Genomic DNA, 144,179 nt, shown 5'->3' with positions numbered 1-144,179 from the left:
CATAAAACACAAGTGTGATCATAATGTATCACAACCTCCTACATCTATGGAACATACTTTATGTTGGAATACAAAATATTGATGTCAGAAAATTCATTAACTGGAACAGTTCAGAAATGCAAATGCAGTAATGAAATGTTATATTATAAAGAATGGCATAAAAGAGAAATACTATACATCGAACACATTTTCGATTTGAGAGAAAAAAATAACTCATTTGATGCAATTTCTATACCAAATTCAAAACCGTTACTTTGAAATATCTACAATCGAGTAACTATATACTACAACATATAAATAATGACTTCAAATATTTTTTTCAGCAGAATATACGTCAATGCTTGAACAAATCAACTCTAAAAGAAACTTATCATAATATCTTTATAATACATAGATTAAAAATAATAACATTGAGTTAACAAAACAACAAAAATGGACATGTTATTTTCAGAAGGAGATTAATTGAAACTTCAGACTAAAGGTATACTCGTTAAACAAAATATGCTGACAGTTTTATTTGGAGCAAACACAGCTACACGTAGTAGATAAAGCAGCTCAAACTTTATTATTATATTGATAAATATTTAATTCTCTTTTAAAATACCGAAGTGATACAAAAGTTTCGTAACTTTCAAAAACCTTTCAAATACGAATAAAAATTGGATGTGAAATACCACTCATGAAATACAAATAAAAATAGCCATTTGCATCAATGTTTTTTTAACATAAAACATAAGCAAAATAACCAACCAAACATAAAATACCAGAATGTCTACATGGTCTTGGTAAAACTTTAAGCAACGAGGCTCAGCCATGTATATTTCATTGTTAGCTGTGTATTATCACATAGACTTATATATTTTCAGTACCATGAAGGTTCTCGCAATTTTTGCTCTGTTTGGTGCCATCGTGGCATGTCAAGCCTATCGTAAAAAGGGATACGGATACAGTGGTTATGGAGGTGGCTATGGAGGCGGCTATGGCGGCCTAGGTGGTTACGGTGGCGGTTATGGCGGTTATGGTGGGGGCTACGGTGGTAATGTTGGCGGCTATGGCGGTTATGGCGGTTACAGCGGCGGTTATGGCGGATACGGTGGTGGCCTTGGTGGTTACGGTGGCAGTTATGGCGGTCATGGCGGCGGATACGGTGGCCTTGGCGGTTACAGTGGAAGTTATGGCGGCGGCTACGGTGGCGGCTACAAAAAATTGGGTTATGGCGGCTATGGCGGTTACGGTAGCGGTCTTGGCGGTTACGGTGGCAGTCTTGGCGGATATGGTGGCGGCTATGGCGGCGGATACGGAGGCCTTAGCGGTTACGGTGGTGGCTATGGCGGCTACAGCGGCGGCTACGGTAGCGGCTACGGAGGCGGTTTCGGTGGCGGCTACAAAAAATTGAGTTATGGCGGCTTTGGCGGTTACGGTGGTGGTCTTGGCGGCTACGGTGGTGGTCGTGGCGGTTATGGTGGCGGTTATGGCGGCGGCTACGGCGGCAGTTACGGCGGCGGTTACGGTGGTGGCTACGGAGGCGGTTACGGTGGCAGCTACGGTGGTCACGGTGGCGGCTATGTGCGACACCATGGGAAAAGTACGTCAAATAAGTTAACATTCATTTGCTAAATAAGAATAATACTTATTGAAAGTTATCTTTAATTCATACAATTTATGAGCTTTGTAACTTTGGCTAAAATTCTAGACAGTTGTACAACGTCCTTTATGTTTCTGTATATGCTCAAATCAATCTCTGTATACATGTGTTCATTAAAGTTATATTCTTTTTTGTTTCAGAATACTAAACACATGCACCTGAAATCCATTGACAGTCCTGTTTTACTATGTTGCAATAATAAATACTAAATAACTACATTTTGTGTCATGTGATTCTCTATAAAAAGAAACAGCCTAAGAAATCATTGCCGAATATTATAAAAAGAGAAATGATAGTTGATTCCCTTGATGTAAAAATTGAATAAGATAGAAGGATTATAACTATCGAATCCCACTTTAATTATCTAGCATACTTAATATGTTATTGCTATATATAAGATCTCCAAAATAATAAAATACTTTTTCTTTCCTTTCTGTATGCAGTTTAGAAAACAAAACCTGAGTTATACATTAAATTGTTGATGGGTTCCTTCAAGAGTTATAAAACTGCAGTAAACGAAATTTTTAAGTCTTGAAATATACGATCAATTGTATTAACCAATGGTTAGTTACTACGCAATATTTGAGGACAAAGACAGATATAAATATATAGTATCTGTCAGGAGATGTCATATAAAACACAATTGTAATCATTGCATATTGCGTATGATATGATGAAGAATGTCAGATTCTTTTTATGACATGGCTTATCAGGAAATGAACAGCAAACAAGACCTACCTGCTTCATTGGTCTACCTGATGAGACATGTTCCGACTGTTTTTTTTTTAACAAACCATTCAGCATCCAAACCAATAATAATGGAAAGTAGCCAATAATCTAATATCCCTAATTTGATTCACTGTTGTGTGTTAATAGAAAGCAAAAGGCATCTAACACTTAGTGGTCAATTCCGTTTGTTGTTCGTTTTATATAAATATTACATGTGTAAATCATTTTCAAGTAAACCAACGTTTCATTTGCATTTCTATTGCAAAACTTGCAGATTTAGAGCCCTCCGGAAAAAGGAGCCCCCAAAGTCAAGATCGTATTTTGACGGGGCAATGTTACTTTATACATATTTGCGTAAAAAAGGTATGCCTTAACAGAATTAGTCTAGTTTATGATTGAAATCAAACAAAAGTTCATTTTAATGTCAAAACATCCATGTCCTTGATAACCCCAAGAATTTTACATATTTTTTTATTAATAATGGAAACGACCGTTAACGTCACAATTCTACTATTGGAGGGGGCAAAATGGCAACTACTTTGGTAGTTTTTGATTATCCCGGATTGAAATTGAAAGAACAGGGACCACTACATAAATCTCCTACATACATAGTCGATTGGCCATTTTGCACGCGAAAATACACTCATTTCTAGTGTTTTACGACCCCCAACACAATATATGGGAAGAAAGTTACACTTGTGTACTAAACATTAAACAAACTTTAGAAAATAAATTATATTTCTTATATGAAAATATAATCGAATGAGAGTAACCACTGTGTATTCGATAAAGTGACCACATACGGTGAAGGAGCACAAACAATGCGCTGAAAATAAAAACAGAAAAGGTAGATTAAGCAGATCAAGCAATTTCATCATTTTTTGGAAATCACAAACCATACAACTTCAACCCTATAGAGATGGAAAGTAGCCAATAGTCGAAGATGCTATACCAATCCTTTTTTTCACTGTCATGTGTTTATACAAAGAAAAACAGTGACACTAAGTGGTCATTTACGAATTGGTGTAGTTTGCCCGTAACCCTACCGCTAACCCAATTGGCAAGGGCAGAAGCGTAAACATTAAAAACATCTAGCATCCTGATTACTGTATTGTTCCGATTGCAGGTTATTAATTCTTGCAATTGTGTATAGGTGATATATGGATTTGAAAACGCTTTGTAAAGACACATAGATTACGAGGCAGCGTTTTTTGGAAACCATCTAGTTTACAAGGCAGTGGTATGTGAAAGCCATCTAGACCACGAAGCAGCGCGTTGTGGAAGTCATCTAGGTTACAAGCCAGTGGTTTGTCAAAGCCATCTATTTCACGAGGCAGCGCTTTGTGGGAACAATCTAGTTTACGAGGCAGCGCTTTGAAGAAGCCATCTAGTTTACAAGGCAGCGCTTTATGGGAGCCATATTCTAACAAGGCAGCGCCTTCTGGACGTCATCTAGTTTACGAGGAAACGTTTTGTAGGCGTAATCTATTCTACAAGGGAACTTTTTGTGGGTGACATATAATTTACAAGGCAGTACATTGTGGAAGCCATCTAATTTACGAGTTAGCGCTATGTGGAATGTTACGCTATGTTACGAGGAGGCGCTAAAACCAGGTAGTTCAGACTTTGTTAAGTCCTCTAGAATACGAGTTAATTCACAAACAAATGTTATCTTAGACTTATATTTTTTTACTTGATTAACAATTAAGTACACTTGTTTAAATGCTGGCTACACGTACTAGCCGTTTATATTTTAACGCTCTTTACTGAATCTTTGTCCCATTGTTTTACTTAATACGCACCTACAAGTTTTGATGATGAATTTGTTAAGATATTTTACCTACACGACCCATTATGCTGTTTTGTCTCGTCAGTTTGTTTCCTTCGCTGGTTGAAGCTTGTATCATTGCATAAACGCCCTGGTGACACACTGAAATTTAGTTAATCAAACTATATCTTTCGTATCTGTAATAAGCTCATTTACATCAAGAATAACCCCTATCGGATGTAAACAAACTCCTACACGCTCAACATGTCCGTGAAAACATGCATTCCTGATTTTGACAGCTTGCACCTTTTTTGTTTTTATAAATTGAGTCGTCCGTACTCCTACGAACGCACAGAGAGTCACACTTTGATAAAATAATAATTGAGCGAACTTTAAAAGTGTTAACAAATGTCTATAACTACAACATGTAACGCTTTCAATCCAAATTGATTCCAGGTTCATTTGAAAACACTAAAATGATATATTTTGGGTCAAAGGCATTAAATTTTCCAACGCATAAATTGCGTTTCAAAAACATTATTTACAAACAGTGCTGTAGGGGTTTCGGATCAAAGCGGAACTTTTACCCTCTGAGACAGTAAAATATTCATAGTTACAGTAAAATATTCATAGTTATAGTGAAATAGTGTTGTATACAGTGAAATATTGATGGTTACAGTGAACTATTGATTATTTGGCACTCACACATTTTACCCGAAGATTAATTTATTGCTAGCACAAAAGATAAACAAACAATACTGAAAGGTTAGCAATATAATTCACCTCGCAAAGATCGATCAAAAACATACTTTCAAACAAAGTCATAGTTTGACCAAATGATGGTCGTTTAATAGAAAAGGATATAGAAATGACACATCAATTGCAAAAGTGATTAATTTACTTTTACAATGATGTGATATGTAACTTTCATTTGCTTAGGCCAATTACCCTATGTCTGCAAATTGTAATTGGAGTAATCAAATAGAATAAGCCAATCTTAACAACATTATTACCGTTTTATTGTGAAATCGCTTCAGCGCAAAAGTTTGTTTAAAGGACCAAAACACAACGTTTATGGTATACAAGTGTTCGACACACAAGCTAAAGCCATTACAGAATCTGCCTGTGTAATCCAAAATATCAGTACTGGTTGTCTGAACGTTCCCTTTCCCTAAAGATATATAATATAAACAGTTATTTGTATCGAGTGTTTATCCGACTCATTGACAACAGTACGGTACGGCTATGACGAGGCGTTCAAATCAAATTCAGACTCAGGGAAGCAAAAGGAATTGATATTTCATTAATAAAGTTGTTTATGCCACTGAATGCAGATGATAAAGTAACGTTTGCTAAAACTAGCGAAGATATGCGACATAATTTAAATATTTACATGAACAATGTTCAAAGTGTCAATAAAGATAAAACTAAAATAGTTGTATTTAAAAAAGGGGAATAATACTTGAAAATGAACATTTTACTTTAACGATTCTGAAATTGAGGTTGTCTCGATATGTTGTTGTCTTGCAGTCGTTATGACGTCTGATGGGTTTGTTTGGTAAAATGTCAAAACCCTCTATCTGGTCAATGTCAAAAAGCAAGTTAAAGAGTCATTTGTTTAAATTTACAAATTTGTCAGTTAAACATTATCTTGATTTATTTGATAAATTTGTCAGACCCACTGTTTTATAGCCGTGAAGTATGGGGTTCCTCGCAAGCATCATTGAAAGAGTTCATACATTTTTTTTGTAAAGAATCTTATGTGTAAAAGTTTCTACTCAGAATGACTTTGTTCATAGGGACCTGGGTAGAATTAATATGTACACGCAGTGATTTACTTATATTGTTAAGTACTGGTTTAAAGTTGCACTCTCACAGACGGATTGCACTTTTGTAAAACAATTGTCTTGGAATGAGCTAACAATTGCATATTGAAACCAGTGATATAAGACTAATGACAAGAGAGCAGATCTGTTATATTGTGGGTTATGTTATATGACTGAATAGAAGGCAGTGATGCCAAAATCAGCTGATTCTAGGACAAAATGATTAAAAATGATCAAAACTGTCAATCTGTGAGAGTGAAGATTTAAGATTTTAAATTGTGAAGATAAAAATTATATTAAAGTAATATACAATGTATTTTTCAGAATGACTTTGTTTATAGGAGCTTGGTAGACTTGATGTGAACACACTCTGATTTACTTAAATTGTTAAGTACTGATTTAAGATTTTAAATTTTGAAGAAAGTATATAAAGTAAAATATAATGTAATTTCAAATGTGTCCATGACATTTTATTCAAAATGGATATGGTAGAGTAGAAAAGTCCACAAGAGCATGCTTAAACAAGGCCTTAATAAGTTTTAAATGAAGTTATTATCTTAAGCATGTATATATAAAAAATATCGCATAGCTCTGACAAGTTTTTTAGTCTTATCACATAGATTAAATATTGAAACCGGTAGATTGTCTAATATTATAAAAAAAAATGAAGGAGGATGTACTTCATGTAAAAATTTAGAAGACGAGTTTCACTTCTTTTTTAAGTTCAATAATTATGTAAAAAAAACTACAGAAATAAGCTCAGTAGCCAAAAGTTTAATTATAAACCCAAGTCATTTTGGGGAAATTCGAAAACAAAAACCTCAATAAATAGTATACTATGATTGATAACGATATGTTAAAGTCAAATAATGATAATGATTTAAGTAGAAACATTATTGTCTATGTATATAAAGGCTTTGAAATAAGACGGTTGACAACAACATTATAGTAAGATATATCAATAATCAGTACCTTTTGTAGAAAGAGGACTATGATAACTAATTGGTAGCTCTGAAAACAATATTCCACAAAGTAATATGGTGAGGCAGTTGAGAGTAAAAATATCTTATTTTGTGAAATAGTGAACACAAAAACACTCATTCATTAATAGTTATATAACTCTTAATTACAATTCCAAACTGGTTGCTATAATATAATAGATTATCAAATTGCAATTTGTTTAACTAATCTGTGATTTTCGGATCATTAGGTTAACATCCACTTGTAACTTTGAAATGTTTATTAGCAATTTATTTATTACACTTTCGTTATGCCCTTAACCTAGAATATATTACTTGTCAAATAAACAAGCCAAATTGAAAATGTAATGTACATATGTCTGTTCGTCTATGTGTTATATGCATTGAATTATGTTAAAATGTTTGATCACGGGTCATTTTGAACTATTTCAAACACATAGTATGTAACAATAGATCACGGCTGATGCAACGAGTCAACTCTAAAATATCGTTTGTAACGACATATTGAGAATGATGGGACGAACCAACAGCTCAGAAATATAGCTTTGTTTCGATAAACAGTCACATACATTCGCAACTTAAATCCGAATACGTACATGCATTCACGTGCAATATCCTTAATTTAAATATACAAGTATTTCATCAGATCATTGTTATCCTATGAAATATTTTTTCTATAATAGCGAAAAATAATTCTCGTTTTTAAAAATAAAAAAGATGCAATATGATCAATAAGAGCATATGTAGTTCATTGTTAATTTGCGTCTATCATTGTAATGAAACTATAAAAGGTTTGTTTATCGGAAATAAAGAAAACAGCACTAACTATCCACCTGAATGCGATGTTTCTTCTTTGGTTTTTTTTTTAAACGCAATTCGCGAGACGTATAATAATTGTATAACGACTTATCAAGATTTGATAGGAGACATTTGTTGTTTAAATACGCGCTAAAGATGTGGTTTAAATGACGCTTATGTAATGTTTAAAATGACGCTACATGTAATAGATGTTTTAATTAAACCATACCGACGCATTGGTTCAATTATATTGCTTATAGAAATACGAGACATGCCATATTAGAAAAAAACGAATATAGGCACAACAGATCATTGACCAAATTCGTACTAGCTCGTGAAATTGTATTAATAAATACGATTACATGCAAATAGGAATCAAATATTGTTTTCATTGATATTAAGATGCTCCCAAAGGAATAAATATTGTTCTAGTGATTTTTTATTAATTAAATTGGACGAAATTGTACCCAACAGAATTCGGAACCCTTAATACTTCTTTTCCCTACCTGAATAGGTACACTTATAGGCAGATAAACCCCCTCTGAGCACTGATAAATTACAACCGTAACAACTCGGCCATCTCCGGCAAGCCTCATGATATATATTGGATAATGGCCGAGTGGTTCGGGTTAAGAAGAACTAGCCAGACTGACATATTTTATATTTGTTGAAGATTCTATAGGTTTGGCGAGAGAAAGTGGTATTGAGGATGTTATTATTACAGTTGATATCATTCTGAAAACTTAAGTCGATAATTCGGGGCGCAAAATCAACTCCTTATCACAACAGTTTGCCATTGAACAATGTATCTCAGATCCAACATACTTTACAGAAAATTCTTCCTCAATTATCGATCTCTTATATATTTCCAACTCAACTCCTAAGTCACTAGTGGAGTTTGAAAGCCATTTTTAGATCAAAACATTCGTAATCATTGCCCTATTTTTGGAATTTTAGATAGCTAACCATGAACTTTTAGCTGAGCTATCACGATATCAAATTTAACGTCGAATAAGTGGAGCATAACATGTAGTCCAGAAGGTTAATGAACTTTATTTACATCGTTACAAAACCATCGATCTTCATTGCTAACAAAATCAAATAGAAATCATTTAATTCATTTTGAATGTAATTCTGGTTTACACTGAAGTCAACAATTATCCGCATATTTACTCAAAATCCTGAATATAATGTTCAGAAGTTCCAATCTAGAGAATACACTATTTTTGATTTCCTTTTCTTATATCAAATAATAATTATTCTCATGCACTCTTCTTTTAAGATAATCGTTGCACTTCATTGTGTCAATGTGTTAATGTTTTTCGATCAAAATATATCGTTTAGGATTTTCCATTGTGCATAGGTGGGTGGGGAAGGCCAAACATCAGTTCATTTTTTATTTTGTTTTGAGGGACACTCTTTTTCAGTAGTAAAACATACATCCTTTGCGACATGTTTTAGGGTTAAAAAGAAATAGCCAAATTTTAAAAATTTCAATAAGATTTTATCAGATTTTGAAACAAAATGCATTTGATTTTTTTTTTCGGAAAAGTTTGTCGACAATATGAATATGTTTTTGCGTCAAAGTGTCTTAAAGTTTCATGACGATGCCTCTAAAAATTAGAAAGATATTCAATAAAAAACATTATACAAATGAATGTAATCCATTTCTTGTTAAAAAAGCAAACATATGTCAATCACAACAATGCCTCAATACATTATTGACTATTTTGACACAAAAACAAATTAATTTTGTATAAAGAAAATTCCGAAAAAAAAAATCCTAATGCTTTTTGATTGACAATTTATTAAAATCTTCTTTCGCAAATTTTATTCAACCCCTATTTTCTTCTACAAATGTTGCAAGGGATGTTTATATTATGATTGCTTATTATTGAACCTCAAAACTAAATAAAGATTAAAATATTTAAATATTTGATATTTTGGTTTTTCAAACGACCTGTACCCTTAACAATAATTTATTGCTTGCCCGTTGTTCCGTTTAACAGCTAAAATGTTTTGAAATAGGAACTGTTGTTAAACATAAATGTACGCAGCTTTTAAAATATCATATTTTCTATGCTTATTATAAATTAGTTAAAATCAATATATAGTGGTAGAATCAATAATAAAGTTTTTAACATAAATGCATTTGATTCTTGGAAGTTAACTTTCATAAAATATATTGCAGTGAAATTACAAAATTCGAAAATGTATGTTTAACTTGACCGTTAAAAATCTAAACTTTCAAACCTAGTTGTGTTTCGGTCGCATACAAAATTTTCATTAATATATTAATAGTGTACTGCCGCAATGCAGTCAGATTACCCCGTAGACTTGAACAATACACGCAAGTTGTTTAATTACAGGACATATTTTCAACTAAGCGAATCAACTGCTCGAACTTTCAGCACTCAAGTCACTTAAGTACGTAATGAAATCAATAAAACGAGCAAATAGTGTGACACTTACAATGATGTATGTGGCTATACTAAACTCCGAAACACAATATATGGATTCACTATGTCTCTGTATAAAGATGATATTATTTGCACGACAGTATGCATATTTAGAAATGAAATAACAACAAAACTGAATGAAAATATAAGGTTAATTGACCGGGGTCTTATTAAGATATTGTCTGGGTTGATTTTAATAACGATTTTGTATACGCAATACACTCGCAATATCCGTTTGGCTTTATTTGACGCTTTTGATAAGTTGTTTTACATATTTACAATTATGATTGTGTATTTGCTCAAATATCGTCTTTGAAGACCACAATTTTGAATACCGTTACTTACGGGATTTAGCGATTTTATGTAGCGTGATTGGTTGATCACATTATTAAGTGATGTTATTTATATATTGTTTAAAGGGTCAAAATATCCATCTACTGTTGTTATGAGACCTTGTGGCCTAGTAGTTAAGGCGTCCATTTATTAATTATTTCTTGACTTCACCGGTTCCCACTCAACAAAAGCAAAATATTTGTTTATACATACATTGCCTTTGTATTCAAAAAAATCATATGATATAAGTGTATTCAGATGCATTACCGGGAAATCTCATTTTTGGTCCAAAACATTAGCGAGTCCCTTTAACTGAATGAAACTTTTTATCTGTTCGATCGTGCTTTTCTATAACATCAAGATATAGTTCTGTTATGGTTAATGACGAGTTAAAATGTTTGCCTTTCTTTTAAATATAAGCAACATATTTTTATACTCCAGAGGCAAGATTTTTTTCATTTTTATGAATTGTAATCATATTCTTGTTGAGATATAATTAATAATACAATAAAAATACAGGGACAAATTGGCCAGACTGTGTGTCCTGAAAAAATATATAGTTCTGTTATGGTTAATGACGACTTAAAATGTTGGCCATACTGTCAAATATTAGCAACATTTTTTTATACTCCAGAGGCCAGGATTTCTTCATTTTTATGTATCTTTCTCAAATCTTTGTTGAGATATACTCAATAATACAATGAAAATATGTAGTTATGTCTTCATTTAGTATAATTGTGAAAGAATCATTCAAACCAGGAGGAAAAAGACAATGAAAATATAATAAAACATGAAATATTCATCGAGATGTAAAAAACGAAATATTTCACTATTGCTCATGTCTTGTCAAATAAAAGGTCACCAGGTCATGGAATAGAAACACCTTTATGTTATTCACTTATTTAGAATGTAGGTCTCCATAAACATGTAGATCAAGTATATACCAGGTCTGATCAAAACCTGGGTTACTATGTCAAACATCTACTTTTTTGTAAATAATGTTTAGCTTTCTTACATCATTCTCATTCATCAGATGTTAGATCATGATAAATCTAACTCAAAGCATCATCTATCTTGTAAACGAGAATGTCTTACGTAGTTGTTTACATTTATTTTCATAAACAGGTAAATGTGCGTATTTTAGAGGACAGGGCAATTCTCTTGGTCACTCTGATCCTGAACTCGCTCGGAAAAAGAAACATAGTTCCCATCACCACTAACGCCATGCAAATGGTGGCGAGCATCGGGGACGGAGCAGCAACAGCGCCGTAGACGCTGGTGCGCTTGTGTGTCAGGTTTGAATATTTGGTCATTTTAGATCCCATGCTTTTTTAAAGGTAAATTTCAACTTGTAAACATCCAAGATCTCAATGTTTCTGTTATACTTGAAGAGCATTTTTTTTTTAAATCTGGGTGGTTTATATATGGTCATTTTTGGTTAACAGCTAGGTCATTTAACACAGTGATGATGCACATTTTTGATCTACGGGTTGAATCATGCATCGATGCTAATTCTATACGTAATATTCGCAACAAGGTTGAGTAAATCTCAGCTATTGTTCGCATTTTACGGTTATCTTTTGGGGTTTAGGAAGATATCTTGATTCAAAGAATGGCCATATTATTAGTGACTGTAAATTTATTGGTATTTATGGGGTCTCGTTTTACGATAATGCCAAATTAACAAATAAATGAAGAAATTTCACATGAAAAACGAGCGGGAACGATGTTTTTTGTTTGTAGTTTAGAAATATCACTAATTCTAACATATTATATAAACGCATAGCAGTTTTATCCTTAGAATCATGCTTCAAGTTAATCTAAATGCATTGTTTAATTGTGTTTAAAGAACTTACTTTCGTTTTAACACGGGAATCTAGCCATTGTAGTTACCAGATTTTACTGGTATTGACACGTTACATGTTCTAGTTAGTGCTAGAGAATTTTGTGTGTATTTAGTAAGGGTATACTCTGGTAGGCTCGAATGAATAAAAGGTTTGGCTTAAGTTAGACAAAAAATAAAATTCTGTGTTGATGGTAACAGTCTCAAAAATAAAAAGTAGAGTCGTGACAAAGTTTGTATTTATTATTTTTTTCTACAGAATTTCTCTAAAAAAGAAAGGTTTGCAAAACAATGAATTACCATATACTAAAAGACATTCCATTGTTCCGGAGTAGGTATATCATGTTGACTTAAACACATGAAACTAATTCCAGAACGATATCATAGAGACAGTCAGTGTGACCAAACCCAATCTCATTTAGTAAAATATGAAGCTATGATAATGAAGTATTGAAGGCCAAGCACGTAAACTAATTTAAATTGTTAAAACCTTTATTTTTGCTTGATTTATGTTTCACCGCTTACTCCCAATGTTACAAATGAACCAACACCCTGGTTTTAAGTTTACTTTATTCTCCTAACATCACATGTATATTTGCGCTAAGTTTACAATTTACTTGTAAAGTTGTTTCAGCCTACGTGCAATATGCGATGTCGTCGTTAAATACACCAACAAATATTACACAATACATGACGAAAGGTGCACATTTTGTTTAGATGAAGATAGAAAGTTTGATACATTTGCGAAATAGTCAAAGGGCCATATACACTTGTTCAACATTTTTATTTCTGTATTTACTTTAAGAATGTATTAAGCCACACACTAATCAAGCCGCTATATAATGTGAAACATATTGACCAATATATGGCAGATTTATTATGCGTAATATATAAAGGTTTTGATTTGTTGGTTCGTTAGGATCGTTACATTAGACTAAAGAATTTACTTTAAGAATGTATTAAGCCACACACTAATCAAGCCGCTATATAATGTGAAACATAGTGCCCAATATATGGCAGATTTATTATGCGTTATGAATAAAGGTTTTGATTTGTTGGTTCGTTAGGATCGTTACATTAGACTAAAGAATTCTTGAAAATGAATACAACTCTGCAAGAGTCAATGCTTTGTTGCGTGTGTAGTGTTTTACTGATTTTCGCTGCCAAAACACAGTCTAAATGCAACCGAAAATTATTTTTTCATAATCTGTATGTATTTCTTGATTCGAGGAATCTACTTTCCAGAAAGTATGTGTAACAATTTATAGCTGCGAAAAGACGAACGACAAAACAACAGTTAGGATAAAACTGGTTTTGATTTTATTAATACGTGCACTCGGGCATGGTTGTTTCTGGTTTGTTGTGGTTTTGAGTTTATTTACACGCGCACTCGCACAAGGCTGTTTTTTGTTTGTGGTGGTTTTGAGTTTATTTATACGCGCACTCGGGCATGGCTGTTTCTGGTTTGTTTGTGTTTTTTGCTGTAGAAAGGCTTTGACCTAGATTTTGATTTTAGACAATTCGATTGATGTGATTTTACGCGGTGTTAGAACTAGCAAAAATGAAGAGTTTTCATTGGTTCATTTTTTTAAGTAAAGAGGCATGAAACGGGATTGTCTTGAAAACATAAATTACTTTTACATACATGTAGTATGTTAACACTGAAAGAATGCCAGTAGAAGACATATTAGAAAAATGATATTTTTGGGTTCGCATACATAAGACTATAACTATATTTTTCAATATAATGTTTTTCAGTAATTTATCGTCAAAATATGCATGTCCTCTTTGGAATAAACGGACTTCCGACTAGCGGCATTTAGGCGACCCCTCTCTCCCCCCCCCAAAAAAAAAAAATAATATATATATATATATATGTTTTCCAAGTGAACTTTTTACGACATTATGGCAAGAAGAATACGAATTAAATACACCTAAATGCACCTTTTCAAACTAATACAACGATGCCAATCAATAACGTTCGTTAATCTTCGACTGCTGTACGTTAAGGGTATTCATATTTATGAATATAATAGCGTGCGTCTTCGATGCCGATAAATAACGCTTTTTAGTCATCGACTGCTGTACGTTAAGGGTATCAATAGTTATAAACTTAATATCGTGCGTCTTCGATGCCTATCGATAACGCTCAATAGCCCACGACTGCTTTATGTAAAGAATATTAATAGTTTTTGCCTGGCCCTTTAAAAGGTATTATGCTCCTTTCGTAATGATAATTTTTGATTATAAACCTGTTTCAATGTTGACATCCAAATGAGTTAAGTCATTTCTACGTGCGCACTTTATAAGAATAAGGATATAAAAATGTATAAAATCATGTATTTGCGGTGTGCGGTCAACAGATGAAATGCATAAGCGAACACGTCTTTAACATTTAATAATGTTGCGTCACGTTATGGGAATTTTAGTGGAGTTTCTTTCCGCCTACAAACAAGTATATGTCAAACACATTCGCCTATAATTCAGTACTTATCTAAGTTAATTATCTTAGTACTCAATACATTCAACTTAGTAGTAAAACTAATGTTTACTTACTCTGATTTAGTCATTTTAATGATTCTGTTTATGCATTTAGATTATCGGCAAAAAGACCTTAAAAATATTTTATTCGTTGTGATGAGTACGTACATAAGTCTTCCACGGACCTAAATCAAAATAAACGTATATGCCATAAACGTTTCGTACATGAATTTGTCATATGTGTAGATATTATTGCCGAGATCTATTATTTCTAACATCGCCGTCAATGTCACTGTTATCGGCGGCCGTGTTGGTGTCGGCGTCGTCCGTGTAGGTGTCATCGTCGGTCGAGTCGGTGTCTGCGGCTTTTGTATCGGTGTCGGCGGCCTTCGTGTAGGTATCGGCCTTGTCGGTGTCAAATTTTGCCGTTTCGGTCATTTCGCTGCTTTAACAACTCTTGTTGTTGCTTTACATCTTATCCACAAGCGACGGCATTGCCTGGCAGTGATCGTTTGTAAATGTTTTAACCGCCTTTGCCAGTAGGACAGGACTTTTGTTTAATTTTAGAAGATATACTAGTATCACCATTTAAAAAATGCAAGACAAAAACTGACGTTAACCAAGGACATTGTATTGGTCTACCTGATGTTAAAGTTGATGTTAAAATACAGATAAAACATATAAGCCTTCATAAATATGTATTTTAACTATTAGCTACGTGGCCACAACCTCCGCAGTTAAAAAAAGCCGAACGACAGCTATTTTCCTATCTGTACCTATCACAATAAACCCGACCTAAAGTGTGCGCCTAAAAAGGGGAGATCTCACAAAGCGGTGTTTTTTTTACGTAGCCTTGTACATCTTGTTTAGTGTTTTTTTGACCTTGCGTTTCTTCAATTTTAAACGCGTAAGGGACTAGGCACCAGAATCCTACTAACTGATGTATCTCATCGCTTACGACACGTGCATCTTTCGCAGTTTTTGCGCGTTTTTTTTCCTTTTCGAAATTAACTTGGCTTGACTACCACGTAAATCCCAGTAAGTTTAAAAATAGAATTGGCATTTTATCTGTACTCGTAAACAGTTATTATTTAAACTGGGAAACCATTATGTGCTATTTTTAAACGGGGGCACTCAGATGAGACAGCAACACGATTGCAGCGTTTATTATTTTAAGCATTTAAAGTGAAGTTGTATCAGTCTCCTACTATCTCGCATTGACAATACTACGCTTGTTTCAAGGAAACACTGTACTTGCCGATCTGGTTTCTAGTCCCTTTCATACCGAATTGCAAAAGATATCAAAATTATAATCATTGACTTCAATATTTTCAGTACCATGAAGGTTCTTGCAATTCTCGCTCTGTTTTGTGCAATCGTGGCATGCCAAGCCTAACCAAGAAAGGGATATGCAGGTGACTATGACGATGGCTATAAAGGTGACTATGACGATGGCTATGGAGGTGGCTATAAAGGTGACTATGTAGGAGGCTATAAAGGTGACTATGACGATGGCTATGGAGGTGGCTATCCAGGTGGCTATGGCCACAAATACGAAGGTGGCAATGACGACTACGATGACGGAAATTATAATGAATATAACAGAGGGTACGGAGGAGGCTACAGATGTGGCAATGGCGGTTACGGCGGTGGCCATGGTGGCATCGGTGGCGAATATGGCGGATACCATGCAAAAAGTACGTTTTAAAAGTAAATATGAATGGATACTTAAAACGGCTTTTTGAAAGTAATGAACTTGATCATGCCATTTGTAATTCGATTAACTGTACGGCAACTATTAACTACTTGACTTGTACAGTGGGACAAAGTGTTTTACTTTTTGGGAAAGGCTCGAGTTGTTAAGATGGTTTACGTATCTCCTTACACCGAATCCAAATCATTCTATGTATGTGTTCATCATATTTATTTTCTCTTTTTCCAGAATACTAAAGACAGACCCCTCAATTCCATTGAATTCCAATTCCAATTCCATTGACACCAGTCCTGTGTTTTCTATGTTTTTCTATGTCACAATAAATTATACGAAGTATTTACAATTTGTGTCACGTGATGCTCTATCAACATAAACATCAACACCAGTCATTATAGAAAGTGAGTTGCTTCACTTGTTGTATAAACAGATAGGGTATGCATCAAATGATCATGTATATTAATAGTAAGTATGCAATTATCGATTTGCATTATCAATTATCACTTGACCATATATATTCAAGCTTGGGAAGCGAAGGTGTAGAACCACACATCAGTTTTCTTCCCGTGTTGTTCAAGTGTTAAGTCAACCGCCACAGACTAGTGATAATGCCAATAATTAAGATTATGTTCGATCGGCATGATCAGAAAAGACAACTGGTTGTGTTAAACTAAAGTGTGTGCTGTTAAGAAACAGTGTTATATGACCAAACAATACCTATCACTTCACCATACTTCAAAAACATAACACGAATGCAAGAATAACTTCTGCCATTTTCCAACATGAGGGGATTAAAAGGATTTAAGTGCCCTTACTACTGAATCCTAGAAGATTCTACATGTATTTCACAAGCAGTTTACCCTATACGAGAGTTGTCCCAAAAGTCCATAAAATTTCTCAGCTTCCTGACGTCAGAAAACTATGACGATTTAAACAATAATCAGAAAGCATATCTGAAAAATTTGATGCATTTTCGAGTTAAAAACGCCAATAATTCTTACCATTTATGAATAATTCATTTTCAACTTCATTTTTTAGTTTCGTTTTAAAAAGCGGTCTAAGTTCTTAGTTCTTGAAAGTCGTTGAAAGTAAAATATTGTTAATTCAGAAATATTAACCAAACTGTTCATATTGTTGTAACAGAAATAGCTGTGCAAAACAAACAAAACGCTAAAAATTTCCATCGAGATTATTGAACGAAGAAAACAACGATCAGGCGACGCGTTGAAATTTGAAATGAGTTTGTTTGTGTGTCAAATATTATGAATGAGTTTTCAGCGTTAAAATACTGACATAAGCACGAATAATCATGCTTGCATGTACGTCCAACTTCATGGGGTTTGTTGTAATAATGTCATCTAATATTCTTATTTATATAATCATAAAATAAAAAAAAATCAATCCAATAGCTGTAAGTGTTCCATAAAGGAACTCTGGATATGTGGCATAAAACCATAATTGCTAAGATGAAGGATTCATATATTTATATCTAGCATTTATGTGAGTGAATATTTTTAGGAAGAGGCAGAAGGGGCAGAACTTCATGGAGCATTTAATCCTTTGAACTCGTTTAGTATAACGTAACCTTTATACCAGAAGTAGCACAGAAAAATCATTGAAATGTCCAAGCCCATGCTGAAACATTTCTGTCTAGTTTTTCCTCCAACCCATCGCTCCTCATATTTGCTTTCCAATCTTTGTCATTTTGTTTACCCGAAAATGCGAAAAGACAAACTAGCAGAAATCAGCCACCAAACTGCACAGTCAACCTTTCTCGAACATCATTCTAAGTTTTACGACTATTACTTCATTTTTTTCATATCATATTCATATAGATATATTTCTAGCAAACTTCAAATATCATTAATTGATGCAAAATACACATTCTTGCATTAATGTTTCGTTACGTTATGATGATAGTATTTCTTTTTTAAGGCTACAACCAATTGTATTTCGAACCCATTTGTTCCCACTTACGATTTCTAATTACGAAATAAGTTGTTCATCATATTACTCATTAAATCACTCTTTACCAGTCATTGTGTTCACTTTGAAGATAAGATTGATATGGTTGCAAACTCTCACAATCCAGTTTAAACCCACTATGGTGATTATCCCTGTTTCGCTAAACGGTTCAGTCTTGTGTGATGACATTCGGAACTCCTCGGCCATTTGTATCCAAAAAACCTTGGATGTATATGGACGGCTTACATTGTCAGAAATCGGTACTGTTTAAGTCCGCTACAAGTAGATCGCGTAGTAATTTAATTTAGCAGTAAAACTAAATGACTTCACTCTTCAAAATCTTAATTATGTTTGCAATATTACACTTCACTGGCAATCAATTTAAACTTAGATCAATAAGTACAAGCTATAACACTACATTTAATTAATTATATAATCCAAACATTTACGAACTACTTCTACTGATATACCGGCACACATCCGAGGTTGTGTACGACAGAAATGGTCGAGGAGCTCCGAATAGTGTGATGAAATAGCTTGACCTTTTTGCTTATTTCGAAATATGTACAGAAATTGCTTAAAAACAAGAACTTTGCTATACCACACATAATCCACTTTTAACCCAAAACATGATAATATATCAAAACCACGTCGTATACTGTTTTACAGACTGTAAGATGTTAGATTAGGTGACTTTACAAAGTATTTGCGGTACAAGCTAACTTAGATGATTGGTTCGTATTTCGTATGACATGCACCGCCTAATTAAAATATAAAAACATTGACAACGTATGAGACCTTTGTATCAGTAATTGATGGATTGAATTGTAAATACAGAAGCAGAAATTGTTGGTCATCATTTGTCTATAATATCACGTAATTTTGTCGTCAGACCGTGTATAAAAGGTCCACAAGTCCCTCACATTTGCAGTGTCTGCTCTTGCAACTCGTCTCTACAACATGTAAGTAGAAAAAAGCTTTATTTTTTTTTTAAATAATAATAATAATAATAATAATAATAATAATAATAAACAAAAAAAATGAAATAAATAATAATAACAATAATAATAATAATAATAATAATGATAATAATAATAATGATAATAATAATAATAATATCGTATGATAGCTACTTTCAAAATTAAAAATTAAAGAACGGAACGTTAATTTGTCCATTGTATTCTACCAAATTACGCAGCTATATAACAATTATACACACCTAAATAAATATTAGATATTAAAATTTCAGTGTGACTTGGACTTGGGATTAATATATTAGATATGTATAATGGTGTACCAAATGCAAGCTTTTATACAACTCAGCAGTCAGTTGTATAACTCTTGGTGTAGTTGTCTATAGGTTTGCAAATTTAAATAATTTGATCGGTTATTATTTTGGATAAATAACTTGTTTGGCTAAATTTGACAAAACCAAACAATTAACAACTTTTATAGAATTGACACCTGGCATTTATCTAATGATATAACTGTTAGTCGACTGTAAGTTTTTCATAGCGTAATGCTGCCATACGGAAAAGAACCAAAAGCAGAACGCTTATCAGAACCAAATGCAAAGTAAAAATATTATTTTATAGTAATAATATTAGTATAAAGAAGTCGTTTTGCATTGACCTCTTCATCAGCAAAATTACTAGATACCACATTAACAAACAATAACTACTTTAGCTTATGTAATTAAACCTTAAGTTCAAGAATTCAAAAAATGTATATAACAGTGGCAACACAGAAAATTAACCCTGCGTAGTTAAACCGTTTCCGCTTCTAAAATTAGTTTTTTCGTTTACTGTGCTACCTTATCCATCAGATCAAACGATTTACGATATCACAAACTCAATATTTGCCATATATTTGCGATAATAAACCTGATAAAATCAAACAAGAACAATTAGGGGAAACGGTGGACTTAACCTTCCAAATGTAAGACACTTTCTTCCTGCTTTGAAAGCAAGGTAAAAGGACTCATCGATGAAAATAACCAAGGCGAATGAAAGTATTCACAAACAAGTTATTCAAAAAGAACGGTAGAACTGTTGTGATTTAATGTAAACGTGAAGAAAATGACATAAAACACAAGTGTGATCATAATGTATCACAACCTCCTACATCTATGGAACATACTTTATGTTGGAATACAAAATATTGATGTCAGAAAATTCATGAACAGGAACAGTTCAGAAATGCAAATGCAGTAATGAAATGTTATATTATAAAGAATGGCATAAAAGAGAAATACTATACATGGAACACATTTTCGATTTGAGAGAAAAAAAGAACTCATTTGATGCATTATCTATACCAAATTCAAAACCGTTACTTTGAAATATCTACAATCGACTAATTATATACTACAACATATAAATAATGACTTCAAATATTTTTTTTCAGCAGAATATACGTCAATGCTTGAACAAATCAACTCTAAAAGAAACTTATCATAATATCTTTATAAGACATAGATTAAAATAATAACATTGAGTTAACAAAACAACAAAAATGGACATGTTATTTTCAGAAGGAGATTAATTGAAACTTCAGACTAAAGGCATACTCGTTAAACAAAATATGCTGACAGTTTTATTTGGAGCAAACACAGCTACACGTAGTAGATAAAGCAACTCAAACTTTATTATTATATTGATAAATATTTAATTCTCTTTTAAAATACCGAAGTGATACAAAACTTTCGTAACTTTCAAAAAACTTTCAAATACGAATAAAAATTGGATGTGAAATACCACTCATGAAATATAAATAAAAATAGCCATTTGCATCAATGTTTTTTTTTAACATAAAACATAAGCAAAATAACCAACCAAACATAAAATACCAGAATGTCTACATGGTCTTGGTTTAACTTTAAGCAACGAGGCTCAGCCATGTACATTTCATTGTTAGCTGTGTATTATCACATAGACTTATATATTTTCAGTACCATGAAGGTTCTCGCAATTGTTGCTCTGTTTGGTGCCATCGTGGCATGTCAAGCTTATCGTAAAAAGGGATACGGATACAGTGGTTATGGAGGTGGCTATGGAGGCGGCTATGGCGGCCTAGGTGGTTACGGTGGCGGTTATGGCGGTTATGGTGGGGGCTACGGTGGTAATGTTGGCGGCTATGGCGGTTATGGCGGTTACGGCGGCGGTTATGGCGGATACGGTGGCGGCCTTGGTGGTTACGGTGGCAGTTATGGCGGTCATGGCGGCGGATACGGTGGCCTTGGCGGTTACAGTGGAAGTTATGGCGGCGGCTACGGTGGCGGCTACAAAAAATTGGGTTATGGCGGCTATGGCGGTTACGGTAGCGGTCTTGGCGGTTACGGTGGCAGCCTTGGCGGATATGGTGGCGGCTATGGCGGCGGATACGGAGGCCTTAGCGGTTACGGTGGTGGCTATGGCGGCTACAGCGGCGGCTACGGTGGCGGCTACGGAGGCGGTTTTGGTGGCGGCTACAAAAAAATGAGTTATGGCGGCTTTGGCGGTTACGGTGGCGGTCTTGGCGGCTACGGTGGCGGTCGTGGCGGTTATGGTGGCGGTTATGGCGGCGGCTACGGCGGCAGTTACGGCGGCGGTTACGGTGGCGGCTACGGAGGCGGTTACGGTGGCAGCTACGGTGGTCACGGTGGTCACGGTGGCGGCTATGTGCGACACCATGGGCAAAGTACGTCAAATAAGTTAACATTCATTTGCTAAATAAGAATAATACTTATTGAAAGTTATCTTTAATTCATACAATTTATGAGCTTTGTAACTTTGGCTAAAATTCTAGACAGTTGTACAACGTCCTTTATGTTTTTGTATATGCTCAAATCAATCTGTATACATGTGTTCATTAAAGTTATATTCCTTTTTTGTTTCAGAATACTAAACACATGCACCTGAAATCCATTGACACCAGTCCTGTTTTACTATGTTGCAATAATAAATACTAAATAACTACATTTTGTGTCATGTGATTCTCTATAAATAGAAACAGCCTAAGAAATCATTGCCGAATATTATAAAAAGAGAAACGATAGTTGATTCCCTTGATGTAAAAATTGAATAAGAAAGAAGGATTATAACTAACGAATCCCACTTTAATTATCTAGCATACTTAATATGTTATCGATATATATAAATATTCCAAAATAATAACATACTTTTTCTTTCCTTTCTGTATGCAGTTTAGAAAACAAAACCTGAGTTATACATTAAATTGTTGATGGGTTCCTTCAAGAGTTTTAAAACTGCAGTAAACGAATTTGTTAAGTCTTGAAATACGATTAATTGTATTAACCAATGGTTAGTTACTACGCAATATTTGAGGACAAACACAGATATAAATATATAGTTTATGTCAGGAGATGTCATATAAAACACAATTGTAATCATTGCGTATTGCGTATGATATGATGAAGAATGTCAGATTCTTTTTATGACATGGCTTATCAGGAAATGAACAGCAAACAAGACCTACCTGCTTCACTGGTCTACCTGATGAGACAATGTATCCGATCATTTCAATTCCGTTTAAATGAATAACGTGATGATATCTAGAAAAAATCGAAACATAAAAACTATACTCTTAACAAAATTTGCTAACTTAAAATGGTGACGTCAGATCCAACATGTTCCGACTGTTTTTTTTTTTTAAATAACAAACCATTCAGCATCCAAACCAATAATAATGGAAAGTAGCCAATAATCTAATATCCCTAATTTGATTCACTGTGGTGTGTTAATAAAAAGCAAAAGGCATCTAACACTGAGTGGTCAATTCCGAATTGGTTTTATTTGACCATTAATGTAAATGTTTGTTGTTCGTTTTATATAAATATTACATGTGTTAATCATTTTCAAGGAGACCAACGTTTGATTTGCATTTCTATTGCAAAACTTGCAGATTTTAGAGCCCTCCGGAAAAAGGTGCCCCCAAAGTCAAAATCGTATTTTGACGGGGCAATGTCACTTTATACTTATTTGCACACGAAAAAAAGGTATGCCTTAACAGAATTAGTCTAGTTTATGATTGAAATCAAACAAAAGTTCATTTTAATGTCAAAACATCCATGTCCTTGATAACCCCGAGGATTTTACAAAAACAATCCAAATCCAATTTTTTTTACATATTAATAATGGAAACGACCTTTAACGTCACAATTCTACTATTGGAGGGGGCAAAATGGCAAATACTTTGGTAGTTTTTGGTTATCCCGGATTGAAATTGAAAGAACAGAGACCACTACATAAATCTCCTACATACATAGTCGATTGGCCATTTTGCACGCGAAAATGCACTCATTTCTCGTGTTTTACGACCCCCAACACAATATATGGGAAGAAAGTTACACTTGTGTACTAAACATTAAACAAACTTTAGAAAATAAGTTATATATCTTATATGAAAATATAATCGAATGAGAGTAACCACTGTGTATTCGATACCACATACGGTGAAGGAGCACAAACAATGCGCTGAAAATAAAAACAGAAAAGGTAGATCAAGCAGATCAAGCATTTTCATCATTTTTTGGAAATCACAAACCATACAACTTCAAACCCTATAGAGATGGAGAGTAGCCAATAGTCTAAGATGCTATACCAATCCTTTTTTTTCACTGTCATGTGTTTATACAAAGAAAAACAGTGACACTAAGTGGTCATTTACGAATTGGTGTAATTTGCCCTTAACCCTACCGCTAACCCAATTGGCAAGGGCAGAATCGTAAACATTAAAAACATCTAGCATCCTGATTACTGTATTGTTCCGATTGCAGGTTGTTAATTCTTGCAATTGTGTATAGGTGATATATGGATTTGAAAACGCTTTGTAAAGACACCTAGATAACGAGGCAGCGTTTGTTGGAAACCATCTAGTTTAAAAGGCAGTGGTATGTGAAAGCCATCTAGACCACGAAGCAGCGCGTTGTGGAAGTCATCAAGGTTACAAGCCAGTGGTTTGTCGAAGCCATCTAGTTCACGAGGCAGCGCTTTGTGGGAACAATCTAGTTTACGAGGCAGCGCTTTGAAGAAGCCATCAAGTTTACGAGGTAGCGCTTTATGGGAGCCATATCCTAACAAGGCAGCGCCTTCTGGACGCCATCTAGTTTACGAGGAAACGTTTTGTAGGCGCAATCTATTCTACAAGGGAACTCTTTGTGGGTGACATATAATTTACAAGGCAGTACTTTGAAGAAGCCATCTGATTTACGAGTTAGCGCTATGTGGAATGTTACGCTATGTTACGAGGAGGCGCTAAAACCAGGTAGTTCAGACTTTGTTAAGCCCTCTAGAATACGAGTTAATTCACAAACAAATGTTATCTTAGACTTATATTTTTTTACTTGATTAACAATTAAGTACACTTGGTTTAAATGCTGGCTACACGTACTAGCCGTTTATATTTTAACGCTCTTTACTGAATCTTTGTCCCCTTGTTTTACTTAATACGCACCTACAAGTTTTGATGATGAATTTGTTAAGATATTTTACCTACACGACCCATTATGCTGTTTTGTCTCGTCAGTTTGTTTCCTTCGCTGGTTGAAGCTTGATTCATTGCATAAAACGCCCTGGTGACACACTCAAATTTAGTTAATCAAACTATATCTTTCATATCTGTAATAAGCTCATTTACATCAAGAACAACCCCTATCGGATTTAAACAAACTCCTACCCGCTCAACATGTCCGTGAAAACATGCATTCCTGATTTTGACAGCTTGTACCTTTTTTGTTTTCATAAATTGAGTCGTCCGTACTCCTACGAACGCACAGAGAGTCACACTTTGATACAATAATAATTGCGCTAACTTTAAAAGTGTCAACAAATGTCTATAACTTCGACATGTAACGCTTTAAATCCAAATTGATTCCAGGTTCATTTGAAAACACTAAAATGATATATTTTGTGTCAAAGGCATTAAATTTTCCAACGCATAAATTGCGTTTCAAAAACATTATTTACAAACAGTGCTGTAGGGGTTTCGGATCAAAGCGGAACTTTTACCCTCTGAGACAGTGAAATATTTATAGTTACAGTAAAATATTCATAGTTATAGTGAAATAGTGTTGTATACAGTGAAATATTGATAGTTACAGTGAACTATTGATTATTTGGCACTCACACATTTTACCCGAAGATTAATTTATTGCTAGCACTAAAGATAAATAAACAGTACTGAAAGGTTAGCAATATAAATCACCTCGCAAAGATCGATCAAAAACATACTTTCAAACAAAGTCATAGTTTGACCAAATGATGGTCGTTTAATAGAAAAGGATTTAGAAATGACACATCAATTGCAAAAGTGATTAATTTACTTTTACAATGATGTGATATGTAACTTTCATTTGCTTAGGCCAATTTACCTATGTCTGAACATTGTAATTGGAGAAATCAAATAGAATAAGCCAATCTTAACAACATTTTTTACCGTTTTATTGTGAAATCGCTTCAGCCAAAAGTTTCATTAATAAAGTTGTTTATGCCACTGAATGCGGATGATAAAGTTACGTTTGCTAAAACTAGCGAAGATATGCGACATAATTTAAATATTTACATGAACAGTGTTCAAAGTGTCAATAAAGATAAAACTAAAATAGTTGTATTTAAAAAAAGGGGGTATAATACTTGAAAATGAACATTTTACTTTAACGACTCTGAAATTGAGGTTGTCTCGATATGTTGTTGTCTTGCAGTCGTTATGACGTCTGATGGTTTTTTTGATAAAATGTCAAAACCCTCTATCTGGTCAATGTCAAAAAGCAAGTTAAAGAGACATTTGTTTAAATTTACAAATTTGTCAGTTACACATTATCTTGATTTTTTTGATAAATTTGTCAGACCCATTGTTTTATAGCTGTGAAGTATGGGGTTTCTCGCAAGCATCATTGAAAGAGTTCATACATTTTTTTGTAAAGAATCTTATGTGTGAAAGTTTCTACTCAGAATGACTTTGTTCATAGGGACCTGGGTAGAATTAATATGTACACGCAGTGATTTACTTATATTGTTAAGTACTGGTTTAAAGTTGCACTCTCACAGACGGATTGCACTTTTGTAAAACAATTGTCTTGGAATGAGCTAACTATTGCATATTGAAACCAGTGATATAAGACTAATGACAAGAGAGCAGATTGCAGTATTCATATTTACGTTCGAAAACTGATGTTTAATGGTTTAAAGCGTAACTAACACTTTTAGAAAAATGAAATATTTGGCAGTTATCAAAACAATTGAGATCTGTTATATTGTGGGTTATGTTATATGACTGAATAGAAGGCAGTGATGCCAAAATCAGCTGAATCTAGGACAAAATAATTAAAAAAGATCTAAACTGTCAATCTGTGAGAGTGAAGATTTAAGATTTTAAATTGTGAAGATAAAAATTATATTAAAGTAATATACAATGTATTTTTCAGAATGGCTTTGTTTATGGGGAGCTTGGTAGACTTGAAATGAACACACTCTGATTTACTTAAATTGTTAAGTACTGATTTAAGATTTTAAATTTTGAAGAAAGTATATACAGTAATATATAATGTAATTTCAAATGTGTCCATGAAAAATATCGCATAGCTCTGACAAGTTTTTTAGTCTTATCACATAGATTAAATATTGAAACCGGTAGATTGTCTAATATTATAAAAAAAATGAAGTAGGGTGTAATTCATGTAAAAAATTAGAAGACGAGTTTCACTTCTTTTTTAAGTGCAATACTTATGTAAAAAACTACAGAAATAAGCTCAGTAGCCAAAAGTTTAATTATAAACCCAAGTCATTTTGGGGAAATTTGAAAACAAATACCTCAATAAATAGTACACTATGATTGATAACGATATGTTAAAGTCAAATAATGATAATGATTTAAGTAGAAACATTATTGTCTATGTATATAAAGGCTTTGAAATAAGACGGTTGACAACAACATTATGGTAAGATATATCAATAAGCAGTACCTTTTGTAGAAAGAGGACTATGATAACTAATTGGTAGCTCTGAAAACAATATTCCACAAAGTAATATGGTGAGGCAGTTGAAAGTAAAAATATCTTATTTTGTGAAATAGTGAACACAAAAACACTCATTCATTAATAGTTACATAACTCTTAATTACAATTCCAAACTGGTTGTTATAATATAATAGATTATCAAATTGCAATTTGTTTAACTAATTTGTGATTTTCGGATCATTAGGTTAACATCCACTTGTAACTTTGAAATGTTTATTAGTAATTTATTTATTACACTTTCGTTATGCCCTTAACCTAGAATATATTACTTGTCAAATAAACAAGCCAAATTGAAAATGTAATGTACATATGTCTGTTCGTATATGTGTTATATGCATTGAATTATGTTAAAATGTTTGATCACGGGTCATTTTGAACTATTTCAAACACATAGTATGTAACAATAGATCACGGCTGATGCAACGAGTCAACTCTAAAATATCGTTTGTAACGACATATTGAGAATGATGGGACGAACCAACAGCTCAGAAATATAGCTTTGTTTCGATAAACAGTCACATACATACGCAACTTAAATCCAAATACGTACATGCATTCACGTGCAATGTCCTTAATTTAAATATAAAAGAATTTCATCAGATCATTGTTAGCCTATGAAATATTTTTTTCTATAATAGCGAAAAATAATTCTCGTTTATAAAAATAAAAAAAAATGCAATATGATCAATAAGAGCATAATTATGTAGTTCATTGTTAATTTGCGTCTATCATTGTAATGAAACTATAAAAGGTTTGTTTATCGGAAATTAAGAAAACAGCACTAACTATCCACCTGAATGCGATGTTTCTTCTTTGGGTTTTTTTAAACGCAATTCACGAGACGTATAATAATTGTATAACGACTTATCAAGATTTGATAGGAGACATTTGTTGTTTAAATACGCGCTAAAGATGTGGTTTAAATGACGCTTATGTAATGTTTAAAATGACGCTATATGTAATAGATGTTTTAATTAAACCATATCGACGCATTGGTTCAATTATATTGCTTATAGAAATACGAGACATGCCATATTAGAAAAAAAACGAATATAGGCACAACAGATCATTGACCAAATTCGAACTAGCTCGTGAAATTGTATTATTAAATACGATTACATGCAAATAGGAATCAAATATTGTTTTCATTGATATTAAGATGCTCCCAAAGGAATAAATATTGTTCTAGTGATTTTTTATTAATTAAATTGGACGAAATTGTACCCAACAGAATTCGGAACCCTTAATACTCCTATTCACTACCTGAATAGGTACACTTATAGGCAGATAAACCCCCTCTGAGCACTGATAAATTACAACCGTAACAACTCGGCAGTCTCCGGCAAGCCTCATGATATATATTGGATAATGGCCGAGTGGTTCGGGTTATGAAGAACTAGCCAGACTGACATATTTTATATTTGTTGAAGATTCTATAGGTTTGGCTAGAGAAAGTGGTATTGAGGATGTTATTATTACAGTTGATATCATTCTGAAAAATTAAGTCGATAATTCGGGGCGCAAAATCAACTCCTTATCACAACAGTTTGCCATTGAACAATGTATCTCAGATCCAACATACTTTACAGAAAATTCTTCCTCAATTATCGATCTCTTATTTATTTCCAACTCAACTCCTAAGTCACTAGTGGAGTTGAAAACCCATTTTTAGATCAAAACATTCGTTATCATTGCTCTATTTTTGGAATTTTAGATAGCTAACCATGAACTTTTAGCTGAGCTATCACGATATCAAATTTAACGTCGAATAAGTGGAGCATAACATGTAGTCCAGAAGGTTAATGAACTTTATTTACATCGTTACAAAACCATCGATCTTCATTGCTAACAAAATCAAATATAAATCATTTAATTCATTTTGAATGTAATTCTGGTTTACACTGAAGTCAACAATTATCCGCATATTTACTCAAAATCCTGAATAGAATGTTCAGAAGTTCAAGTTCCAATCTAGAGAATACACTATTTTTTATTTCCTTTTCTTCAATATGATCAAATAATAATTATTCTCATGCACTCTTCTTTTAAGATAATCGTTGCACTTCATTGTGTCAATGTGTTAATGTTTTTCGATCAAAATATATCGTTTAGGGCGTTCCAGTGTGCATAAGTGGGTGGGGAAGGCCAAACATCAGTTCATTTTTTATTTTGTTTTGAGGGACACTCTTTTTCAGTAGTAAAACATACATCCTTTGCGACATGTTTTAGGGTTAAAAAGAAATAGCCAAATTTTAAGAATTTCAATAAGATTTTATCCGATTTTGAAACAAAATGCATTTGATTTTTTTTTCGGAAAAGTCTGTCGACAATATGAATATGTTTTTGCGTCAAAGTGCCCCAGACTACCCAATCAATAATGTCTTAAAGTTTCATGACGATGCCTCTAAAAATTAGAAAGATATTCAATAAAATACATTATACAAATGGATGTAATCCATTTCTTGTTAAAAAAGCAAATATATATCAATCACAACAATGCCTCAATACATTATTGACTATTTTGACACAAAAACAAATATATTTTTTATAAAGAAAATTCCGAAAAAAAATCCTAATTCTTTTTGATTGACAATTTATTAAAATCTTCTTTCGCAAATTTTATTCAACCCCTATTTTCTTCTACAAATGTTGCAAGGGATGTTTATATTATGATTGCTTATTATTGAACCTCAAAACTAAATAAAGATTAAAATATTTAAATATTTGATATTTTGGTTTTTCAAACGACCTGTACCCTTAACAATAATTTATTGCTTGCCGTTTTGTTCCGTTTAACAGCTAAAATGTTTTGAAATAGGAACTGGTGTTAAACATAAATGTACGCAGCTTTTAAAATATCATATTTTCTATGCTTATTTCAAATTAGTTAAAATCAATATATAGTGGTAGAATCGATAATAAAGTTTTTAACATAAATGCATTTGATTCTTGGAAGTTAACTTTCATAAAATATATTGCAGTGAAATTACAAAATTCGAAAATGTATGTTTAACTTGACCGTTAAAAATCTAAACTTTCAAACCTAGTTGTGTTTCGGTCGCATACAAAATATTCATTAATATATTAATAGTGTACTGCCGCAAGCAGTCAGATTACCCCGTAGACTTGAACAATACACGCAAGTTGTTTAATTACAGGGCATATTTTCAACTAAGGGAATCAACTGCTCGAACAATCAGCACTCAAGTCACTTAAGTACGTAATGAAATCAATAAAACGAGCAAATAGTGTGACACTTACAATGATGTATGTGGCTATACTAAACCCCGAAACACAATATATGGATTCACTAAGTCTCTGTATAAAGATGATATTATTTGCACGACAGTATGCAGATTTAGAAATGAAATAACAACAAAACTGAATGAAAAGATAAGGTTAATTGACCGGGGTCTTATTAAGATAGTGTCTGAGTTGATTTTAATAACGATTTTGTATACGCAATACACTCGCAATATCCGTTTGGCTTTATTTGACGCTATTGATAAGTTGTTTTACATATTTACAATTATGATTGTGTTTTGTGGCCATTATTTTCTATAAAGTTTAATGTACGTTTACACATAACATTCTTCGTCTAGAGCAGAATAACAGCAGCATCATAACGGGACTCGTTCATGGTTTGTAAAATGCTATTTTTACGAAGAAAAATATTGTCTTTCAAAATAGTGTGTGGCAAATCATTAGGAGGGTTAAAACTGAGATACTGACAGCTAAAACCTTTCAGCAAATGTTGATATTTGCTCAAATATCGTCTTTGAAGACCACAATTTTCAATACCGTTACTTACGGGATTTAGCGATTTTATGTAGCGTGATTGGTTGATCACATTATTAGTGATGTTATTTATATATTGTTTAAAGGGTCAAAATATCCATCTACTGTTGTTATGAGACCTTGTGGCCTAGTAGTTAAGGCGTCCATTTATTAGTTATTTCTTGACTTCACCGGTTCGCACTCAACAAAAGCAAAATATTTGTTTATACATACATTGCCTTTGTATTAAAAAAAATCTTATGATATAAGTGTATTCAGATGCATTACCGGGAAATCTCATTTTTGGTCCAAAACATTAGCGAGTCCCTTTAACTGAATGAAGCTTTTATTCTGTTCGATCGTGCTTTTCTATAACATCAAGATCATGGTCGGTTATGGGTTATATTGACTGAAAAAGTAGGTCACCGGGTTTAATGTTTCAAACCCCTAAACACACTTCTAGTCGTGCTGTATGCAATTTCCAAGGAAATTGGCCAGACTCTGTGTCCTTTAATATATATATATAGTTCTATTATGGTTAATGACGAGTTAAAATGTTGGCCTTTCTTTTAAATATTAGCAACATATTTTTATACTCCAGAGGCAAGATGTTTTGCATTTTTATGAATTGTAATCATATTCTTGTTGAGATATAATTAATAATACAATAAAAATACAGGGACGAATTGGCCAGACTGCGTGTCCTTAAAAAATATATAGTTCTGTTATGGTTAATGACGACTTAAAATGTTGGCCATACTGTCAAATATTAGCAACATTTTATTTATACTCCAGAGGCCAGGATTTCTTCATTTTTATGTATCTTTCTCAAATCTTTGTTGAGATATACTCAATAATACAATGAAAATATGTAGTTATGTCTTCATTTAGTATAATTGTGAAAGAATCATTCAAACCAGGAGGAAAAAGACAATGAAAATATAATAAAACATGAAATATTCATCGAGATGTAAAAAACGAAATATTTCACTATTGCTCATGTCTTGTCAAATAAAAGGTCACCAGGTCAAGGAATAGAAACACCTTTATGTTATTCACTTATTTAGAATGTAGGTCTCCATAAATATGTAGATCAAGTATATACCAGGTCTGATCAAAACCTGGGTTACTATGTCAAATATCTACTTTTTTGTAAATAATGTTTAGCTTTCTTACATCATTCTCATTCATCAGATGTTAGATCATGATAAATCTAACTCAAAGCATCATCAATCTTGTAAACGAGAATGTCTTACATAGTTGTTTACATTTATTTTCATAAACAGGTAAATGTGCGTATTTCAGAGGACAGGGCAATTCTCTTGGTCACTCTGATCCTGAACTCGCTCGGAAAAAGAAACATAGTTCCCATCACCACTAATGCCATGCAAATGGTGGCGAGCATCGGGGACGGAGGAGCAACAGCGCCGTAGACGCTGGTGCGCTTGTGTGTCAGGTTTGAATTTTTGGTCATTTTAGATCCCATGCTTTTTTAAAGGTAAATTTCAACTTGTAAACATCCAAGATCTCAATGTTTCTGTTATATTTGAAGAGCGTTTTCTTTTAAAATCTGGGTGGTTTATATATGGTCATTTTTGGTCAACAGCTAGGTCATTTAACACAGTGATGATGCACATTTTTGATCTACAGGTTGAATCATGCATCGATGCTAATTCTATACGTAATATTCGCAACATGGTTGAGTAAATCTCAGCAATTGTTCGCATTTTACGGTTATCTTTTGGGGTTTAGGAAGATATCTTGATTCGAAGAATGGCCATATTATTAGTGACTGTAAATTTATTGGTATTTATGGGGTCTCGTTTTACGATAATGCCAAATTAACAAATACATGAAGAAATTTCACATGAAAAACGAGCGGGAACGATGTTTTTTGTTTGTAGTTTAGAAATATCACTAATTCTAACATATTATATAAACGCATAGCAGTTTTATCCTTAGAATCATGCTTCAAGTTAATCTAAATGCATTGTTTAATTGTGTTTAAAGGACTTACTTTCGTTTTAACACGGGAATCTAGCCATTGTAGTTACCAGATTCTACTGGTATTGACACGTTACATGTTCTAGTTAGTGCTAGAGGATTTTGTGTGTATTTAGTAAGGGTATACTCTGGTAGGCTCGAATGAATAAAGGGTTTGGCTTAAGTTAGACAAAAAATAAAATTCTGTGTTGATGGTAACAGTCTCAAAAATAAAAAGTAGAGTCGTGACAAAGTTTGTATTTATTATTTTTTTCTATAGAATTTCTCTAAAAAAGTAAGGTTTGCAAAACAATGAATTACCATATACTAAAAGACATTCCCTTGTTCCGGAGTAGGTATATCATGTTGACTTAAACACATGAAGGCCAAGCACGTAAACTTGTTTAAAATTGTTAAAACCTTTATTTTTGCTTGATTTATGTTTCACCGCTTACTCCCAATGTTACAAATGAACCAACACCCTGGTTTTAAGTTAACTTTATTATACCTAACATCACATGTATATTTGCGCTAAGTTTACAGTTTACTTGTAAAGTTGTTTCAGCCTACGTGCAATATGCGATGTCGTCGTTAAATACACCAACAGATATTACACAATACAAGACGGAAGGTGCACATTTTGTTTAGATGAAGATAGAAAGTTTGATACATTTGTGAAATAGTCAAAGGGCCATATACACTTGTTCAACATTTTTATTTCTGTATTTACTTTAAGAATGTATTAAGCCACACACTAATCAAGCCGCTATATAATGTGAAACATAGTGCCCAATATATGGCAGATTTATTATGCGTAATGTATAAAGGTTTTGATTTGTTGGTTCGTTAGGATCGTTATATTAGACTAAAGAATTCTTGAAAATGAATAGAACTCTGAAAGAGTCAATGCTTTGTTGCGTGTGTAGTGTTTTACTGATTTTCGCAGACAAACCACAGTCTAAATGCAACCGAGAATTATTTTTTTCATAATCTGTATGTATTTCTTGATTCGAGGAATCTACTTTCCAGAAAGTATGTGTAACAATTTATAACTGCGAAAAGACGAACGACAAAACAACAGTTAGGATAAAAATGGTTTTGATTTTATTAATACGTGCACTCTGGCATGGTTGTTTCTGGTTTGTTGTGGTTTTGAGTTTATTTACACGCGTACTCGGACAAGGCTGTTTTTGGTTTGTGGTGGTTTTGAGTTTATTTATACGCGTACTCGGACAAGGCTGTTTTTGGTTTGTGGTGGTTTTGAGTTTATTTATACGCGTACTCGGACAAGGCTGTTTTTGGTTTGTGGTGGTTTTGAGTTTATTTATACGCGCACTCGGGCATGGCTGTTTCTGGTTTGTTTGTGTTTTTTGCTCTAGAAAGGCTTTGACCTAGATTTTGATTTTAGACAATTCGATTGATGTGATTTAACGCGGTGTTAGAACTAGCAAAAATGAAGAGTTTTCATTGGTTCCTTTTTTAAGTAAAGAGGCATGAAACAGGATTGTCTTGAAAACATAAATTACTTTTACATACATGTAGTATGTTAACACTGAAAGAATGCCAGTAGAAGACATAAAAGAAAAATGATACTTTTGGGTTTGCATACATAAGACTATAACTATATTTTTCAATATAATGTTTTTCAGTAATTTATCGTCAAAATATGCATGTCCTCTTTGGAATAAACGGACTTCCGACTAGCGTCATTTAGGCGACCCCTCTCTCCTCCCCCCCCCCCCAATAAAAATATATATATGTTTTTCAAGTGAACTTTTTACGACATTATGTCAAGAAGAATACGAATTTAATACACCTAAATGCACCTTTTAAAACTAATACAACGATGCCAATCAATAACGCTCGTTAATCTTCGACTGCTGTACGTTAAGGGTATTCATATTTATGAATATAATAGCGTGCGTCTTCGATGCCGATAAATAACGCTCGTTAGCCCCCGACTGCTCTACGTTAAGGGTATCAATATTTATAAGTTTAATATCGTGCGTCTTTTTTGCCGACCAATAACGCTTTTTAGTCATCGACTGCTGTACGTTAAGGGTATTAATAGTTATGAACTTAATATCGTGCGTCTTCGATGCCTATCGATAACGCTCAATAGCCCACGACTGCTTTATGTAAAGAGTATTAATAGTTTTTGCCTGGCCCGTTCAAAGGTATTATGCTCCTTTCGTAATGATAATTTTTTATTATAAACCTGTTTAAATGTTGACATCCAAATGAGTTAAGTCATTACTACGTGCGCACTTTATAAGAATAAGGATATAAAAATGTATAAAATCATGAGCGATATGTATTTGCGGTGTGCAGTCAACAGATGAAATGCATAAGCGAACACGTCTTTAACATTTAATAATGTTGCGTCACGTTATGGGAATTTTAGTGGAGTTTCTTTCCGCATACAAACAAGTATATGTCAAACACATTCGCCTATAATTCAGAACTTATCTAAGTTAATTATCTTAGTACTCAATACATTCAACTTAGTAGTAAAATTAATGTTTACTTGCTCTGATTTCGTCATTTTAATGATTCTGTTTATACATTTAGATTATCGGCAAAAAGACCTTAAAAAATATTTTATGCGTTGGGATGAGTACGTACATAAGTCTTCCACGGACCTAAATCAAAATAAACGTATATGCCATAAACTTTTCGTACATGAATTTGTCATGTGTGTAGATACTATTGCCGAGATCTATTATTTCTAACATCGCCGTCAATGTCACTGTTATCGTCGGCCGTGTTGGTGTCGGCGTCGTCCGTGTAGGTGTCATCGTCGGTCGAGTCGGTGTCTGCGGCTTTTGTATCGGTGTCGGCGGCCTTCGTGTAGGTATCGGCCTTGTCGGTGTCAAATTTTGCCATTTCGGTCATTTCGCTGCTTTAACAACTCTTGTTGTTGCTTTACATCTTATCCACAAGTGACGGCATTGCCTGGCAGTGATCGTTTGTAAATGTTTTAACCGCCTTTGCCAGTAGGACAGGACTTTTGTTTAATTTTAGAAGATATACTAGTATCACCATTTAAAAAATGCAAGACAAAAACTGACGTTAACCAAGGACATTTTATTGGTCTACTTGAACATATAAGCCTTCATAAATATGTTTTTTTAACTATTAACTACGTGGCCACAACCTCCGCAGTTAAAAAAAGCCAAACGACAGCTATTTTCCTATCTGTACCTATCACAATAAACCCGACCTAAAGTGTGCGCCTAAAAAGCGGAGATCTCACAAAGCGGTGTTTTTTTACGTAGCCTTGTACATCTTGTTTAGTGTTTTTTTGACCTTGCGTTTCTTCAATTTTAAACGCGTAAGGGACTAGGCACCAGAATACACTAACTGTTGTATCTCATCGCTTACGACACGTGCATCTTTCGCAGTTTTTGCGCGTTTTTTTCCTTTTCGAAATTAACTTGGCTTGACTACCACGTGAATCCCAGTACGTTTAAAAATAGAATTGGCATTTTATCTGTACTCGTAAACAGTTATTATTTAAACTGGGAAACCATTATGTGCTATTTTAAAACGGGGGCACTCAGATGAGACAGCAACATGATTGCAGCGTTTATTATTTTAAGCATTTAAAGTGAAGTTGTATCAGTCTCCTACTATCTCGCATTGACAATACTACGCTTGTTTCAAGGAAACACTGTACTTGCCGATCTGGTTTCTAGTCCCTTTCATACCGAATTGCAAAAGATATCAAAATTATAATCATTGACTTCAATATTTTCAGTACCATGAAAGTTCTTGCAATTCTCGCTCTGTTTTGTGCAATCGTGGCATGCCAAGCCTATCCAAAAAGGGGATATGGAGGTGACTTTGACGATGGCTATAAAGGTGACTATGACGATGGCTATGGAGGTGGCTATAAAGGTGGCTATGTAGGAGGCTATAAAGGGGATAATGACGATGGCTATGCAGATGGCTATCCAGGTGGCTATGGCCACAAATACGGATATGGCAATGACGACTACGATGACGGAAAATATAATGAATATAACAGAGGGTACGGAGGAGGCTACAGAGGTGGCAATGGCGGTTACGGCGGTGGCCATGGTGGCATCGGTGGCGAATATGGCGGATACCATGCAAAAAGTACGTTTTAATAGTAAATATGAATGGCTACTTAAAACGGCTTTTTGAAAGTAATGAACTTGATCATGCCATTTGTAATTCGATTAACTGTACGGCAACTATTAACTACTTGACTTGTACAGTGGGACAAAGTGTTTTACTTTTAGGTAAAGGCTCGAGTTGTTAAGATGGTTTACTAATCTCCTTACACCGAATCCAAATCATTCTATGTATTTGTTCATCATATTTATTTTTCCAGAATACTAAAGACAGACCCCTCAATTCCATTGAATTCCAATTCCAATTCCATTGACACCAGTCCTGTGTTTTCTATGTTTTTCTATGTCACAATAAATTATACGAAGTATTTACAATTTGTGTCACGTGATTCTCTATCAACATGAACATCAACACCAGTCATTATAGAAAGTGAGTTGCCTCACTTGTTGTATAAACATTATTATAGGGTATGCATCAAATGATCATGTATATTAGTATTAAGTATGCAATTATCGATTTGAATTATGAATTATCACTTGACCATATATATTCAAGCTTGAGAAGCGACGGTGTAGAACCACACATCAGTTTTCTTCCCGTGTTGTTAATGCGTGAAATCAACCGCCACAGAATAGTGATAATGCCAATGATTAAGATTATGTTCCATCGGCATGATCAGAAAAGACAAAAGGTTGTATTAAACTAAAGTGTGTGCTGTTAAGCGACAGTGTTATATGACCAAACAATACCTTTACGGCTACAATCAATTGTATTTCGGACCCATTTGTTTCCACCTACGTTTGCTAGTTAGGAAATAAGTTGGTCATCTTATTACTCAATACATCACACTTTAGCAGTCATTATTTTCACTTAGATGATACGATTGATCTTTTTGCAAACTATCGCAATCCAGTTTAAACCCACTATTGTGAGGTATCCGTGTTTCGCTAAACGGTCAGAGGCGATTCAGTCGTGTGTGATGACATTCGGAACTCCTCGGCCATTTTTATCCAAAAAACCTTGGATGTATATGGACGGTTTACATATTAAGAAATCGGTACTGTTTCAGTCCGCCACAAGAAGATCGTGTAGTAATTTAATTTAGCAATTAAACTAAATGACTTAACCCTTGAAAATCTTAATTATGTTTGCAATAATAGCAATCAATTTAAACTTAGATCAATAAATACAAGCTATAACACTACATTTAATTTTGATATAATTCAAAAATTGACGAACTACTTTTTCTGATGTACCGGCATACATCCGAGGTTGTTTTCGACAAAAATGGATGAGGAGCTCCGAATGGTGTGATGGAATACCTTGAGCTTTTTGCTTATTTCGAAGTATGTACAGAAATGCAAATTGCTTAAAAATAAAAATTCCTCAACTTTGTTATACCACACATAATCCACTTTTAACCCAAAACATGATACAAAATTTAACCGAGGAAATGAAAGGAAATGTATCAAAACCACATCATATACTGTCTTACCGACTGTACGATGTTGAATTAAGTGACTTTACAAATTATTTGCGGTACAAGCTAACTTAAATGATTTGTTCGTATTTCGTATGATATGCACCGCCTAATTAACATATAAAAACATAGACAACGTATGAAACCTTTGTATCAGTAATTGATTGATTGAATTGTAAATACAGAAGCAAAAATTGTTGGTCATCATCTGTCTTTAATATCACGTAATTTTGTCGTCAGACCGTATAAAAGGTCCACAAAACCCTCACATTTGCAGTGTCTGCTCTTGCAACTCGTCTCTACAACATGTAAGTAGAAAAAAGCTTATTTTTTTTATAATAATAATAATAATAATAATAATAATAATAATAATAATAATAATAATACCGTATGATAGCTACTTTCAAAATTGAAAAATTAAAGAACGGAACGTTAATTTGTCCATTGTATTCTACCAAATTACGCAGCTATATAACAATTATACACACCTAAATAAATATTAAATATTAAAATTTCAGTGTGACTTGGACTTGGGATTAATATATTAGATATGTATAATGGTGTACCAAATGCAAGCTTTTATACAACTCAGCAGTCAGTTGTATAACTCTTGGTGTAGTTGTCTATAGGTTTGCAAATTTAAATAATTTGATCGGTTATTATTTGGGATAAATAACTTGTTTGGCTAAATTTGACAAAACCAAAGAATTAACAACTTTTATACAATTGACACCTGGCATTTATCTAATGATATAACTGTTAGTCGACTGTAAGTTTTTCATAGCGTAATGCTGCCATACGGGAAAGAACCAGAAGCATAACGCTTATCAGAACCAAATGCAAAGTAAAAATATTATTTTATAGTTATAATATTAGTATAAAGAAGTCGTTTTGCATTGACCTCTTCATCAGCAAAATTACTAGATACCACATTAACAAACAATAACTACTTTAGCTTATGTAATTAAACCTTAAGTTCAAGAATTCAAAAAATGTATATAACAGTGGCAACCCTGTGTAGTTAAATCGTTTCCTCTTCTAAAATTAGTTTTTCCGTTTACTGTTCTACCTAATCCATCAGATCAAACGATTTACGATATCACAAACTCAATATTTGCCATATATTTGAGATAATAAACCTGATAAAATCAAACAAGAACAAGTATACTGCTTTAGGCAAAACGGTGGAATTAACCTTCCAAATGTAAGACACTTTATTCCTTCGTTGAAAGCAAGTTAAAAGGACTCATTGATGAAAATAATCATGGCGAATGAAAGTATTCGCTAACAAGTTATTCAAAAAGAGCGGTAGAACTGTTTTAATTTAATGTAAACTTGAAGAAAATGACATAAAAAACAAGTGTGATCATAATGTATTAATCACAACCTCCTACATTTATGGAACATCCTTTATGTTGGAATACAAAATATTGATGTCAGAAAATTCATCAACTGGAACAGTTCAGAAATGCAAATGCAGTAATGAAATGTTATATTATAAAAAATGGCATAAAAGGGAAATACTATACCTCGAACACATTTTCGATTTGAGAGAAAAAAAGAACTCATTTGATGCAATTTCTATACCAAATTCAAAACCGTAACTTTGAAATATCTACAATCGACTAAATATATACTACAACATATCAATAATGACTTCAAATATTATTTTTTCAGCAGAATATGCTTGAACAAATCAACTCTAAAAGAATTTTCTTATTTCTTTATAATACATAGATTAAAAATAATAACATTGAGTTAACAAAAAAACAAAAATGGACTTGTTATTTTCAAAAGAAGATAAATTGAATCTTCAGACTAAAGGCATACTCGTTGAACATAATATGCTGACAGTTTTATTTGGAGCTACACGTAGTAGATAAAGCAGCTCAAACTTTATTATTATATTGATAAATATTTCATTCTCTGTTAAAATACCGACAAGTGTTACAAAACTTTCGTAACTTTCAAAAAACTTGCAAATACGAATAAATATTGGATGTGAAATACCACTCATGAAATATAAATAAAAATAGCCATTTGCATCGATGGATTTTTTTAACATCAAACATAAAAAAAATAACCAACCAAACATAAAATACCAGAATGTCTACATGGTCTTGGTAAAACTTTAAGCAACGAGGCTCAGCCATGTACATTTCATTGTTAGCTGTGTATTATTACGTAGACTTATATATTTTCAGTACCATGAAGGTTCTCGCAATTCTTGCTCTGTTTGGTGCCATCGTGGCATGTCAAGCTTATCGTAAAAAGGGATACGGATACAGTGGTTATGGAGGTGGCTATGGAGGCGGCTTTGGCGGCCTAGGTGGTTACGGTGGCGGTTATGGCGGTTATGTTGGGGGCTACGGTGGTAATGGTGGCAGCTATGGCGGTTACGGCGGTGGTTATAGCAGATACGGTGGCGGCCTTGGTGGTTACGGTGGCAGTTATGGCGGTTATGGCGGCGGCTACGGTGGCCTTAGCGGTTACGGTGGTAGTTATGGCGGCGGCTACAAAAAATTGGGTTATGGCGGCTATGGCGGTTACGGTAGCGGTCTTGGCGGTTACGGTGGCAGTCTTGGCGGATATGGTGGCGGCTATGGCGGCGGATACGGAGGCCTTAGCGGTTACGGTGGTGGCTATGGCGGCTACAGCGGCGGCTACGGTGGCGGCTACGGAGGCGGTTTCGGTGGCGGCTACAAAAAATTGAATTATGGCGGCCTTGGCGGTTACGGTGGCGGTCTTGGCGGCTACGGTGGCGGTCTTGGCGGCTACGGTGGCGGTCTTGGCGGCTACGGTGGCGGCTACGGCGGCAGTTACGGCGGCGGTTACGGTGGCGGCTACGGAGGCGGTTACGGTGGCAGCTACGGTGGTCACGGTGGTCACGGTGGCGGCTATGTGCGACACCATGGAAAAAGTACGTCAATTAAGTTCACATTCATTTGCTAAATAAGAATAATACTTATTGAAAGTTATCTTCAATTCACAAGTTATGAGCTTTGTAACTTTGGCTAAAATTCTAGACAGTTGTACAATGTCCTTTATGTTTTTGTATATGCTCAAATCAATCTCTGTATACATGTGTTCATTAAAGTTATATTTTTTTTTGTTTCAGAATACTAAACACATGCACCTGAAATCCATTGACAGTCCTGTTTTACTATGTTGCAATAATAAATACTAAATAACTACATTTTGTGTCATGTGATTCTCTATAAATAGAAACAGCCTAAGAAATCATTGCCGAGTATTATAAAAAGAGAAACGATAGTTGATTCCCTTGATGTAAAAATTGAATAAGAAAAAAGGATTATAACTAACGAATCCCACTTTTATTATCTAGCATACTTAATATGTTATCGCTATATATAAATATTCCAAAATAATAACATACTTTTTCTTTCCTTTCTGTATGCAGTTTAGAAACGAAACCTTAGTTATACATTGAATTTTTGATGGGTTCCTTCAAGAGTTTTAAAACTGCAGTAAACGAATTTGTTAAGTCTTGAAATACGATTAATTGTATTAACCAATGGTTAGTTACTACGCAATATTTGAGGACAAACACAGATATATATATAGTATCTGTCAGGAGATGTCATATAAAACACAATTGTAATCATTGCATATTGCGTATGATATAATGAAGAATGTCAGATTCATTTTATGACATGGCTTATCAGGAAACGAACAGCAAACAAGACCTACCTGCTTCACTGGTCTATCTGATGTATCCGATCATTTTAATTCCGTTTAAATGAATAACGTGATGATATCTAGAACAAATCGAAACATAAACACTATACTCTTATCAAAATTTGCTAACTTAAAATGGTGACGTCAGATCCAACATGTTCCGACTGTTTTTTTGAAATAACAAACCATTCACCATCAAAACCAATAATAATGGATAGTAGCCAATAATCTGAGGTGGTATATCCCTAATTTGATTCACTGTTGTGTGTTAATAAAAAGCAAAAGGCATCTAACACTGAGTGGTCAATTCCGAATTGGTTTTATTTGACCATTAATTTAACCGTTTGTTGTTCGTTTTATATAAATATTACATGCGTAAATCATTTTCAAGTAAACCAACGTTTCATTTGCATTTCTATTGCAAAACTTGCAGATTTTAGAGCCCTCCGGAAAAAGGAGCCCCCAAAGCCAAAATCGTATTTTGACGGGGCAATGTTACTTTATACATATTTGCACACGAAAAAAATGGTATGCCTTAACAGAATTAGTCTAGTTTATGATTGAAACCAAACAAAAGTTCATTTTAATGTCAAAACATCCATGTCCTTGATAACCCCAAGGATTTTACAAAAACAATCAAAATCCACATTTTTTTTACATAATTTTTTTATTAATAATGGAAACGACCGTTAACGTCACAATTCTACTGTTGGAGGGGGCAAAATGGCAAATACTTTGGTAGTCTTGGGTTATCCCGGATTGAAACTGAAAGAACAGAGACCACTACATAAATCTCCTACATACTACATTGTCTATTGGCCAATTTGCACGCGAAAATACACTCATTTCTAGTGTTTTACGACCCCCAACACAATATATGGGAAGAAAGTTACACTTGTGTACTAAACATTAAACAAACTTTAGAAAATAAATTATATTTCTTATATGAAAATATAATCGAATGAGCGTAACCACTGTGTATTCGATAAAGTGACCACATACGGTGAAGGAGCACAATCAATGGACTGAAAATCAAAACAGAAAAGGTAGATCAAGCAGACCCAGCATTTTCATCATTTTTTGGAAATCATAAACCATACAACTTCAAACCCTATAGAGATGGAAAGTAGTCAATAGTCTAAGATGCTATACCAATCCTTTTCTTTCACTGTCATGTGTTTATACAAAGAAAAACAGTGACACTAAGTGGTCATTTACGAATTGGTGTAATTTGCCCTTAACCCTACCGCTAACCCAATTGGCAAGGGCAGAATCGTAAACATTAAAAACATCTAGCATCCTGATTACTGTATTGTTCCGATTGCAGGTTGTTAATTCCTGCAATTGTGTATAGGTGATATATGGATTTGAGATCACAATGTGTTATTGTTAAACGCTTTGTAAAGACACCTAGATTACGAGGCAGCGTTTTTTGGAAACCATCTAGTTTACAAGGCAGTGGTATGTGAAAGCCATCTAGACCACGAAGCAGCGCGTAGTGGAAGTTATCCAGGTTACAAGCCAGTGGTTTGTCGAAGCCATCTAGTTCATGAGGCAGCGCTTTGTGGGAACAATCTAGTTTACGAGGCAGCGCTTTGAAGAAGCCATCTAGTTTACGAGGCAGCGCTTTGAAGAAGCCATCTAGTTTACGAGGCAGCGCTTTGAAGAAGCCATCTTGTTTACGAAGCAGCGCTTTGAAGAAGCCATCTAGTTTACGAGGCAGCGCTTTGAAGAAGCCATCTAGTTTACGAGGCAGCGCTTTGAAGAAACCATCTAGTTTAGGAGGCAGCGCTTTGAAAAAGCCATCTAGTTTAAGAGGCAGCGCTTTGAAGAAGCCATCTAGTTTACGAGGCAGCGCTTTGAAGAAGCCATCTAGTTTACGAGGCAGCGCTTTGAAGAAGCCATCTGGTTTACGAGGCAGCGCTTTGAAGAAGCCATCTAGTTTACGAGGCAGCGCTTTGAAGATGCCATCTAGTTTAGGAGGCAGCGCTTTGAAGATGCCATCTTATTTAAGAGGCAGCGCTTTGAAGAAGCCATCTAGTTTAAGAGGCAGCGCTTTGAAGAAGCCATTTAGTTTACGAGGCAGCGCTTTGAAGAAGCCATCTAGTTTACGAGGCAGCGCTTTGAAGAAGCCATCTAGTTTACGAGGCAGCGCTTTGAAGAAGCCATCTTTTTTACGAGGCAGCGCTTTGAAGAAGCCATCTAGTTTACGAGGCAGCGCTTTATATGGGAGCCACATCGTAACAAGGCAGCGCCTTCTGAACGCCATCTAGTTTACGAGGATACGTTTTGTAGGAGCAATCTATTCTACAAGGGAACTCTTTGTGGGTGACATATAATTTACAAGGCAGTACTTCGTGGAAGCCATCTTCTTTACGAGGCAGCTGTTTGCGAAAGCCATCTTATTTACGAGTTAGCGCTTTGTGGAATGTTAAGCTATGTTACGAGGAGGCGCTTAAACCAGGTAGTTCAGACTTTGTTAAGCCCTCTAGAATACGAGTTAATTCACAAACAAATGTTATCTTAGACTTATATTTTTTTACTTGATTAACAATTAAGTACACTTGTTTAAATGCTGGCTACACGTACTAGCCGTTTATATTTTAACGCTCTTTACTGAATCTTTGTCCCATTGCTTTACTCAATACGCACCTACAAGTTTTGATGTTTACCTACACGACCCATTATGCTGTTTTGTCTCGTCAATTTGTTTCCTTCGCTGATTGAAGCTTTTATCATTGCATGAAACGCCCTGGTGACACACTCAAATCAAACTACATCTTTCGTATCTGTAATAAGCTCATTTATATCAAGAACAACCCCTTTCGGATTTAAACAAACTCATACCCGCTCAACATGTCTGTGAAAACATGCATTCCTGATTTTGACAGCTTGCACCTTTTTTGTTTTCATAAATTGAGTCATCCGTACTCCTACGAACGCACAGAGAGTCACACTTTGATAAAAGAATAATTGCGCGAACTTTAAAAGTGTCAACAAATGTCTATAACTACAACATGTAACGCTTTATATGCAAATTCCAGGTTCATTTGAAAACACTAAAATGATATATTTTGGGTCAAAGGCATTAAATTTTCCAACGCATAAATTGCGTTTCAAAAACATTATTTACAAACAGTGCTAAAGCGGAACTTTTACCCTCTGAGACAGTGAAACATTTATAGTTACAGTAAAATATTGATAGTTATAGTGAAATAGTGTTGTATACAGTGAAATATTGATGGTTACAGTGAACTATTGATTATTTGGCACTCACACATTTTACCGAAGATTAATTTATTGCTAGCACAAAAGATAAATAAACAATACTGAAAGGTTAGCAATATAAATCACCTCGCAAAGATCGATCAAATTAATCAGACCCATACTGTTTTATAGCTGTGAAGTCTGTGGATTTTCGCAAGCATCTTTAAAAGAGTTCATACATTTTTTTGGTAAAAGAATCTTATGTGTAAATGTAGCAACCTCACTATTAAACCACGTCCTAAACACAAAGCCGTTCAATCGTATACTAATAAAGTCAAAACAACCACGTCCGATGATACAAGTTTTATTGTAAGCAATTATTAATATCTTAATTGTCGATTATGATTATTTTGTTCTATTAAACGAGAGCAAAGCTGACTCTGAGATCTTAACCAGGTATACTATCAGTATCCTAACTAAAGTAGACTTCTCATATAACTCCCAAAATAAGGTTTTATACTCCCTAATCGGCCCTTAATTGTAGTTGACCACACAGAGGTGTTTCCTATTTCCCCTTAATAGATTAACGATATCACGAGATACATTTAATCTCACGTGACAATAACCAAAGTATTTTACTTGCTATCGTCACAGAAAGGAGGTTGTCAATCAATAGTTTCAGTGACGTCAAAATTAACTAGACCAAACCCCTTTAACAGGATTTTAGTAAACAAGGTAATTAAACATATTTATGGACAGTACTTAAATTAGCCATTTGCGGTTGACCTTAGCCGTAGCCGATTGATCTTCGATGGTACCAAGTAACGTAGGCGTTTAGCAAAAGGCAGATCCTTTGATAATTATTATTCAAGTCTTAGTGCCATTCTTATAATATGCTAAAGCGATTAACCGTTCCGTCTATTCTCAGAATATCTCATCGACACCTGCCGGTAACGGTAATGAAGCTCCAATGAAAATAAAACCAACAAATAGTGTTTCACCTACAATGATATATGTGTCGTTACTAAACTCCGATTTACTAAGTCTATTTTTAAATATGATATTATTTACATAAAAGTATGCAGATTGATGAATGAAATAAAAAAGGTCTTTCTAAGATGGAAAACAACTAGGGCATTAATAAAGAATAGTTCTGCTGTATGTGTTTTCTTTTTTTCGGTAGTTATTTCAAGGTAAATTGACCGGGGTCCTATTAAGATAGTGTCTGAGTTGATTTTAACAACTATTATACATATTATGCTTGCAACTTCCTTTTGGTTTGTTTTGATACTATTAGAGAGTTGTTTTACAATTTTACAATTATGGTTGTGTTCTGTGGGCATTATTTTCTGTAAAGTATTTTATACCTTGAAACATAACTTTCAACGTCTAGAGCAGTATAACCGCTGCTCCTTAATGAGACCCGCTTATGGTCTGTAAAATGCTCTTTTCAAGAGGTAAAATATTGTTTTCCAAAATAATGTGTGTCAAGTATCGTCTTTGAGACCACGATTCTGAGTACCGTTACTAGCGGGATTCAGCGATTCTATGTAGCGTGGTTGATTGATTGACGTTATCACGTTTTGTTATTAATGTATTGTTAAAAGGTCAAAATCTATCTACGGTTGGTATGAGACATTGTAGCCTAGTAGTTCAGGCGTCGGTTTAGTAATTCTTTCTTGCCTCTACCGCCGTAGGTTCGCACCCAACTATCTCAAGTATTTGGTTATACTTTCATTGTATTTTTTCTAATAAAACAATCTTAGGCCACACTAAATTGATGTTCCGTTCCTCCGATTTACCGCTCCTATTTTTTTTAAGGCTAAAAAAGGTATCAATTATAATTTTCTCTAGTTGAAGTGTTTTGTAAAGGGAAGGATGCGTGGTGTTTTATTCCGTATTCGATCGTTTTAGCATTGGTTTTAATAAAATTCAATCAAAATGGCGGCTTCCGATATAAACACTGTGGCTCGAAATTTGGAAATTTAATCTTTTTTTGACAATAAATGTGTATTGACCATGTTGGAAGTCATTGTTCATCGTCTCTTGCACTAAAGTATCATTTATTGAATCAATAATGATGCAATAAAACATGTGTATCTGATACTGGTAGCTATAATATTGCGTTATATTAGTGATTCTTTTTGGATGTAAATCGGAATGATGAACAATGACTAAATTAAGTAATATTTGATTTAAGTCATAAGACAAGTTACCAAAATTTTACCTTATGACGTCAATGTTGAAGAAGACAGCTTCTCTTAACATAAACATGGTTCATTGTTTGGTTCAAATTGATGTTTCAATGTCATTTTGACCATATTCTGACACAACAACAGTTTCGAACAAATATCTTTTTACAAATACTGATATTAACACTGGTCCGGATAGACCAAAAAGTAGGTAAGACTAGATTTAGTTTATAACCTTAATTTCTGTTTTCTATTACAGCATAATCTGGGATTTATTGGAATTAAACTTTTGGATAAACAAGCCCGAATTCTTATTATATTGCTGTGCATCAATTTATACATGCTCTGCTATAAAACATCTGAATATGAGCAAGCCCTGAAGACATTTTACCAGTGCAAGGCTTGCAGGCCTGTGTTCATTTCGACCACTGCCGATTATAAAAACAACTCCCTGACCATAAAGTACTCTGAAGATACCCATGTTCTTTTCAATTTGAGAAGTACATGCAATTGCATTTACTATGATATTCAAAACTAATATTGTTTGATGTTTGATGCTGCTTGTGCCGAAATCAACCCTGATAAATGTCTAAATGCAGCAAATGATGTTTAAGTGATCAGGTAGATATATATGTCGTTCTATTTTTTCCTTAAAAGCAGGGTTATTTTTTATTATGAATGAATGTCATACTTAAAATATGCTTTAATTATGTTAGAAATTTGGTTTATCTATATAATGTTTACTAAACCCGTGTGAATTAATAGTATGTATTCGAACAATATTCCATTGCCCAGTTGAGGTTCAGTTTAAGATTGCAATCATATGGGTAAAAGGGCAATTATATCGAACAATCTTTCTTATTTATATTGATTATAAGAAAAAAACGCTCTTTGCTCGCTTCAGGTTTTATGGAAACTGACAAAATTATAAAAACATTTCGCACGCTCGCTCGCACCAATTATGTTTGGCGAAAATCCGAGGAACGAAACATTAATTTTGTGTGGCCTTATAATATAAGTGTATCCAGATGCTTTACCGGAAAAGCTAATTTTTGCTCCAAAATATGAGCAAGTCCCTTCATCAGAAAGAATCTTTGTTTTTTCATGCTTTTCTATAGCATCTAGATCATATTCGATAATGGGTCATGTTGATTGAAAAAGTAAGTCACCGGGTTTAATATTTCAAAAACCCTAAACACGCTTTTATTCAAAATACTATATAAATATATATATATATTTAGTCGTAGTTAACGCAATATTTTAAAGTTACTGGCCAGAATGTGTGTCGCTAATACATACATAGTTCTGACACGGGTATTACGTATTTACAGCGTAAACTTGCAACATGAGCAAAGTATGTCTAGATAACAACATGCTTTACAAAAATAGAGCTTACAGACGTGGTCGAATAGTCAAGAAAAACCGAGATTAAAACCTCCTTCTGGGGAAAACTCAGAAACCTCTGCCCGTTTGGGATCCAGATTTAAAGGATTTGTCTTTACCACTAGATGTCATCATCCATAAGGTCCTAAACAATGATGTATAGAAAACATATCATGTACATGATTCATTTACTAAATCAAGTTGTAAAAGTGAATATTACATCGCTATGTTCTTTGCAGACAAGTGAAAATCAATAGATCATTCATATGATGAAATTGCAAAACAACCGAAAACTTTCGCAATAAACATTTTCTTATAAAAATTTAAAATCAATTTAATCGATGTGAACGTATCGGTTCCCCAAAGCTGAATGCCTTAATTTTCATATGCACACGAAATACTCGTGCGTATGAAACACTCGTGCGTATAAAACGCCAACTGGCGGTTATTCCATTATAAACAAGGGAAGATAATTTTCTTCCAATTGGTTTACTCAAATGTAGAAAATTATATGTTTCGAATGTCACTTTTAAACCAATTAATTATCGGCTATGTCGGTTCAATCTGCTACTAAAATCGTGCGTATTCGATGCCGCTCGTGAGCCATCGAACGCTTTATTTAAAGTGTATTAATAGTTTTTGCCTATGCTCTTTTCATTGTTATAAATGTGTTCTTTTTATTAAAATACCAATTAAGTTTTGTTATTACTACGTGCGCATTATACAATAACAAGGATGTTAAATGTATTAAATCATGAGCGATATTTATTTGCGGTGTGTGTCAACATATGGAATGCATACGACGTCATGTCCTTGACATTAAATAAAATTGCGTCACATAATGGTGACTTTACTGTATTTTTTTTCAATTTACTAGGAAAACTTAAGCTAACTTCGATATACAAATTGCTCTTAAAACGTCATTCTAGTGATTCTGTTAATACATTTAGATAAAAAAGATCTGAAACATAAGTCCCTGCTTTGGGCTAAGTCTTACATAAGTCTTTCATGAAGCCTTAATCAAAATAAACGTGCATGCCTTAAATGTTTCGTATACGAATTTGTCATCTGTGTAAAAAAAGGCGAAGATATTTAGTTTCAAACTCGCCTGTTTTTCTACGAAACATATTTAAGCTTAAGCCAATGTGTCGGTGTCAAAGGCGGCCTTGTCTATGTTATTGTCGGCCGTGTCGGCGGCCTTCATATGGGTGTCGGCCATGTCTATGTCATTGTCGGGCGTGTAGGTGTCGGTCATGTCGGTGTCAAAGTCGGCCGTGTCGGTGTCATCGTCGTATGTGTCGGTGTCGAAATTTTCGAGATATTGTCATAGCCAAGGTGTCATCGTCGTCCTTGTTAGTGTTATCGTCGGCCGTGTTGTTGTCGGCGTCGTCCGTGTAGGTGTGATCGTTATTCGTGTCGATGTCATCGTCGGCAGTCTCGGTGACGACGGAATCCGTGTCGGTGTCGGTGCCGACGGCATCAGTGTCGGTGTCGGCGGCCTTCGTGTAGGTGCCGTGTCTCTGTCGAAGTCGGCCGTGTCGGTGTCAATGACGGCCGTGTCGGTGTCATCGTCGTCTGTGTCGGTGTCGGCTTTTTCCATGTCGGTGTCGGCGTCGTAAGTGTTGGGTATTGACGTTGTCCCTGTCGGTTTCGTCGTCGGCCGTATCCGTGTTGGTGTCGATATTATTTCCTATAAGGCCAACATCTTCATCATTTCTTTTCTGCTTAAACAACGCTTGTTGTTGCTTGATATCTTACCCATAAATGATGGCATGGCATGGCCTGGCAGTGATAGTTTGTGAATGTTTAAGCCACCTGTGCCTGCAGGTGATCACTTTTCTGCTTTAACGACTGTTGTTGTTGCGTTATAGCTTACTCACAGATGACGGCATGGTATGGCAGCGATAGTTTGTGAATGTTTAAACCACCTTTTTAAGTAGGTGATCACTTTGCTGCTTGCTTTAACAACTATTGTTATTGCTTTATACCTTACCAACACATAGCGGAATGGCCTGGCAGTGATAGTGTAAATGTTTAAACCGCCTGTGCCTGTAGGAGATCACTGTACTGCTTTAACAGCTCTCGTAATTGCTTTATATCTACCCAAAAACGGCGGAATGGCCTGGCAGTGATAGTTTGTGAATGATTAAACCACTTGTACTGTAGGTGATCCTTTTGCTGCTTTAACAACTCTTGTTGTTGCTTCATATCTACCTACACATGCCGCTATGGCCTAGCAGTGACAGTTTGTCAATGTTTAAACCGCTTGTGCCTGTAGGACAGGAGTTTTGAGAATTTGAGAAGATATACTAGTAAGTCGATGGAGAAATGCATGAAAAAACTGACATTTTATTGGTCTAATTGGTGTTCAGGTTGATGCAAAAATACAGATAAAAATATAAGCCTTTATAAAAGAAAAATAATTATTAGCTACGTAATCACAACTTCCGCAGTTAAAAAGAGCCAAAAGATCGCTATATTCTTATCTGTACCAAATTCAATCAATTCAAATGTGTCTAACACGATAATACATTGAAATTTTAAAAAGCATCAACCTATAGTGTGCGCCTAAAAGATGTGCTCACAAACCGGTGAAAACGATCGTGCTTCGCTAAACCGGTCAATGGCGATTAAACTTTGTAAGAACTGTTATGTCCCGTAGTTCCTTCTGTTGTACTAATTTTTCTGAGGGACGATATTCTATAGCCTTAGATATAAATATTAAAAGTACATATTTCGTAACTGTAAAGCATTGAATTATATAAAGGCTTTTCAGTATTATACATTGTATATCTATGCACTACCGCAAATGCAAATCATGTATATCTATTCAATACCGTTTATGTTAACTCAATAGCATGTATATCAATTAAACAAATTTGTGCGCATTTTACTTTCGGTATTGTCAGTTCATGTATTCTAATGTAACGCTAATTGTTTTAAAATCAAAACATTATACGTGTGTGACATTGTTGATGACATACTTTAAATTTAAGACATCATATTGTCATCATTTATAATAATAAAAACATCCTGTCGGTGTAGGAGGAAATACATAGAAATGCTTCAAAACAACGATACTCTTGCCCTAGTTTACGTTACTATATTAACCATTCGTCAAATCAGAGCGCTGCTAACCCTCATATGATTTATGACCTTTCATCTCCTTACACAAATCATAATAAACAAATAAATAAAACATTACGTCATTTTTCCCAGCAAATTAGGTTTCATATCAATTTGGTCAGACTGCCGGACATTGTTAGGTCTTGTATAAAAACTCCACAACCCTACCAAGCTACACTGATCGCTGGTTTCCATCGCTGTACCATGTAAGTAGTCGATAGCTTATTTATTAAATATAATTGTTATTTTGCGATTGAATTAAATTTAAGAAACAAAATCAGAACAGGGCTGGTATTCAATATTCAACTTGAGTTAACATTATGTACATACATAATTGACTTCTTTCACTTTATTATTCAATTATTAATAACAAGTAATCCGATAAGCTACATCGTTCTTAGATACAATTTTAAACAATATTGAATACCAGCCCAGAACTAAACATCACATCATTACACAACTATAATATTTAAACACATTTTAACATATGATAAGTATGGATATCTATGTGACTTGAAATCATTTATATCGTGTCCCATTTGACTCTTGCTAAGCCTTATGTCTTGGTAAGATGTCGTTATACCCAATGAGCTTGGTATTTACAACAACAAAAACTTAGGTTGTTCAAGGTGTAATGTAATAACAATTCAATGTCTTTAAACTTTTAATTCAGTGAACATATCTATTTTAGGTATTAAGCCAATGATAAACGCCAGTTTGTGTAGAATCAGTAGCGTCTAATCTTATTCCACAGTGATAGTAAACATAATGTTTTGTTCAATGAAAAGGCAGTAGTTCTCAAGTTTTGCAATAAATTCACTCAGTTAATTAGCATTCAGTTATTTTTAATCAGATGAAGCGGTAGATATAAACAGTAGCTTTCCCAGTTAAAATGGATTTTACACAATATAATGTATACCACTAAAACTTAAAGATTGTCTCAATTTTACCCCACGAATGACTTCAACCTATTTTACCGCGTGTTTGCTGCTTTGCATCAACATTAGACTTATAATACCTAACACTTACAATATATACTTCATTTTCACTGATCGTGCCAAGTCGGTAACCAAAGCCATTACCAATGATGGATGTGTTTATTTTTATTTCTTGTTGTAGCCTTGTACATCTTGTTTAGTATTTGTTTGACCTTGCGTGTCTGCCATTTTGACTGCGTTATTACGCAAATACGTTGCTTATCTTCAGCTCTACTTAAACCTTAAAGGGACTAGACACCAGACATCTTACTAACTGATGTATCTTATCGCTTACACCACGTGCATCTTTCGCAGTTTTTTCGCAGTTTTCCGATTCGAAATTTACTGGGCGTGTCTACACGTAAATCCCAGTAAGTTTAAAAATATAATCGGTATAGTTATCTGTACTCATACACAGATATGATTTACACTGGGAAACCATTATTCGCTATTTTTAAACGGGGGCACTGAGATGAGACAGCAACATAATTGTTGTTATTTTAAGCATGTAAAATAAAACTGTATCAGCCTCCTAATAGCTCGTATTGACAATTCTAAGCAGCTTGTTTCAAGGAAATACTGTACTTGCCGATTTTTGAGCATATGGTGTACAGTCCCTTTATTTCCGAAGTGTAAAAAATATCAAAATTATAATCATTGATTCTATATTTTCAGTAACATGAAGGTTCTTGCAATTCTCGCTCTGTTTTGTGCCATCGTGGCATGCCAAGCCTATCCAAAAAAGGGATATAGAGGTGACTATGACGATGGCGATAAAGGTGACTATGACGATGGCTATGGAGGTGGCTATAAATGTGGCTATGTAGGTTGCTATAAAGGTGGTGATGACGATGATTATGCAGGTGGCTATAAAGGTGGCGATGACCATGGCTATGGAGGTGGCTATAAAGGTGGATATGTAGGAGGCTATAAAGGTGGTGATGACGATGATTATGCAGGTGGCTATAAAGGTGACGATGACCATGGCTATGGAGGTGGCTATAAAGGTGGATACGTAGGAGGCTATAAAGGTGGTGATGACGATGATTATGCAGGTGGCTATAAAGGTGGCTATGAACACAAATATGGAGGTGGCTATGACGGCTACGATGGCGGAAAATATAATGAATATGACAGAGGGTACGGAGGAGGTGACGACGGCGGCTACGGCGGAGGCTACAGAGGTGGCATTGGAGGCTACGGCGGTGGCCATGGTGGTATCGGTGGCGACTATGGCGGATACCATGCAAAAAGTACGTTCCAAAAGTAGAGATTAATGCCTATTTCAAATGTCTATTTGAAAGTAATGAACTTGATCATGCCATCTTTAATTTAATTAACTGTACGGCAACTATTATCTACTATACTTGTACAGTTGGATAATGTGTTTTACTTTAAATTAAATGCTCGAATTGATAAGATGGTTCAAGATGTAATCACCTTACATAGAATCCAAATTATTTTATGTATGTATGTGTTCATAATATTAATTTTCTCTTTTTCCAGAATACTAAAGACATACCCCTCAATTCCATTGAATTCCAATTCCAATTCCATTTAATCCAGTCCTGTGTTTTCTATGTTTTTCTATGTTGCAATAAATTATACTAAGCATTTACAATTTGTTTCACGTTCTCTATTAACATTAACATCAACACCAGCCATTATGGAAAGAGAAAGTGAGTTGTCTCACTTATTATATACTCATATATAATATGCATCAAATGATTATGTATATTGGAAGTAAGTATGCAATTATCGATTTGCATTATGAATGATCACTTGACCATATATATTCAAGCTTGAGAAGCGAATGTGTAAAATGGTGGTAATGCCAAGGATAAAGGTCTTGTTCGATCGGCATGAACAAAATAGACAATAGGTCTTCTGTTCTGTTAAGAGGCAGTGTTTTATGACCAAACACTACGTATCACTTTACCATACTTGTAAAATAATACACGAATGCAAGAGTAATTTCTGCCATTCTCCAGTATGAGGGGATTGAAAAGGATTGAAGTGCCCTTACTATAAAATCCTAGTAGATTCTACATTTATTTCACAAGAAGTTTACCCGAGAGTTGTCCCAAAAGTGCATATAAAAATGCAATTGTTTAGCTTCCTGACGACGGAATGCTATGACGATTTAAAAAATAATCTGTTAACATATTTAATCAAATGTGATAATATTGCTCCAAACCTGGACAATTCAGTAGAGAACAACAACAAAATAACATTAGGTTAAAGCACCCAGCTTGCACCGGAAGGTAAATTGAAATCGATGTATATTTCCTCAAAAATGTTATAACCAAGTTATTGACATTGTTTATACTTTTGATGGTTTATATCGCGAGACTAATTACATCAGCCTGCTGGCTCGCTATAGTTTTATCGTCGAGGTTCTTACCGTTCCGTCGATAGCTGGATTATAAGACAGTAGCCGCCACCAGGTTTCGGTACCAAACTTACAAGCAAAATGCAACGATTTATAAATTAAAGTTTTTTTTAAGTGCAGACCAAATTATCTCGTTGTCTAAAGTGAAAGTCATTGCTCTTGATCTATGCAACCTTGCGAAAGTAATTAACGTTAAATGCGAACGTCCCATAACGCATAATCTATCTTTCCAATTAGCAGAGGGATCTGATGTACCAATCAGCTTTGTGTTATTCTAACAATTGACTCTGGTAGATTCCGAAGGCCGGTGACCCCATACAATTTTAATATTATTTGCAAGGATATCGCTTACTGATTAATATGTTCCCTGGTAAACGAGATTATATAAGGTATGGTAGTTGATACTTTATTGTTGTTTTACAAAATTTCAAGACCAAAAGTGTATGTTTTAAATCTTTCCTTTTCATCAAATGTTAAACATTTTGTTTCTCTACACATAAAACTGATTTAAATAACACCAGACAACATGGTGGACTAGGCAGGCTGCAAGAAAAATGGGCATGTATTTTAAACTAAAAAATGCATCGGTCAAAGATTTTTTATTGCGACTATCTGGTTTCAGCTACCAACCGCGCACCCTGGCCTATCATTACTGACTCCAGTGCCTCCTCTGAGAATTGTTAAGTGTTCTGCAGTTACATCTTGGGTGTCACGGGCGTAGCCGGCGAGCGGGTGTGGTTGCTTGAGTCTCCTCAACGGTCGAGGTGTGTGGCAGCTTGGTTAGCCTCCATGCTCGTTTTGTCGTTTGAAATTAATGGACATTTCCATGCAGTTTATTTGGCATCCGGAAAAAATAAGAAAATAGTTTTCTGAGTTTAAGATCCAGTCATAAAAGTTTTGATCATATTCTGGTTAGATACCGTACAGACATTTGTAACTTTCAATAGCGATGCATTTTACCCTCCTCTGATGTAATGTTGGCAATTGAAAACTATGAGGTGAAATCATTAAAATCAAAATTTAAAGCTCTGTATTGAACCTTTTCTACTTTTTCTGTGTTGGTCTTGATACAAAAATGCCAAACAACAGGACAGTTGCTGAAATTGGATCTGATGAAAGTTTTTAAGGCAATAGCTTACTATTGTTTGTTTGAAATTTGCTAAGGGTATTCATTTGTTTAGCTGCTGTTTTGCACATTTTAGAAACGTGTTTATCAAAATTTGATAAACTTAATGTACCAAACGCTCATAGATGCAACCTTAACTTGAAACACGTTGTATACGGGAGAAATGGAAGTTGAAACACGCATTCTTTTTTTAAATGAGAAAGTGCCATTTAACACGCAATATATGTTTCATTGAGGCAAAAGTGATGTTGAAATATGCATTATTGGATTAATAAGGAAGAAATTGACGTTTAAACACGCATTATTTGATTACTTGAGGAGCAAGTTAAGTTGGAAGACGCATTCATTGTCTACTAGAAGGGAACAGAGGTCTAATAAGCATTATTTATATAGAAGAGAATTTGAAGCTGAAACACACATTTTTTGTTTACTAGAGAAGGAAGCGATATTTTAACACGCTTTTTTGGTTTTATAAAGGCTGAAGTAAGTTGAAATATGCATTATTTATTTACTAACTAAAGGAAGAAACTGACGTTAAAACAAGAACTCTTTATTTACTAAATGAGATACGCTAGTTTGGACTCGCATTCTTTGCTTACTGGAGAAGAAATTAAATATGAAATATGCATTCTTTTTCTACTAGAAGGGAAAGAAACTGAGGTTCAAATTAGAATTCTTTGTTTACTAAAAGTGAAACTGAAGTTGCACTACGTTTTTTTTTTTCGTTTACTAGAAAATAATCTGAGAATGAATATGAACTCTTTCTTTACTAGAGAGGAAGCAGAAGTTGAACATGCATTCAACAAAAGTTGAAACACCCATTCTTTGCTTCCTAGAGTAGAAACTTAATTTAAAACACGCATTCATTGTTAAATTTAGGATAAACTGAGTTTAAAATATGCATAATTTACTTACTAGAGCGATAACTGAATTTGAAACACGGAACCATTTTTAACATGAAGAGAAACTCACGTTGAAACACGGCACATATTTTTACTAGAGGAGAAGCTGAAGTTGCAACAAGAATTATTTGTTTCTTTTTCAAGACACTGGCCGTTTTAATTTCACAAAACTTATGTTAATCTTGAAAATGAGGCCGTATGCAAGGCAGTAGCAACAGTAGCAAAGAAACAGATCATAACTGTGATATTAAGCATAAATACACGCCGTTCAAAAAAATAATATGAGGGGATGGGAGCAGAATTGATATATCTGTTTATTTCTTAGTATTACTAAAAAGAAACTTTTTCGCACTCACCCTCGACATGATCACGACAAACAAATAGGACATGGCTGTATGCCCGTAATTTGTTTTGAACGAACACAATTTAAAAAATCATGATTTGTGTAAACCGCTCAAGCATTCAGGGAGACGCACACGTCATAATGTTCTTCTTTTGAGAGTTCACATATTGAATCCTTAGATTCAAGGTTTAAACTGAAAACAGACTGTTTTTCATTCACGTTGTTTGCAATGATACCTGAAATTGCTGAAATGTTTTAAGTCTGGTTGCACTTCAAAAGACATAAATGGTTGGGGTTTAACAGCAAATATTAAAATCAAAAACCTCTGTAAGTCTATTTTGAAAGGGAATTTCCCGTGGTACAATTAAACGGTTAAACCCTGATTTTATATTAATCCACTTTAAATTGATCTTTGCCCCGACGATCTTATGAATGGTGTTTTCATTAAGAAATGTCAAAAAGTTTGGTAGAGTACTCAAACAACGGTTTAACGATTTCCCACCACCTCTGATAACCAAACACTGATGAACAATGTAACATTAATATTCATGCGAATTATGTTGTAATGTCTTTATAGTTTGTCTATTTGTTTTTTAGCCTTGATCTCAAGGCCCCAAAACAAGAGCATAACAACCCTGTAGTTTAAATTGCCTTATGGTTCGTTATAACAAAGTGTAAAGTACCCGTTTGTGGTCCAGGAATGTCTCTATATCAAGCCTTGATTATTGGAACAAGTTTATAACAACCCTGTAGTTTATATTACTTTATGGTACGTTATAACTAAAGCTAAGTACCCGTATGTGGATCAGGATGCACTCTCTATAGTCAGCTTAGATCATTGGGTCCTAGAACACGAGCATAATAACCAAGTATTTTATATTGCCTTATAAAATAAAGTAATTAAATACGCTTAAAACAGTTACATCGACCTCATTGTAAACACGTCAAACATGCCCGGATTTCACTTCAAGGCTTGCTGGGGGTGTTTGCAGCAAAATTTGCGATTTGGTTCTCTGTTGCAGTGATTGCAGTTTTATGCAACGGGGATTTAAAACAGTTTGCTAACTCGAGCGAACGTTAGCCTTAACCTAACTCAGGACTGATGTATGCTGGGTTCGATTAGTCATATATGTTTTGATATTGCTGCTATTACGGCGTTTGGATAATAAACTATTTCAAATCCCAATGTGGACATCTGTTTCGATTTCTGGAAATGTCAGAAACGTTCCGCAGACCAAAAAAAGTTGCGGAAATAGTCACGCTAAGTTAACACACCTTCTTATGTATGAATATGAAATAATATCGGACGATTATAAAAAAAAATGTATAGGGAATTATATTTGTATATGTAATATTATTCGTTAATTCAGCCTACAACTGGTTCATCGATTTTCTTATAACCCTAAATTCTTAAACATTTCCTTGCTTTTGTAGTTTCTGAACATATCACTCTTTATATATGGCGGCGTTTGACTAAAAGAGATATGATGGCAAATCATTAGAACGCCCAGTAAGTATTTTATAGATGAATGAGAAAAAATGTGTAAAACAAAATAATTGAATTTACGTATCGCCTTTTTTGACAATAAGTCAAGCAATTCGCTACTGTCATTGATGGATTCAATTTTAAATACATCAGCGACGATGTATGGCCACACTCTGTCATTCATGTCACGTAATGTTGCTGACTGACCGTGTATAAAAGGTCCACAACCCCTCACAGCCGCATTGATCGCTGTTTTCTCCTCGCTACATGTAAGTACTAAATTGCTATTATTAACATAAAAAGTGAAATGAAAGAACAGAACGTAAATTTATTTGAGGTGAACTAAGATATTACACAGTTATAACATTCAAACAAGTTTGAATATATGATAAATATGGAACTCATATGTGTCTTGGACTTTGGATATTTTTAGAAAAAATATCTAAGGGGCTGGGGTTACACGGAGGGGTTAGTCCATAGTGAACTGAATGGGTTTGGACATACCCAGATAAATTCTTAAACAACGATGACCCCTAAAATAAATAGTATAACGATGTAACAATTTCAAGCCTCTACCCCCTTTAGTTATTTAACGAATCATACCAGTATATAGGTAACTGTATTTTATTTAGCGTCATACCGCTATGAGGCAAAAAGCAGTATCGCATTTTTATCGGAGACCAATTCCAGATAAATTTAATTCAGGTAACAAATAATAGGGTCATCTTATGATCGGGTGTACAATATATAAATATTAAACGAACGTTTCAAAATATATTTTGTTTCAAATTCGAAAAGTTGAACATTCGAAACTTGCCCCTTTATGGTCAACCGATGTTGCCACATTGCATCAATATTAGACTTGTATAAACATTGTTCCCAATAGCTGCATTCATATTTTATCAACTTGACTTTTAATGTTCAGTAATTGCAATTAAAGTCCGGCATCATCCCTCTTCAATATACATAAGTGATATGTAATCCAAACATCTTGAAATAAATCAAGATATATTTACCAGTATTATTGTATTTTTGCAATTGTTCAAAATCAATTAATAATATAACAAGACAACAAATTTATATGAAATCCATTAAAAACTCAATGTGTGATGTCCCATTAGCTTCATTCACGTTGATACTGACTCTGATGAGGCTTATATTGTTAATGGTGAAATTATTGATAAATGTAGGAATACGTGTGAGGTTTTGCGCCCAGTTTAAACCTGTTTAGTTATCACAGACAGTGTCAAGGCGCTTAGCTACGTATTAACCAATGACGATAGTTTGATATATGTTCATTGTTTGTTGTGTCATGCTTGATGTTTTGCTTTATTTTTATTCTTGTGCCTACGAAATAATATTGATGCAATTTTAGTATACGGGGCTCGTCCCTGTACGTTCCATTGTTAGTTATATTTTAAATGATTTAATTGAAATGGTAACTTGCTATATTTCGAACACATTATCAACTTCTATATTTCCAGCACCATGAAGGTCTTAGCAATTCCTGCTCTGTTTGGAGCTATCGTGGCCTGCCAAGCCTATAGTAAAAAGTGATACGGATAAAGTGGATATGGAGGTGGATATGGGGGCCGAGGTGGTTATGGCGGGTATGGTGGAGACGGTTATGGTGGCGGATACGGCGGTAATGGTGGATGCCTTGGCGGCTACGGTGGCGGTTATGGCGGCTATGTTGGCGGTTATGGCGGAGGTAATGGCGGCTATGGCGGCTATGGTGGCGGATATGGCGGTTAAGGTGGTGGCTATTGGCGGCTATGGCGGGTACGGTGGGGGATTCGGCAGTGGCTACGGTGGTGGATTTAAAAAGGGAATTGGTTATGGATGCCTTGGAGGTTACGGTGGCGGCTATGGCGGTTATGGTGGCGGTCTTGGTGGTTATGGTGGTTACGGTGGCGGCTATGGTGGTTATGGTGGCGGTTATGGTGGCGGTTATGGTGGCGGCTTTGGTGGTTATGGCGGTTACGGTGGCGGTTATGGTGGTTATGGAGGCGGTTATGGTGGCGGCTATGGCGGCGGCTATGGTGGCGGTTACGTTGGCGGCTATGGTGGCTACGGCTGTTACGGTGGCGGCTTTGGCGGAAAGAGTATGTTACATTATTAAAAATTAAATTGCTTAATCAGAATAATATTAATTGAATGCTATTTTTGATTCAAACATGTTATTAACTTCATTTCAACTTTTGCTTAAAATATTGATAGTTGTACAAGGTGATTCTTCAAGTGTATGTGCAAATTAATATCTGTATGTATGTTTTCATTATAGCTGTTTCCTTTATTGTTTCAGAATATTGAACACAGACCCATCCATTTCATTCGGAATCAGACGGGTATATGGGGGCACTTACAGTTTAGCAATGTAGACCCCGTTCCATTACAGATGGAAAGGCTGAGGGCGTAACCCCGTTTTTTGCGTAATCTAAAAGAAGGAACTTTCACGCACGGTGACCTAAAATTTAACCTCGGCCATGGAACACTCTTCAATAGTTCATCGAAACATCTGTAGTATCTAAAATAACCTCAATTGTATTAAGAACGCCCGGGCTCAACATGCCGGCAGATTAAGTCAAAATTTAGAAACTCGTTCGGTTTGTCTGTAAAATCAAAATCAAAATGTTTATTGGTAATCCCCTGAGGATACTTGTTTGAAAAATTAAACGTTAGCCACCTTTTTTGAAATGGCGACCATTTTGAAGATGGCCGCCAGTCCCAATTGAAAAATAAATAATTACAAAATATACACACATTGCAATTTTGTAATTTTATCAGCATTTCTATATTTTTGATTGAACCATTTAGCAGGATCAGTTATTGTTTTGTTATTAAAACATTAACACTCAATAAACTATTTAACAAATCATGAGTCCGCTAGTTCATGGACAATTTTCAACAAATGTAGCTAGATGTACTATGTTGTTAATATATCTGACGAATTATATATTTTGTGCTTAACTTCGAAAGAAACTGCTAAAATTATGAAACAAAACTTAATATATTTCAAGATGCACCTTGACTTCAATACTCAAAACTATTTTCTGGATGGAGACGTTTATTGTCAAATTAGCAACAATTTTGTAGGGTTTCGGAACCAGAAAAAACTTTAACCTCTCATACGAGAAGACTCATGTCGGCAGAGAAAGACCCGCGGTGAATTATTGATGGTTTTTACATTAACACATATTACACAAAGATTAATTCAATGCTAGCACAAAAAAGATAAATTGACAACACTCTTAAATAAATTATAGATGTAGGAAGTCAACTAGCAAAGACCAATCAAGTAAAACGCTTTCAAACAAAGTCATTGTTTGTGATTGATAACTCAGAAACATACATGTGTAGTTTTAACGACATATTACGACTGATGAAACGCGCCAACTCATTCATTCATATTGGATGCACAGTCAGACACTAAGCCTTATATCCAAACACTTACATGCACTGACGAACTGTGTTTCAACTTTTAACTTTTATCTTAAACATGTTGAGATACATAATGCCAAAGAGGCGAACAGTTTGGTAAGATTTGTTTTGTTTGTCATTAAAACAACTTTGTAAATAACAGTCCTGTTTATCGAAAATAAAGAACACAGCAGTAATTGTTCATCTGAATGCTATATGTCTTCATTAACTATGTTTATTTTAAAACGAAGTTCTTTGGGCGCATATATTGAAAAACGACTTATCTTTAAGTTGTTTAAACGTGACATTTGTTACTTTTGTACGCGCTATTTAAAGTTATGGTATAAATGAAATGCTGCATGAAATGGATGAATTTATTTATATCAATCGATCGCGTGTGAGGAAATATATCGCTTATGAAAACTACCAATTTAAAAGCAAAACATGGCTTCAATGCTTATATTTCACCAAATTTGAATAAGTTTATGAAATTTTATTAACAAATATGTTTGTATTTGTATATGCACATCCTCCCAAATAGCAGACTTTCATTTGTATGTCCATATCGGAGAAAAGAATTACTAGAATACACAAAAAATGCACATTTTCAAACTAAAACCAGCCATCATTTATTTCAGGGAAAAGGACACAATGGTATTTTAACCAAATACAGTTTTTTGGGGGGTTCTGTTGTAGGTGTACGTGAAAGGTTGTGCCACGAAACTGTCTCCCAAAACGCCGTTTCTTGGACCCTTGATAATCCTTCATTCAGGTTTGTGATTGTTTGTTTTTGTGTTATTTGTCTTTGGCGTTTACCCTGTGCCATCAAACGAGGTTTATGTTTAAACTTTAGGCTACTGGGCTTGTTTCTGTATTTTTTCAATTAAATATTCAATGAACGGGCCTGCGAGCAATCCCGTCAAAAAAGGTGACTAGACTAAGAACAAGTTGGGAAGAACTGTCTAAACAAAGTGAAATGACCGTAACATCCACTTGCTAAAATGAATTCCGTGAATTACTGTTTCTTTGATATAATCAAAGATGTATTACACACTTCAAATGTATGATATATCATTGCTTACTTTGAAAACGTCTTATCATTTTTTAGTTTTTTTTTGTCTTTTGTAAATAGTGTCAACAGTTTAGCAACCAATAAGGTTCGACGTGTGTTTATATGAACATAGGGAAATAATACTAACGCAGTCCATCACTTTATTTGATAGTCATATCCATCCATGTTGTTTTGGAGGTAACACTAGGATGTTTCAGCCAGCTACACTTCACATTCAACTTTGTATCACATGTTGTATTGCAAAAATACCATTGAATGACAATTGTTTTCGTGACTTCATAGACACATGTTACATAATAGTATGTCTTTTTATTTTTAGTTTGGAAATTTTATGTTACCATAACATACTAGTGATGTGTTTGAATAAGACAATCTGAAGGCGAGTGCAGCAGTGGTTCCGGACATGCATAAAATGTGCAATGTGCTGTTTTCCTTTTCCTTGCATAAAGGAGGCAGGGGAAGGAGTTGGCATATTTTTGCTAAACACATTGTCTGAAATGTGTATGACATTCATTGCAGCGCTTTACCATGTCCATAAAGTGGTTCAAGTATCCCGTATGTGTCAAGCATATATCGGATTTTTTAGGGACTATTTATGTTTGGCATAAAATGACATAACATTGTAATATAATAATAATAATATGTAATACATTGTCAGGGATAAATTACTGTTGTTTACCTGTTATAAGCCAACAAACACAATATACAAGCTTGCGGAACTCGAAAATTGTGTTCAATCCAATGTTTATTATACCATTCTTGAAGTATTTAATGCTCGTTCGTTCGTTTTAAATAATTGTCAGCTTGTTATGGTGACAGATATATGACCCATACAGATTTGAATACAACTTTATTTAGATGGTCGCTTCCCAACTCATCATTTAAACTCGCTCGGTGTTTAATTATTATAAAGTGGATGTTGAATAATGTATCAGGTCAGGCTATAAAACACTGCTGAATATGAATGCATACAGATGGTTGCGACATTTATAAAAACATTTCAAGTGATGCGTTACTTGAAAATGGATTGCGTAATTTTGACCTATTTCATTGACTATATTTGATCTAGTTGTTTAAAATTACATAAATTTGGCTCTGTAATATGTTTGGAAAGATACTCACTGGTGTAGCGGATGAATTATTATGTTTAACTCATTTGACTTCAATCATCAAAACAATAAGCATACTAGTTGTGTACAGTTTAAACATTATTAGCTTTTATTAGTGTGGTTTTTTTTTCTTATAATTAGTGGGCACACATTCTCAATTTAAAAAAGAGCCAAATTATCGCTATTTTTTATTTGCACACAAACCATATGCTTTTTTATCTTAAAGGTCTTGTTAAAGGAATGTTTGACATGACAATCCCCTGCTGTGCATCTCTTTTAGGGTCCATTTCTATAATAAAACCTCCAAAACTGCACGGCGAGAATTGCAGATAAGACCATTAGGCAGTTAGATTTATATCTATACACAGAGCTTGTGTACAATGCACGGTTTTGGGGGGTCACTTATAAAAGGATTGAACAAGGCCTGTTATAACAGTGGTATAAGTTAAATACAAAAATGCACATTTTTGCTTCAACCTGTATTGTGCCCATTTAATGTTGGTGAAGAAAATAAAAAAGAAATACATAACTGGACCATTTCAAACTTAATACAGCCGAAATGAACTTGAATTAAAACTTATTTATTTCTGTACCGTATATCAACCATATATATTTTCTTTCTGGGTAGAGGGCACAAGTGATCGAAGTTGTCCCCCTCTTCAAAACTCTGTACCGACCCCTGCTTACTTAGTATTACGCTAAATTAAAAAAAATATCATCATCTACAAGCAAATAATTTGAAGTGAATATTAAAATCAGAGATGGAAAGCAACCAATGGAAAGGTCGGAAATATTATTATTATGGAATAAATGGTTAAACGACATGCATGTCATAAAATGCGCATGATATGGTTACCGACAAAATATTTTAATAAGTGGTTTCCTTGTGGAATGGTTAAGCGGCTGATTGTTGACATCAATGTATGCGTCAAAAGAATAATTTACCTAAATAATGCAAAATAATAAGGTAAAGGCTAAACAGTTATAAGTAAGTGTCAACGACCGCTTTCGTTTGATTTGACAAATAAACAGAAACACCAGCCTTATAAACCAATGATGAATGATTTGTTAAAGCATATATGTCATATAAATGTTTCAGATTGCAATAAATGACTTAAAAGTGCACGAAAAAAAATGATTTCAATCATAGTTTTAATTTAAATGCATTAATATCATGTTTAACTCGTATGACAGAGATAATCAAAACGAAAAGGCGTATGATTAAGGTACAGATAATTTGCCACTTAGCTATCAATGAAAAAAAGAAAAACATTGCCATCTTTGTAGAAATCTAGTGTAGCGAAAGTGCCTATTGAGTTATATAGGGGAATTTGGTCAAATACTTCTCACGCATTAGTCATTCAACAGATCAACTTACTTCCTACATACATGTTAGGATTATTCTTACCAACGATGATGTTTTTGTTTTAATTTGTTAATGCTTTTTACATTTTGGTCCTTTTATGGTGTTGTTGGTCACCCAAAGTTACATTGAATTAAGAAGGAGCGGATACTTTAATCATCTAAAACTAAATTTTCGAACAAAATGTATATTGTTTTTTTATTAAGACTGGTCAAATTTTCGACCCTGTGTTTCTTATCTGCCTTGATCTAGCCATGCGTCCAATAGATTAATAATAACTAAACTAGCCTATGTATAAGCTTGTATCGCACTGAGAGGAGAATTCGATAGTGATCGCCGTTATTCTGATAAGCTCCAAAGTTGGCATTCTATATAAAGTTTTTCGGTAATGTGTCGTCGAAATATGCATATCTCCTTTAGACTTCCGACTCACGGCATCTTGGCGATTTCTTTTCGCACCTCCCCCCCCCACACACCCCTTAAATTTTTAAGTGAACTTTTTACGACAATAAGGTGCAAAGAATGAGAATGAAGTGCACCTAAATGCACCATTTAAAACTAATACAACGATGCCTATCAATAACATTCGTAAGTACTCGACGGCTTTACGAAAAGGATATTAATATTTATGAATATAATATCGTGCGTCTTCGATGCCTTTCGATCATACGCTCGTTAGTGTCCGACGGCTCTTCGTAAAGAGTATAAATACTTTTTGCCTGACCCGTTTATAAGTATTATGCTCCTTTGGTAGTGATAACGTTTGATTATGTTGAAATCCACATGAGTTTTGTCATTACTACGTGTGCGATTTATAATAATAAGGATATAAAATGTATAAAATCATGAGCGATATGTATTAGCGGTGTGTGGTCAACAGATGGAATGCATAAACCAACACGTCTTTTACATTTAATAAAGTTGTGTCATGTAAAGGTAATTTTACTGGATTTTTAGCTAAACTTGTAAAAGCTAATGTTTATTTCGATATATTAATTGCTCTGAATTCCTCATTTTAGTGATTCTGTTAATAAATTTAGATCAAAAGCAAACAGATCTGAAACATAATTATATGCTTTGGACTTAGTACTGACATAAGTCTTTTATGAAACCTAAATCAAATTAAACCTACACGCCTTAAAAGTTTCGTACATAAATTTGTCATGCGTGTAAAAACTAATGCCAAGATATTTAAATTCAAACTCGCCTGTTTTTCTACGAAACATATAGCTTATATTGTTCATGTTGGTGTTGTTGGCATCCGTGTTGTTTTTGGCGTCGTCCGTGTCAATGTGATCGACGTCCGTGTCGATGTCATTTTCGGCCGTGTCGGTGTCTGTGGCCTTCGTGTAGGTGTCGGCCATGTCGGTGTCGAAGAAGGCCATGCCGGTGTCAATGTTGGCCGTGTTGGTGTCACCGTAGTCCTTGTCGGTGTCGGCTTTTTTCCATGTCAGTGTCAGCTTCGTAAGTGCTGGTTTTTGACGTTGTCCCTATCGTCAGTCGTAGGGAAGAAGACCGTCGGTCGTATCCGTGTTGATGTCGATATCAATCCCTATCAGGCCTACATCTTCGTCACCAACTCTTGTTGTTCCTTTATGTCTTACCCACACATGACGGCATGGCCTGGCAGTGATATTTTGTAAATGTTTAAACCGCCTGTGCCATTAGGTGATCACTTTGCTGCTTTAACAACTTTTGTTGCTGTTTTATGTCTTACCCACACATGACGGCATGGCCTGGCTGTGACAGTTTGTAAGAGTTTAAACCGCCTGTGGCTGTAGGATTTTTTTGTTTAGTTTGAAAATATATACTAGTTACACCGTGTAACAATGCAAGACAAATACTGACGTTAACCAAGGACATTCTATTGATCTTAAGGTTGATGCAAAAATACAAATAAAATTTATAAGCCTTTATAAGTATGTTAGTTTTAATTATTAGCTTCGTGGCCACAACGTTCGCAGTTAGAAAGAGCCAAACAATCGCTATATTATTATTTTACCTGAATCAATAAAGTCAAATGGGTTTAACACGATAGTGCATTGAAATAATAAAACATGAATCTGTTTTGTGCAACTTAAAGGGCGATATCTCGCAAACCGGTGGAAACAATCTTTCTTTTTTTTATTATTATGAAATATTCACAAGAAAAACACATATAAAGCAGTATACAAGCAATGATAATGATGTATTTACTATTTTAACAAATATACTTTAATACTATGCAACTGGATCTATATGAGTTTTTGGTTGCGTTTTGGTAGAGTGATGTTATTTATGTAGGTTTTTAAAATAGTGATAATTGGTGTTACTTTTTGAAATTTGAGTATTTTTATTGAAAATGATGATTGATGGACAGTAAGGAGTATGGAGCATTAAATATTGTTGTTGTTGTTGTTGTTGTTGTTGTTGTTGTTGTTGTTGTTGTTGTTGTATGGAGCATTCAAATATTTAAATAATTGTTCAAAAGGTTCCATTTTTTCTGATGGATATGTATTCGATTGTAAACGAGGGGAAACAATCTTGCTTCGCTCACAAAGTCGATTAGATTTGGCATGAACTGTTCTGTCTTCTGATCATCTCATGTGTCTGAATACGATAAGCCTAGCCTTGTGCATAAATATATCAAGTATAGATTCCACAATCGTGTATCATTGAAGTATATAAAGAGTTGACAGTATTAAACAGTGTATGTGCATTCATGTGCATGGAAATCATGTATTTCTATTTAATACGGTTTATATCAATTCAGAAGCATGTATATCAATAAAAAAATTAGTGCGCATTTTACTGTCGATAATGTCAGTTCATGTATACTACTGGTTGAGAAGCAGTTTCCGACGGAAAGCAGTTTCCGACAAATCGCTTTTTCGCGTACTTTCTTTAGATCTTCATAGAAAAGGTACTGCAATTCATCTATATGATAACTAGGCAATCAAAAGTTGAAATTCTTACCGAGACACGTTACATACTTTTATTATTATCTAATGTTTAATGTTTATTTTGTACACAAACTTGCACGTGGGGGATCGTCACGCGCATCGTATTGCGCATGCGTGTGAACCTAATTTGCATATTTATGAATAGCTACAAGGTTTTCCTAAATTGATTTATACAAACGATGATATTGTGTACATATTTGTGAACACTGGTGTCATGCTTGTTTCGCACCCACATTCACTAAAATGTATACCAACACAAGTTTCTATCAGAAATGAATCATAATATCATTGGTATTCAGTGTCTGCCTGATTTCGAGTATGAATTGACTGTCGTAAATTTTAAAGTTTAAATTGTTTGTAAATGCTGAAGAATGAAATAATATTTCTCTAATTACAGTCTTATATTAAGTATATTTAATAAACAGATAATAAAAGCACACAATAGGCACCTTATATCTGCCCCGCATTCGATTTGTCGGAAACTGCTTCTCATCACAAGCTAATCAGAACAATGTAAGTACCCTCTTTGCGCCCCTATTAGATACACTATATGTGACGTCACACATGTGAAAAATATATCAACAATAGCAGCTTGAGCTGTAGTTATCTAAATTGTGAACAATTTTAGTAGGTATTTAAACACGTATAAATAATTCAATAAAAACGTATAAAAACTGTCGGAAACTGCTTCTCAACCAGTAAAGAAACACGCAAATTGTTTTAAAACCTAAACATTAAACGTTCGCGACATTCGTAATGACATACTCTAAATTCAAGACACCGCATTGTCATCATTTAATTTAAAGTAAAAACATCCTGTGTTTGTAAGAGGAAATGCATTGAAGTGTTTCAAGACAACGCAACTATCTTCCCAAGTACGTGACTATATTAAATATTCGTCAAATCAAAGTGCTGCTAACCAACATATGATGTATTACCTTTCATCATCTTACGCAAATAATAATATACAAAATAAATAAAACCTTTTGTCATATTTCCCAGCAAATAAGGTTTCATACCAATTTGGTCAGACTGCCGGACATTGTTAGGTATAAAAACTCCACAAAACTAACAAGCTACATTGATCGTTGGTTCTTCATCGCTGTACCATGTAAGTAGTCGAAACCTTATTTATTAAATATAGTTGTTATTTTACGATTGAATTAAGTCTTAGAAAGAAAATACACAGAACAGGGCTAAGATTCAATATTCAATCTAAGTTAACATTATAGTCTTACATCATTGACTTCATTTAATCAATTATAAATAATAAGTAATCCGATTTGCTACATCGTTCTTAGATCCAGTTTTCAATTTAATGTGTAATTAATAGCAATTTTTCTAATGCGTCTTAATGAACGTCTAAAGCAAAACGTTCTATGATTTGATTGATGCATACTTATTTGATTTCATTTAAAAAGTTTAAACCTTGGGAATGCCTGTTTCTGGTTTGTGATTGTCTTGAGTTTATTTGTACGGGCAAGGTTGTTTAAGGTTTGCTCATATTGTTTTTATTTGTTATACCCAATGGGCTTGGTATTAACAACAACAAAAACTTATGTTGTACAATATGTATTGTTTTACCAATTAATTGCTTTTAAGCTTTTAAAGCAGTTAACATATCTATTTTAGGTATTTCCCCAATGATAAAAGACAGTTTGTGTAGACTCAAGAGTGTTTGATATAATTTCACGATGATCTTCAACATTATGTTTTGTATAATGAGAAAGTAGTAGTTCTCAAGCTTTCCAATGCATTTATTTCAGTTAATCAGCATTCAGTTATTTTTCAATCAGATGAAGCGATAATAACTATATAAACAGTAGCTTTCCCAGTTAGAAAGGAGTCTATACAATATAATGAAGACCACTAAAACTTCAAGATTGTCTGAAATTTACCCCACGAATGTATACAACCTGTTCTACCGATTGTTTGCTGCTTTTCATCAACATTACAATTTTAATGCCTAACATTTACAATATATACTTAATTTTCACTGATAGTGCGATGTCGGTAACCCAAGCAATTACCAATGATGGATGTGTTTATTTTTATCTTCAGTTGTAGCCTTATACATCTTGTTAAGTGTTTGTTTGACCTTGCGTTTTGATTGCGTAATTACGCAAATACGCCGGTTACCTGGAGCTCAACCTAAATCTTAAACGGACAACACCAGATATCTTACTAACTGATGTATCTCATCGCTTTCGAAACGCTCATGTTTCGAAGTTTTTGCGCATTTTTCAAAATCGAAATTAACTGGGTGTGTCTACCACGTAAATCCCAGTAAGTTTAAAAAAAATAATCGGTATAGTTATCTGACTCATAAACAGATATGACTATAATGGGAAACCATTATGTTCTTTTTTTAAACGGGTGCACTCAGATGAGACAGCAACATGATTATTGTTATTTGAAGCATGTAAAATGAAGTTGTATCAGCCTGCTACTAGCTCGCATTGACAATTCTTAGCAGCTTGTTGCAGCTAAGTATCTGGTTTCTAGTCCCTTTAATACCGAATTGCAAAAGATATCAAAAATATAAGCATTGACTTCTATATTTTCAGTACCATGAAGGTTCTTGCAATTCTCGCTCTGTTTTGTGCCATCGTGGCATGCCAAGCCTATCCAAAAAAGGGATATGGAGGTGACTATGACGATGGCGATAAACGTGACTATGACGATGGCCATGGGAGTGGCTATAAAGGTGGCTATGTAGGAGGCTATAAAGGTGATACTGACGATGGCTATGCAAGTGCCTATCCAGGTGGCTATGGCCACAAATACGGATATGGCAATGACGACTACGATGACGGAAAATATAATGAATATAAGACAGGGTACGGAGGAGGCAACAGAGGTGGCATTGGCGGTTACGGCGGTGGCCATGGTGGCATCGGTGGCGAATATGGCGGATACCATGCAAAATGTACGTTTCAATAAAAAATATTAATGGCTATTTAAAACAGCATTTTGAAAGTAATGAACTTGATCATGCCATTTGTATTTCAATTAACTGTACGACAACTATTAACTACTATACTTGTACAGTGGGACAATGTTTTTTACTTTTAACTCTAAATGCTCGAATCGTAAAGATGGTTACTAATTATCCTGTATAAAATCCAAATTATTGTAGGTATGTTTATGTTCATCATATTTATTTTCTCTTTTTACAGAGTACTAAAGACAGACACCTCAATTCCATTGAATTCCAATTCCAATTCCAGTGGCACCAGTCCTGTGTTTTCTATGTTTTTCTATGTTGCAATAAATTATTCTAAGTATTAACAATTTGTGTCACGTGATTCTCTATCAACATAAACATCAACACCAGCCATTATAGCAACAGAAAGTGTGTTGTCTCAATTGTTATAAAGACAAATAGAGTATGCATCAAATGATCATGTATATGAGAAGTAAGTATGCAATTATCGATTTGCATTATGAATGATCATTTGACCATATATATTCAAGCTTGAGAAGCGAAGGTGTAAAACCACACATGTGTTTTCTTCCCGTGTTGTTTATGCGTGGAACCAATCGTCATAGAATGGTGATAATGCAATGGTGATAATGCCAAGGATAAAGGTCTTGTTCGATCGGCATGAACAAAATTGACAATAGGTTGCACTCTTATTAAATTAAAACATGACTTCTTCTGTATCACTTCACCAAACTTCTAAAACATAACACCAATGCAAGAGTAATTTCTGCCATTCTCCATTACGAGGGGCTTGAAAAGGATTTAAGTGCCATTACTACATAATCCTAGAAGACTCCACATGTATTTCACAAGAAGTTTACCCGAAAGTTGTCCCAAAAGTGCATATAAAAATGCATTTTTTCCGTTTCCTGACGTCGGAATGCTATGACAATTTAAAAAATAATATGTTTACATATTTAATCAAATGTGATAATAAACCTCCAAACCTATGGACAATTCAGTAGAGAATAACAACAAGATAACATTAGGTTAAAGCACCAAGCTTGGACCGGAAGGTAAATTAAAATAGTTGTATATTTCCTAAAAATGTTATGACCAAGTCATTTTAATAGTTTATTCTTTGGGTGGTTAATATTGCGACACCAATTTACTTAGCCTGTTGGCTAGCTATAGTTTTACCGTCGTGGTTCTTACCATTCCGTCGATAGCTGGATTATAAGGCAGTAGCTGGAACCAAGTTTCGGAAAAAAATCACAAGCAAAATGCAACGATTTATTAAGGAAAGATTTTCTGAAGAGAAAAGACGATGAGCTGGAAAATGCATCTCATCAGTTGTAATGGAAGCGGGCTCGGGGTATTGGGAGACAGCCCTGGGGAATTGAGAGGGGGAGGGGGATGGGGGTGATGGCTGAATAGAGAGCGGATGTTTTGGTCCACATGGAACCTACAAGGATGGTCAACATTTAATAAATCAAGCGATAAGTGCGGACCAAACAATAGCATTTTCTAAAATAAAAGTCATAACATTTCATCTCTGCAACTTTGTAAAATCAAATAACAAACAATTCGAGTGTGCCATAACTCATACTTTATCTAATTAATTAACAGACAAGTTAAATTGCTAGACAAATACATGATCAAGGTATGTGATATACCTATGAGCTTTGTGCAATTGGCTTTGGTAGATGCCAATGCCCGGTGACCCCAAACAAGTTTAATATCATTTGCAAGGATATTGCTTGCCTATTAATATGTATGCTGGTAAACGAGATTATATAAGGCATGATAGTTGATACTTTATTGTTGTTTTACAATATTTCAAGACCAAAAATGTATTTATATTTCCTTTTCATCAAATGTTATACATTTTGTTTTTTTAACACATAACAGTCATCTAAATAACACCAGACAACATGGTGGACTAGGCGGACTGCCAGATATATGGACATATATTTTAAACTAAGAAATCCCTCGGTCAAATGTTTTTATTGCGATTATCTGGTGTCAGTTACCAACCGAGCACCATGGCCTATCATTACTGACGTCAATGCATCCTCTGAGAATTGTTAAGTGTCAAATTCAATCCATGCATATGCACCGGAGTCTCATAAACATACTAGTCATGCGGTAAATGGTTATGGTAAATTAAGGGAATAGAGAATGGATGTTCCGTACCTGATGCTGAGGTGACGTCTGGTCTGCCACTGATTTGAGCACGATTGAGGCCGGGGACGACGACACGGCCAGTGATGAAGCAAAGGCGGTAACAACGCAGTGGATGCGGCAGTAGGCACCCTGTTAAAGTGTTCTGCAGTAACATCCTGGGTGTCGCGGGCATAGCCGGCGAGCGGGGTTGGTTGCTTGAGTCTCCTCAACGGTCAAGGTGTGTGGAAGCTGGGATAGCCTCCTCGTTTGAAAGTAATTGACATTTCCATGCAGTTTATTCGGCATCCGGAAAAAATAAGAAAATAAATGCCTGTTTCATTGCATGATTTTCTAACAATATTCAAAAACATATCAAATAACAACAAATTACAATAATAATTGTATATCTGAGTTTAAGATCAAGTCATATAAGTTTTGAACATATTTTTGTTAGAAACTGTACAGACATTTGTAACTTGTAATAGCAATGCATTTTACCCTGCTCAAATGTAATGTTGGCATTTGAAAACTATGAAGAATAATTTCATAAGTTGAGGTGAAATCATTACGAACATATTTTGGTAAGATACTGTACAGACATTTGTAACTTTTAATAGCGATGCATTTTACCCTGCTCAGATGTTATGTTGGCATTTGAAAACTATGAAGAATAATTTCATAAGTTGAGGTGAAATCATTAAAATCAAAATCTAAAGCTCTGTATTGAATCTACTTTCTACTTTTTCTGTGTTGGTCTTGATACAAAAATGCCAAAAAAAACAGGACAGTTGCTGAAATTGGATCTGATGAAAGGCAATAGCTTACTATTGTTTGTTTGAAATTTGCTAAGGATATTCATTTGTTTAGCTGCTGTTTTGCACATTTTAGAAACGTGTTTATCAAAATTTGATTAACTAAATGTACCTTAACGCTCATAGATGACGAACTGAACTTGAAACACGTATTACTTGTTGTATACGGTAGAAATGGAAGTTGAAACACGCATTCTGTTTTTTAGATGAGAAAGTGCCATTTGACACGCAATATATGTTTCATAGAGGCGAAAGTGATGTTAAAATATGCATTATTGGAAAAAAGGAAGAACTTGACGTTAAAACACGCATTCTTTGATTTCTTGAGGAACAACTTAAGTTGGAAGACGACGCATTCAGTGTCTACTAGAAGGAAACTGAGGTCTAATAAGCATTATTTGTATAGCAGATAAATTGAAGATGAAACACACGTGTTTGTTTACTAGAGAAGGAACCGATATTTTAACACGCATTTTTTGTTTTATAAAGGCTGAAGTTAGTTGAAATATTCATTATTTATCTACTAAGGAAGAAACACAAACTCTTCATTTACTAAAGGAGAAACTCTAGTTTGGACTCGCATTCTTTGCTTACTGGAAAAGAAACTAAAATTGAAATATGCATTCATTGTATACTAGAAAGGAAACAAACTGAGGGTTAAATTAGAATTCTTTGTTTACTAAAAGTGAAACTGAAGTTGCACCACGTTCCCAATAAAATAATCTGAGAATGAATATGAACTCTTTCTTTACTAGAAAGGAGGCTGAAATTGAACATGCATTCAACATAAGTTGAAACAACCATTCTTTGCATCCTAGAATAGAAACTTAATTTAAAACACGCATTCATTGTTAACTTGGGGAGAAACTGAGTTTAAAATTTGCTTTATTTACTTACTAGAGAGATAACTGAATTTGAAACACGGAACCGTTTTTAACATGAAGACCAACTCACGTTGAAACAAGGAATACAATTTTAATAGAGGAGAAGCTGATGTTGCAACACGAATTATCTGTTTCTTTTTCAAGACACTGACCATTTCAATTTTATAAAACTTATGTTAATCTTGAAAATTTGAAAAAAAGAAACAATTATGCTGAGACAAAACCAATAGTAGCAAAGAAGCAGATCATTAATATGATATTGAGCATAAATAAACGCCATTCAAAATTGCAATAAAATATGAATGGACGAGAGCAGAATTGATAAATCTGTTTATATCTTAAAATTACTTAATAAAATATGTTTACGCTTTTCATCGACATGGTCATGACAAACAGAAGGACACGGCTATATGCCCGTAATTTGTTTTGAACAAACGCAATAATTTTCTTCATGGTTGGTGTAAACCGCTCAAACATTCAGGGAGGCGCATACGTCATAATGTTCATCTTTTGATTGTTCCCATATAAAATGTACTGGAATCAAGGTTTTAGCTGAGAATAGGTTGTTTTTTGTTCACATTGTTGGCAATGATTAACTGCACAAATTAAAATCAAAAACTTCTGAAAGTCTATTTTGATCAGAATTTTCCCTTTTTTAAATTAAACGGTTAAACTCAGATCTTATATCAATCCACTTTAATTTGATGTTTGCTCCGTCGATCTTATGAATGGTGTTTTCATTAAGAAATGTCAAAAAGTAAAAGTCGAGTACCCAAACAACGGTTTAACAATTTCCCACGACATTGTTTATTCCTCCGATAACCAATCACTGATGAGCAATGTTACATTAATATTCATGAAAATTATGTTGTAATGTCAGTGTCTTAATAGATTATTTATTTGTATGTGATCCTTGATATTAAGGCCCCAAAACAGGAGCATAACAACCCTGTTGTTTATATTGCCTTATAGTACAATATAACTTAATGCCAAGTACCCGTAAGTGGCGCAGGATGCACTGTCTATAGTCAGCCTTGATCATTGGGTCCCAGAATAAAAGCATTACAACCATGTAGTTTATTTTGCCTAATAAAAAAAGTTATCAAACACACTCAAAACAGTTACATCAACCTCATTTTAAACACGTCACAAGCCCGGATTTCAGTTAAGGCTAACTAGGGATATTTGCCGCCTTGATCCTTACGCCCCAAAACAAACAAGAGCATATCAACCAGGATGCACTATTTATATCCACCCTTGATCCTTTGGCAAAACATAACATTACAGAGCCTTACAACCCTGTAGTTTATATTGCCTTAAAAAAGAAATAAAATAACCTCAATATAGTTATAGCGACCTCATCGTAAACCACGTCAAACAAGCCCGGATTTCAATTCAAGGCTTGCTAGGGGTGTTTGCTGCTAACGTTTGCGATTTGGTACCCCGCTTCCAGTGTATGTACTGCGATGCAACAGGGATTAAAACAGCTTGCTAACTCGAGCGAACGTCAGTCTTAACCTAACTCAGGACTATATTATAGACTATCATGAGAACCTAGGTTTCCAAACGAAATGGAGGTAATTAAATGTTGTCGTTTTTTATTTGCCCCTACAACCAAGTATATGTAGAGAACATTTGTTTTCACATGGCTTGAAATAAGTTGATTATATTATTTCTCACTACATTACACTTAAGCAGTAATTGTTTTTTATTTTGACGATTAAATTGCTCTGAGATAAACACTTTCTGTATGACAAATCTGTTCCAATTTTGTACTTGACACTGTTGGATGAAGCATGTCAGACCAGTTCTCTGGGCGGTTTAAATGCAATTACCTTTTTAATGCGCTCGCTCAAAACAGAGAAATGACACTTTTCATACATGTCTGCATCTATTATTCGCAAATTACGAGAACATATTCATTTACTAGATAAATCTGGTATACGGAATGTCAGTTGAATGTAACCTGACGTCACGTCACATCCGATGCATCATGTAAATGACGGCTTTTCGCGCGTTTATTTATAATGTCGTTCGATGGAACTGTCAGAAACGTTCCACATTAGCAGAAGTAGTCCCGCAAAGTGAACACACCTGATCATCAGTTCAGACGTCCCATATCAAATGATATCGGACGATTATGTTTTAAAATATATAGGGAATAAATTTTGTGTATGTTATATCATTCCCTTATTCAGCTTACAACTGGTTCATTGATTTGCTTAAAACTCCCTCGTCTTAAACATTTACTTGCTTTTGTAGTTTCCTATCATGTTACCCTTTTATAGCGGTGTTTGACTAAAAGACCTCCTATTTTGTTTTTCATAGATAAATAGGAAAAATATGTAAAACAGAATAATAAAATTGCATAAGAACAATCCATTTAATATTCATGCGAAAAGCTACAGAAACAAGCTCAGAAGCAAAAAGTTTAAACATAAATCCGGTTTAATGGCACTTGGTAAACGCCAATGGATTGCCTATGCTTAACTTGACTTTCGTTACAAGCACTTTTTGCAAACTCTCGCAATCCGGTTTAAACCGACTCTGAATTTTAAAATCATAATATGATTAATTTTGAATGATGAGATGATTAACAATGTATCGCAATACCATTGTATAATTTATAATGTACCATACTGTAGGCTGTTAGTTAAGTGATTTCCTACATTCGTCTCCGGTTCAAACTAGCTTAAATAATTTATTCGTATTCTTTACGTTACGTATAGCCTTTTTTGACAATCAAGCAATTCGCAACTGTCATTGATGGTTTAAATTTTAAATACATCAGCAGCGACAATTTATGACCACGCTTTGTCATTCATGTCACGTAATGTTGCTGTCTGTCCGTGTATAAAAGGTCCACAACCCCGCACAACTGCATTGATCGCTGTTGCCTCCTCGCTACAACATGTGAGTAGTAAATTGCATTTATTAACATAAAAATTGAACGAAAGAACAGAACGTAAATTTATTTGAGGTGAACCAAGATATTACACAGTTATAACATTCAAAAAAGTTTGAATATATGATAAATAAGGAACTCATATGTGACTTGGACTTTGGACTTTTTTAGTAAATATATCTAGGGGGCTGGGTTACACGGAGGGGTTAGTCCATGGTGGGTGAACTGAATGGGTTCGGACAACCTGAGATAAATTATTCAACAACGATGCTAAAATAATTATTAAAACGAAGTAACAGTTTCAAGCCTCTATCCCCTTTTAGTTATTTAAAGAATCATGCCAGTATCTTGGTTACTGTATTTTATTTAGCATGATATCGCCATGAGGCAAAAAAAAGTATCGCATTCTTATCGTAGACAAATTCCAGATAAATTTAATTCAGGTAACAAACAATAGGGTCATCTTATGATCGGGCGTACAATATATAAATGATAAACGAACGTTTCAAAATATATTTTGTTTCAAATTCGAAAAGTTGAATGCTCGAAACTTGCCATTTTATGGTCCACCGATGTTGCCACATTGCATCAATATTAGACATGTATATACATTGTTATCCGTGTCCAATAGCTGCATTTATAATTTAGCTACTTGACTTTTAATGTTCAGTTATGGCAATTGAAGTCCGGCTTCATTCCTCTTCAATATACATAATTAATATGTTATCAAAACGTATTGAAATGAATCAAGATATATTTACTAGTATTATTGTATTTTTGCAATTATGCAAAAACAATTAATACTATAACAAGACAACAAGTTTATATGAAATCCATTAACACTCAATGTGTGATGTCCCATTAGCTTCATTTATGTTGATACTGACTCTGATGAGGCTTATATTGTTAATGGTGAAATTATTGATAAATGTAGGAATGCGTGTGAGGTTTTTGCGCCCAGTTTAAACCTGTTTAGTTATAACAGACAGTGCCAAGGCGGTTAGCTACGTATTAACCAATGGCGATAGTTTGTTATTTGTTCATTGTTTGTTGTCTCATGCTTGATGTTTGCTTTTTTTATAATCGTGCCTACAAAATAATATTGATTCAATTTTAGTATACGGAGCTCGTCCCTGTACGTTCCATTGTTAGTTGTATTTTAAATTAATTGAAATGGTAACTTGCTATATTTCGAACAAATTATCAACTTCTATATTTCCAGCACCATGAATGTCTTAGCAATTCTTGCTCTGTTTGGAGCTATCGTGGCCTGCCAAGCCTATCGTAAAAAGGGATACGGATACAGTGGATATGGAGGTGGATATGGCGGCCTAGGTGGTTATGGCGGATATGGTGGAGGCGGTTATGGTGGCGGATACGGCGGTTATGGTGGCGGCCTTGGCGGCTACGGTGGCGGTTATGGCGGATATGGTGGCGGTTATGGCGGAGGTTATGGCGGCTATGGTGGCGGATATGGCGGTTATGGTGGTGGTTATGGAGGCGGCTATGGCGGCTACGGTGGGGGATACGGCGGTGGCTACGGTGGTGGCTTTAAAAAGGGAATAGGTTATGGAGGCCTTGGTGGTTACGGTGGCGGCTATGGCGGTTATGGTGGCGGTCTTGGTGGTTATGGTGGTTACGGTGGCGGCTATGGTGGTTATGGTGGCGGTTATGGCGGCGGTCTTGGTGGTTATGGCGGTTACGGTGGCGGTTATGGTGGTTATGGAGGCGGTTATGGTGGCGGCTATGGCGGCGGCTACGGTGGCGGTTATGGTGGCGGCTATGGCGGCGGCTACGGTGGCGGTTACGGTGGAGGCTATGGCGGAAAAAGTATGTTATATTATTGAAAATTGAATTGCTTAATCAGAATAATATTAATTGAATGCTTTTTCTAATTCAAACATGTTATTAACTTCATTGTAACTTTGGCTAAAACTATTGATAGTTGTACAAGGTGTTTCTTCCAGTATATGTGCAAATTAATATTTGTATGTATGTATTCGTTATAGCCGTTTCCTTTTATTGTTTCAGAATACTGAACACAGACCCATCCATTTCATTGACACCATTGACTGTATTACTATGTTGCAATAAAAATGTATAACTCCAATTTGTGTCAAGTGAATCTATGTCATAAGAAACAGCCTTACAAAGCATTTCCGTATTTCATAGAAAGATAAACGATCGTTGATCCCCTCGTTCAATAACGTGTATAAGAAATAAGCATGTGATATCAAATCCCATTATAATAATCACAAGCACTGTCCATAAATAATTGCTAAAATAACTCGTTAAATAGTCATTCTTCACTTCTCGTATGCAGCGAAGATATATTGAACACTGTTGTGTTGTTCTTGTATTTTGCTAAACCAAATCTTGCTTTCATTCGGAATCAGACGGACATATGGGGGCACTAACAGTTTAGCAACATAGACCCCGTTCCATTACAGATGAAAAAGCTAAGGGCGTAATCCCGTTTTTGGCGTAATGTAAAAGAAGGAACTTTCACGCACGGTGACATAAAGTTTAACCTCGGCCATGGAACACTCTTCAATAGTTCATCGAAACATCTGTAGTATCTAAAATAACCTCAACTGTATTAAGAACGCCCAAGATCAATATGCCGGCAGATTAAGTCAATATTTAGAAACTCGTTCGGTTTGTTTGTAAAATTAAAATTAAAATGTTCATTGGTAAATTCCTGAGGATACTTGTTTGGTAAAATACAACGTTAGCCACCTTTTTTGAAATGGCGATAATTTTGAAGATGGCCGCCAGTCCCATTTGAAAAAAATAATAATTACAAATATACACATATTGCAATTTTGTAATTTTATCAGCATTTCTATATTCTTGATTGAACCATTTAGCAGGATCAATTATTTACGATGTATTTTAGTTTTGTTTTTAAAACATTAACACTCAATATACTGTTTAACAAATAATGAGTCCGCTAGTTCATGGACAATTTTTAACAAATGTAGCTAGATGTACCATGTTGTTGATATATCTGCCATTTTGTGCTTAACTTCGAAAGAAACTGCTAAAATTATAAAACAAAACTTTATATATTTCAAGATGCACCCTTGACTTCAATACGCAAAATTATATTCTGGATGGGGACGTATATTGATGTTGATGTATTAAAATTAGCAACAATGTTGTAGGGTTTCGTAACCCGAAAAAACACTTTAACCTCTCATACGAGAAGACTCATGTTCGGCAGTGAAAGACCCGCAGTGAATTATTGATGGTTTTACATTAACACATATTACACAAAGTTCATTCAATGCTAGCACAAAACGATAAATTGACAATATTCTTAAATAAATTATAGACGTAGGAAGTCAACTAGCAAAGATAAATCAAGTAAAACGCTTTCAAACAAAGTCATTGTTTTAGGAATTGAAGGTGATTTATTAGAAAGGATATAAAAATGACACATCCATTGCAGCATTGGTCCATTAAATTTAAAAGTGATGTGATGTGTTCCATTTATGTGTGAAGGCCAGTTACCCTATTTTATTTTAATAGGAATAATGGAGTAATGGAAATGTAGAAGCAAATATTTTCAACTTCTCTGCCGTTTCATTGGGAAATCGCTACTATGCAAAAGTTTGTCTGGAGGATAGTTTTGTTGAGACATATTACGACTGATGGGACGAGACAACTCAGAAACATACATGTGTAGTTTTAACGACATATTACGACTGATGAGACGCGCCAACTCATTCATTCATATTGGATGCACAGTCAGACACTAAGCCTTGTATCCAAACACTTACATGCACTGACGTACTGTGTTTCAACTAATTTTTAACTTTTATCTTAAACATACTGAAATACATAATGCAATAGAGGCGAACAGTTTGGTAAGATTAGTTTTGTTTTGTCATTAAAACAACTATGTAAATAACAGTCTTGTTTATCGGAAATAAAGAACACAGTAGTAATTGTTCATCTGAATGTCTTCATTAACTATGCTTATTTTAAAACGAAGTTCTTTGGGCGCATATTTTGAAAAACGACTAATCTTTAAATTGTTTAAACGTGACATTTGTTACTTTTTTACGCGCTATTTAAAGTTATGGTATAAATAAAATGCTGCATGAAATGGATGAATTTATTTATATCAATCGATCGTATGTGAGGAAATAAATTGCTTATAAAAATAATAGAACAACCAATTTAGAAACAAAACAAGGCTTCAATGCTTATAATTCACCAAATTTGAATAAGTTTATGGAATTTTATAAACACATATGTTTGTATTCATATATGGACATCCTCCAACATTACGGACTTTCATTTGTATATCCATATCGGAGAAAAGAATTACTAGAATACACAAAAATACACATTTTCAAACCAAAACCAGCCATCATTTAATTCAGTGGAAAGAACACAAAAACCTAACAATATTTTAACCAAATACATGGGGTTTTTGGTTATGTGGTAGGTGTACGTGAAAGGTTGTGCCATGAAACTGTGCCCCTAAACGCCGATTCTTGGACCCTTGATCATCCTTCTTTCAGGTTTGTGATTGTTCGTTTTTGTGTTCTTTGTTTTTGGCGTTTACCCTGTGCCATCAAACGAGGTTTATGTTTAAAATTTAGGCAACTGAACTTGTTTCTGAAGGTTTTCAAATAAATATTCAATGAACGGGCCAGAGTGTCAATGCCGTCAAAAAAGGTGACTAGACTAAGAACAAGTTGGGAAGAACTGGCTAAGCAAAGTGTAATGACCGTAACGTTCACTTGCTAAAATGAATTTCGTGAATTTCTGTTTCTTTGATAAAATTAAAAATTGATTACACACTTCAAGCGTATATCATTGTTTAACTTTGAAAACGTCTTATCATCGTTTAGTTTGTTTTGTTTTTCTCAAAATAATTTGGAAAATAGAAAAATTAGTTTTTGGTAAAGAAATAGTAAAACGAATTTCTTTTTTATTGCATGTGCTTTATAAATGCAAGGCATATAGCTAATGTGTGTGACATATCAATAAGAAAGTAGGCCAAATTTTGAGATACACATATATATATCACGCCTGCTACATCACCATTATCAACTCATTTATTTAAGCTAGACAAGTCATCTCATATTAAATATGAAAGTATTTCACATCCTTCTAAAGATGCAATGCATTCCGAGCGCGGTTCGTTTAAAGATCGCTAATTTTGTAAATAGTGTCAACAGCTTAGCAACCAATAAAGTTCGACGTTTGTGTATATGCACCTAGGCAAATGATACTAACACAGTCCATCACTTTATTTGAGAGCCATATCCATCCATGTTGTTTTGGAGGATCACTAGGATGTTTCAGCCAGCTACAATTCACATGCAACTTTGTATCACATGTTGTATTGCAAAATACCATTGAATGACCATTGTTTCCGTGACTTCATAGACACATGTTACATAATATTATGTATTTTTATTTCCATTTTGGTAACTTTATGTTACTATAACATACTAACTGCACAGAGGGATTTTAAGATAAGACAATTTGGCATTTAGATTAAGATCAATATCTTAAGGGGGCACAATTGATCGAAGTTGTCCCCCTCTTCAAAACTGTTGAACGACCCCTGCTTACTTAGTATTATTCCAAATTAAAAACAATCTCATCATCTACAAGCAAGTAGTTTGAAGGAAGTGAATATTAAAATCAGAGATGAAAAGCATACAATGTAAAGGTCAGAAACATAACTATAATTATGGCAAAAATGGTAAAACGACATGCATGTCATGAATACGCATGATATGGTTACTGACAAAATAACTTATTTAGTGGCTGTCTGGCCAAATGGTTAAGCGACTGACTGTTGACGTCAATGCATGCATTAAAAGAATAATTTACTTAAATAATGAAAATTAAACGAAAGGTATAAACTTATCAGTTATCAGTGTCAACGACCTCCTTGGTTTAATTTGACAAATGACATATCTTATCAACCAATGATGAATGGTTTGTTAAAGCACTCTTATTTATGGTTGAACACGTCATGTACCGAGTATGACATTGTGACATTTTGTTGTTGGTGTTAAAACTTTGATCATGGTATATATTCATGTTCTCTAAATATGTTCACAATGTTCAAATGTGTAGTTGGTTAAAGTTGGTTCAATCTACGTATGAATTAACCAACTTTTTGATGGTTCTAGAAAACTTTTGTTTGAAAAAAAAATCAAAGGAAGTCTTCAAGACACATCCAAAATATGACATCGAACTGTTTCTGATTCCAATAAATGTCTTAAAGGTGCACGATACAAAATTGATGCAAAACATATTTTTAATTTAAATGCATTATCATGTTTAACTCGTATGCCAGAGATGATCGAAACAAAAGGCATATGATTAAAGTACAGATCATTGGTCACTTAGCTATAAATGAATAAAAGTAAAATCATTGCGAGTTATCCAGTATAGCGAAAGTGGCTATAGAGTTATATAGGGTCAGACAGTGTTCACGTCTTTTAACAGATCAACTTACTTCCTACATATATGCTAGGATAATTTTTTCCCTTTACGATGATGTTTTTATTTTATTTTTCTATTTTTTTTTTTACATTTTTGGTCCTTTTTTAGAGTTTTGTTTTTCACCCAAAGTTGCATTTAATTAAGAAGGAAGTGAAATTTCTTTTGTTATTTAAAGCTACTTATAGACATTCAGCGGATAGCGGTGATGATTTTTTTTCTTTTAAATGCACTCTTCGAATAATATGAATTTAAAAATATATTTTGGTCCGTTTTGACCATTTATGTAAAAATTGTAGAAAATCGATACTCAGGAGCGGTGTATTCAACTGTAAAATAAATGTTTTATCGCCACACCTCACGGCGAGATCATGGTAATCCCAGCGGGATAGGAATAATTCATAGGCAAAGTTATGACACTCTGGGTATGGCATGTGAAACGAAATTTGTCGTTTATAGTAATAAAGTGATTTCATAACTAATTCGCTCTTTTTTATCTAAAAATAGTTTGTGATTTATGCTTGACTGCATTTTTCCTTATATCATTATTATTATTATTTATTTCAAATAATGATACTCGATGTGAGTTCAAATTTGTTTTTTGTTTATATGGTGAAATTGCAATAAGATGTTCATAAGTTAAAAAAATATCAAACTATATAGTTGATATATGTTTTGCATTGATTTTGTCTTTTAAATGTTGATGTTTTAAGTAAAATTGGCAATATATATTAGCAATTAAACATAATAATTTAGGGTATTGAAAGATGATAATTTACATACCTGCATTGAGTCATCATGTTCATTAGTTGTGTGTAAGTTCGAAGTATTGTATAGACTTTGGTCTATCATTTATTTGCACCCCACCCAATCCAACAGCGGTTGTTTTGGGCTTGTCATAGTTGTAGTTAACGTTTTTACATTGTTTCAACATCAATGACAAATTGTTGTCGTATAAGATTGGTAAAAGATTGGTACTAAATAATAGCAACACAATATAATATTTCGTTTTATCTGGATCTTTTCCGAAATATCACACCCAATTTTGTATAACACTGCTTTGAGAAAAATATCGAACTCTAACAATTATGGTTTGAAATATGGCTTTAATTAAATGTCTTTGTAAATGATCAATTATATAATTCAAAGAGACACGGATTATAAGCTATAAAAGTTAATTGGGATGATTTGAGATTTCAATACTTAAGCAAGTCAAAGTAAAGTCATGTCAACCAACGTTTCCTCTGATGAACAGCTCTACTCAATTATGGCTAATACTAAAATCATCTAAAACAAAATGTATAATATAACGACTGGTCATATTAATGACACTGAGTTTCTTATCTGCCTTGATCTAGCCATGCGATCAATAAATTAATAATAACTAAACTAGCCTATGTCTACTCTTCTATTGCACTGAGAGGAGAATCGATAGAGATCGCAGTTAGCCTGTAAAGCTCCAAAGTTGGCAATTATAAAAAGGACTATAATTGTAGTTTTTCTATGAAATGTTTTTCGGTAACGTATCGTCGAAATATGCATATCGCCTTTAGACTTCCGACTCACGGCAGCTTGGCGATTTCTTCTCGCCCCCCCCCCCGACCCCGCTAAAATTTTCAAGTTAACATTTTACGACAATAAGGCACAAAGAATAAGAATGAAATACACCTAAATGCACCATTTAAAACTAATACAACGATGCCTATCAATAACGCTCGGCTGTATGAAAAGGATATTAATATTTATGAATATAATATCGTGCGTCTTCGATGCCATTCGACCATACGCTTGACAGGCGGCTCTTCGTAAAGAGTATAAATACTTTTTGCCTGACCCTTTTATAAGTATTATGCTCCTTTAGTAGAAATAATGTTTGATCATCCACGTGAGTTTCGTCATTACTACGTGCGCACTTTATAATAATAAGGATATAAAATGTATAAAATCATGATCGATATGTATTTGCGGTATGTTGTCAACAGATGGAATGTATAAGCCTACACGCCTTTTACATTTAATAAAGTTGCATCATGTTATGGTAATTTTACTGGATTTTTCTTCAACTTAATGCTTATTTCGATATAGTAATTGCTCTGGATTCCTCATTTTTGTGATTCTGTTAATACATTTAGATCAACAGCAAAAAGATATGAACCATAATTCAATGCGTTGGGTTAAGTACTTACATAAGTAGTTCATGAAACCTAAATCAAAATAAACGTACATGTCTTAAATGTTTCTTATATTAATTTGGCATGTGTGTAGAGATTAATACCTCACCTGGTTTTGTACGAAACATATAGCTTAAGCCAAGGTCCCGTTCGCGTTGGTGTCGTTGGCGTCCGTGTTGTTGTCGGCGTCGTCTGTGTCAATGTGATCGACGTCCGTGTCGATGTCATTGTCGGCCTTGTCGATGTCATTGTCGGCCGTGTCGGTTTCGGCGGCCTTCGTGTAGGTGTCGGCCATGTCGGTATCGAAGTAGGCCATGCCGGTGATAAAGTTGGCCGTGTCGGTGTCACCGTAGTCCTTGTCGGTGTCGGCTTTTTCCCATGTCAGTGTCGGCGTCGTAAGTGTTGGTTTTTGACGTTGTCCCTATATGCCTCGGCGTCGCTCGTATCCGTGTTGATGTCGATATTATTCCCTATAAGGCCTACATTTTCGTCACCAACTCTTGTTGCTACTTTATGTCTTAAACACAATAGTCGACATGACATGGCAGTGATAGTTTGTAAGTGTTTAAACCGCCTGTGCCTGTATGAGATCACTTTGCTGCTTTTACAACTCTTGTTGCTGCTTTAAGTGTTTAAACCGCTTGTGCATGTAGGACAGGATTTGTGTTTAATTTGATAAGATATACTAGTTACACCGTGTAACAATGCAAGACAACTACTTGCGTTAACCAAGGACACTTTATTGGTCTTAAGGTTGATGCAAAAATACATATATGTTAGTTTGAGTTATTATCTACGTGTTCACAACTTCCGCAGTTAGAAAGAGCCAAACAATCGCTATATTCCTATTTTACCTGAATCAATAAAGTCAAATGAGTTAAACACGATAGTGCATTAAAATTTAAAAAAAACATGAACCTGTTTTGTGCGCCTTAAATGGCGAGCTCTCACAATTGCAAACCGGTGGAAACAATCTTGTTTTGCTCACCAAGGCGATTATATTTAGTATGAACTGTTCTGTCTTCCGATGTTCTCATGTGTCTGAATACGATAAGCCTAGCCTTTTGCATAAATAGATGAAGTACCGATTCAACAGGCGTGTATCATTGAAGTATATAAATAGTTGACAGTATTAAACAGTGTATGTGAATAAATGTGCATGCACATCATGTATATCTATTTAATACGGTTTATATAAGTTATGAAGCATGTATATCAATTAAAAACATCAGTGCGCATTTTACTGTCGATATTGTCAATTCATGTATTCTGAAGAAACACGTCATTTGTTTTAAAACCAAAACATGAAACGTTCGCGACATCCGTAATGACATACTCTAAATTGAAGACAACGCATTGTCATCATTTATTTAAAATAAAAACATCCTGTGTTTGTATGAGGAAATACATAGAAATGCTTCAAAACAACGCTACTCTTGTCCTAGTTTACGTTATTATATTAACCATTCGTCAAATCAGAGCGCTGCTAACCCTCATATGATTTTTTACCTTTCATCACCTTACACAAATCACAATAATGAAATAAATAAAACATTTCGTCATATTTACCAGCAAATAAGGTTTCCTACCAATTTGGTCAGACTGCCGGACATTGTTAGGTCGTGTATAAAAACTCCACAATCATACCAAGCTATATTGATCGTTGGTTCTTCATCGCTGTACCTTGTAAGTAGTCGATAACTTATTTATTAAATATAATTGTTATTTTACGATTAAATTAAGTCTTAGAAAGAAAATACACAGAACAGGGCTAGTATTCAATATTCAATCTAAGTTAACATTATAGTCATACATCATTGACATCATTGACATCATTGACTTCATTGACTTCATTGACTTCATTTAATCAATTATTAATAACAAGTAATCCGACTTGCTTCATCGTTCTTATATCCAATTTTCAATTTAATGTGGATTTAATAGCAATTTCTAATGCGTCTTAATGAACGTCTAAAGCAAAACGTTCTATGAGTTGATTGATGCATACTTATTTGATTTCATTTAAAAAGATTAAACCTTGGGAATGCCTGTTTCTGGTTTGTGGTTGTCTTGAGTTTATTTGTACGGGCAAGGTTGTTTAAGGTTTGCTCATATTGTTTTTATTTGTGTCAAGACACGTTATACCCAATGGGCTTGGTATTTACAACAACAAAAACTTCTGTTGTACAATATGTAATGTTATACCAATTAATTGCTTTTAAGCTTTTAAAGCAGTTAACAGATCTATTTTAGGTATTTCCCCTATGATAAAAGTCAGTTTGTGTAGACTCAAGAGTGTTTGATTTAATTTCACGATGATCTTCAACATTATGTTTTGTTCAATGAGAAGGTAGTAGTTCTCAAGCTTTCCAATGCATTTATTTCAGTTAATCAGCATTCAGTTATTTTCCAATCAGACGAAGCGATAGATATAAACAGTAGCTTTCCCAGTTAGAAGGGAGTCTATACAATATAATGAAGACCACTAAAACTTAAAGATAGTCTGAAATCTACCCCACGAATGTATACAACCTGTTCTACCGCGTGTTTGCTGCTTTTCATCAGCATTAATGCCCAACATTTACAATATATACTTAATTTTCACTGATCGTGCCAAGTCGGTAACCCAAGCAATTACCAATGATGGATGTATTTATTTTTATCTTTATTTGTAGCCTTATACGTCTTGTTAAGTGTTTGTTTGAGCTTGCGTTTTGATTGCGTAATTACGCAAATACGCTGTTTACCTTGAGCTCTACCTAGATCTTAAACGGACAAGACACCAGACATCTTACTAACTGATGTATCTCATCGCTTTCGACACGCTCATGTTTTTAAGCTTTTGCGCATTTATCCGAATCGAAATTAACTGGGCGTGTCTACCACGTAAATCCCAGTAAGTTAAAAATAAAATCGGTATGGTTATCTGTATTTATAAATAGCTATGACTATACTGGGAAACCATTATGTTCTATTTTTAAACGTGTGAACTCAGATGAGACATCCTCATGATTTTTGTTATCTGAAGCATGCAAAATGAAGTTGTATCAGCCTCCTACTAGCTCGCATTGACAATTCTAAGCAGCTTGTTTCAAGGAAATACTGTACTTTCCAATTTTTAGAGCATCTGGTGTCTAGTCCCTTTAATACCGAATTTTAAAGATATCAAAAATATAAGCATTGACTTCTATATTTTCAGTACCATGAAGGTTCTTGCAATTCTCGCTCTGTTTTGTGCAATCGTGGCATGCCAAGCCTATTCAAAAAAGGGATATGGAGGTGACTATGACGATGGCTATAAAGGTGACTATTACGATGGCCATGGGAGTGGCTATAAAGGTGGCTATGTAGGAGGCTATAAAGGTGATACTGACGATGGCTATCCAGGTGGCTTTGGCCACAAATACGGATATGGCAATGACGACTACGATGACGGAAAATATAATGAATATAAGACAGGGTACGGAGGAGGCTACAGAGGTGGCATTGGCGGTTACGGCGATGGCCATGGTGGTATCGGTGGCGAATATGGCGGATACCATGCAAAATGTACGTTTCAATAGAAAATATTAATGGCTATTTAAAACAGCGTTTTGAAAGTAATGAACTTGATCATGCCATTTGTATTTCAATTAACTGTAAGACAACTATTAACTACTATACTTGTACAGTGGGACAATGGCCCGATTGTTCAGAACTTTGTTAAAGTTAACAACGGGATTAACGACATTGTTGTTAACTTTTAAAGGTGAAATATTTGCTGATGTTCTCATACATTTAAATAAAACAAGTACAGCTGAAACATTTGTCTTAACTTTTCTAAGGAATACTGCAAATCATAAGTGTATCTGTGAAACTTATTAAGCAATATCGATTTTAAAGTTAACAACGATGATGTTAATAACATTGTTAACTTTAACAAAGTTCGGAACAATCGGGCCAATGTGTTTTACTTTTAACTCTAAATGCTCGAATCTTAAAGATGGTTACTAATCATCCTGTATAAAATCCAAATTATTGTAGGTATGTTTATGTTCATCATATCTATTTTCTCTTTTTCCAGAGTACTAAAGACAGACCCCTCAATTCCATTGAATTCCAATTCCAATTCCATTGACACCAGTCCTGTGTTTTCTATGTTTTTCTATGTTGCAATAAATTATCCTAAGTATTAACAATTTGTGTCACGTGATTCTCTATCAACATAGAGCAACAGAAAGTGTGTTGTCTCAATTGTTATAAAGACAAATAGAGTATGCATCAAATGATCATGTATATGAGAAGTAAGTATGCAATTATCGATTTGCATTATGAATGATCATTTGACCATATATATTCAAGCTTGAGAAGCGAAGGTGTAAAACCACACATGTGTTTTCTTCCCGTGCTGTTTATGCGTGAAATCAATCGTCATAGAATGGTGATAATGCCATGGTGATAATGCCAAGGATAAAGGTCTTGTTCGATCGGCATGAACAAAATAAACAATAGGTCTTCTGTTCGGTTAAGAGACAGTGTTTTATGACCAAACACTACGTATCACTTTACCATACTTGTAAAATAATACACGAATGCAAGAGTAATTTCTGTCATTCTCCAGTATGAGGGGATTGAAAAGGATTGAAGTGCCCTTACTATAGAATCCTAGTAGATTCTACATTTATTTCACAAGAGGTTTACCCGAAAGTTGTCCCAAAAATTCATATAAAAACGCAATTGTTTAGCTTCCTGACGTCGGAATGCTATGACGTTTTAAAAATAATATGTTAACAAGTTTTATTCAAATGTGATAATATAGCTCCAAACCTGGACAATTCCGTAGAGAACAACAACAAAGTAACATTAGGTTAAAGCACCCAGCTTGCACAGGAAGGTGAATTTAAATCGTTGTATATTTCATCGAAAATGTTATAACCAAGTTATTTAAATAGTTTAAAATTTTGGCGGATTGGATCGCGCCACAATTGAATTGACCTGTGGGCTAGCTATAGTTTACCCTCGAGGTTCTTACCGTTCCGTCGATAGCTGGATTGTAAGGCAGTAGCCACCACCACGTTTCGGAACCAAACTTAAAAGCAAAATGCAAAGATTTATAAAGGATTTTTTTTCTTAAAAGAAGAGCCGATGAGCGGGGAAAAGCATCTCATCAGTTGTGATGGAAGCGGGCTGGGGGGGGGGGATTTGGAGACGGCCCTAGGGAAGTGAAAGTGGGAGGGGGCAGAATAGAAAGCGGATGTATTGGTCACCACGGAACCTTCACAGGTGGTCAAGATTAAAGAGAAATCAAGCGATAAGAGCAGACCAAACGATGCCATTGTCTACAATTAAAGTCATAGCATTTCATCTGTGCAACTTTGTAAAAATAATTAGCGAACAATGCGAGCGTGCCATAACGCATACTTTATCGATCCAATTAGCAGATAGGTTAAATTGCTAGACAAATACAAGTTCAAGATATCTGATGAACCAATGAGCTTTGTGTGATTGGCTCTGGCAGATTTCAATGCCCGGCTTTAATATCATTTGCAAGGATATTGCTTGCCTATTAATATGTATGCTGGTAAACGAGATTATATAAGGTATGGTGGTTGATACTTAATTGTGGTTTTACAATATTTCAAGACCAAAAAATGTATGTTTTTAATATTTCCTTTTCATCAAATGTTATACATTTTGTTTCTCCACACATAAAAGTCATTTAAATTACACCAGGCAACATGGAGGACCAGGCGGACCGCCAAAGAAATGAAAATGTAATTTAAACTAAGAAATTCATCGGTCCAAGATGTTGCTGTTTTATTGCGCTTGTTTGTTTTCAACTATCAACCGAGCATCCTGGCCTATCATTACTGACTCCAGTGCCTCCTCGGCTCTTTAAGAGAATACTTGCTATATAAGTGGGGTAGTGGTTGAGCACGATAGATGCCGAGAACGTTAAGGTCATTGATGTAGTAAAGGCGGTAACCAATAAGTGGATGCGGCAGTAGGCGCCCTTGGGGAAGCCGGTAGGTGTTCCTCAGGGTGTCGCGCGTGTCGCTGGCGAGCGAGTGTAGCTGCTTGGGTCTCCTTGATGATTGAGTGATTGTTATTTTAAGTTAATGCACCTTTCCACGCAGTTCATACGTCATTCGGAAACATAAAAACATAGTTCCCTGTTTCATAGCATGATTTTCTGACAATAATCAATACACATTGAAATCAAATCACAACACGATCACTGCTTACTAAATAGCAAAAAAACAATACATACCCAGTAATCTAATTTTGCGGGTTGATTGCCAAATTAATGTTCTTTGATGTCCGATTTTAAGTACTTAAATAACACAAACCTTGTCCCATCGGTTGCTTTGACGAGATTTATACGAGATTGCACGATATGATCGAAATATGATTCTGCGCATCATATCATAAAAATATCGGACTTGGGAGGTGTATTGGGTTTGCACCCAGTTTGCCGCAAGGGATGTTGCCTGTTTATCAATGAACTCATGACATTTGATAACAGTAACTTTTATGGAATTAATAGCTGGCTTCATTTGAACATTGAGCATTTACAAGGCGGACCTGTCCATATGCGTATCAGCCTCTACAAAATTATACGTAGTTTTGAGAGTACCTTATTTCCTGTTTCATTACTGACTGGCCTCAAAGCGGTAAGAGTTTTGCCCATATTTAGTTGTTCTTACTGTTAACAAATGTACACAACTTTCATATCTGAGATAAACATCCAGTCATAAAAGTTTTGAACATATTCTGGAGAGAAACCGTACAGACATTTGTAACTTTCATTAGCGATGCATTTTACCCTGCTCATGTGTAATGTTGGTAATAGAAACTATTAAGAAGATTTTCATATGTTGAGGTGAGTTCATTAAAATCAAAATTCAAAGCTCTCTCTTGAATATTTTCTACTTGTTTTGTGTTGGTCGAGTAACATTAATGCCAAACAACAGGACAGTAATTGAAATTGGATCTGATGAAAGGTTTAAAGAAAATTAGCTTTCTATTGTTTGTCTGACATTTGCTTAGTCTTTTAAAGTATATTCATTTGTGTAGCTGGTGTATTGTATATTTTAGAAATCTATTATCAAAAATTTTGAATTACTATATTATTTGCCTGCTAGAGGAGAAACTGACGTTGAAACACGCTTATTTGCCTACTAGAAGAGAAACTGGCGTTGAAACACGCTTATTTGCCTACTAGAGGAGAAACTGACGTTGAAACACGGAATATACTTGTACTAGAGGAGAAGCTGAAGTTGAAGCACGAATTATTTGTTTCTTTTTCAAGACACTGCCCTTTTAAATTTCACAACACTTTTGTTATCTTAAAAATAAGGCTGTATGCAAGGCACAATGATTTCTCAATCCAGGTTACAAAACCCATAGTAGTAAAAAGCAGATCATAAATGTGACATAAATAAACACTGCTCAAAAAATCCATAACGAACGAAGGGATGAGCGCAGAATTTATGTATCTATTTATATCTTAATATTACCTCATTTAATCTTTTTGCGCTTATTCTCGACATGGTCATTACAAACAAAAGGGACACGGCTATATGCCCGTAATTTATTTTGACAAACGAAATAATTTTCTTCATGATTGGTGTAAACCGCTCAAACATTCAGGGTGACGAATACATCATAATGCTCTTCATTTAAGTGTTCACATTTTGAATCCTCTAGAACCAAGGTTTAAGCTGAGAATATATTGTTTTTCGTTTAAGTTGTTGGCAATGATACCAAAAATTGCTGTGATGTTTAAAGCCTTGTCGTTTAAGACATAAACGCATGGGGGTTAACTGTAAAAATTTAAAAACAAAAACCTCTGGAACTCTATTTTGATAGGGAATGTCCCGCTGTTCAATTGTACGATTTAACTCTGATTTTATATAAATCCACTTTAAGTTGATGTTTCCTCATTACTATAAGTATTTGATCGAATGTCCAATATTGAAGCTACAAGAACCATGGTTTTTGCTGAGAATAGGTTGTTTTTCATTCACATTGTTAGCAATCATAACTTAAATTGCTGTAATGTTTTATGTCTGGTTGCACTTAATAAGACATAAATGGTTGGGGTTTAACAGCAAATACCAAAAACAAAAACCTCAATTTTGATAGGGAATTTCCCGTTGTACAATTAAACGGTTAAACTCTGATTTTATATCAATCCACTTTAAGTTGATGTTTTCTCCGACGATATTATGGATGGTGTTTTCATTAAGAAATGTCAAAACGTTTGGTCGAGTACTCAAACAACGATTTAACAATATCCCGTTACATTGTAAATTCCTCTGATAACCAATCACTGATGAACAATTGAACATTAGTATTCATGCGAATTATGTTGTAATGTCAGCGTCTTGATAGTTTGTCTATTTGTCTCCCAGCCTTGAGCCTGAGGCTCCAAAACAAACAAGAGCATAACAACCATGTAGTTGATATTGCCTTATTGGTATGTTTTAACTAAATGCGAGGTACCCGTATGTGGTGCAGGATTCACTCTTTATATCCAGCCTTGATCCTTGGGCATAAACTAACATCATAGACCATTACAACCTTGTAGTTTATATTGCCTTAGAAATAAAGAAATCAAATAAGCTCAATAAAGTTATATCGACCTCATTGTAAGCTACGTCGAACAAGCCCTGATTTCAGTTCAAGGCTTGCTAGGGGTGTTTGCAGCTAAAGCTTGCGATTTGGTTCCCCGCTTACAGTGTTTGCACTGCGCTGCAACAGGGATTTAAAACAGACTAGTTTGATAACTCGAGCGAACGTTATTCTTAATGTAACTCAGGGCTGATGTATACTTGGTTCGATTGGGCTTATGTTTTAATTTTGCTACTATTTATAAGCGTTTGGCTCATGAACTATTTAAAATTCCCGTGTGGACTTCTGTTTTGATGACCATTTTTGGCGGTAACCCAAACAAACATAAGTAAAGATACTTCACTGTATGTGTTGTTTTTTCTGTGTTGTTTGATGACGTTGTGTGTCTCTCGAGTAGTATCGGTTTAAACAAGGACTTAGTTCAGGTTGTGGCTATTGGGTATATCATTATATATTTAAGTAAAGTAACAAAATGTGAACCTGATGTCAAAATTATAAAAATAGACCATCTTCCTTAGATACATATATTGATATCATTTATTCATTGCCATTCTACATCAATCATTATTGGCGGTCTGTGGTAAACATATATTATCCGCTATCATGAGTTTGATATTTACCTATGTGTCGTAACGAAATGATGGTTTAAATGTTGTCGTTTTTATATCTGCCCCAACAGCCAATTATATGTAGATAACATTCGTTTTCACGTGGCTTCTACTCCATAAATAAGTTGATTATATAATTACTCATTACATTACACTTAAGCAGTAATTGTATTCATATTGATGATTAAATTGCTCTGCGATAAACACTTTCTGAATGACACATCTGTTCCAATTTTGTAAGACAGAGTGTTACTTGACACTGTTATATGAAGCATGTCAGACCAGTTCTCTGAACGGTTTAAATGCATTTACCTTTTTAATACGCTCGCTTAAAACAGTGAAATGACACTTAAACACATGTTTGCATCTATGATTCGCAAATATTGAGAAAAGATGAATTTACTAGATAAATCGGGTATACGGAATGTCAGTTGAATGTAACCTGACGTCACGTCACATCCGATGCATCATGTAAATGACGGCATTTCGCGCGTTTGTCTATAATGTCGTTCGATGGAATTGTCAGAAACGTTCCGCAGTAGCGGAAGTAGTCCCGCAAAGTTAACATACCTGATCATCAGTTCAGACGTCCCATATCAAATGATATCGGACGATTATTTTTGTTTTAAAATATATAGGGAATAAATTTTGTGTATGTTATATCATTCCCTAATTCAGCTTACAACTGTTTCATTGGTTTGCTTATAACCCGTGCATCTTAACGATGCACTCTTACTCACAAATAAGATTTATAACAATTAATAATATTGTTTTAATATTCCAAAAGGGATGAATAAATGTCGAAAACAATGGAACTTATGACGGATATCGAGTTTAATTCGTAAGAATTGAGCATAAAACACGGTATTTCTACCTTATGAGACTATAGTTGACCACAGTAAATATTTTAGCATTCACCAATCATTGAATATTTTTGCGCTTTTTGCTGTTAAATATACGATTACAATCTTGTTATCAGTAATTGATATTTTCCATAAATGCATTATTTAGTTAGTAGATAAAGGTTTATCAGTCAAAATTTATGTTTTTTATACATGTGTATGTATTGATTTTTAGAAAGAGTGTCACTTTAAACATTTCCTTGCTTGTGTAGTTTCTTAACATGTTACTCTTCAATTACGGCATTGACTAAAAGAGATATGATGGCAAATCATCGGACCGCCCAGTGAGTTTTTTATAGCTGAATGAGAAATCATGTAAAACAATATAATTAAACTGCATATATACAATCCATTTAACTTCACTCTTCAATTGAAGCACTTTTTTGCAAACACTCGCAATCCTGTTAAAACCGACTTTGAATTTTTAAATCATAATATGATCAATTTTGAATTATGAGATGCATTAAAATGTATCCCAATATCATGGTATAATTTATTATGTACCATACTGCAGGCTGTTAGTTAAGTGATGTTCTACATTTACTTGCGGTTCAAACTAGCTTATATAATTTAATCGTATTCTTTACGTTACGTATCGCCATTTTTGACAATCAAGCAATTCGCAAATGTCATTGATGGATTCAATTTTAAATATATCAGCGACAATGTATGACCACGCTTTGTCATTCATGTCACGTAATGTTTCTGTCTGACAGTGTATAAAAGGTCCACAACCCCTCACAGCCGCATTGATCGCTGTTGCCTCCTCGCTTCAACATGTAAGTAGGAAATTGCTATTATTCAGATAAAAATTGAATTAAAGATCAGAACGCAAATTGATTTGAGGTGAACCAAAACATTAGATAGTTAAGACATTCAAACAAGTTTAAATATATGATAAATAGATAACTCTTTAACCTTTTAAGTAAATATAAATTTGGGACTGGGTTACACGGAGGTGTTAGTCCATAGTGAACTGAATGGGTTCAGACAGACCCAGTTAAATTATTCTACAACGATGACCCCTAAAATAAATATTATAACGATGTAACGATTTCAAGCCTCTATCCCCTTAAGTTATAGAAAGAATCATACCAGAATCTAGGTAACTGTATTTTATTCGCGTGATATCGTTACGAGGCAAAAATCAGTATCACATACTTATCGTAGACAAAATCCAGATAAATTTAATTCGGGTAACAAACAATAGGACCATCTTATGATCGAGCGTACACTATATATCTTATAAACGAGCGTTTCAAAACATATTTTGTTTTAGATTTGAGCGTTCGAAACTTGCCGCTTTATGGTCAACCGATGTTGCCATATTGCATCAATATTAGACTTGTATAAACATTGTTATCCGCTCCCGATATCTGCATTTATATTATAATAACTTGACTTTTAATGTTCAGTAATTGCAATAAAAGTCCGGCATCATCCCTCTTAATTACATTATTGATATGTTATCTAAACGTCCTGGAAAAAAATATATATGAATTTACTAGTAATAATTTCTGCAAGTATGCAAAAATATTTGACACAATAAAAAGACAACAAGTTTATCTGAGATCCATAAACACCCAATGTGTAATGTCTCATTAGCCTTATTCACATTGACACCGACTTTGATGAGGCTTATTCTGTTAATTGTGAAATTATTGATAAATATAGGAATACGTGTGAGGTTGTGCGCACTGTTTAAACCTGTTAAGTTTTCACAGACTGTGTTAAGGCGGTTAGCTACGTATTAACCAATGACAATAATTTGTTATTTGTTCAAAGTTTGTTGTCTTATGTTTGATGTTTCTTTTGTTTTTATCCTTGTGCCTACAAAATATTATTGAATCAATTTTGGTATACGGGCCCGTCCCTGTACGTTCCATTGTTAATTATATTTAATTGAATTGGTAACGCACTATATTTCGAACACATTATCAGCATAGACTTCTATATTTCAAGCACCATGAAGGTCTTAGCAATTCTTGCTCTGTTCGGTGCCATCGTGGCCTGCCAAGCCTATCGTAAAAAGGGATACGGATACAGTGGATATGGAGGTGGCTATGGCGGCCTAGGTGGTTACGGCGGCTATGGTGGAGGCGGTTATGGTGGCGGGTACGGCGGTTATGGCGGCGGCCTTGGCGGATACGGTGGCGGTTATGGCGGCTATGGTGGCGGTTATGGTGGAGGCTATGGCGGCTATGGTGGCGGTTATGGTGGTGGTTATGGAGGCGGCTATGGCGGCTACGGTGGTGGATACGGCGGTGGCTACGGTGGTGGATTTAAAAAGGGAATTGGTTATGGAGGCCTTGGCGGTTACGGTGGCGGCTATGGCGGTTATAGTGGCGGCCTTGGTGGTTATGGCGGTTACGGTGGCGGCTATGGCGGTTATGGTGGCGGTTATGGCGGCGGCCTTGGTGGCTATGGCGGTTACGGTGGCGGCTATGGTGGTTATGGAGGCGGTTATGGTGGCGGCTACGGCGGCGGCTACGGCGGCGGCTACGGTGGCGGTTACGGTAGCGGCTATGGTGGTTACGGTGGCGGCTATGGAGGAAAAAGTATGTTACATTAGTAAACATTGAATTGCTAAATAAGAATAATACTAATTAAATGCTATTTCTTATTCAAACAAGTTATTAACTTCATTGTAACATTGGCTAAAATTATTGACAGTTGTACAAGGTGCTTTATGTTCTAGTAAATGCGCAAATTACTCTTTGTATGCATGTAAATATTATAGCTGTTTCCTTTTATTGTTTCAGAATACTAAACACAGACCCATCCATTTCATTGACACCAGTTCTGTTTTACTATGTTGCAATAAAAGTATATAACTCCAATTTGTATGAAGTGATTCTCTGTCATAAGAAACAATGATAAACGATCGGTGATTCACTTGTTCAATAGGGTGTATCAGAAATAAGCATATATTTAGCAAATCCCATTACAAATATTGCAAGCACTGTCCATAAATAATTGCTAAAATAACTCGTTAAATAGTCATTCTTCACTTTTCGTATGCAGCTTAGAAAACACAACATGTGTTATAAATAAAGTATTTGGAAGTGTCCTTTTTTAAAAATGTTTTTAAGATTACAGTGTGCAAATGTGTTTTGAATCCAATATCAGGTCATTTGGATTAAATAATGTTATATATGTGAAAAAAGTTATATAAACAAATACAACATACATCCATTAGCTTAAAATCGAGAGAGAGAGAGAGAGAGATAGGCGAGAGAGAGAGAGAGAGAGAGAGAGAGAGAGAGAAAGATAGATTGTACACAACGCCAAGCCACAGGCAACACTATTGTTTAACTAAACCTTTAATTCATTGGAAATCAGACGGGTGGATGGGTGCACTAACGCTGGTCAATTTGCAAAAATTTGAAATACATTTAGCACCATGGGCCCCGTTCATTACAGATCGTAAGGTATAAAAGCGTTACCCTGTTTTGGGTGTATCTAAACTGAAAGGATTTTTACGCTCGGTGACATTGAGTTAAACCCCGGTCATGGAACACTCTTAAATAGTTCATCGAAACATCTGTAGAATCTGAAATAACCTCAACTTTATTAAGAACACCCGGCTCAACATGTTGGCAGATTAAGTCAAATTTAGGAAAATTTCTGGGTTTGTTTGTAAAAACAAAATGTTCATTGGTACTCCTCTTGGATACTTGTTTAAAAAAAGCGTTAGCCACCTATATTTAAAATGGTGGGCGTTTGGAAAATATTATAAAATATTCACACCTTGCATTTTTGTAAAACTTATACACATTTCTATATTCTTCATTGAACCATTCAGCAGGAGCAGTTATGGTCTTGTTTTTAAAACATTAACACTTAAAACACTTTTTAACAAATAATGAGTCCGCTAGTTCATGGACAGTTATCTATAACTATAGCCAGATGTACCATGTTGTTAATATATCTGTCATTTTGTTCTTAACTTTGAAACAAATTGCTCAAAATGTAAAAAAAAGTACTTAATATGTATCAAGATGCACCCTTGACTTCAATACTCAAAACTATTTTCAGGATGGGGACGTTATTGATTTTGATTCATTCAAATTAGAAACAATGTTGTAGGGTTTCGGAACGAGAAAGAAACTTTAACCTTCCCTATGAGAAGACTCAAATTCGGCAGTGAAAAGCCTGCGGTGAATTATTGATTTTTTTACATTAACACATATTACACAAATATAAATTCAATGCTAGCACAAAAAGATAAATTGAAAATATTCTTAAATAAACAATAAACGTATGAAGTCACCTAGCAAAGATTAATTAAGTCAAACGCGTTCAAACAAAGTCATTGTTTTAGGAATTGAAGGTGATTTATTAGAAAAGGAATAAAAAAAATGACACATCCATTGCAGCATTGGTCCATTAACTTCCAAAGTGATGTGATGTGTTGCATCCATGTGTTAAGGCCAATTTCCTTTATATATTATAATTTGAGTAATTGAAAAGTAGAAGCCAATATTAATAACCTTTTTGCCGTTTCATTGCAAAATCGGTACAACGCAAAAGGTTGTTTGGAGGACTCAGAAATATAGTTTTGTTACGACAGATAACAGCTGATGAGACGAGCCACTCAGAAATATAGGTTTGTTACGACATGTTAACAGCTGATGGAACGAGACAATTCAGAAATAAAGATTTGCTACGACATATTTCGACTGATGGGACGAGACAACTCAGAAACAAAGTTTGCTACGACATATTTCGACTGATGGGACGAGCCCACTCAGAAATAAAGTTTTGCTACGACATATTTCGACTGATGGGACGAGACAATTTAAAAATATAGTTTTGCTACGACATAATACGACTGATGGGACGACCCAACTCAGAAAAATAGTTTTGTTACGACATATCACGATTGATGGTACAAGCCAACTCAATGATTTGTTTATTTCGACATATAACGACTGATGGGCGAGCCAAATTAGTTGTGTTACGACATATTACAGCTGATGCGACGAGACAACTAAGACATATATAATGCAAAGTCAGATACCAAAGCACATCTTGTATCTGAATACTTACGTGCATTCACGTACTATGTATTTCAACTAACTTTGCTTTTTTAGTTTAAGCATGTTGAAATACATTATACCATAGTGACTCATAGTGTTCTTTTATTGGAAATAAAGAAAAGAGAAGTAATTGTCCACCTGAATTCGATATGTCTTCATTAACTATGTTTATTTTATAACGAAATTCGTGGGACGCATTAATTGTATAACGACTTACCTTTTAAGTGTTTAAGCGTGACATTTGTTACTTATTCACGCGCTATTGAAGGTCATGGTATAAATTAAACGCTTCATGTCATTGATGTCTACCAATTTAGAAACAAAACATGGTTACAGCTCTGATAATTGACCAAATTTGTATAAGTTTTGTTACCAAATATGAATCCATTTTTGTTTGTATTCATATATGGACGTGCTCCCAAATAGCGAACTTACATTTGTATGTCCATATCGGAGAAAAGATATAATAGAAAACACCAAAATGCCCATTTTTAAACCAGATCTAGCCAGTTATTTCAATGGGAAGAATACAAAAACCTAACAATATTTTAACCACTTTATATAATATGTTTTCGGTTCTGTGTAAGGAGTACGCGAAATTTGTGCCACAGGAATTTGGCTCAGACCCCTTGTCCAAAAATAAACCATGTGTGTTTTCAATGAACGGGTCAATACCGTCAAAAAATAATAAGCTGACTCGACTGAAAACAAGTTGGGAAGAATTGTCTTAACAATGTATATAGTAGACTTGCTAAGATGAATTTCGTGAAATTACTGTTTCTTTGATTAAAACAAAGAGTAATAACACACTTCAAACAGATGATATAACATTGCTTAACTTTGTACATGTTTAATCATTTTTCAGGTATTTTTTTTTATTTTCCAAGTAATCTGGAAAATAGAAATTGTTTTTTTTTATAAAGAAATAGTAATTTGATTGTCATTTTATTGCATGCATTTTATAAATGATATGCATATAGCTCATATGCGTGAACTATCAATAAGAATGTTGGCCTAATTTTGAGACACACATATATATTACTACTCCTATATGAATGACGCATCGCCATCTTCAGCTCATTCATTTAAGCTAGACCAGAAATTGTAACGTTCATTCCTCCCTTATTAGTGCTTTTGTATTGAATGAGAGTTTAAAATACAACCTGCCTTATTTTTTACATTTTTTTAAATGCTATTAAAATAGATAAGTTTATTCACTTATATAAAAAAACAACATACGACTTCCGTAGTTCCAATGCAGTTAATATTAAATTGTAAGTACGAGTAAGTAAAAGACGTCATCCTATGTTATATTTAAAATCATTTACCATCCTTCTACAGATGCAATGCATGTCGAGTGCAGTTCGTTTAAGAATTGTTAGTTTTGTTAACAGTGTTAACAGTTAAGCAATTAATAAGGTTCGACGTATGTTTATATGCACATTGGTGAACAATACTGACGCAGCCAATCACTTTATTTGATAGTCACATCCATCCATGTTGTTTTGGAGGAACATTAGGGTGTTTCAGCCAGCTACTCTTCACATCTATGTTTGTATCACATGTTTTATTGCAAAATGCCATAGTGAACACAAAACAATAATGCTCAATTGTTGTTTGACTGAGGATTTTAACGAGGACAACTACTTCTACTAATCTTATCAAAAATACTTTTAAGCCAAAAAGTCCAAACAACAATGAAGCAGCTACATGGTGATATTTATATTCACCCATAGGAAATTGACAAGAAGAAGACTTCACCTCACCGTTGTCTTCTGACTCAATGAATATCTGCAATAAATAAAACTCAATCAATTAGACTAGTTTATTGCACTGTAAAGGAGCTTATTAACATGGGACACTATCTCAGTTCACAGGCTGTATAAATTGGTGTATGTGATACACTTAATGGTTTTATTGCAATCGATAAAGTGCATCAGTCATAATTTTATTTAATTTATTAAAAAAGTCAATAAACAACTAATAATATAGATTTCCAATGTAAATGAATACATATTTCAATTTCACAAAAACATAGTAAGTAGTACTGCCCGAAATAATTATGCATATACTCAAACATTTCTAAAGTAAAACATTGACATTATACAACTATCATGCAAAGATTGAAATGACACAATGACGAATTGCAGAAAATGATTAATGAATATACGATAATTTAGCCACATTCTTACAATTTTTAATGCAATTTTAGATGACCGATCACCTGAACATGGACTGCTATGATGTGTCCATCATTGATTACCGTACACAGGCAGTGATCGCCCGCATGTCTTCTATCACAAACTTGGTATCATACCACTCTCTACTAAAGCTTTGCTATTTTGAGTTTTATGTCACAATTTTGGCCCTTTATATAAATGACAATACCATATTGTTAACCATTATTTGTATCCAGAGGTTTGTACCATCCGAAAATCTCTTCGGTCACATAACGTGACTTGCGTACCATATTCACGATTTTAAAAGGAAAGGACGTCAACTAACCGGGTGTGAGTTCAACATTGAAATGATCAGATTGGATAGCCTAAGATATCTTCAAATTGTGATTGTTCTCATTGTATTCATTGTATGACCATTGTTTGCATGACTGTATAGACACATGTTACATAATAGTATGTTTTTGTTTTTTTAGTTTGGTAATTTTATGTTACCATGACGTACTAGTGGGGTGTTGGAATAAAAAATCTGAAGTCGAGTACAGGCGAGTGAAGCAGTGGTTCCGGACATGTATTAAGTCTGCATAAAATGTGCAATGTGCGGTTTTCCGTATCCTTGCATGAAGGAGGCAGGGGAAGGAGTTGGCATATTTTTGCTGAACCAATTGTCTGAAATGTGTATGACATTAATTGAAGAGCTTTACCATGTCCATGAATTGTTATCCCGTTTGTGTCACGCATTTATCGGATTTTTTATTACTGCTGTTTACCTGTTATTAGCCATCAAATACAATATACAATATTGCGGAACTCCAAAGTTGTGGTCAATCAGATCTTTATTATACCATAATTGAAGTATCTAATGCTCTTTCGTTCGTTTTAAATATTTGTTTGAGTTGTTTAAACCGAAATAAATTTTGCTCTTTAATATGTTTGAAAAGATACTCATTGGTGTAGCCATTTGACTTCTATAATCAAAACAAAAAGGCATATGAGTTGAGTGCAGTTCCAAAATTATTAATTTAGTTAAAATAATTAAACATTATAAATGTTTTGTTTTAAAAATTAGCTACTTGGCCACGCATTCTCCAATGAAAAAAGAGCCAAAATATCTTTATTTTTTATCTGTATACAAATCATATGGTTTTTTTTGTCTTAACAGTCAAATAAGTTAAACACAATTATGCAATATTATTTGCTGGAACCTACAGTGTATCCCTTTATTGTCGGTGAAGAAAATCAATAAAAATACTTAACTGCACCATTTCAAACTTAAGACAGCCGAAATGATCTTGAACGAAGACCTATTTATTTCTTTCCCATATATTTACCATAAAAATTTCCTTTCTGGGGAGTGGTCACAAATGATCGAAGTTGCCCCCCCCCCCCCCCTCCCCTCTGCAACACTCTGGACCGACCCGTCCTCACTTAGTATTGCTGTAAATTTAAAAAAAATGGAAAACTAAAAATGTATAGGTCGGAAATGTAATTATAACTATGGCAATAATGGATAAACGACTTGTCATGAAATACGCATGCTATGGTTACTGACAATATATCTTATTTAGTGGTTTTCTGGTCGAAAGGTAAAGCGGCTGACTGTTGACGTCAATGTATGTGTCGGAAGAATGATTTGCTTTAATAATGCAAATTAAACGAAAGGTATAACAGTTATTAGTTCGTGTCAACGACCTCCTTAGTTTTGTTTGACAAATAACCAGAAACACCAGCCTTGACATATCTTATCAACCTATGATAAATGATTTGTTAAAGCAGTATTATTTATGGCTGCACACGTCAGGTACCGAGAATGACATTATGACATTTTGTTGTTGATGTTAAAAGCTTTCATCATTGTTGTATAAACTCTTGTTCTCTAACTATGTTTACAATGCTCAAATGTGTAGTTGGTTAATGTTGGTTCAAGCTTTTTATCGAGGGGTTCTAAGCGAAAAGGTTCTAAGTGACATTAAATGAAGAAGAACCTTTTCGCTCTCACCACTCGATATGGATAAGCCAATCTTTTGATGATTCTAGAGATGTTTTGTTTTTAAAAAAATCAAAGCAAGTCTTTAAGACAAATAAAAAATCAAAATGTTTCTGTTTCTAATAAATGTCATAAACGTACACGATAAAAGCTGATGTATTTTTTATTATTATTATTTAAATGCATTATCATGTTAAACTCGTTTGACAGTGATGTTCAATAGAAAAAGGCATATGATTAAGGTACAGATAATAAGCCACTTAGCTATAAATTAAAAAAGGTCAGTATTTTTTATCTGAACCTAAATAATTTGCTCTTTCAAATGAGTTAATTTTAATAATGCATTAAAATTAAAAGAAGATATATAATTTGCATCAACCTAAATTGTCCGCCCTTAATTATCGTATGAACAAAATGAACATAATTATGAACATTATTTTCATAGGTTGCCAGATTACTATGTGCAAACACTTGTTATTTTTAGAAGGTGTAATAATCAATACCCAATTTAAACGCGTATATTGGCTAATGAACAACGTATTGATATGAAATGACGAATCGTTTGTACTAGTCAAATAAGTCCGGTGTGTATTTGTTATTTTTTTGTGCTGTGACATTTAATAAATGTTTTCGTATTAGCAATTGTGTTTATTTTGCTGAGATATAAAACATTTTTAGACATTTGAAAGATAGCGGTAAATTTAAATAAATTTGAAACCGTGAGGTATATAATGAATGGAATATTGTGAGAGGTCGCTTTTCTGATGACCTATATCACGTCTTGTTTTGTGAGCAAACACGTATCCATCTCGACCTGTGGTCTCGACGGATACTTGTTTACGCACCGATATTGACGTGACAATGGTCACAAAAAGCGTCCTATCATAATTGTCACCTTCATTTGTATTTCCGCTTTGCACTGACTTATTTATACTAAATTATACCTTGCATTACATATACATATGTGCGGAGTATACAATATTCAGCCTTCGTGCAATATGCGATGTCGTCGTTAAATACACAACAGATATACACAATACATGACGGAAGGTGCACATTTTGTTAAGGTGACGAAAAAAAAGTTTAATTTATATGTGAAATTGCAAAAGGGCCATATATATTAGTCCAACATTTGTATTCCTGTATTTATTTCAAGAATGTATTAACCATCACAACGACAAGCCGCTAAATGATGTTGAAATTCAAAATGAATTTTAGTATTATAACGTGCGCACTCTACAATAATAAGGATATGCAATGTATCAATCATGAGCGATATTATCATTATTTACGTTGAATGGTCAACAGATGGAATGCATAAGCAACCAAGTCTTTGTCATTTTATAATGTTACGTCACGTAATAGTGATTTTACTGGATTTCTTCCTCCCGCCGACAATTTGCTTTTTCAGAAAATAAGTAAATTATCATAGCACTCAATACATTCAGTTTATTAGTTAACTAATGCTTTCTTCGATAACAAAAGTGCTCTGAGTTCGTCATTTTAAAGATTCTGTTTCACATTTAGAATAACTGCTAAAATATCTGAAACGTAATTCTATGCGTTCATAAGTCTTAAGTCTTCCATGAAACCTAAATCTAAATAAACGTACACGCCTGTTGTGTGCATTTTTTTGGCATGTTTGTAAAGATTAATTCCAAGATTTTCCAAACACCCTGTTTTTCTACGAAAATTATTGATGTATTGTCATTGCAAAGGTGTCGTATTCGTTCGTGTCGGAAACATCGTCGGCCGTTGGTATCGGTCGCGTTTGTGTCGGAGTCGGCGTCGTCCGTGAAACATGTCATCTTCGGCCATGTTGTTTTCGGTGGGGTGTCGTTGTCGTTCGTGTCGGTGTCGTTGTCATTCCTGTCGTTGTCGTTCGTGTCGGTGTCGTTGTCGCTCATGTCGGTATCAGCGTTGTCCTTGTCCGTGTCAGCATCGTTCATGTCGGTGTCTTGCGTGTCGGTGGCATTGTCGTCCATGTCGGTGTCATCCGTATCGCTGGCTGTTCTGTTATTGTCAGTGTCGTCCTTTTCGGTTTAGTTCGCGTCGGTGTCGTCCGTGTCTGTGTCGGTGTCGTCCTTGTCGATGTCATCCATGTGGTTGTCATACTTGTCTTTGTCTGCGTCGTCCCTGTCGGTGTCGTCCGTGTCGTTGTCAATGCCGTCCTTGTCGGTGTCGTCCTTGTCGGTGTCATCCTTGTTGGTGTCATCCTTGTCTGTGTCTGCTTCATCCGTGTCGGTGTCATCCTTGTCGGTGTCATCCTTGTCGTTGTCCTCGTCGTCCATGTCGTCCTTGTCAATGTCGTCCTTATCGGGGTCGTCCTATTCGGTGTCAGCGCTGGCCGTGTCAGTGTCATTGTAGTCAGTGTCGGTGTCATGTCATAGCCCGCCGTTTCGGTGTCATAGTCAGCCTAGTCGCTGTCCTACTCAGCCTAGTCCTGTCATAGTCAGCCTAGTCGGTGTCATAATCAGCTTAGTCGGTCTCATTGTCAGGCTAGTCGGTGTCATAGTCAGCCTAGTCGGTGTCATAGTCAGCCTAGTCGGTGTCAGCGTCAGCTTAGTTTAGTCAGTGTTATAGTCAGCCTAGTCGGTGTCATAGTCAGCCTAGTCGGTGTCATAGTCAGCCTAGTCGCTGTCATACTCAGCCTAGTCCTGTCATAGTCAGCCTAGTCGGTGTCATAATCAGCTTAGTCGGTCTCATTGTCAGGCTAGTCGGTGTCATAGTCAGCCTAGTCGGTGTCATAGTCAGCCTAGTCGGTGTCAGCGTCAGCTTAGTTTAGTCAGTGTTATAGTCAGCCTAGTCGGTGTCATAGTCAGCCTAGTCGGTGTCATAGTCAGCCTAGTTGGTGTCATGGTCAGCCTAGTCAGTGTCATAGTCAGCTGAGTCGATATCATAGTCAGCCTAGTTGCTGTCATAGTCAGCCTAGTCGGTGTCAGCGTCTGCTTAGTAGGTGTCATATTCAGCCTAGTCGGTGTCATAGTCAACTTAGCCAGTGTCATAGTCAGCCTAGTCGGTGTCATAGTCAGCCTAGTCGGTGTCATAGTCAGTCGAGTCGGTATCATAGTCAGCCTAGTCGGTGTCATAGTCAGCCTAGTCGATGTCATAGTCAGCCTAGCCGGTGTCATAGTCGACATAGTCGGTATCATAGTCAGCCAAGTCGGTGTCATAGTCATCCTAGTCGGTGTCATAGTCAGCCTAGTCGGTGTCATAGTCGACCTAGTCGTTGTCAGCGTCAGAGTATGATAAGTACAGATTTCACAATTGTATATTATCGAATCATGTAAAAGCTTTACAGTATTGCACAAGTTATATGCATACATGTACATGTAAACTATGTATATCTATACACTACTGTTTATATATATATTCAGTTGTATGTATATCAATTCGATACATAAGTGCGCATTTTTTTATTTTTTTTTGCTTTTTTTCGCTATTGTCAGTACGTGCATTCTAATGAATCGCCAATTGTTTCAAAATCAAAACATTTTATTTGTTACGTTCGCAACACTGGCCATGACTTACTCTAAATTAAAGACACTGCATTACCATCATTTATTTAAAATGAAAACAATCGTATGGTTGTAGGAGGAAAACCAAACAAATATTTCAAAACCACATTACTCCCTTCCTAGTTTACATGACAACATTAACCCTTCCACAAATCAAAGTGCTGCTGACACTGATATGATTAATTAGCTTTCACTTTCTACCAAAAATCATAATTAACCTTAGAAACATTTCCTCATTTTCCCCTGCAAATAAGGTTGCATGCCACGTTGGTCAGACCGTCACACAGGTTGATAAAAACTGCACAACCCTAACAAACTACATTGATCGTTGGTTCTTCGTCGCAAAACCATGTAAGTAGTTGATAGCTTATTTATTAAACATGATTATTCGCTTAGCTAAATTTACGATTAAATTAAATTGTTGAAAAAATAACAGAACATAACTTAATGTGTTGTAGTATCACGTTTGTACACAATTATGGCATTTAAACAAAATTTAACTAATGATAAATATGGAAATCTCAACGTGACTTACAATCCCATTCATAGTGTTGTATTTGAGTCTTGCTGAGCCTTAGGTCTGGGTTAGGCTACGGTATACCCAATGGGCTTGCTGTTTTATACAATAAAGTGTACAGAGTGTAATCTTATACCAATCAATCGCTTTTAAGTTTTTAAACCAGTTTACATATCAATTTGTGATATATAGTCAATGATAAATGCCAGTTTGTGTGGACACGGGGTTGTGTTCTCAGAAAAGTCTAAATCTTATCCCACAATTAATCGTTATAATAATGTTTTGTTCAATTAGAAGCCAGTAGTTTTCCAATATATTTATTTCAGTCAATTATAAATCAGTAAGTCCAATTTCTCATTTAATGAAAATGAATTGATATCCTACTTCCTTAACTTTGAACAAATTATCATCAAAGCTTTCTATATTTCCAGCACCATGAAGGTCATAGCAATTCTGGCTCTGTTCGGTGCCATCGTGGCATGCCAAGCCTATCGTAAAAAGGGATATGGAGGTGACTATGACGATGGCTATAAAGGTGACTATGGCGATGGCTATCGAGGTGGTTATAAAGGTGGCTATCTAGGTGGCTATGGAGGTGGCAAAAAAGTTGGCTATGCAGGTGGTTATGCAGGTGTAGATAAAAGCGGCTATGGGGTTGGCATTGAAGGTGGTCATGGGAGTGTCTATGGTGGCAAATATGGAGGTGGCTATGACGGCTACAATGGCGGAAAATATGATAAATATAACAGAGGGCGTGGAGGAGGGTATGGCGGTGGCTACAGTGGCGGTTACGGCGGTGAAAATGGCGGCTACGGTGGTAACGGTCACGGTGGTGGCTTGAAAAAAATCCTGGGTCATGAAGGAGGATATGGAAGTTACGGTGGCGGCTTCGGCGATAACGGTGGTGGCCATGGTGGTTTCGGTGGCGGCTATGGCGGATACCATTCAAAAAGTACGTTTGAATAGTAAACAATTATGGCTTATAAAACTATGATCAATTGAAATTAATGAAATTGGTCATGCAATATTAATTTTATGAAATGCATTGTAACTATTGGCTACTATACGTTTACAGTTTTACAATGTGTTATACTTTTTGTTAAATGATCGAATTGATAAGATGGTTTACTATTCACCTTACATAGTATCCAAATTAATCTATGTATGTATGTGTTCATTATATTTATTTTTTTCTTTTCCAGAATACTAAAGACAGACCCCTCAATTGCATTGAATTCCAATTCCATTGACACCAGTCCTGTGTTTTTTATGATTTTCTATGTTGCAATAAATATTTCTAAATAACTACACTTTGTGTCACGTGACTATCTATCAACATAAACATCAACACCAGCCATAATTGAAAGTGAGTTGTCTCACTCGTTATATACGCATATAGAGTAGGCATCAAATGAGTATGTTGATAACAAGCTAGCAGGTTATTATCGGTTTGCATCATAATTGATAGCATGACCATATTAATGTACTAAGCTTGAGCGGGGAAGGTAAAGAACCACACATCAATTCTCTTCTCTTGTTTAAATGCGTGTAATCAATCATAGAATGGTGATAAGGCCAAAAATGAAAAAAATTCTCAAGATCGAGTTCTATCGGCACGAACAGACAAGACAATAGGTTGTATTATACTAAAATATTTGATGTTAAGAGACAGTGGTACATGACCTTACGATACGTATCACCTCACCATACTTCTGAATTCTACAGAAAGAGGAGTATCAACAGGATTTAAGTGTCCTTACTACAGCATCCTAGAAGGCTGTACAAGTATTTTGTAAGTATTATACTCTGAACTAGGGTTGTACAAAAAGATTTCGACAAGTGCTATTTCTCACCTTCTTTAATGCTATGAAGATTTAAAATAATATTCAGTTATAAAAAACAATTAATTTGAACAAATGTATTATACTATTTATCAATTATTTATTAAAATGTTGAACTTCTAACGTGAACACCAGGACGAGATACCATTTGTGCAATTTTTATCGATGAAACAAAAAGCCATCAACACTTTCAATCGAAAATTTGTAGGCAATATACTTCATTATTTCATGCGAGATTGCTTTTGGTATTATTTTGACAAAAATCGATTATTTCATTTTACTCGGACAGACAACTGTACTATTCATTATGTTAGCCATAGAAATAGAATGGGTGATATGACGTAAAAAATGATGACTTTGGTAGAGCAAGTGTTACAAACTTGTAAGCCAACTACCAGATTATAATTAGAGAGTGTACTCAGTGTGTGTATACCACGTGATAAATCATCAAACACTTCGACAAACCTTTTTCCAAAATACTGTTTTGACAATGCTCCGTCAGACGGCCGTTATGTGAAAAGGTTTGTCGATGTGTTTTAAAAAACTTAACTCTCAATCAAACTCTGGTAAAAGACCTAAGATGGGGCGCCGTAAGATGCGTAGACTGCGCTATGTTTCATTCAAAATGGTGAAAAAAAGTGGTATGCACACACTGAAAGTGAAACCTACGGTGGCTGGCAGAGTTGGCATACGTGCTATTTCTTTATCTCGTAAAAACAACTTACGTATCTTGTTTAAACGATTTTGTTACTCGTTCAAAAAACAACTTGGTATCTGGGTTCGCAAAGTAGAGGAGAAAAAATGCGAACAAATACTGCGGCATATTATCATCGACTCGCCCCTTGGTGCATTTTCGCTATGCTTCTTAGAGACAGTTTCGCCCTGCATGGTTAACCTCTTCGCCCTTTTCCCACAAAATGCGAAAGAAATCGAAATGGCAGAAATCACCCACCAAACGTCACAGTCTACATGTTCGTTTCTCGAACGACCTTCTAGGTGCCATCTTCTCTTCAACTTCTTCATACAGACCCATAAATAAACAATTACTATTACTTAATGCTAATATCAATCAGTCTGCTATGATATCATAATGTATTTCCGATCAAATAAAATAAATGATAGTTTTTGTTTAGTTTTTCTTTAATAAGTTATTCAATTGGTAAAATCCAGCCACCGTTTATAGTTTAGCCAACGAGCACGCGCAAACCGCTGAATAACTTAACTAATAAAACCAATTATTGAATTAAATGGTTCACCTCAGAAGCTTTTTAAATTGATAAATCAGTACACACATGCTGGAGGAGGACTTGGTCGTTAACACTCTTTCATTTAAGAATACGAAATGTTTTTCCCTGATATAACAGTAATTTATATGCTGGTCTGACAACATCCGACCATAAATGTGTCGTTATCGTCATCGTTTTGCTTAATGGGCAATTAACAGTATCACTAAACTCAAGCAAAAACAATGACAGAGCATTAAGCATCTTAAGAAAAAATATAATTGAATGGCGAAATACTCCTCGCAATTGTTTTAAAAGCAAGGCGATGTTTCGTCACTTAAAATATTCTGTAGCGCACATGAGGAAGAAGCCAAGCGAAGATTTTACTTAAGGTCATCTAACTGACTAAGAATATAAGTATCTTCCATGGCCGAGAGTGTAAGATAGGTTCATTCCGACCCGAGCGTACAGTCCTACAGTTTATGCCGCTACTGAGCATCAAGCTGATGCTCGGGCTTATCAGTGGAACTAAACTACCATAGCTGAAAAATTGACCACTTGACCCGATCCCTGCTGGGAGCTGTTTGCCTGACTAATTTGAGAGTAATAGCTGTTCTTGTCTTGAGATTTGGCCATTTTATGTTAGGAGGTTTTTCTTGGTATTTCAACTTTCGCAAACTTGATTATTAAAATAATATTGTTATCGATTGCTTTTGTATAAATTTTGTATATCATAATTATTATAATTATTATTATTATTACTTTTATTATTATTATTATTATTATTATTATTATTATTATTATTATTATTATTATTATTATTATTATTATTATATACGGTAGTCCAAAATCCACTATACTGACGTCCATCAAGTATCATTGTGCAATGTTTAAATGACGTCATAAAACAAGTTTGTCATGAATATAACATTTATTAGGAAATCATGTGTCTTTTAAGTGATTTAAACCATTGATATATATATTAATAACATGTTGATCCGGAATGTCTTATTCAACTGTTGTTGATGTTTCAAGATTTTGATTTCAGTCAGTAAGAGCCTCGTGCGACTTGAGTCGAATTCCATCTCCCTGATCAAAACGCACTACTTATAAGTTATTACCCTATTATACGATGCTTTAATATGTATGTTTCCTTTTTCGCAAAGAGAAAATAATATGGAGAAAATATATATATCTGGAAAAATGCTCTACATACATTGTATTACAGACAAAAGTTCAGTGACTGCTGTGATTATAAATTTACATTAACGGTGCATGTAGGAGTGCAAACGATCAGAAGAAGTTGGATAATTTTAAATATTATAATATATTAAAATAAAATGAGTCATATAACATTCAAATATACTGGTATGGCATCAAAAGTCCGGACATAGAGGTTTAAGATACATTATTGCTTTGTTGTGATCATTTCTCAAATGATGATATTGAACTGCTTTGAAAAAAGTATTATATATATTGAAATAAGGTAGCAATGTTGTATGATAATTCCAAATATATATATATATATATATATATATATATATATATATATATATATATATATATATATATATATATATATATATATCATATGGAAAGCTTACATGCAGTGTGTATAATGTTTAATCACTCTTCTAATGAAGAATGTTCTCACACAACAATGCAAATTAACAAGAGAAATCTTACAAAGAAAACAAACGTTGATTTAACTGTGTCAGTAAAGAAGATTTTAATCACTGTTTCAAAAGCTACATTTAAGGAAATGAATTTTCTAGAAAATTACATAAACGAAGATACACAAACACAAAGAGGGCTTATATAATTCACATGAAAAGTGGGTAATGATGTTTTTTGAAATGCATTTTAGCAGAGACCGCAATGTCAATGCATCAATAGAAACCTATGAAAATTCAGTTTCAACATCAAGGTAACATAGTGCTCAGATTAAAAAATTTAAGTTGTAAGCTGTGTTACTTTTTTCAAAGTAATAAGAATATCTAAGTACATCAATATATGATCGGATTTCTTGGCAAATGGTTAAAATATTACATTTCTTTTAATATTACATCTTATGCCCCCATAAAATGGGGGGCATATAGATTTGCCCTTGGTCGTCCGTCTGTCTGTGATTCCGTCTGTAGGTAATATGCCAACTTGTGTCACTTAAAACTCGAATATATCACCTAAAGTCCAGAAACCTCGGGCGCTATTTAGGTAAGGAAGTTTTGAATCTGGGGTTCGTTTCCCACTGCATTTAGTAAAACAAGAGTTATTATAATTTAATCAAAAAAGTATTTCACAGGAAAACATACGAACCTCAATCCAAGTGATCACTTCAGAGTTTACAAACTTTATACATGTACTTCATAATTATGAGACTGTTTGCATTTGGATAATGTTGCTATGATTTAATAGTGTTGAATTACGCGTGATCATCCTAAAGCGAAAAATAGCAATGTATCAAGTTTGCAGTATTTTTTTTCTTGTTCCAAAAATGCAGCAAAAGGAAGTATTAATTTTCATTTGTTGTGAAAATGGCGAAAAAAATATATTCTTTACATATAACCATATATAACAAACTTTATCATAACTGCATGATTGACACTGTTGAATAAACATGTAATACATAAATTATTATATTTAATTATATTTTATAAAACCTAAATATCCATTTCATTCAATTGTACATGTCATTGAGTATAATTGGGTTGATATTGATACTTTTGTAGTAAGTAGACAGCTAACGTTATCTTAATGAAAAGTATAAATAAAAATCCCATGTATAAAGTGATTCCGTTCGAAATTAAATCAAACGATAAGACTGAACATTTTTATTTTATTTACTTTAATGTTTCATTTCTTTGCTATGGAATCAATGATTATGTTTTTTTTTTATCATTTTCATGAATAGTTATATGGATATGCGATAGCACGTGGTTGTCATGGATATGCGTGCAGTTAATGTCAATAGTCAAATCGGTCTCTTTAAATAGTTCTAAGGAGAATGAAGCATTATTTCTTGAATGATGCGTGAAAACTGTTTTATGGTGACATTTGAAACGAGAAATAATTAATTAGCGTTCTAAATATTACCATAAGACAAGATTTCCTTGATGCTACTGACGACAGTCTTCAACAAGGGAGGTGATTACAATGTTGTGACAATTAAAAAGGAGTTCCATACGGGCATTTTATCTTCGCCTGTGGGCAAGATAAGAATATCTAGCATGGTTAAATTATTGGATCTACTAATGTGAGGTGGGAGAATATATTCTTGTTGACTGACACATTGGCAACGCTTAATCTGACACAGGAAGTTTGTATCGGATATGGGACAGTAGTCGGACCTGTAAACAACAAAATTAACATTCTTAATGATTAGGTCTAATACTTAATGATTGCCTATCTGCAATTTTATTGGCTGAAAATGTAGGTTGTATTCTAATTATTTTTATTATGTCTAGGGATACTGGTTTTACTATAATTTTCGATAAAGGATGACACGCTGTCATTTTTCTAATTATATTTCCTTTTCGATTAAGGGGAATATACTGCTTTTATCATTACGCCCCTCCTTCTACGACGGAAGGCAACCTAGTATGATTATTATTCTTATTCTTATTATGTCTCCTCTTCCAAGAAGGGAAACTGTTCTGTGGAATTATTCTTATTATGTCTCCTCTTCCAAGAAGGGAAACTGTTCTGTGGAATTATTCTTATTATGTCTCCTCTTCCACGAAGGGATGCTGTTTGTGGAATTATTCTTGTTATGTCTCCTCTTCCACGAAGGGATACTGTTCGTGGAATTATTCTTATTATGTCTCCTCTTCGACTAAGGGGAACATAATAACTCCTTCTTGTCAGTATTGGTCTTTTTTGTTGTTGTTATTGTTCAACAATCATTTTTATTTGGGGCAGAACTCGGAAACTCCTGAAAGGAATTGATTAAAACTAAGAACATCGATAGGTGGCAATGTGACGTTTTGTACCTTGCAATTATGAGTATGAGGGCACTTTAGTTGCTAAGCTATCTCCTCTTGTCCCCAACCTGAGCACGAGCATAAATTATGTCTTTGTCAAATTGTTTCATAGTTATTGTTGCATTGTACTTTGATTTTTTCTTACAAAGAGTTTGTACAAAGCATAACTATCGGGCGGAATTCAGTTTCATGATAAACAGCACAGAAATACTTACCATTGGGCACTTTTGTTCAAAGTTATCTCCGCTTGTCCTTGTAGTTAATAAAACAAAGTTTGCCTGAAACATAGATCAGAAACTACTGTAAGGAATTGAGTTAAACACTGAGCATTGACACAATACACTGTGAATGTTTGCACAAGGCAAGAATTGTTTCACCTGGTTACGTTGTTTCAGAGTTAATTCCTTTGTTCTGTAAATGTCTGCAACAAAATGTACATTTAGCATAACTTTGTAACTACTAAAAGGAATGGAATTCAAATTGACACAACACAATGTGAATTTATACAAAGCCTACAACCAAAAACGAATGAAAGAAATTTAATGATCCTTAGACAGATGACAATGTGACAGTGTACCATTCAAAAGAACTCTTGTTGTTGTTGTTGCGTTGCTGTTGTTGTTGTTGTTGTTGTTGTTGTTGTTATTTTGTTGTTTGTGTTGCTGCTGTTGTTGTTGTTGTTGCTGTTGTTGTTTCGTTGTTGTTGTTTTATTGTTTTTGCTGCTGCTTTGGCATAAGGACAAATAATAAATGATTTGTAAGTATACCGTTATATCACTGACTTACTATTATCACACGAGGAAACAACATTTTGAATTCAGGCTACATCAAAGGTGAAACAGGATTTAAGTAAATATAATGATTGAAAAAATCACATTATATTTATTAGCAAAAACATCAAAGAAATGCTGTTGCTGGAATGCATTCATCGCCTTCACAACATACTGATTGCATGCTACAATAGACGCTTATCAAACCAATGGTAAAACCCGCACACGTTTGTCTTGAAACTCAATAAATCAATAAACTTGTCGCCTCATCATAATAATTGGTTGTATTTGAATCGCAATATAAATCATAGTATCTATGAAAAGTGTGATATATCGTAAATAACGTTTATGGGTCATAAATTCAAGTGAAATGTTGAATTTCGGTGTTCACTAAGCAAATTTCCCTCTTAAAAGAACAGACTTCTTATTTTTAAATATTTTATCTGACCGAATTTTAACTATAAACCTATCAATTAGGCATTTTTGATCAATGATAAATTTAAAAAAAATACAGTGCCCTTTGAATAGTCTATATTGATTTTAACTCATCTTATAAAGATCTATTGAGTCGCTGTAATTTGTCTACCCTTCATGCTGGTTTGAAACACTTGCTATTGAAACTTTTATGTTCTTACATTGTATTTCACCAAAATATTGACATCATTTTGATAAATTTAATAAAAGAGCTATATATAGTTTTAGATTAACAAACACAGTTGACATTCCTAGGGTAAGAAATTTTAGATATGGCAGGAACGCGTTTCGTTTTGAGGCTGCCCAGATGTAGAACAACCATACAAATTGTTTTAGACAAGGAGAAAATTTTAAAGAATTCCAAAGACTGATACATATTTGGTCAGGACCAAAATGCAAGTGCTCCATGTCTGTTTTAAATTACACTGTACATTGTTTTAGAAGCAACTAGTGCTTTACAATGCTGGTAATCTTTATCACTCTTACTTTTATGTAGCCTGTAATAATTTTATCAGTATATTATTTTTAGAATAACATTTTGAGCTATATGGATCTTCATTCTCAAGAAGTTTTATTTTGCCTTTTTGACTGTATGATAAATGCGTTGTCTCAATGCATATGCATGTCACGTCCATTCTTTCGTGTTTTCTTTGTTGATTCTTGGATTGTGGCGGTTTTGAAAAAAATTGTGCGCGCTCTTGGGCAAGGTTTTTTCCGAGTTTTAAGTGTGTAATCTTATTTATACTCACACTAGGGCAAGGTTGTTTCCGAGTTTTAAGTGTGTAATCTTATTTATACTCACACTAGGGCAAGGTTGTTTCCGAGTTTTAAGTGTGTAATCTTATTTATACTCACACTAGGGCAAGGTTGTTTCCGAGTTTTAAGTGTGTAATCTTATGTACACTCACACTAGGGCAAGGTTGTTTCCGAGTTTTATGTGTGTAATCTTATTTATATTCACACTCGGGCAAGGTTATTTCCGAGTTTTAAGTGTGTAATCTTATTTATACTCACACTAGGGCAAGGTTGTTTCCGAGTTTTAAGTGTGTAATCTTATTTATACTCACACTAGGGCAAGGTTGTTTCCGAGTTTTAAGTGTGTAATCTTATTTATACTCACACTAGGGCAATGTTGTTTCCGAGTTTTAAGTGTGTAATCTTATTTATACTCACACTAGGGCAAGGTTGTTTCCGAGTTTTAAGTATGTAATCTTATTTATGCCCAAACTCGGGCAAGGTTATTTCCGAGTTTTAAGTGTGTAATCTTATTTATACTCACACTCGGGCAAGGTTGTTTCCGAGTTTCAAGTGTGTAATCTTATTTATACTCACACTAGGGCAAGGTTGTTTCCGAGTTTTAAGTGTATAATCTTATTTATACTCACACTAGGGCAAGGTTGTTTCCGAGATTTAAGTGTGTAATCTTATTTATACTCACACTCGGGCAAGGTTATTTCCGAGTTTTAAGTGTGTAATCTTATTTATACTCACACTAGGGCAAGGTTGTTTCCGAGTTTTAAGTGTATAATCTTATTTATACTCACACTCGGGCAATGCCCATTTGGCGAGTGCTCCGATAAGGTTGTTTGTCATATGAGGTTATTGGAGCATAATGCACAGGCAGAATGTTACCCTGGAAAGAACTACCCTGGTTCTTTTACGTGCACCAGTGTATAGTACTGTCACACAAGACCACAATTTAACGTCCATCCCTTCCCTTGAAACAATAGTACAAAGAATACGAATAAGAAATACACCATTTTGAACTAATACAACCTTAAACATGCATGTGTGAGGTCCTACATGTCATCAATTTCAATTAAATGCATGTACGTTTATTTTGATTCAGGTTTCATGGAAAACTTGTGTTAGGACTTAGCCGAACGCATATAATTATGTTTCAGCAAAGTCTTTAGGGTTTGTGTGGATTGCGCTTCGAGTAGCGCATCCTTTGTCAAATTATAAATACCCCCCTGAACGAAATATGTCATCAGATAACTTGCTTACCGGAGACTGCGAGTTGAAAGATAAAGAAGAATATCAATTCAACTGAATGTTATTAAATGCTTGAACCATTCTGTTGAGTATGATAACATACAATTTAACCAGTCGACTCTCTTTTAAAACATTGTAATATCATATTGTTTGAAATGTAGAAGAGATTAAACTTTTATTTTTTTATTTTTTTTTATTTTTAGTTCTACACCAAAATAATACATAGTATGAAACTGTTTTGAATGTCACCTTTAAATAGATCAATTACTGTTTATGTCGGTTCAATCAGCTACTATCGATAACGCTCGTTAGTCTTTGGCTGTTCTTCGTATGGAAAAGGCTATTGATATTTATGACTTTTATATCGTGCGTCTTCTATGCCTATCAATAACGCTCGTTAGTCCTCGACTGCTCTTCGTAAAGGGTATTAATAGTTTTAAACTGACTCATTAAAAAAGTATTATGGTACTTTCGTAGAAATAACTTTGGCCTATGAATATTCAAGCGAAAAGCTACAGAAACAAGCTCAGTAGCAAAAAAATAAACATAAACCCGGTTTAATGGCACTGGGTAAACGCCAAAGACATGTAACATAAAATCGCAAACAAGAAACATGGAAGAACAGCACAAAACTCCAAAAACAGCACAGTGCATACATGCTATATATAAAAAACTAGGTATGTTTATCAAGGATTGTTAGGTACTTGGAACGGTCAGTAAAATGTAAATTAATGTAAATGTCTTTCAACCTATATTTATGTTGAACTCCAAATGAGTTTTGTTATTAATACGTGCGCACTTTACAACAATAAGGACATAAAATGTATAAAATATGAGGGATATTATCATTATTTGCGATGTGTGGTGAAAAGATGGAATGAATAAGCAAACACGACTTTGACATCATTTATAAATGTATGAATGTTGCGTCACGTAATTGTGATTTTAATGGATTTTTCTTCCCTCCTACAATTAATTATATAATTATTTTATTATGTGCAACACATTTGTTTGCCTATAATTTGCTTTTGCAGAAAATAAGTTTAATATCTTAGCACTCAATACTTTCATCTTATTAGTGAACTAATGTTTATTTCGATAATCAAATTGCTTTCAATTCGTCATTTTAAAGATTCTGTTCTGAAATGTTTATATCTAATGAAACGACAATTATTTCACAATCAAAACATTAAACATTTGCGACATTGGCAATGAATTACTCCAAATTAAAGACGTCACATCGTCGCCATTTATTTTGAATAAAGCAATCGTGTGTTTGTTGGTGGAGATACATTAACGTGTTTCACAACCACACTTCTCTCTTCCTGTGTACAGTACTATATAAACCATTCGTCAAATCAAAGAGCTGAAGACCCTGATATGATTAACTAGCTTTTAGTATCTACCATTACATTATCAAAAACATTTCCTCATTTTCCCCTGCAAATAAGGTTTTATTACACGTTGGTCAAACTGTCACAGGTTGTATATAAAAACTCAACAATCATACCAAGCTACAGTCTCGTTGTTTCTTCATCGCAATACCAAGTAAGTAGTCGATAGCTTATTTATTAAACAGTATTATTATACGTGTTCTTCGTCGCTGTAACACTTAAGTAGTCGATAGCTAATTTATTGATATAAGTGTTATTCCGCTTAGCTACATTTGCGATAAAATAAATCGTTGGAAAAATAACAGTACAGAACTATATGCACTTCTATAACGTTAGTATTCAATCATAGCATTTGACCTATTTTAACGTAACTATGCTACATATTGAAATCTAAACGTGACTTGCAATCGCATTCATAGTGTTGTATTTGAGTCTTGCTGAGTCTTATGTCTGGGTTAGGCTACAATATACCAAATGGGCTTGATGTTTTAAACAACAAAGTGTACCGAGTGTAATCTTATACCAATCAATCATTTTTAAGCTTTTAAAGCAGTTTACATATCTTTTTTGGTATATAGTCAATGATTAATGACAGTTTGTGTGGACACGGGTTTTGTATGCTCAGTAATGTCTAAATTTTATCCCACGATTAATCGTCATCAGTATGTTTTGTCCAATAAGAAGGCAGAAGTTGTCTTGTTTTCGAAGGCATTTATTTCAGTAAATTAGAAACCAGGAAGTTCCATTTCTTATTTAGTATAAATAGATTGATATCGTACTTTCTTAACTTCGATCAAATTATCATCATAGCTTTCTATATTTTCAGTATCATGAAGGTCTCAGCAATTCTTGTTCTGTTTGGTGCTTTCTTTGCCTGCCAAAGCTATCGTATAAAGGGATATGGAGGTGACTATGATGATGGATATAAAGGTGACTATGACGATGGCTATCGAGGTGGTTATAAAGATGGCTATGGAGGTGGCAAAAAAGTTGGCTATGCAGGTGGTTACGGAGAAGGGTATAAAGGTGGCTATGGAGGTGGCATTGAAGGTGGCTATGGGGGTGGATATGGTGGCAAATATGGAGGTGGCCATGACGGCTACAATGGCGGAAAATATGATGAATATAATAGAGGGTACGGAGGTGGGTATGGCGGTGGCTACAATGGCGGTTACGGCGGTTCAAATGGCGGCTACGGTGTAGACGTTCACGGTGGTGGCTTGAAAAAAATGCTGGGTCATGAAGGAGGAAATGGAGGTTACGGTGGTGGCCATGGTGGTTTCGGTGGCGACTATGGCGGATACCATGCAAAAGGTACGTCTAAATAGTCAACATATATGTCTTATAAAATTATGATCAATTGAAATTAATGAAATGGGTCATGCAATTTTAATTTATTGTAATGCATTGTAACTATAGGCTACTATACGTTTACAGTTGTACAATGTGTTTTACTTTTAGTTAAATGCTCGAATTGTTCAGATGGTTTACTAATTACCATACAGAGAACCCAAATTATTCTATGTATTTATGTGTTCATTATATTCATTTTTTCTTTTCCAGAATACTAAAGAAAGACCCCTCAATTCCATTGAATTCCAATTCCATTGGCACCAGTCCTGTGATTTTCTATGTTGCAATAAATATTTCTAAATAACTACACTTTGTGTCACGTGATTATCTATCAACACAAACATCAACACCAGCCATAATAGAAAGTGAGTTGTCTCACTTGTTATATACGCATATAGGCATCAAATGAGTATAGATATTTAAAGTAAGCATGTAATCATCATATTTGATATCAAGACCATATGATAAACTAAAGCTTGAATGGAGAAGGTGAAGAACCACACATCAGGTCTCTTCCCGTGTTGTAAATGTGTGGAATCAATCACTAAATGGTGATAAGACCAAGTATGAAGTAAATGTATTCAGAACTTCTAACGCAAACACTAAGACGAGATACCATTTGTCCAAATGAAACCAATAAAACAAAAAGCCATCAACATCTCCATTTCTAACGAAAACTTGCGAGATTGCTTTTGGTATTATTTTGACAAAATTTGATAATTTCACCTGACTCAGACAGACAATTGTGCAGTTCACAATGTCAGCCATAGAAATAGAATGGGTGATATGACGTCAGAAATGATGACTGGTAGAGCAAGTGTTACATACTTGTAAGCCAACTACCGGATTATAACTAGACAGTGTATTCAGTGTGTGTATACCACGTGATAAATTACGTCATATATGCTATGTCGGAAGGCAACATTTTGCTTTAATAAAGACTTAAATCAAAGATAACTTTTCTTTTACTACACCATTTTAAATAAAACAAAGTGCAATCTATGCCGCTTAAAAAGCACCGCCTTCATTGTAGCATCGAAGTTTGATAAGGTGATTAGTTTCATTAAACACTTCGACAAACCTGCTTTCAAAATAATGTTTTGTCAGCGCTCCGTCAGAAGGTTTGTCGAAGTGTTTTATGAAATTAAACTCTCAATCAAACTCTTGTAAAAGACCGAACGTGGGACGCTGTAAGCGGCGTAGACTGTGCTATGTTTCATTTAATATTGTGAGAAAAGTAAGTTATTTTTATTAAAAGTTAAAATAAACCACGTAGCATTTATGACGCAATTTATCACGTGGTATGCACACACTGATACTGATACCTGCGGTGCCTGGCATAGAGGCGTCATACGTGCTATTTCTTTATCTCGTAAAAACGACTTACGTATCTTGCTTAAACGATTTAGTTACTCGTTCAAAAATCGAGTTGGTACCTAGGTTCGCAAAGTAGAGGAGACAAAATGCGAACAAATACTGCGGCATATTATCAAGGCGCCCTTTGCGCATTTTCGCTATGCTTTTAAGAGACGGTTTCACTCTGCATTTGGCACCTCTTCGCCCTTTTCCCCAAGAAAATGCGAAATAAATCGAAATGGCAGAAATCAGCCACCAAACGTCACTGTCTACATGTACGTTTCTCGAACAACCTTCTAGGAACCACTATTATTACCTCAACTTCTTTGTATTTAAACAGATAAATATAATAACAAAAAACAATAACTATAACTTATTACTTATATCAATCTTTCTGCTATGATATTATTACGCCTGTTCGTTGAAATAGAATAAATAATAGTTATTGATTAATAATGCCTAACTTAACAATTAAATGGGCGAAATCCAGCCGCAATTAATGTACAAAGCATAACTTGAAAACTTTTGAAAGGAATGGAATTCAAATTTGAAAATTGACAAAACGCAATGTTAAGTTGTTCTTTAATTCAAATGAATATTATCCAAAATCTACAACAAAAATACAATCGAAAGAAATTAAATGATACCTGGGCATAGCTACTTTGCATTTTATTTGGCAACCTGCTTTTGTATCAATATTATTTGTAGTTTTAAGTTGTAGTAAAAAAAAAAAATAGACATAACCACATCGTCTAAATAATTTTGAGATTTATTTAGAATCGATGTATTTATAATCATTTAATATGATAAAATCCTATTTCGTAACTATTTTGCTAATACTATATAATCAAACTGTAAAAATGTCAGTTCATTGTTTCCCTGTGTTGATATTTAAGCCCGGTAATGGCGTCCATATTAAACGTAAGCGCAAATATATTATTTAAATTCATTTAATATCTTCCAGGTGTTGCATAAATTATGTGTTATTTAATTTGCATTTTGTCGGAAAATAGCTCTGTGATTTAGTGTTGTAGTTTATGATATGTCCGACGTGAAATAAATTGTCTTGTTTCTTGTATCTTGTTTGTGGTGAGATCTAATCCGGTCCTTCACTGAAATAAACATGTTGTTTTACATTTTTATTTTATGCCTCAAAAGCATATACAATAACAGTTGTAAGTAGTTATTTCAGAAAAGTGAGTCGAGAAAGCATCGTTTATTTCCTAAATTTCGTCATTGAAATTGTGTTCATGCATTTTTGCGCTTACGTTTAAATATATCAACACAGCGAAAAAAATGAGCTGATATTTTCACAGTTTGATTCATTATTTGAAATAGTGCAATATCATTTGTATTTACTGATTAAGTCTTATAAACCATCGGAAAGCATATGATTAAGTACAATATTCATGTGAGCCAAAATCTTATTCACATCTGGCTTATTGCACCGACTAAGGCATGCACGTACTTTCAATGCGACATTCATGATAGTCGGAGCATCTGGGACACAAACCGAGTCTACTAATATTGGGGATAATAATTATACAAAGAGTTAATTATTAGTATTTTATATATGTTGTCACTCTTAATTGATAGTGACAGTAAAGTTTGAGTACATAATTACACAAGGCAACATGAAATCTCTCACTTTATTATCTCCCTTAGATTTTAATAACGGCATGCGGCACTTTTAACATGTGGTGTGTATAAAACTTATGCATGACAAGTCCATTCTTCCGTGTTTTCTTGGTTGTTTCTGAATTGGGGTAGACATATGTAAGTACTTAGCCAAACGCATAGAATTGTTTTTCAGCAAATACTTAAAGGGTCTGAGAGGATGGCTTTTCAAGTTGCGCACCCAATGTCAAATCCTAAATACGACGCCTAAACGAAATATGGCGATTACGTGCATCGGATAACTTGCTTACCGGATATTGCCGAGCTGTTACAATAAAGAAGTATATCAATTTAACGGAATGTTATTAAATAATTGAACCATTCTGTTGAGTAAGATAACGTACAGTTTAACCGGTCATTTTTTCTTTATAACATTGTAATATCATACCATTTGAAATTTAGAAGAGATCATCATCTTTTTACAATGTTGTATCTTTAAAATTTCTACACCAAAATAATACATAGTATAAAACTGTTTTGAATGTCACTTTTAAATTTATTAATAACTGTTAATGTCGGTTTAATCAGCTACTTAATATCTTCGAAGCCTATCGATAACGCTCGTTAGTCCTTGGCTGATTTTCGTATGGAAAAGGGTATAAATATGTCTGAATTCAATATCGTGCGTCTTCTTTGCCTATCGATAACGGTCCTCGACCGCTCTTCATAAAGGGTAATAATAGTTTTAAACTGACCCGTTAAAAAGTATTATGATCCTTTCATAGTAATAACATAGGCTTATAAACCTGTTTTTATGTTGAAATCCAAATGAGTTTAGTCATTACTACATGCGCACTTTATAATAATAATAATAAGGATATACAATGTATCAAATCATGAGCGATATTATTTGCGGTGTGTGGTCAACAGATGGAATGCATAAGCAACCACGACTTTGACATTAATAATGTTGCGTCACGTAATGGTGAGTTTACTGGATTTTTCTTCCCTCCTACAATGAGTTATATAAACTGTTATTATGTGCAACACATATATTCGCCTATAATTTGCTTTTTCAAAAGAAAAGTTTATTCTCTTAGCACTCTATCCATTTATCTCATTAGTTAACAAATGTTTGCTTCGGAAGTTAAACTGCTTTGAATTCGTCATTTTAAAGACTCTGTTTATACATAAAGAGCAACTGCAAAAAGATCTGAAACATAATTCTATACTTTGGTAAGTCATAGGTTTTCAATGAATCCTTAATTAAAATAAACGTACATGCCTTAAATATTGTGTGCATGAATTTGGCATGTATGTAAAGATAAATTACAAGATATTTATTTCTACACTCGCATGTTTTTCTACGAAAACTATCGAGGTATTGTGACAGCCAAGGTGTAATCGGCGTCCGTGCCGGTTTCATCGTCGGCCGTGTGGGTGTCGTTGTTGCGTCCATGTCGGTGTTGGCGTCGTCCCTGTCGATGTTGGTGTCAGCCGTATCGATGCTGACGTCGACCGTGTCGGTGTCGTCGTAGGCCGTCTTGGTGTCATCGTAGGCTGTCTTGGTGCCGTTGACGTCCGTGTCTGTGTTTGCGTCGGCCGTATCGATGTTGGCGTCGGCCGTGTCGGTGTAATTGTCGACCGTATTCCCTATCAATCATATATCTTCATTATCACTTTGCTGCTTTAATAGCTCTTGTTGTTGCTTTATAACTTAACCACATGGCGCCATGGCCTAGCAGTGATATTTTGTGAATGTTAAAACCGCCAGTGCCTGTAGGAGACCATTTTTTCTTTAACAGTTATTGTTGTTGCTTTATATCTTAACACCACAAATGGCGGCATGGCCTGACAGTGATATTTTGTGAATGTGTTCACCGACTGTGCCTATAGAATACCATTTTGCTGCTTTAACAATTCTTGTTTTTACTTTATGTCTAACCCACAACTGGCGCCATGGTCAAGCAGTGATATTTTATAAATGTTAACACCGCCTGTGCCTGTAGAACAGGAACTATATTTTAAATATGAGAAGATACACTAGCTACACCATGTCAAAAGGCAAGAAAGGATCTGACGTCAACTGTGGACATTTAATTGGTCGTCTTCGTGTAAAGGTTGATGCAAAAAGATACATTTAAAAAATATTAAACTTAATAAATGTTGTTGTTGTTTTTTTAATTATTAAGTACGTGGCCACAAATTTGCTAGTTACAAGGAGCCAAAATATGGCTATTTTTATGCATTATTTTTTTTTTGGTTTTGATCATAAAAGTCAATTGCGGTTAACACGATAATGCATAAAAATTAAAAACAATTCACCAATTTATAGTGTTTGTCTTTAAGGGCGAGCTCTCACAGTTGAAACAATCTTGCTTCGCTCACCGGTTAAGGGCGACTATATTTTGTGTGAACTGTATAATGTCAAACGGTTATGTCCTGTAGTGTCATCTGATGTTCTCATGTGTTTGACGGCGATCAGTCTTAGTTTTTACAATTGTATAATATTGAATTATATAAGGACTTAACAGTATAACACAGTTTATGTGCAAACATGTACATTCACATCATATATATCAATATCGTTTATATCCATTCAATAGCATGTTTATCAATTCAATCGATAAGTGCGCATTTTTCTTTCGCTGAATTGTTCGGTATTGTGATATACATAAGTGTGCTTCTTTCTTTCGATATTGTCCATTCATATATACTATTGAAGCGCCAATTGTTTCAAAATCAAAACATTAAACATTCGCGTCATTGCCCATGAATTACTCCAAATTAAAGACGTCACATTGTCACCATTTATTTTGAATAAAAACACTCGTGTGTTTGTATGTGAAGATACATTAATGTGTTTCACAACCACACTACTCTCTTCCTAGTGTACAGTACTATATAAACCATTCGTCAAATCAAAGCGCTGATGACCGTCATATGATTTATTAGGTTTCATTGTTTTCCATTTACATTTCCTCATTGTTGCCTGCAAATAAGGTTTCTTACCATGTTGGTCAGACTGTCACAGGTCGTGTATAAAAACTCCACAACCCTACCAAGCTACAGTCTCGTTTGTTCTTCATCGCTGTACAACGTAAGTAGTCTATAGTTAATTTAATAAATATAATTGTTTTTACGCTTAGCTACATTTACGATTTAATTAAATTGTTGAAAAATAACAGAACTTGTGCTTTACAATCATATCTTTACACAGTTGTAGCATTTAAAGACGTTTTAATATATGATCAATATGGAAATCTCAATGAGACTTGCGATCCCATTGATCTTATGTTCCATTAGAGTCATGATGTGCCTTATGTCTGGGTAAGGCCACGGTTTACCCAATGGGCTTGGTGTTTTAAGTGTATAAAGTGTAATGTTATACCAAATAATCGCTTTTAAGCAATGAAAATTCCATCCAATTATCTTGAGATCTGGCTACGGGGCTTGTCCCAATTAGTTCCATTTCTTATAAAATGAAATTGAATTGGTATCGTACTCGCTTAACTCGCTACACTTCAAACAAATCATCAACACTGACTTCTATATTTTCAGCACAATGAAGGTTCTAGCAATTCTTGCTCTGTTTGGTGCTATCGTGGCCTGCCAAGCCTATCGTATAAAGGGATATAGAGATGACTATGACGACGGTTATGGAGGTGGTTATAAAGGTGGTTATGGAGTAGGATATAAAGGTGGATATGGAGTAGTATATAAAGGTGGATATGGAGGTGGCTATGGAGGTGGCTATGACGGCTACGATAGAGGGTACGGAGGAGGGTATGGCGGCGGCTACGGTGGCGGCTACGGCGGCGGATATAACGGCTACAGTGGCTATGGCGGTGACTTTGGCGGTTACGGAGGTGGCCATGGTGGATTCGGTGGAGGCTATGGCGGATACCATGCAAAAAGTACGTTTCGATAGGAAACAATTATTGCTTATGATCAATTGAAACTAATGACATTGATTGTTCAATTTTTAATTTAATGAAATTAAGTGCCGGCCACTATACCTTTATAATAGGACAATGTGTTTTACTTTTAGTTTAAATGTTCGAATTGTTTCGTTGGTTTACAAATTCCACAGAGCAAAATCATAAAATATTTTTAAAACAACAACATTTTTTATTTAGTTTTGAGGTTCAATATTTAGCAAGCATAAGAAGAAGATTTAATCAGATCTCTAATCAAAAAGCATTTTTTCGGAAATGTCTTTATACAAAATGAAGCGATCCCGGCAGTTACTAGCTAAGGTCCCGGCCAGAGTGGTCCGGATTTTTTTCAATAAACTATACCGGCAGTTAACAGTTGAAGTCCCGGCTTATTCATAGATGTCCCGGGACGTCTTTAATACAGACGTTGTCACTTTTCAGACCGAATATTAATACATTAGTATTTTCTAAAAATACCAAAAGATATATTATTAGGATGTCACCTTACAGAATATGAACTTTCAGTTCAAATATACTCAATATAAGAGGTCGATAGTTGTTGTCTTTAATAGTTTAATATGTTCCATATTTCTAATAGGTTTGATAACATAATTTGATAAAAGTAAATGCATGCACATTTAAAATAAACATACAATTAGTTACAAGCGGATTCAGAAACACTCAAAAATGCATTATAATTTATGCATTGAAATAATTTCTATGCTAATGATGTATTTATTTTTAGGCATTCATAATTGCAAATAGTTTGTACAAGCTCAAACATTACAAACCCAAAAATAAATCCAAAGTTGAAATTTGGGTCTCGGATCCAGGGTCACGTTAGTCCAGGGTCCCGTCAAATATAACTGCCCTCCTTATTGCCCTAGAACATGTCGTTAAGAATTTATGTTTTACTACCGAAAGGATTGTTTCTCAAGACTAAATAAAACATGATTTTATGAAACGTTTTAATTTAGGCCTTCCTCACCCATTTTTGCACTGTGGAAGGCCCAGAATCCAAATTGATTCATGTATGTATGTGTTCATCATACTTATTTTATTTTCTATTTTGTTTCAGAATACTAAACACAGACACCTCAAGTCCATTGACACCATTCCTGTTTTTTCTATGTTGCAATAAATTGTACTAAATAACTACAATTTGTGTCACGTGATTCTCTATCAACATAAACATCAACACTAGCTATTATAGAAAGAGAAATGAAATGATTATTTATATTAGAAGTGAGCATGTCATTATCGATTTGCATTAAAAATGTTCATTTCACCATATGTTTAATAAGAGAAGGTGTGGAACCACTCATCAGTTTTCTTCCCGTGTTGTTAATGCATGGAATCAACTGTCACAGGCTGGTGACAAGATCTTGTTCCATCGGCATGAACAGAAAAGACAATAGGTTTGATTATAGTACACTTCGTGCTGTAAAAGACACAGTGTAACATGGCCAATAATAGGTATCACTTCACCATACTTCTAACAAATAACACAAATGCAAGAGAAAGTTCTGCCATTCCCCAGAAAGAGGAGTATCTCGTTAAAACGACTCACGTATCTCGTTTAAACGATAAACATATCTCGTTTAAACGATTGCTAACTGGTTTGATGCATTAACGTATCTCTTTAAAACGACTTCGTATATCATTATGATTAACGAATATGATAAACGACAGACGTATGTTCGACTATGCCATTTAAATGACTTACGTGTCTTATTGAAATGACATACTTAACTCGCTAAAACAACATATTTGCCAATCAGTATCGCGTAAAAATCGCTTTCGAAAATGCGAAAATGGCGAGGCGGAAATGTGCAAAGGAGAGGGGAGAAAAAGCGAACTAATACTGCGGCATATTTATCAAGGGCTCGCACCTAGGCGCATCTTCGCATTTATCATTTAATGAGAATATGTTCTTAGTCAGTTAGATGACCCTAAGTAAAAGATGACCTGAAGTAAAATCTACGCTACGCTCACTCAGCCCATTCTTAATCATTAAGATCATCTTACTATTACTGAAGTGTTTCTGGATGTTTCAAACTTTTTATGGAAACATTGATAAAGGATTAATATTATTTGTCTGCTGCACATCGTATATACTTCAACTATTTTACGCAAACCTTAGACATTTTTTCCGCATGTGCACTACAAAATATTTTAATTGACGAAACATCGCTTTGCTTTTAAAATTATTTTAAAGAGTATTTCGCCATTCAATTATAATTTTTCTTTAAGATACCTAATGATATGTCATTTTTTTTACTTGAGTTTAGTGATAATTACAATTGCCCATTAAGCAAAACGATGACGATAACGACACATTTGTTGTCGGATGTTGTCAGACAAGCAAATTAATTCGTGTTATAAGAGAAAAAATATGTTTTCTTTAATGAAAGAGTGTTAACGATCAAACCTCCACCAGCGTCTGTGTTTTGATTTATTAATTTAGAGAACGCCTGACGTGAACCATTTGATTCATCTAATGGTTTTGTTAATTTGGTTAATCAGAGGTTCGTACATCCGCATTGCAAACATTTTACTAAACTATTCATTGTGGCTGAATTTCGCCAATTCAATGGTTTAGTTAGGCATAATTGACCTTACGACAGGATTTGATTGACAGGTCCTATCAGCCAATCAGAATGTAGGGCTGATAAGCCGTGTTGCTATCCGCCATTTTGTCCGTCAAACTGACCAGAGTCCTTCATATACATGCGCTGGCAATTACTCGCCTTTTTAAGTATTATGGTAAATATGTGTTGTCATGGCACTTGTAATTCAGATACAAGGTAGCCAGGCCGACTAAAGATGGCTTACAATTCGTTCCGTATTCGAAACCAGCGAGTTATTTAGAAAAATGCAAGTGCTGTATCAGACTCTGTGGAAGACCTCATCAACAGCTGAACTTGGAAATTTTGAAAGATCGTTCAAAGGCGAAACATCTATACGTCTGTACAAAAGTATTTTTTTTAACAAAACTACTTATTTCAATCCGCTCAAAATTTATTTAATACTGAAATTGTCCGTGCATGACCTGTTACTATTTTTAAACTATAAACATCGTACATTTATGCTTTGGCTTGTGTTGTCAAATCGGCATTAATGGCCATTTAATATCAGGTTCAACATGGACACGATTGATTTCATTCAAGATAGAGGTATTTTTGTTGATACCGTTATGTAGTTTTTATAAACTGCTTTGCTTTCAAAGTAAATCAGGAAATATCGTACAACTAAATTTTTGTCCGAACCATCGCATGCTTCCGAATCTCATATACTCGTATGGTTCCTATGTAAACAATGGCTTTTGTAGCTGTCATTCCGACACATTTCATAGATTTCTTATTTTCATATCAGCACTTTGTCGACGGGAAATCCAATCAAGAAAACACTGACCCTCAAGCAGCTACTGTATTTGACCAGCTCACACCAGCTAGGCCTCCTCCAAAACTCAGATAAATATTTGAGCCACCAAAACAAAACGAGAACAGATTGGTCTGAATCGTTAAGGTATTATTTTCTGTATAAAACAATTTATTTCACTGTACATTTAAATCAATTAGTATGTTCATTAGAACTTGATTCTGCCAAACATGTGCTGTAAAGACTTAGACTTATTATGAATAAAGAACAAGTCAAACATGTACGTATTTTCATTGTTATTCTTATATTTTGGGCCATTTACGTAAATCTACAATATTTAATGATAGTTCATCCAATGTTCATAGTCCGGATCACGTGCACACTCGATTAACAGTATTCTTAAAGTTGCACTCTCATATAATTCTAGTTTGACACTTTTTGTCTCAGAATCGGCTTATTTTGGCATTCTTTAAATTTAGACCTAATATATAAATCACAAAGCAAACTTCTCCGAGCCACAACATGATAAATGCAATCGAATCCTGTGTAAGTTGTCAAAGTGATCAATCTGTGAAAGTGCAGCTTTAACAGTGAAAAATAACTTCTGCTAATGCTATATATTTTAAAATATATTTGCCATTGCAATAAAGAGATATTCACCTACAATATCATACATAAACACCAAAGAAATATCAAAGTTTAAGTAATGTTTGCAAAACAACAATGTATTTAATAAATCTGATATTAAATATGCAACAACTGGTGTTATACTCCAGAACTGAAGCTAACATCATAGAACAACATGCTGAACAACTTCAAGAACTCTCTTCATAAGACCACACTTTCCTGAAATAAATAAAAGATGCCAATATTAAAATAAATCAGTTACATGTATTGTTAAATATTTTAATACTAGCTGTAAATGCTACTGCCTTTGATGTTTGCTTTCTACATGTATATCATAATGAAATATTGACAAGATACTAGCTAATGTTTTGTGGTTGTTTTTCTCTGGACAAATAGTCCATTACTTTTGTACAGCAAAGTAAAACTAAATGTTTAAAATAGGTCCTTCTGATTATTTGTAAAACTTGTCATCACTGGTTTTCTCTTGAGGTTGACATTGCCTGGACTGGCATATATCATGCGTGTGTGGGGGGGGGGCGGTGTCCGGTCTTATGCTAGGTCCCCTGTGGCGGTAGGCTTGTTGAAGACAATAATAAGGGGACTTCCTTATCTCCATCAATCAGAATACTTTAATGGTGTCAACGGTAAATAGCAGGAGACCCTCCACCAGCCTTGACCGGTAAATGGGGGAGGGTAGTGTGTGTGGGTTAGAACCAGCTGCCCGGTCAGCTTAGTTGGTTAGAGCGCCGGGCTAGTGTTCTGGTGGTTGTGAGTTCGAGCCCCACACCGGGGGCACTTTTCCTCCCAGGTCTACTTTTACAGCCAGAGTGTGTGAACATGTTCCACAATTTCTGTAAGAACAAAAATCAAAGCATGTGAAGTTTGAGCAATGCAAAAGTTACAGATTGGTATCACCCATGATTGTCACTTGTCAACTATTACATTATTATTCATAAGGGGGAGTGTTCAATCGCTTAGAACTGAAACTTTTTATGCATAACCCCAATAAACCATTTCTGCTCATACTATAGAATACAAGGTTATACTGTATAGCTGGCATGTAACTGTTATTTAATGTCACTTCCGGGTTCCCCATTCGGGCCATTTATGATTTACTCATATTGTGCGATGATTTAATCTTTGTTTCAACAATACTGTAAGAAGGACCGGTGTTATTAAAAGTTAAACTTACCCTTGTTTGCATTAACAGTATGCGTAACACACACGCTTTTCCTTTGTATCGATGTCAATGTTGACAACATGGCGGCTATCCGATTTTCTCTGACTTGGATAGATTTCACCCCGTAAATGTTAGATATCGTCATTTTCTAAAGATAAATCGAGCCTTCCGATGTAGCAGCCAGTTACAAATTCCTTTGACTTCTATTTTTTTCGCATTGTAATGTCACATTTATGATAATTTGTCAGGAATATCGGAAAGCGAAACGACGCGAGACGCCATTACTTCCTCGTTTGTTTGACGGACATAGACAGAGTTCGCTCCCTTGATATCAGGGGGCGTGGCTTAGAAGCCGCTGTCGTAAGGTCAATTATTCAATAACTATTGCTTATTCTATTTCAACAAAAATGTGTAATTATTTCATATCAGAGAGATTTATATGTTATAAGTATTAGTTATTGTTTATAAACTTAAAATCACATTTTGGCGAAGAGGTAACAAATGCAGGGCAAAACTGCCTCCAAGTAGCATGGCGAAGATGCGCCTAGGTGCGAGTCCTTGATAATATGCCGCAGTTTTAGTTCGCATTTTCTCCCCTCTCCTTTGCGATTCTTTTTTTTTTTATTTTAAAACGCGATTCTGATTGGCAAATATGTTGGTTTAGCAAGATTTGTAAGTCATTTTAACGTGAAACGTAAGTCATTTAAATGACATAGTCGGTTATGATGTCATATCACCATACTATTTCTATGGTTGGAATGGTAGACTGCACAATTGTTTGTCTGAGAAATAATCGAATTTAGTCAAGCAATCTCGCATGGGATATTATGGTTAAGGAGATCTTGATGGATTCTGTTTATATCGGCAGCAATTGATATCTCGTCTTGGTGTTCACATTAATAGTTCCATATTTATATTGCATGTGAATTTCGTTCCCATTTTATGTTATGATGCCAGGCTTGTACGTTTAATTATTTGCATTGGTACACTGTAGCTATATTGTTTTCTTAGCAAATAAATACATTAACATGTATTACAATTTATTTTACAATGGTTTTCCAAAACATTGTAGATCATCGCCATTAGAAAAGATAAGAATGGAAGTCCTTCAATTAAATTGAAAAAAAAAACATCATACAGTATATGTTATTGACACGAAATACTTAAGGCATTTGCAAAAATATATATTCAATTTTAAAGCACAAGTACGCTGTTGCGGCGGCGCACGACATAAAAATGGCCAATATGATTTATTTTCAAATACTTTGTTTGCTGTTTTTTGTACGAGTGTCTTTAAAGTGCCATCATGTTTTTAGTTTTTCATTTGTAAACGTTATGAAGTGTTTTGTAATCTCTTTACAATCAAACTGCGTATGACATTTTTTAGCTATTTTTCTGCATGGCATCGAATCCTGTTTTCCCGAGATTCCTATCTTAATTTACCTTTTTATCCATCAACCCGTTTTGGCAACCTTTCAGCAAATGGACTGTATACGTTTCATGCGCTCTCACATTGCCTGTGTTCATTAACTTGACAAGAAACAGTTACAGCTATATATTGGTCAGCGCACATATATGAGGGCCAATGACAATCGAGATTTACTATATTAACTGCAGCTCAATATCATGAATAGCAGATTTGACGGTGAAAATAAACATTTATTTTCGCAGAGAGTATTTTGTCGATCTACATGAGCTGCGGGAGGTAACTATGATTGACAGTCAAGGGTGTCGTTTTCTGAAGTCAATTGCCAACATTACATCTGAACAGGGTAAAATGCATCGATATTGTAACTTACAAATGACTATACGGTAACTCGCTAGAAAATGGGAAATACCTTGTAGCTTTAAGACATGCAGTCTTGATCTAAAATATGAAAACTGTGCAGATGTGTCATCAATAACGACATCTTATTATGCGAAGAGCTGTTTGCGCTTTTGGGCCAGTCAATAATGGAACAGCCTCCCAAAGGAAATAATGTGCTCTCAAAGCTATCTAGAATTTCGAAGAGGCTGATCCACACATGGACAGGTCCCCCATGTAAATGCTCAATGTGCAACTTATGCAAGTTATACATTCCATGATAGCTGCTTTTATCAAACGTCATGATCTCATTGATAAACATTCACTATCTCTAGAATCTAACCGGTTGCAAATCCAAAACACATCCCAAGTCTGAAAGGTTCACGCTTTAATGATCTCCCGCTCCAAAGATTTTTCGTCAGGTCACCTTACTAACTTGATTGGCTGACACATTGTCATGGCACAATTTGAACGTGTGTGCCAAATGAGAAGTAGAAGGCGGACTTTTGAAGACCCGCGAAAGTTGAAATTCTTGATGGTAAAGTGCGGTGCTTAACTAGTGCCTATCTTCAATTTAATTTGTTGCAAATGCAGGTTTTAGCATATTTAACAGCAAACTCTTCGGTTTCTTTGGACCAGACGAAGTATTTGAGCTATTTGTCTCGATGGTTGTACATATTTTATACTATTTGTTAGAAATATCGGGACATAAACTGTCAGACTCTAAGCAACGAATTCATGTAAACGTGTGAAAATATGATTGGGGATTAACCAGAAATGTTGTAATCATTTTGCTTAAATTAAATGTGGTCGATTGCCTATTTCAGTGAAATAAAAGACACGTTGTGTTAAGTACTTGCTTCGACTTACGGAAATGCCTGAACATCGCTATCCCAAACAGTTTAATAACATGCTCAGAAACCATGAGGGTAGATCAAACTGGGCTGCAAAGAATGGCTTTGGATTAGGCTTAAGTATTGTGTCTTTCAAGACTTACTTTCAAAAATAGGAAGTACCCAAATCATTGAATTACGAGGAATTTAATACTATGCTAGACATTGAAATATATTTAAAATCTGAGTTGCCTTTCTTACTGTAAAGATTAATATCAAAATTTTAGCTGTTCAATTTTTGTTGATAGAAAGGGTCAGCCATTTAAATGTTGACAGAGCATTGCGATGTTGTAAAGTTTATATCATTAAACATGAGTTTCACTTTCTTGTTATCTGCCCACTGAAGATTCGTTAAGGCTAGAATACTTTTAAACTGCATGATTTGATATAATTCGAACATTTTTTTACTGTATACCGTCTGATGTTAGAGAATATATATATATATATATATATATATATATATATATATATATATATATATATATATATATATATAGTATTTATGCACTGTGCTGTTTGTAGAGTTGTGTGCTGTTCTATGTTTCTTGTTTGTGAATTTGTGTTCTGTGTCTTTGGCGTTGCCCATTGCCACTAAACCGGGTTTATGTTTAAACTTTTTGCTACTGAGCATATTTCTGTAGCTTTTTGCATATATATTGTATTGCTAAATTTTAACCGGTTTTGTTGCTTTTAACTTTCTTAACATTTATTTAGCTGTTTTTAATATGATAGGAAATACATAGAAATTGCACATGTTGAATAAGGAAAACAATCAACACATCTTAGAGTTATCTTCTGAAATAATCGAAACAGTAAAGTTGTGTGATCTTTTTTCATAAGTTTAAACATAAAATTCGAAGAGTGCCTAGGTAAAAATCTATCAAATATGAACGAATACAGTATTCATATTATTTGCCCATAGTGTTAAGCCCATTTACTTTATCGAATTGATTTTCGTGCTTTTTCCAAGCGTTGTTATTTTGACAGTGCCATATGCGAACCATTGAGAAAGAATGCTAGGATGGTAAGCGATTTGTCGCTTACATAATTATATCTATAGAATGCTTAGATGATGAGCGTCATGTCGCTAAAACCTTTAAGTAATCCGTTCCTACCCATTCTGTAAATAGAACGACCCGACTGTAACCGGAAACATTTTTTCAAATGACGTCACAATAACGCGGGAAAAGATCAACCACTAGAAATCACTTTAAAACGTAAAATTGAAACACTTCTGGTACCATTATATTTAAAATATGATAATTTAATAAACTAACACTTTTAAAAATGTTGATCTATATTTTACGGGACCTGCAGACAAAATACAACCAAAAACAAGATCAATAGCTTTCATGTATATTGTTATGCTATGAATTACTATCCGAACATATCCGAAGATGTTGCGTTCATCGATTGATGAACGCAATTGCCGACAGGCAGTTCATTTAAGGAATGGAAGTTGAGGTGTAAATATTAAAGAGTAAACCATGATGTTTTTTTGTGAAAGGCTTCTTCAGTGTTCTCACAATCATTCAACAGATTTATGTCATCAAATGACATATCTACGCCTCTATCGTCTGGAGCGGAAGTGTCTTAAAGTTCTGAAACATATAGCTTTCGCCTTTTAGACCTCCTGAACACATGTCTGACATTGCCAAACTACCATCTATTCATCTTGTTTGTCAGTGTGCCAGAGCATTCGTATATCAATGTTGACTGCCGGAAGGTATCAGTCTGAGATCTTTTGCTCTCTCTTGGCATTAATTTCACCAAATAAGTGTTTGTAGTGTTAATTGTAAACCATTTGGCATTTGCAAATAATAAGAGTATTACCATTAAAAGAAAAGGCGAAATCCAGACATAACGACTTTGAGCAAACTTTCTTCGAACGGAATCCAGGAATGGTATCACATGAGATGGCATCCAGAACACATTTTGTTTAAAAAAAAACACGTTTCAAGCAATTTCATTAGAACGCTTTACTCGTGTGCAGATATTGTTAGCCCGTCATTAGTTTCAATTTTAAAAGAAATAGCACACATCACACATCTAAGAAATATTGCCCGGTGGATGGAACCCGTAGATGTTGGAATACAAACGGTATTTCTGGGACATGGAGGAGAAAACCCATAAGGTCGTCCGACTTTGGTCCTTTGTGAGATGATATTGGGCGACGCAAGAATTGCCGCCGAAATTAGAGCTTGTACAAAATGTCAGATTTAATGCTTCAAAGGAGAACCAGCGTAAATATACCGGCTATATACAAACTTATTTTCACCTGCAAGGTCTGGTCTTTTTACTATATTATGCAGAGCTTCATGCTAATAAATGTATGTTCAACATGTATAGATTCTAACAAGGAGTGGTTGTACACAGTACATAGATAACAAATGTTCCTTTAAGACTCACAATAATTATAGTTGAGACTGATCTGGTCTGTTGCGCAGCTTGCATTTTTGTGGCATTTGCAGAAAAGAAGAAGGTCTCGAAGATCCTGGTCAAATATTTACGTTAACGAACTAATAAATTAAAATATTATTTACGTAGTTGCATTACCAAATTAAATATCGTTTATCAATTTCGAACAATTTTTCGAACAATTGAGAATTGTTCTATTGCAAGTTACCATATTTTCGGCGTTGATACCAAAATCAACTATTTCTAAAAAAATGTCAAAAACGTCCGTCGGTGAGAGCGCAGCTTTAATTTCTGGACGCGTTTTGCCTGAAAATCGATAAATAAAAGCTGTGAGAGTCTATTCGATAACCTGCCTTTATTCCATTATAAAACAAAAATTCCAACGTTTTTTTTCGGAATTAATCCCAATGAGGGAGCACACCGACGTTAACATGGTTATATCAATATAGGAGAAAACATGATATGAACCAATTTAGACTCAATATAGCCAATAATTGAAACCGTCTTAACAACAGTTAAACCATATATGCATCGTGTCCGTGGAGCGGGTGCACAACCCGAGTTGCCTTACTCCTCTTACACAAATCATTAGACTCGTGTTGCATATTTATGTGCACAAGTGCATACTAGGAGCAAAGCCATTTGTAAAAACTCTGTGAAACTGCTTAATACACGAGGCCTATATCATCAATCAGTAACAAACGTCTTGCTAGGCAGAAATGTCTGTATTTACATAAAGATCAACCCACGTGTCAATCTGTCATCCCAACAACTAACAATTTCTCAACATGTTCGTTACTAAATAGAATTTCTCGTCATTATTTCTCGTATAAACGCATTTCCTCGCTGCTGTTTCTTTCCATTTGATGGAAGTATAAAATTATGTTTTGTAAGGAACCAATCATTATAAGTACATTTTCCCTTTTCCTTACTTGATTTTTTGTTGTAATAATGATTTGGGTCGTTAAAGTTTTTGCGTTTACCAAAAACATCGAGATTTTTTTAATTCGTGTTTTACATACGCGTGACTCAGAACTTGGGTCACAAAATATCGAATACTATTAAATATTACCTGAAATCAGAATTATATAAAAAAAGATCATTATATGAGTCCAACAATATATGAAGAAAAATGCTTTATTTGCTGATAAGCGTGAGTAGCACTTTTGGAAATTGAATTATTTTAGGGGTACAAAGTTGTGTTTAAATGAGTACTTGCGGAATGTTTTTGGAGTTGTTGCTTTTCATAAAAGTAAAAAAATAATGCAATTTGAACGAGGTTTTTATCAAATCGATGCTAACATTAATCATACGAATGTGTCCCATACAGGCCAGACATAAAATTGTATCTGTTTCCCGTCCACATTCTAGGTAGATTTAGGTCGTTTTTTATTTTTGTAGAAAAATAAAACTTATCCGCGTTTGTTGTGTATGTAATGGTTAGATGACATAAAGTTAAACTTTCATGATTAAAAAAGGGATGAGTGACAGAAGGAGGATCTTGAAACACCAATAAAAGATGAAATTCTTATGATTTACCCTAGACAAAAAAAGTTCTTTGTTTCCATGACTTTTAGGTTGGAAGGCATTTTTCCAAGTGTTTTTTTTAGAGAATCGGGATTATGTACCAAACCTATCTATATCAGGGTATAACACATATGTAGAAAAAAAGGTCAAATCTTACATGGTCACTCAAAAAGGACAGTTTATGTCCTAAAACCACACAGGGTGTCCAACGTGTTTTGTGTTTTCAGAACTTTAAGTGAGGGAAATGTGTGATTAGCTAATTTGTGCGTAAATACCTGCAAACCACTGATGGAAGACTGCTGACAAAAGATCAGATCGAAGATTTTCATATTTCCGTTTCAAATTTATTGTCTTATGGCTTAAACCGTTACTCACGGTTTATGAAAAATGCATGACACATCAATGACGCAATTTATCAAGCGGTATACACACACTGACATTATATCTCCTTCGTGATTACTCCGTCAATTACGGACGGCCACCGTGTACGGGTATCCTTAAAGGCCTAATTTAAGCCTTCTATAAGTGACACCCCAGCCCACCCCAAAAAAATCTGAACAGTACACAACCACTGTTTATTGATCTAAATCTTATTGCCTTGATCCCTCTTATCAGATCTCTGATCTGAGTATCGTGCTGTGCAATTTTGGAAGTTTTATTATAGAAATGGACCCTAAATGGCCCTGAGCCAATAAACGAATACGCAGGTTATTTACCCCTATTGTGACACCAGTGCAATTAGCAGGAGATGCACAGCAGGAGATTATCATGCCAAACATCCCTTAAACTAGGCCTTTAAGTCCTAAAAAAATAATTCATTGATTCCATCAACCCGACCAACCCCTTTTTATCATCCGACCCTACACTTGTTCGTGTGTAAGGATTTTTTAGTAATTTCCTCAATACAAATATAAAATTTGACCGATTTATATTTTAAACCTTCTGCAAAAGTAATATACCCTTTCATAGGTTTGGTACAGAATTTCAGCTCTCGAAAAAAGTTTAACGAAGATTTCAGGTTTTGTAAAAAGAAAACTTGACCAATATGGCCCATTGCAGTTTGCAT

At 34.6% G+C, this 144,179-nt stretch overlaps 13 protein-coding genes and 1 long non-coding RNA gene across 15 annotated transcripts in view; all 14 read left to right on the top strand.

Moving 5' to 3' along the window:
* The window catches only part of LOC128212064 (acanthoscurrin-2-like), a 2,963-nt gene extending 1,100 nt beyond the window's left edge, over nucleotides 1-1,863 (top strand). Inside the window, exons 2-3 of the mRNA XM_052917311.1 lie at nucleotides 867-1,585; nucleotides 1,786-1,863. Of these exons, the coding sequence (XP_052773271.1) occupies nucleotides 871-1,585; nucleotides 1,786-1,793 (723 nt within the window). The 5' untranslated portion in view covers nucleotides 867-870 and the 3' untranslated portion in view covers nucleotides 1,794-1,863. The remainder of the gene's footprint in view (nucleotides 1-866; nucleotides 1,586-1,785) is intronic.
* Nucleotides 1,864-19,445: 17,582 nt separating this feature from the next.
* On the top strand, nucleotides 19,446-22,496 carry LOC128212348 (acanthoscurrin-2-like). The gene is made up of 3 exons (XM_052917752.1): nucleotides 19,446-19,500; nucleotides 21,489-22,216; nucleotides 22,416-22,496. Exons 2-3 carry the CDS (start codon nucleotides 21,493-21,495, stop codon nucleotides 22,421-22,423), a joined length of 732 nt encoding a protein of 243 aa, XP_052773712.1. The 5' UTR covers nucleotides 19,446-19,500; nucleotides 21,489-21,492; the 3' UTR covers nucleotides 22,424-22,496.
* Nucleotides 22,497-37,075: 14,579 nt separating this feature from the next.
* Nucleotides 37,076-37,679, top strand: LOC128210541 (glycine-rich protein 3-like). Its single transcript, XM_052914889.1, has 2 exons — nucleotides 37,076-37,433; nucleotides 37,672-37,679. The coding sequence occupies exons 1-2, from the start codon at nucleotides 37,076-37,078 to the stop codon at nucleotides 37,677-37,679; spliced, it is 366 nt and encodes a 121-aa protein (XP_052770849.1).
* Nucleotides 37,680-39,145: 1,466 nt separating this feature from the next.
* LOC128212408 (acanthoscurrin-2-like) lies at nucleotides 39,146-42,088 on the top strand. The gene is made up of 3 exons (XM_052917861.1): nucleotides 39,146-39,200; nucleotides 41,097-41,812; nucleotides 42,011-42,088. The coding sequence occupies exons 2-3, from the start codon at nucleotides 41,101-41,103 to the stop codon at nucleotides 42,016-42,018; spliced, it is 720 nt and encodes a 239-aa protein (XP_052773821.1). The 5' UTR covers nucleotides 39,146-39,200; nucleotides 41,097-41,100; the 3' UTR covers nucleotides 42,019-42,088.
* A 10,574-nt stretch (nucleotides 42,089-52,662) lies between these two features.
* LOC128210411 (TATA-binding protein-associated factor 2N-like) lies at nucleotides 52,663-55,075 on the top strand. Its single transcript, XM_052914757.1, has 3 exons — nucleotides 52,663-52,705; nucleotides 54,152-54,729; nucleotides 54,983-55,075. Exons 2-3 carry the CDS (start codon nucleotides 54,156-54,158, stop codon nucleotides 54,988-54,990), a joined length of 582 nt encoding a protein of 193 aa, XP_052770717.1. The 5' UTR covers nucleotides 52,663-52,705; nucleotides 54,152-54,155; the 3' UTR covers nucleotides 54,991-55,075.
* A 6,223-nt stretch (nucleotides 55,076-61,298) lies between these two features.
* LOC128210540 (keratin-associated protein 19-2-like) lies at nucleotides 61,299-62,161 on the top strand. The gene is made up of 2 exons (XM_052914888.1): nucleotides 61,299-61,830; nucleotides 62,124-62,161. Exons 1-2 carry the CDS (start codon nucleotides 61,299-61,301, stop codon nucleotides 62,159-62,161), a joined length of 570 nt encoding a protein of 189 aa, XP_052770848.1.
* Nucleotides 62,162-70,729: 8,568 nt separating this feature from the next.
* LOC128211143 (eggshell protein-like) lies at nucleotides 70,730-72,867 on the top strand. Its single transcript, XM_052915585.1, has 3 exons — nucleotides 70,730-70,742; nucleotides 72,199-72,560; nucleotides 72,811-72,867. Coding segments are annotated over exons 2-3 (360 nt in total). The 5' UTR covers nucleotides 70,730-70,742; nucleotides 72,199-72,202; the 3' UTR covers nucleotides 72,813-72,867.
* Nucleotides 72,868-79,321: 6,454 nt separating this feature from the next.
* LOC128210409 (ctenidin-3-like) lies at nucleotides 79,322-81,434 on the top strand. Its single transcript, XM_052914755.1, has 3 exons — nucleotides 79,322-79,332; nucleotides 80,547-81,154; nucleotides 81,356-81,434. Exons 2-3 carry the CDS (start codon nucleotides 80,551-80,553, stop codon nucleotides 81,361-81,363), a joined length of 612 nt encoding a protein of 203 aa, XP_052770715.1. The 5' UTR covers nucleotides 79,322-79,332; nucleotides 80,547-80,550; the 3' UTR covers nucleotides 81,364-81,434.
* Nucleotides 81,435-89,594: 8,160 nt separating this feature from the next.
* Nucleotides 89,595-92,127, top strand: LOC128211157 (glycine-rich protein 3-like). Its single transcript, XM_052915612.1, has 3 exons — nucleotides 89,595-89,661; nucleotides 91,175-91,524; nucleotides 92,039-92,127. Coding segments are annotated over exons 2-3 (348 nt in total). The 5' UTR covers nucleotides 89,595-89,661; nucleotides 91,175-91,178; the 3' UTR covers nucleotides 92,041-92,127.
* A 6,738-nt stretch (nucleotides 92,128-98,865) lies between these two features.
* On the top strand, nucleotides 98,866-100,941 carry LOC128210271 (acanthoscurrin-2-like). Its single transcript, XM_052914494.1, has 3 exons — nucleotides 98,866-98,880; nucleotides 100,064-100,659; nucleotides 100,864-100,941. The coding sequence occupies exons 2-3, from the start codon at nucleotides 100,068-100,070 to the stop codon at nucleotides 100,869-100,871; spliced, it is 600 nt and encodes a 199-aa protein (XP_052770454.1). The 5' UTR covers nucleotides 98,866-98,880; nucleotides 100,064-100,067; the 3' UTR covers nucleotides 100,872-100,941.
* A 10,836-nt stretch (nucleotides 100,942-111,777) lies between these two features.
* LOC128210539 (ctenidin-1-like) lies at nucleotides 111,778-112,552 on the top strand. Its single transcript, XM_052914887.1, has 2 exons — nucleotides 111,778-112,294; nucleotides 112,545-112,552. The coding sequence occupies exons 1-2, from the start codon at nucleotides 111,778-111,780 to the stop codon at nucleotides 112,550-112,552; spliced, it is 525 nt and encodes a 174-aa protein (XP_052770847.1).
* An 11,256-nt stretch (nucleotides 112,553-123,808) lies between these two features.
* Nucleotides 123,809-124,641, top strand: LOC128211184 (ctenidin-3-like). Its single transcript, XM_052915646.1, has 2 exons — nucleotides 123,809-124,333; nucleotides 124,583-124,641. Exons 1-2 carry the CDS (start codon nucleotides 123,850-123,852, stop codon nucleotides 124,588-124,590), a joined length of 492 nt encoding a protein of 163 aa, XP_052771606.1. The 5' UTR covers nucleotides 123,809-123,849; the 3' UTR covers nucleotides 124,591-124,641.
* Nucleotides 124,642-130,910: 6,269 nt separating this feature from the next.
* On the top strand, nucleotides 130,911-132,369 carry LOC128210538 (glycine-rich protein 3-like). The gene is made up of 2 exons (XM_052914886.1): nucleotides 130,911-131,262; nucleotides 132,362-132,369. The coding sequence occupies exons 1-2, from the start codon at nucleotides 130,911-130,913 to the stop codon at nucleotides 132,367-132,369; spliced, it is 360 nt and encodes a 119-aa protein (XP_052770846.1).
* A 1,735-nt stretch (nucleotides 132,370-134,104) lies between these two features.
* Nucleotides 134,105-135,460, top strand: LOC128210240 (uncharacterized). Of its 2 annotated transcripts, none has more exons than XR_008257126.1 (3): nucleotides 134,105-134,261; nucleotides 134,659-134,811; nucleotides 135,441-135,460. It is a non-coding gene; the product is annotated as an uncharacterized LOC128210240 (long non-coding RNA). The 2 variants fall into 2 exon arrangements; XR_008257127.1 differs by lacking the exon at nucleotides 134,105-134,261 and adding an exon at nucleotides 134,356-134,459.
* Nucleotides 135,461-144,179: the final 8,719 nt, after the last annotated feature.

Source organism: Mya arenaria, chromosome 12, assembly GCF_026914265.1.
Source record: "Mya arenaria isolate MELC-2E11 chromosome 12, ASM2691426v1".
Taxonomy (NCBI): Eukaryota; Metazoa; Mollusca; class Bivalvia; order Myida; family Myidae; genus Mya; species Mya arenaria.
This window is presented reverse-complemented; position numbering and strand designations above follow the sequence as displayed.

Coding starts and splice junctions, on each gene's coding strand:
- LOC128212348 (XM_052917752.1), top strand. CDS start 21,493: ATGAAGGTTCTCGCAATTGTTGCTCTGTTTGGTGCCATCGTGGCATGT.
- LOC128210541 (XM_052914889.1), top strand. CDS start 37,076: ATGAAAGTTCTTGCAATTCTCGCTCTGTTTTGTGCAATCGTGGCATGC.
- LOC128212408 (XM_052917861.1), top strand. CDS start 41,101: ATGAAGGTTCTCGCAATTCTTGCTCTGTTTGGTGCCATCGTGGCATGT.
- LOC128210411 (XM_052914757.1), top strand. CDS start 54,156: ATGAAGGTTCTTGCAATTCTCGCTCTGTTTTGTGCCATCGTGGCATGC.
- LOC128210540 (XM_052914888.1), top strand. CDS start 61,299: ATGGAGGTGGATATGGGGGCCGAGGTGGTTATGGCGGGTATGGTGGAG. Junction 61,831..62,123: donor TGGCGGCTTTGGCGGAAAGA/GTATGTTACATT, acceptor GTTCCATTACAG/ATGGAAAGGCTGAGGGCGTA.
- LOC128211143 (XM_052915585.1), top strand. CDS start 72,203: ATGAAGGTTCTTGCAATTCTCGCTCTGTTTTGTGCCATCGTGGCATGC.
- LOC128210409 (XM_052914755.1), top strand. CDS start 80,551: ATGAATGTCTTAGCAATTCTTGCTCTGTTTGGAGCTATCGTGGCCTGC.
- LOC128211157 (XM_052915612.1), top strand. CDS start 91,179: ATGAAGGTTCTTGCAATTCTCGCTCTGTTTTGTGCAATCGTGGCATGC.
- LOC128210271 (XM_052914494.1), top strand. CDS start 100,068: ATGAAGGTCTTAGCAATTCTTGCTCTGTTCGGTGCCATCGTGGCCTGC.
- LOC128210539 (XM_052914887.1), top strand. CDS start 111,778: ATGAAGGTCATAGCAATTCTGGCTCTGTTCGGTGCCATCGTGGCATGC.
- LOC128211184 (XM_052915646.1), top strand. CDS start 123,850: ATGAAGGTCTCAGCAATTCTTGTTCTGTTTGGTGCTTTCTTTGCCTGC.
- LOC128210538 (XM_052914886.1), top strand. CDS start 130,911: ATGAAGGTTCTAGCAATTCTTGCTCTGTTTGGTGCTATCGTGGCCTGC.